The following is a 144,179-nucleotide window of genomic DNA, read 5'->3' on the forward strand; positions in this document are numbered from 1 at the left end:
GACCCATGGGTATGGCCATGTATGCATGGCATGCATGCCATTATTAGCATAGGCCCGCTTGGCTGGTGTACATGTATTTTCTGCAGTGTGGCCAGGCCCACGATACGTAATGAAAATCATTAAAACAGTGGAAATTGTGTATGTTTATAATGTATGCCTATTACCATAACAGGGGCGGACCCAGGAATTACATAAAGGGGAGGCGCCTTTGCAAAATTAAAGGGGTGCACGCAACCCACGTTTTTCTTTTTTTTTCTTTTGTTTTAACCAAAAATAAAGAGGGGGCGTGCACCCAGTGCACCCCCCTCTGTCGTCTGGATCCGCCACTGCATAAAGCCTATTCAAATCAAAGGTAATTTATGGCGGGCGCCTTATTGTGATTGTATTAGATCTAGTATACTTTGATTAAAAAGGGCTGTAAATTTATTTTAAGTAGACAGTGCAGTCTAACGTTAGTAGTAGTAAGGGAATTATGGCTGATCTTGATTTTAGCTAAACTGATAAACCTGTTACAATACACATTATGCTTTTGTGTGCGATCAAATTTTAGCTCAGGACTCAGGAGGTTTATCCTTGGTGAAGGTTTTTTACCATGTGATTTTTCTTTCTCTGTTTCAATGAAAATTGGACAAAACAACATTCCAGCTTCATGAAAAGGCAGTGCTTGTGATGAAGAAAGCCGATTCATGTGGAGGATGTAAGTGAGGTGCAACTGTCACCGAGGAGAGCCCTGAGGCCCATACACATGCCAGTGGACAGGGACAGGTACGCTATCCTTTACAGCTGTGTCGGTTTGGGGAACCAGCAGGAAACGTGGCGCATCGATTTCTCGGTAGGCGAGCCGTTGATACGGAGTCGCGGCAGTTTATTCGGGAGCGCTACCAGGACACCTCGGTGGTGATCTTCAAAGATCAGCAGAGGAGGTTCAAGGAGGAGTACTCGCGCAGGACGGCGCCTCCATCTCGTGGCAAGGATGAAACCGACAAACCGGGCACGTCTTGCGTCAAATACAGTCGCTATGGCAACGATGCAGTCTTGGTCAACGAGGCAGTCTTGGTCAGTGAGGTTGGGAAAGAGGTCATCAAGAAGGATGACCATGTTGTGCAATCGGCCGTCTGCGCTGTCATGTGAATCTGTGTAGTAGTTGTGTTCACTGTTGTACCACTAGGAACCTCTTGTCAATAGCAATAACAAGATCTGGTTTTTGTAGATGTATGTCATACCTCACAGGAAATATTCCTCCCTTCGAATCTTTCTGATAGTATACAGCTGAAACCTGGCAAATTTTCTCTCATAGTCATAAGACAGCTATTCTGAGTGATAATGCTGCAATTTTCTGGCACTGTATGATACCTTCCTGTCATGATATTTTACTGCAGTTTTCCAAAACGTATCCTGCAACAACTTTAATAATTGTCATGCAGTATCCCACATTTAATTGATCCAAACTTCTGGAAAATTGAATTTGGTCTGCATTGCTTAATACAGAATAAATCTGCCAATGTTTAAATCTGGCGTATCAGCAGAAGCAAACCATACTTGTGATGCATACAATGATCTTTTCATTTCATCATCTCAACAAGAATGTCCAATTATGTTGCTCTGGACTGTCATATGATATGCCAAATTCGTTTTACATTTTTGTCATTAAAGCAATTCTTTATCTATCAGCCGTTGTTTTTGAAGTGTATTTGCATGCAGTATTCTCTCACTAATACAGTTTAATGTCATTTCTTGCCAAAGCACTCGTTTGAAATACACTGTCCTTGTAATCATTGGTACAAATGTAAAGTACTTTTATAGGTAGGTTGACCAATTTATACATTCATACTGCTAAATGTAATGGTTCTTACTAGTTTATATTGAATGACTATTATCACTATAACATTTACAGACCTGTTGTATCTCTCTGACTATGTAAAGACATAACTCCTCTTTCTCTCGAGAAGTTTTGAAATACTGTATAGTGTATCTGTGATGTTTAATTGAATTTTAGAAGTAAGCCTATTTCTTAACACTCTGAAAACAAGACTGGATGCGATAATGGATAATGTTTGGAAGTCATATTCATATAGTATTATTCGGGGATAATAGAATTGGTATGTTCAGAAAGCCTCTCTGTGTTACTTTAAAGTGTATACCTCCAATTACAGTGTATGGACCAATGTTTATAGAATTGTTACTGTGTATTTATTCTAAAGCTTCTTTCCAACACCAATAACAAACAACCGTGTTTTCCGCATTAAATCTCTCTATAAAAGTACCTTGAGATACGGTTGCATTATGCAGTTCAGTGCAATGAGTAATCTAAACCTAGGGGTTTTGCTGTTACATTATGACATGTTTGACACAGATTCAGCCACCCAATAGCAAGCGTGCACATGGTGATAGGCTACATTAAGTAAATCTGTGTGTATTCATTCTGCAGTGGTGGAGTTCCATGGCATACAGCTGGAAATATAACACTACCACTGATTTCACAATATCTTTCTTGATGATTTACATTTTTTCCCCAAGGAAACATTCAAAAGATGTCCAGAAATGAAGTGTTTCTTGTACAATTGTAAGTCATATCTTGTTCGTGTTCTGAATATTGAAGGCATGAATTTGTGCATGCATTCTTGCAATTTTGCCTGTCATTTTTTTTTTTTTGTGTATAAGTACTCTGCAATGTAGATTTCTGCATCCTATTGGAGAACTGTCATTAATATCACATCACTGCTGATATTAAGAAAAGAGAACAATTTACCAATTGAGAATCCTTGATTTAAATAGTTAGTAATTTTACAATAACCAAATGCATATTGATTGCATTTACAGAGGACAAGTAGTTTAAATCCCAATCAATTACAGCTGTATATCAAAAGCAACCTTGCAAAGTGGATTGTAAAGTTTAGCTGCACAATTTACAAATTGGTGTCAAGAACATCAAGGTTTTGCAACAAACACTGAAAATGAGCTTCACATAATCTTAAACACACACACACACACACACTGAAATTTATATGAATGTTTTTTGTTCCCGAAAATATGGAGATAATGTTCTTGTCACTGTGCAATGGAGGAAAGAATGAATGATGTGCAAAAGTGCAGCTTTGTCTATGTTGTGGTTGATTTACATTGTATGATATTGCAAAGTGAACAAATCAGGGAATATGTCAAGTATAGTACAGGGTGTACACACATGCCAGCTTTGAATGACTTTGAGACATTCTGCCAACTTTTCCACCTTGGTACAGGTGTGGGAAATCCAGTCCAAATATAAGTTAGTCTGATAAGAAAGAGTAAAATATTACGAGTTCAGCAGTATAAATTTGATCAAAATTGGATGAAAAATAAGGAAGTTATGACATTTTGATGTTTTGCTATTTTCAGGGGAAACAGTTCTTGAACAGTCAAAATGATATACATGTAATATGCAAATGTCAAGTGTCATTCCCTCACAACTTACATGTACAATATACTGTATACGCTATAATTTTCGCGTACATAAATTTTCGCGAATTGCCGCTGTCACACATTTTCGCGAGTGATTAAATTCGCGATTGGGGGACCAGAGAAAATATGAAGTGGCAAAGAAAGTGTGAATTTTCAACTTACTAGCATGTGTTTACAGTATTCGTAAGTAGACGTGGACGTGCGTAAACAAGCTTAGCCAGTATGGTCTGTTCGGTAAGCCGAGACATGGTATACTACAGTACTGAAATGGTCGTATCATCAAGGCAAGGGATTCATTTTGGAAGGTAATATTTTCGCGTGTTGTTAATTTCGCGAATAGCTCCCGACTCGCGAAATTCGCGAAAATAAAACCCCCGCGAAATATATAGCGTATACAGTACTTTGTACACAAAATTTTGAAATTTCCAGTTTTTCATTAAATTTTTATGCAATTATGCCCGAGGCTCAAATCCTTGTAATATCTAACTGATCACTATTCTGAAGTTATTCAACCATGAATAACATCATGTTTCATACTTCAATGTTGAGGGTATGACCTGGTTAACTCACTCATTTGCATCTATTCATATCCACTGTACAAGAAACTGTTTTGCAGAAATTAGCAAAACGTCAAAATGTCATAACTTCCTTATTTTTCATCCGATTTTAGTCAAATTTTTACTGTTGATCAAGATTGTAAGATTTTACTCTTTTTTATCAGACTAACTTGTATTGGACTGGATTTCCTCTTTAGAGCTAAACATGGAGATCAGTCTTAAAATCTTAATGTTAGATGACCATGTTGATAATTGTGAAGACATGTAATGTGTTTGCAATTTGTGCAGAACTTAATTTTTTTGTTGTTGTTTTGCTATTGAATGAGGCTCTATTGATATTCCTATAATCAATATTTGGATGGACATGCTTTGAAATGTGGTACCGGGTACTGTAGTAGAGCTGTTGATGAGATATTATATTTCTTTCACTCATCTGTTCATGAGCATTTCGTTCACATTTTTGAAAAACAAAATCACGTGATATAGAAAGGAAAGTTGTCTTGCAAGGAGCTATTGTCACAAAAGCATCAGATGAAAAAAAAACAACAACAAAAAACATGCTAGTAGCATAGTCACCTGTGTACAGGCATGTTGTACAGTGTACCATCAGTGTGGTACAGGTAGTTTGTTCTGGCATATAATAGGAAAAAGATCAATTGATGACAAACCAAGTGTTTAATTTTTAGGAAAATGTAACACTTGAAACAAACAAAAAACCCTTTTAATACATGAGAGTGATTTCTCAGATTTTCCCATTTACTGATCTTTTGCAGTGGTTTTAAAGCTTTCCTTCGAGGTACAATGATTTAAGTGCTCAGTGCATTACTTCCCTTTGAATCATACATTTGTAAGATACCATTCCCTGTTGGGTATGCTCTGCATTGATTTTGCAGTCATACATGTACATTGTAGCACTGATACAGGGTCTGTGATTTCTAATTGTACATTGAATTCTTCTGCTCCAGAAGTTAGATTCAAGTTAAGTTTCAGTTATCGATTATTCTTTTTTTTTTTAGGTTATTGGGAGAACATTCTTTCCCCAGAGTTGTCAAATTGTATCTTTTAGATTCACTCATTCAGTACAGAACTGTACTTTACTGTACTACAAAGTTGGCATTATATACAAAAAATTGCAACTTTTGGCTTGCTTATTTGCTTTCAAAACTGTTGTGAAATGTCAATTGTGTAAGATTTGCAAATTATGGTAGGATACAAAGGAATTATGATATATACATTGATGTACGCTGTATAGTCTTGGGTAGGAAAGGGGAAAATAGGTGTATTCTAGAATTAAAGTGTAATCTAGGATTGATTTGATAGCCAGATCGTAGTTTTATTGTTACTTAAAGGCAGTGACACTCTAGAAGATCCTACAGGAGAAGCTCAAATAAATTATGTTCCAACTTTGTACCTTGCCTTGCCAAATAACCCATTAGGATAATGATACTTTAGGTGGACAAATACAGTTTGAAAAACAATGCTGTGATTTTTTTCATATCTGTGAGCATGATATATATTTTGATAATGCGCAAATGCAGAGCTAATCTTTCATACTTAGGTTTAAAGATAATATAAAGATTTGGTACCACAAAAGTTTCCCTGAGTTTCCTTGTCTTAGATTGTGTTTCGGGTTAAAGTACCTTTCATATAACTAACACTGTGAGACTTACTCGCCCCAAAGTGCTCTCATGTCTTAGTAATCATGCAATAATGGTTTGGTACAATACGTAGTCGTGGTACCGCGTCGAGTCAAACTGACGGCTCGTTCAAATTTTTCAGAGCCCGCTCTGCTCTGGTACGAAACCATTATTGCATGATTACTAAGACATGAGAGCACTTTGGGGCGAGTAAGTCTCACAGTGTTAGTTATATGAAAGGTACTTTAACCTGAAACACAAACTAAGACAAGGAAACTCAGGGAAACTTTTTAGGTACCAAAACTTTATATTACTTTAATCAAAGAGCAAGGAGAGAAAGCAGATTTGGAAAGAGGACCAAAATCAGAAACACGGACAAAAGAATTGTTAAGTCATGAAATGAAAGTAACATGTGATATGTGAAAGGCCTGCATTTCAAAAATATTCCATCACAGAGGAATTATGATTACATTTTTTTTATTATAGCAGCGATGTTTGGTATTTAAAGGAAACATTCCAGTATTTACTTCAGGAAATTTGTGTTCCTTTCATTTTTTTTTCACTTTCATTCATTCATTCATTCATTTTTCATTTTCACTCTTCTGATCAAGTCAATTCATTAATTGTGGGCTTTCAAAGAAAGTGCACTCAATGCCTGCTATGAAGATTTTTTAGTTGATTGCCATTTTAAGGAAAAATATCCCATGACCCATTTGCATGTAACACCTTAAAAAGATCTCTGTAGATTCTCTTAAAAACCCCACTTGGTTCATGTAGCCTATAGCAGATGTGTATGAATTTGAAAATATGAAAAAAAAAGGATGACATCTTAAAGCCTGACAGTAACACTGCATGCTCAATATGTATTGCTTTCGTGCTTGTATTCTGTATGTTACACTGGATGAGTTAACAATTCCATGAAACAGACACACCTAACTACATTAGATGCAGACTTGTATATGAAAGAGTCCACACTGCCGACTTTGATATGAATCCTCTAACAAAATTGTGCCATTTATTGCCAAATTAGCAGTTCCTGCCAAAATTGTACAGGTTTTGTCACCATATTATAAGAACATCCACCAAAAATGGTTCTTTTGTCATATTTCCTGATGTTGTTACCTGAATGGAAATGGCTTGCGGTTCATATGATACAAACCAAACAGGTTAAGTTTATTCACATGGGGTAAAACAATAATGCTCTTCAGCACGTGACGTTGCACAGTCAATATGTTGATTACACATGTTTCTACTTCATCGTGCTGTTCTATTCATTTGTACTGACTGTTCTATGTTACATGTAGGTATTTAGTGACCAGTAGGGCAAGTTCATTAATTGTACTAGCCTATAGGCATGTCTTATAGTTTGTCTTTGGCCAGCAGGTAACGTACAATCATAGCTCATTGCTCGTGAGAAACAAAGTGTTCTTCAAAGTCCCCACCAAACAATCAGTATGCTGACAGTAAAGGAGTTGGTAGGAATCGGTGGATATATTTATTCAAAGTATACACTGTAGAGCAGAAAATGATAGCTGCCTTGTGATAGCACAAAGTTGAAGATGGAATCGTTGACTTAGATGCAGGTATCAATTTTCTGCAGGAAATGTGATTTCAGTGTTTACCTTTTAATCCACGTGTCTGCATGCCATCAAAGACCAAGGTGTTATAAGTTTGTTTTAAATAGATGCTAGCTGAGGAAGTTACACTGTAATAATTTATCATTTAATTTAAATTGCATATTGTTATTGTCTGTAGTCTTGTAGTCTTATACTGTATTTCACCCTAACAGATCACTTTTAGTGATTGCTGTGTCTAGCTTTGTGTAAATAGACACATTGCAGATTTGTTTGATCAGTTTGAATATCAATCCAATTGTGACTATAAAGAGTTAGCGATATTCTAGATGGTTGCACGCCAGACATCTAAATGTTCAGTCTATTAGATACATTATAAATTACTCCAGTTTGTGAAGTTTTAGATGGTTGTGATTGTGTTTTAGCTTTAAGTACATGTACATGTACATACAGGTGCAATATGCATACAGTTTGCAAAGACATTTTACATAAATTTAAGCTTGTAAGTGTGATAATGAATGAAATCCTCACAAACTTTCAAAATGGCAACAACACAGAAAGTAAAGTATTTCTCCTGTATTTGCTTGCAGTTTATGTGAAGGAGAAAGATTGTACCAACATATTATGTGATTACAGCTATTGCTGGTTAAAGGTATTGTTTACCATTGGAAGTAGTGAATTCAGAAATGTTCGAGATATCACATTTGATGCATACATTGTATGTATAGGTCAGTTGTATCACAAAACATCCTACCATGTAAAAATTCTGCAATAAAGCCCAAACTATTAGGAGATAACACTATTTTTCTCACTAAACTGTAACTGCCATGGTTTAGTCTGGAAACATTTTTATTAAAACTATTGTTCACAGTATATTCAACAATCCTTAACATTAATCATACTGAAATTATTACATTGGTTGTTTCTATCCCTAAGTCACATTTTAGAATTATTTTGAAGCACAAAAGCTGGGTTTTTGTTTCATCTGCAAATGGTATTAAAATTATGCCTTTAATTCTGGAAGGATGGCTTGATCAGATGAAAAAGGCACATGGTGATATTGCACGATAAAGAGAAAATCTTGTGACTGATTAGATACAGTATTCCCAATCCCATCAAACTTTACTGTGCAGTATGTCTAGGATTTGTAGTGCTCTCTGAGTTTTGTCTTCCACGTTTTGTTTTCCATTATGTCACAACCACAAAGTATTAAATGTACGTTTTGTCTGTGTTAAAAGCATATCATCCGTATGCAGAGTGTATTTCACCTTCATGGCAATGGTTTTGTTTGCAGTGTTTTGTATGGCTTTATAGTCAGTCATGCGACTCTTGAAATGGTGTAATGCCGGGATAAAGGAGATCATATAAAAAAGTAATTATGGACTTGCTTACATCTTCTTCTTTTTTTTTTTCTGTTTATTTCCAGCATGTCATATTAGGAAAGAAAAAGACAAACAAAAAATTACTTTATTCTAGATAGGTGTTTGTATGTTCTCTGTATACTATGAGTTTCTTCATATCTTTCTTTCTGACACATTATGATGTAAAATCTGTGAATATTTTGTGGGTTATATAGGAGAGATGATAGAATTGGCAGACAGCTCACATTATGCTTGTGGCCCCAGCATACTGTGCAAGTCTACTTTGACAGATACCCAAAGGTTAAGACTCATGTAACCCTGGCTTTCAACAATGATGATTTTTAAAATCAAAGAAGGATCCCCTTAGTCTCATATGTCATACTGTGTATGCCTGACAGCTTATGAATTATGCACATTATATTTTGCAGATCAGGACTTATTAGACACATATTTTTTTTGTCAGTTAGCTAATAAATTTGCAATAAAGTACAGCAACACTGTTAAAGAAAATATCATTATCCCTTTCCAAGAAGCAATGTTAATTATTTCCCCCCTTACAGGTGATATGCATTGCATTTGCATAGGGACTGTATTTTGGTGCATTGTGAAGTTTGCAGTTATCAGTCAACTCATGAAATGCACAAAACTGCAAACACAGCAAGATATAAGCGGCTCATAAGGTACCATGTTACCATGATCCACTCTCCCTCCTTTCCCTTCCCCCCACCTCCACCTCCAAGCTTGAGTTGTTGTTGTTGTTGTTTTTGCCGAGTCCTCACAGTCAGGTTGCTCTTTAATATGTACTTAATCCTGAACTGTCGTTTGTTGAGAGATGACACGATTACAATGTGAGTTGCCATGAAGGTTAACAGTAAATGAGCATGCAGGATGAGGCTGTCTGTTTCAGATATTCAAAGCGTGTTTGAGTGTCAAATGTCATCGACAAACAACTGAAGGATTTATAGAGGCACTTTCTCCATTGACCTCTTTGTAAAAAAAAAATGATATGGTGCATCAACAAGAGAGTGTTATGCAAACCTTCCTTGCGTTGCAGCTGCCCATTATTAGACTCAAGGAATGCATTATAAGGTGTTTTGTATTTAAGTTTAGAGTGAATGTATATGAGAATGATGACAAAAATGACTCCTTATGTACAGGGCCTGATGCAATTATTCATGGTACAGAGTGTTATTTGTACATTTGAACATTTTTGATGGAATACAGTTGTTCAAGTGAAGCTTGCTTGCACACTCAATGGAGTGCAAACCGTGCATCACAAACAAACAAAAAGTCGCACCCCCTGATTTTACGTGAGGACTCGAAAAGGTGAAACGGGTCAACTAGGTCAATCTTGAGTTTTCCATATTTTCTGAAAGAGCTATCTTTCTTCTACATTATTCTTTAGTTTGGGATCATAATACGAATGGGAAAGTGTGTTTTCAGCAGTTTTTGTACAACCCCTTTTTGGGGGAGTGTAAAATGATCAGGTTTGTATTAGAGACACCCTGTAATTTCTTGAAATCCTTTGTATACTCTTCACTTTCAAGTCTAATAACTTTAGATAGGATAATGCTACTGCTTTGAAAGTTGGCAATAATCATGGACAGAATGTGTTAATAGAATAATCTAGTGCTTGATTTCAGCTTAATCTGATAATCCCTTCATTGTTGTTGCTCCAGTGGTCGACATCCTGTGTTTTGTCCCTTTCATCGCACAGCTAGTGCAGCTTGGCAAAAGATTAAGCGCTTGAATAGACCCTGTACTTCAGAGCCTCTTTTCTCAGTTCACACTTTTCCAGAGTGTGTGCTTTCTTTCCAGTATTCAGGTAGGTTAGGGGAGTCCAGAGTCTGTTTTTTCAGAATCTGCCCTTAACTAAAAATAAAATCCAAGTCTGGTGACTTTTTGTTGGTTTTGTGATGCAGGGTCACATATAGTCTTCAACTGCCAGTTATTTGTTGTCGTTAACCTACTAGCATGTGTCTACAAAGTATGAATAATGGTATATGTTAGGTTTCTGGTAATGATCATAAAGCAAAGGAGCAGTGAGAAGGCAGATAAGTATTGTGTCTTCCCGAATAGCAAATTTAGCAGATATCCACAAGCATTGAACCTATGATGATGAGAAGAAAGACATTGAAACAAACATTGTATCTCATCTTCAGGGACTGTATTAAGACATTGATTGTACTTCTCACATTAATGTTCCCTGGCTGTGAGAACAAAAGAAAAACAGATGAAAAAAAGTGTGTGAGACAGAGAAGCAGTATTTTGTTTTGCCATTCTGAAGGGAACATAAAATGCACTGACATTTTCTAGCTTTGATGTGGACGTATAGCGGTTGTTGTGTCATATCCCACCTGATGTGTTGATTTAAATGTTCTGAGGTTTCAATTTGGCCAAATGAGGCAAGCTCAAAGATGCTAATTGGTTCAAGGTCTGTGTTATTTATGAGGCTGAGAATGTAACTTTGTCTGCATTTGATATCAGATTAACCATGTTTGGGTGAATAGAGGTGAGTCATAAAAACCCATTTTGGAGAATTGGTTGTTCACGGGGGGGGGGGGGGGGGGGGGGGGGGGTAATGGATTGATAAGAGTCATATTAATACAGTATGCCCTGAAAGCTTTGGTATGCAAGCTGTTGTGTGAATATAATGTATGTAGACTCCCCTTGAAGTATTTATTAATTGTTTGATAGTGTACAGAGACAGATTGACAACATTAAAGGAATGAAAAAAAAAAGAATTCAACTGTGTTTGTCTTGATTTTTATTTGAGAAGTGGAGTCCCGGCCTGCATGAGTAGTTTAAGAATATTTTGTGTGTGACCTGCTGATCCGAGATTGAAATAGAATTATTTGATTGCATTATTATATTCAAATGAAAGACCAAGCACTCTGCATATCACAATATGATTATAATGTCAACTCCTACAGGCAGTTTTCTTAAAGAGGGTAAAAAAGGCAGTCGACATTCAGTGATGGTTGAACAGATGTTATGAAAAAAAAAAAAAAGAAATTGGAGGAGGAGGAGGCCCTACAATGGACTTTTGTTTGCACAACAAACTCCTTTGGACATGCAGGTGAAATAGCCATTGTGATATGGAAATGCTGTGAGAGAAGGTTCTGATAACAATAATTTACAGAAATACTTTTTTTGGGGGGGGGGGAGGGTTGGGGGAAAAATTACTTTGAACAAGAGTGGGTTACAAGTTCTGTTCTAATTTGAACTAGAGCCATATGTAAAATGAATGTTAACTTGTTACAACAGGAATTGTAAGGCAGACTCGCTTTATTATTTCCTCGATTATAAGATATGAAGCATAACATGTATAACCCTAATGTGGACTATTGACAGTTTATATCCCATTTATATATCTTGTTATAAATTTTTGTTCTGCTTTTGTTTAGTAAAGCAATTTTAAGTCACTGAGATCATGACATAAATTACTTTAATAATCAGTATATATATATAATTATATATTCGTCTCCTCCTATCTGGACTACTGCAACTCCCTCCTTGCCGGCCTCCCTCTTTCTCACATATCCCCTCTCCATTGTATCCAAAATTCAGCCGCTAGATTAGTCTCCCTTAGTAGGAGACATGACCATATATCTCCAGTTCTCCGCTCACTCCATTGGCTTCCAGTCCATTCCCGTATTACTTTCAAGATCCTACTTCTGACGTACAAAATCACACGTAATCTTGCACCCATATATCTTCAAAACCTAGTCTCTCTCCGCTCCTCCTCTTCTGCCAGACCCCTCCGTTCATCTTCCTCTCTCCAATTACTTCATGGCCCACGTACAAAAACCCGTTATGGTGACCGAGCCTTCTCTTCCATTGCTCCCACTCTTTGGAATAAACTCCCTCTTCATATTCAGAATGCCTCATCTGTTGAATCATTTAAAATTCTTCTTAAAACTCACCTGTTTAATCAGTTGTTTTTTTTTTTTTTTTTTCTGGAGGCGCACACAGTTATCAATTATTGTACCATTGTATCACATGTATTTTTCTTTTCTTTTCTTTTCTTTTCTTTCTTCTTCTTTTGTTACTGTTAACGCTGATTTTGTTAATGTTATTGTGTTTTCTAGTTTATTTGTATGAGTAGCAAAGTGCGCTTAGAAACGTCAGTATGAAGCGCCATATAAATGCAATTATTATTATTACATATATATATATATATATATATATATATATATATATATATATGAAGAGTTTGTTCGCAAAAACCGATAAGTCCGAATTTGCCAAATGGAGATATTTGCGATTAAAGGTCAAGAAAAATAAAGAGAATAATAAGAAAATTTTCGCTTCTTTTGACCATAACTTCAAAAATGTACCCTTATATGTAGTGACCAATATATCATTTAAAAGGTATTATTTTGTACTTTATGACAGAGACCGTACTTCAAAATCTTCAAAAATGGACTTATCGGTTTTTGTGAACAAACTCTTCATATATATATATATATATGTGGGTGTGTGTGTGTGTGTGTGTGTAAAATATGGTTCATGCAATATCCATCTCACATCGTCAGTATGATGCAATACAACTGGATGGGCGAGGGGTTATAGCCTTATAGGTTGATATCCAAGCTGCAGATCCAGTTCAAGGCAGCGTCACTTGCTTGAGCAAGTTCTTCAAGCCTGCCTGGAACTTCTGTGGGTGGCAGTTTTCCATCTCACTGAAAGAATCAGAGAATTTATGGTTTAAGAAACCTACCTTCATGCACATTCACACACACACACACACACACACACACACACACACACACACACACACACACACACACAAATTATGATCCCAATCCTGATCCTGTATCAAGGAGAGGATAAAAAGGCTTTTACATTGTACTTTGAAAAAAAAAGGAAATCTAGATAACATCTAGATTGGTTTATTATTTATTCATTTATTATTCTCATCATTATTACATACAAACCACTTTATTTTGGCCACTTGCACTATTGTAATTGTATACAATTATACAATTGTTACACCATTGTAATTGAAGAGTTTGTTTGCAAAAACCGATAAGTCCATATTTGTCAAATGGAGATATTTGCGATTAAAGGTCAGGAAAAATAAAGAGAATAATAAGAAAATTTTGGCTTCTTTTGACCATAACTTCAAAAATATACCTTTATATGTAGTGACCTATATATCATTTAAAAGATATTATTTTGTACTTTATGACAGAGACCGTACTTTTGCAAACAAACTCTTCAATTGTATTCAAACCACTTTATTTTTGGCCACTTACATATTGACATAATTTTCTGCATTATTAGTCTCATATATAGGGTACTGTACTTAAAGCAAGAACCAGCACAGGTACACAGAGGTATAATTAATACCATTTCTTTTTAATGTATATGCCCTATACTGTGCATTTAACTTGGGTATCATCCTCATTATTAGTTGCCCATCTATGATCTCATCTAGTACTCAGTGGGCCTATGGCTTTCTCTTCCATCACTCTTGCGGCCATACAATAATCATTCTCTCTCCAGTCTCTTTCTTGTCGCCATATGTGCTACATCTTCTTCTTTCAAACGAAAGAAGAAGAAATGCTACATGTTTGGGACTAGATTGCAAAATTAGCTGGAAATTATCTATTGGGAACTCTCTCTTTCTGTAGTTGTTCTCTCGTATAAATTTATATATCCACATCCGCTTTGTGAGAGGGCGGAGTTTCAACAGACTGTTTCACACCAAGGAGTTTGAAACCATCAGAACACCCTGTTCACACCACCTGTGTGGTTCACACCTTGACACCCTGCTACTCAGTCTCAGAGAGAGAGGTAGAGAGAGAGAGAGAAAAAGAGAGGGGGGGGGGGGGATACAGTCCGTCACTAGCTGGCGCGATGTCTGTACTAGCTAGCTCGAGAAGAGAGTGTCTAGTACTACTCTAGTATGTTGTTGGTATACCGATACACGTGTTGTGAAACTTGATTGCGGATGGATAGATACAGTAGCTTGCCACCAGCTGCATGTATGCTATGCGTGCGCTTCTATGGTACACAATACCCATGGCCCATGCATACGCATATCGCATGCAATATGCATCGACTTCTTCAAAACAAAGGCGGACCATAGCGCATGTGTTTCCTTCCGTCTCGGCGCCGATGTTGTGAGCAAATCTGCGTAGAATGCAGCTGTGATTCACATTGACAGTAAGTGCAAGTGGAGGTGGTCGAATCCTACAAAATGTCAGACAAGGCAAAAATAAAGAAGGAAGTGAAAATCGTCTTGAGAGCGCTCCTACTGTCCGCCCCGCTGGGTTTGACAGCAGTCGAGATCGAGCGCGACTTCACCGAGGCCCAGGGTTACGGCGTACCATACCGCGAGCTTGGGTACAACAGCACGTCTGATTTGGTCGAAGATCTTGATGTAGCTTCGCTGAAGTGGGAACGTGGACAGGCGGTGTTTCGAGGAGTCGCAGACAAGACGACAAAGCACATTCAGAGTCTAGTTTCAAGACAGAACGTTGATGTGCGTAAATGCCTAAAGAGAAGGAGTGCTTTGCAAAGGCAAGTCGCGAGATCAGGCGACGGTACACAGAGATCTTACAGTACGCCATCCGGCGGTCGAACATTTTCCAAACCGTCAGGGGCAAGTGGTGGTTTTCGACGACCAAATTCATATTCTAACTCTAGTAGCAACAACACAAACAACAGACAATATTCTAAACCCGTGACTATTACAAGCACTAGCCCGGCATACCTTCGATCGCAGCTGAAATCATTGTTAAACAGTCATCCAAATGGGATCCTCAATTCGCAGTTTGACACGCTTTTCTATCGAAAGTTTGGTTTTTCGCTGGATTATGGCAAGCTGGGCTTCGCTAATTTGGCCGAAGTTGTCAAGTCTTTGGCTTCAATCATTAGCATTGAACACTTGGGGGCGGAGAAATTTAGAGTGTACAGCATCGAGAACTTTCCCAAGGGAGCAAAATCAATCCCCATACCTGATGGTAAGGAAGAGTTAAAGGGTTTACCTGATGGTAAGGAAGAGTTAAAGGGGCATTCCTCATGATTTTCATAATTTCACATCATGGAATACATAAATCAACAGCTCCATACATGTATAGATTTGTAGAATTTTTTGTGGTCCTGAAGTGGAGAAATTAATACTAATAGCTTAATTCTAGGAGCTTCAAACAAATTAGTTAATTACACTGAACAGGGATAATGACATAATTATGATCCTTGATATTTCAGAAATGTAGCAATGTACTACCATCACAATACCATGGGCTTAACAAGCAAGTTCATCTGTGTAGAATTTATGCATACTTTCCTCTTTTGTTCTGCTTCCTTGAGCCTCTTACTCGTGAATGCATTCTTGTGGTGAGGTTGCCATGTCATCATCCTTGTTCACTGTGATTTGTTATATTAAAGTTTGAAAACATTCTTATTCATCATCCCAATCACTATAAATTCTAAAAAATTAAAATTCTACAATTATTCTGGTTTGGCATTCAGCAAGAAAATCAGTACCATTCAGGTCGACAGCTAGGGACAGCACCACCACAGTTGGCCGGGGCAGGGCCAAGCGGGCAGCTGCAAATAGATCCAGTGCATCGAGCTCGCAGAGCGCTTCGACAGAGTCTACCACGAGCCCAAGGGATGTTGTGTTGCCTGGCAACGATCTTATTGATGGAGAGCTCTGTGAGGAAATTCAGAAGGTGAGATATGAGCCACAAGATCAAAGACTGAATACTCTGAGAGTAGTGTACACAGCAATAAAGGGAGTCTAGGTGAAAAATTTGTGCTTCTATGTGTGACAAGAAGGGGATAAGACACTTTTTTTTTGGGGGGGGGGGGGCCATCAATGAAACCTTCTTGTCACAGCACCCATGTTCACCAAATTTTGTGATTATCTGATGGTCTTAATGCCCTGAACTAGAAAAGAATGTAAAGACAAAATATAGCACATTCTGCTATCATGAATACTCACTTTGAATGAAATAATCACATACAGGTTGCTACAAATTGTAGCTGCCTAGTTGTTAAATTGCACAAGGAAGCAAGTCCTGCTGTGTGATAACTGAGATGATTAAATGATTCTGGATTTTTTTTCTCTGTTTTTCTTTATGATTTACCATGTGACATTACTAACCTACTGACAGGTCCTGTCCAAGCATCCAGATGGAATCTTTGCTGCCAGCCTGCCGGCAGAGTATAAGGTGAGTTTTTCTGTTCTGAGAATGGAATATTTACATGGTGGGATTACCACAAAAAAAAACCCTGTTCTGTGCTGATTTAGTTATTTGCATGGATTTCTTACATGTAATGAAAGTTTGTCATATTGAAAGTACATGTACATAGTGCAGGTGCAATAGAAATGAGCATTTAACCCTTAACCCATTGAGGACGAGTCGTGAGTATACCCGGGCAGGTGTCTATGGGAAATGTGTGTTTTAGCAAAATCAGTCCATCCTCAACGGGTTAAATTGTCAGTTTTGTGTGATGGCAAGTATTACAGAAGTTGTAGCAGTGTAGAAGTCATAAAAATTTCACATTAGGAACCGTTTTCCAAATCTTGCCCTAGGAATTAGTAGATGGGCTTGTTTCTTCATCTTGTGGTCTCTTTAAGAAATTATGAATTGTCTTTTATTTGTTCATGTCTTTTTAATCTGATTGAATTACAATATTTTAGACTCTTGTTTGACTTTCTGGTTTTGTAGGAAGTTATGCACCTTTCTGCATCTTATTACATAGAAATTGACGGGGAAGGAGCTACCACTTATCTCGATTGGGTTCTACAGTGTGGTAGAACTTGTCTGTGCCATTCCAGAGATTGTGGCCATCGAAAGGCAGCAGAAAAATAGTGACTGGAAACTCTTTGATGCCCGGACTTTTGTGCCCTCGAAGCCTCCTGGTGAGATGGTTACTCCTTGATAACACCTAAGCATGCTCATGTGACTTTGTACCATTGATAATGATAATGATGATGGTGTTAATGATTAGATATTGTATGTATTATGATTATCATCAATGTTATTATCAGTATCATCATCATCATCATCATCATCATCATCATCATCATCATCACAACACTCTAACATATCTAAGAGTGGAGTAGAGTAGGACACATGTATTTAATGTTTAAATACCAGTATGCCAGTGATGACCCTATTTCAAGAATGGACTTTGCCAAGTAGAATTTAGACATTTGAGAGCAAAATTTAGTGACTCATTAGATAGCAATGACCATACAGATCCTTTAGACACTGGAGTAGAAGGACTAGTAGAGTTTATTGCCTTTAATGCTTCAGATGTTTCTGTTTTATTCTGCTTAAATTTGTCAAATGAATTCAAGCAAAACTTCATTGATCTCATTTGGTTAAACCCATTTGCCAAGAAGAGTTAAGAATGCCTACAGTTTTTTCAAAGTATGATTTTGTTTCCCAGACGGCCTGTGCTGGCTGGACTTTATTAGAAATTTGTAAGTGACTACAGTAAAAGTGGAAATTTTCCCGCATTTCGTGCAACCAGAAGCTTGCGCGAAAATAAAAGAAGTGAATATTTTTGCCTGCCATATGTTCCAATACTCTAGTAGTTGATGTCTTGATTCCATGGAATTAAAAACATGTGAAACTCTTCTTACCCGGCCAAGCGCGAAAAATTAGTCCCACGGAAATATCCACTTTTACAATATCATGAGCATATGTGGTGTGCTTTGGTCCATTTTCTAGAGCCAGAACGAAAGAAGAAGCAGCCCGCACCCAGTCAGGCAACAGAGAAGCATCTGGAGGAGGCTAAGTCTAAGATCCGTAATGTCCTCCTGGCACACCCCATGGGGATCCTTCTCCAAGAATTTGAGGCTGCCTACAAGGTACTTTATGCTTCATTGAGTATACTCTGAATTTGATCAGACATGGATCCACCATCGTTGTATAAACTGTAATGAAAAGTTTCTGAGGGTTTGCTTTGTTTGCCTGCAAAAAATGCCCTGCTTCGTGTTGTTTTTCCTTAGTCATTATAAATCTTCTGAATGGAATTTTCTTTGACTTTGGATTACAGAATCCTCTGGATCTGTTTGGTATTACATTGGCTTCTGTGTAGGACAGTTGCTTTTGTACACCTAAGTAAGTTCTGCATTTCCGCTTCATCATTTGTAATCAGGGGTCAGGATGGGCGAGAGAGTACAGGTACATGAATTGGCAGGTACTGCAGCTTGACAAGTTACGGCTGAATGCATAGGGACAACATACAGTTCAAAGGACCTGATGGGATTGCAGAACACAATTACAACTTGATGGATAAGAGTGGTTTAAAAAAAAAACCTGTCATGCTTGGTAGCATTGCCTGCATCAAGGTGGGGACTTGAACCTGTATCCATTAGATTGAGAGTCTGATGTCTGTACCAGCAGACCACCATGCATTTGCAGTATTAAATAGAAATATGGTGAAGCTGAGGAAGTTTCATTGAAGGATGAGAAATCGCTGCACCCACATCATGCTGAAACTGTCATACCTACTGAATTTGATTTTCTCCTTTGCAGAGCTTTCACAAGACTGATCTGCAGTGCCAAGACTTTGGGGAGAAAGATGTCAACTCGCTCGTCCTTGCCATCCCCGACACTATCAAAGTGGTCTATAAAGGACAGAGTAAGAATCTCACCCATGTACTATGCTAAATGAATTATGCCATTTTTTTTTAATGGGGATTTGTGCAGGACACACTCATTTACTGCAATGCTAGTCTCTTTCTCACAAGTAAAGATTATTTATTTTCAGAGTGTAGTATTTAGATGAGATGTGTTCATTATTGTCATGTAAAATGACACACAAATTGCAGCTGGTATCGAAAGGTATCTTTAGCAAAACTACTCTGCTATTATTTACATGTGCATGAAGAAAATTTTATTGTTTTGCTGTTCGTAAGTATCTCAGTCCATTATTACTGTATCATTTCTTTATCTCTTAGTTCAAGAAAATACTGCTCCATAAGGTAACTGGGAATGAATTAAGAATATAGAAATATGATATTCGTCTTTATTTGTCCACAAAACTCTGCGCTGAATTCATACATCGATATTTGTATTTGTTTATCCGCCAGTGGTGTTGGTCTAAATTTACTTTTATATTTCCTCTGTGAAAAATAGATCAAGTCTACCTCCACGCTCAGAGCCAACGATTGCCGCTGGCTGGACCACTGTACAGTGTGAGTTTGAAATCTAACACAATTCCATTGTGCAGCTGTCAGAGAGGTTACCTCATTTTAATCTACCCCCCCCCCCCCCCCCCCCCCCCGGAGTATTGTAGTCCCTTCAGTTGTAACTGCAAATTTCATCATGATTACCACGAAACTTGCCCCTAAGACTATGTCACATGAAAGAACTGTGCATGCAGTAACTAACTTGAAAAACCCTGAAGCAACTCTTCACTTAAATCTAATAGAAACCCAATTACATTTTTGGACACAAGCAAGAAATATTTTAGAATCTATTTGTTATCTTTCATGATTATGTGACAGAACATAATATGTGTTATGTGTGTTCAAATATTGTTAAGACCAGAATTTAATTAGCGTAGAATATTGTCTGTAGAGGTTGTGATTAAACTTCTTCAATATCAAAGGACGGCTAAGTCTCACATTTCCTGTTACATCTCTTTGTTGTTGTGCTAAAATGGTAATTGTGATCATCTTTGTTTATGCATGTAATTTCTCTGATGTATAGATTTATCACATCCATTTACCACTATATTATGCCTCGGAGTTTCAATCAATTCTTTTTTTGTGTGTGTGTAAAATCATTACCATCGTCATCATTTCTGTCATTGAAATGGCTCATCTTTGTTACTGATGTTGCCATTGTCCTTGTCATTGTCAATTTTATTTTCATATTTTTTCCTTCTGTACTGACATGCCTGCTCTCCCTCTCATTATCAAAGTCTATTGCCAAGTCCATTCCACAAGATGCGATCGGTTACGGCTTTTCGTACCCAGCCGCCAGGAGGCCAAAGCTCAATGAGTATTTCCCAATCTTTGTGTCCACCGTGTACACACCCCACCGCATCAGCATCCAGTACAAGGATTTGGAGAACAACATGGCCCTCGAGAGGCTCATGGATGAACTCGAGTGAGTCTCCAGAAATTTAGTGGGGAATGGGACAATACTGAAATTTACTGAGGCCTGTGAATGCAGTTTTAAAAACATTACTGATAATTCTGGTACTGGAAATGACTCTCAGGTGATGCTGTCTGTAAAGTCTTGTAAAAAGCTGATCATGTAAACACCCAGAAGCTCTGTGCATCATATTCATATTCAAAAGAAAAAGCGTAGTGAGATTTTAATCACTTCCAGAAGATTATATTTGCTACTAACTTTGGACACAGATATGGTAGTTGGCTAGAAATTTTGTCATTTAAGTATAATACTTGAAATTGGAGTCATGTTGTAACATGCATAAGTTTTTGGTAATGGAAAGTGGCGAAGTGTATGAAACACGTAGACACAACCGAAATGGGTTGCTTAGACAGAGGTCAATATCAGTTAATATCAAGATTCAACGCTATTCATGTCAAGATATTGTGGACTTGATTGGTCTATTTCATGTCCACTGTGCCATGACAGGGCTGTGTACTCATACCCGGAGGGCGAGAAGTACCTGATGCCGGATTCCATGATTGCCGTCAATCAGATTTGCTGTGCCCTGTACCATGAGGACAATAACTGGCATAGAGGGCTCATCACGGGAGTTCCCAACATTGATCTAGTGGAGGTAACTTCCAGCACCCCTTTTGTGAACACTCCCTGGAGAGCTTAAAGGACTAATTCACCTTCATGTACACGTGGATTGAGAGAATGCAGCAATATATAAAGTAGAATGCGTCCATGAAAGTTTGAGGAAAATCAGACAATCCATTCAAAAGTTGTGAATTTTTGAAGTTTCAGTGCTGCCATTGCTGGATGAGAAGACTACTGCAGCTTGTGATATTACGTAGAATGGTATTTACAGAAGATATAAAGAAAAGTGAACATATTTTCACTTTATCGCATAATTAACTCGTTGAGGACTAGTCCCGAGTATACTCAGGCAGGGGTCTATGGGAAATTCGTATTGTAGCAAAATTAGCCCATCCTCGATGGGTTAAAGAGCACTTGACTTGCCTCTTTCAGACGGCAGGTTGAATAATATTACCCTTAATATACATCTGTGAGAAGTCGAGGGAACGTATACTCATTTTTTTCAATGAAATTTTTTTGAATTTCTCTATACATTTTCCTTGTATTGTTATATGCATGTTACACAAACTGTATTAGTCATCTTATCCAGCATGAGTGTGCAGCAACTTTACAAATTCATGGATTTTGAATGGATTACCCGATTTTCCTCAAACTTTTACGGATGTGTTGTACTGACAATTCTGCATTCACTCAATCCATATGTTTTAGAGAAACTTGTCCTTTGTCAAATATTGGCTATGTTCATATATTTTTTAATACAGATCAGACCAAGTGTTTAGTAATTCAATTGGTTTGTTAGTAATGAGTTTCCTTGCTGTTGATGAATATCTGTTTCTTGGGTCTGTGTTGGTCAGTGGTTTGTTTACAGGATTACTCTTTATTAATGTTTGATTCCCAACTGGCACATATGTTCCTTTAAACTGGTTACACATTGTAAGTTCATCTAGCAGATTTAAACTTGTGGATTTGACCTAATTCACTGTGGATTTGACCTAATTCACTGCCAATAGATGTGCCATATACGTACTGAATGATAATTTCAGATTTTTATACTCAAAACCAGCTATTTTGATCAAACTTGAGAAAAACTTCAAAATCGCACAAAAAGAGGAATTGTTCCTAAGAAATCACTTACAGCACAGACATAAATACCATTCCAGATTCAAAGTTGATTACTGTAGTGTGACAAATACATGCATTATGCATTTTGTTTGTTATTTCTGTGTGGATGTAGGTGCTGTATGTTGACTACGGAACATCTCTGCAAATACCCAAGAGCTCAATCCGTCTCCTGAAGTAAGTTAGTAACAAATAAAGACAGAATAAACTGACCAGAAAGAATATAAATTATTAGTGGAAAAGTGAGCAAAGAAAATGGGATTCCATCGGGATTCGAACCCGAGACCTCCGGATTGCCAGACCGGTGCTCTACCGACTGAGCTATAGAAAGCCCTAGTGCAGTGTTCGTCCCAGAAACCCTTAATTCTCAATGCTCGGGTGGTCAGAAGCTATGGCAGTGTGTTTGTGTGTGACACACACGCACACACTTGAACCTGGCATAAACCCGAAGGATAATTCAACTTGGGGATAAATGCGAGGGATCACCGAAGTGATGCAGCTTTTTTGAGTTTGTAACAAATAAAGACAGAATAAACTGACCAGAAAGAATATAAATTATTAGTGGAAAAGTGAGCAAAGAAAATGGGATTCCATCGGGATTCGAACCCGAGACCTCCGGATTGCCAGACCGGTGCTCTACCGACTGAGCTATAGAAAGCCCTAGTGCAGTGTTCGTCCCAGAAACCCTTAATTCTCAATGCTCGGGTGGTCAGAAGCTATGGCAGTGTGTTTGTGTGTGACACACACGCACACACTTGAACCTGGCATAAACCCGAAGGATAATTCAACTTGGGGATAAATGCGAGGGATCACCGAAGTGATGCAGCTTTTTTGAGTTTGTAACAAATAAAGACAGAATAAACTGACCAGAAAGAATATAAATTATTAGTGGAAAAGTGAGCAAAGAAAATGGGATTCCATCGGGATTCGAACCCGAGACCTCCGGATTGCCAGACCGGTGCTCTACCGACTGAGCTATAGAAAGCCCTAGTGCAGTGTTCGTCCCAGAAACCCTTAATTCTCAATGCTCGGGTGGTCAGAAGCTATGGCAGTGTGTTTGTGTGTGACACACACGCACACACTTGAACCTGGCATAAACCCGAAGGATAATTCAACTTGGGGATAAATGCGAGGGATCACCGAAGTGATGCAGCTTTTTTGAGTTTGTAACAAATAAAGACAGAATAAACTGACCAGAAAGAATATAAATTATTAGTGGAAAAGTGAGCAAAGAAAATGGGATTCCATCGGGATTCGAACCCGAGACCTCCGGATTGCCAGACCGGTGCTCTACCGACTGAGCTATAGAAAGCCCTAGTGCAGTGTTCGTCCCAGAAACCCTTAATTCTCAATGCTCGGGTGGTCAGAAGCTATGGCAGTGTGTTTGTGCGTGACACACACGCACACACTTGAACCTGGCATAAACCCGAAGGATAATTCAACTTGGGGATAAATGCGAGGGATCACCGAAGTGATGCAGCTTTTTTGAGTTTGTAACAAATAAAGACAGAATAAACTGACCAGAAAGAATATAAATTATTAGTGGAAAAGTGAGCAAAGAAAATGGGATTCCATCGGGATTCGAACCCGAGACCTCCGGATTGCCAGACCGGTGCTCTACCGACTGAGCTATAGAAAGCCCTAGTGCAGTGTTCGTCCCAGAAACCCTTAATTCTCAATGCTCGGGTGGTCAGAAGCTATGGCAGTGTGTTTGTGCGTGACACACACGCACACACTTGAACCTGGCATAAACCCGAAGGATAATTCAACTTGGGGATAAATGCGAGGGATCACCGAAGTGATGCAGCTTTTTTGAGTTTGTAACAAATAAAGACAGAATAAACTGACCAGAAAGAATATAAATTATTAGTGGAAAAGTGAGCAAAGAAAATGGGATTCCATCGGGATTCGAACCCGAGACCTCCGGATTGCCAGACCAGTGCTCTACCGACTGAGCTATAGAAAGCCCTAGTGCAGTGTTCGTCCCAGAAACCCTTAATTCTCAATGCTCGGGTGGTCAGAAGCTATGGCAGTGTGTTTGTGTGTGACACACACGCACACACTTGAACCTGGCATAAACCCGAAGGATAATTCAACTTGGGGATAAATGCGAGGGATCACCGAAGTGATGCAGCTTTTTTGAGTTTGTAACAAATAAAGACAGAATAAACTGACCAGAAAGAATATAAATTATTAGTGGAAAAGTGAGCAAAGAAAATGGGATTCCATCGGGATTCGAACCCGAGACCTCCGGATTGCCAGACCGGTGCTCTACCGACTGAGCTATAGAAAGCCCTAGTGCAGTGTTCGTCCCAGAAACCCTTAATTCTCAATGCTCGGGTGGTCAGAAGCTATGGCAGTGTGTTTGTGTGTGACACACACGCACACACTTGAACCTGGCATAAACCCGAAGGATAATTCAACTTGGGGATAAATGCGAGGGATCACCGAAGTGATGCAGCTTTTTTGAGTTTGTTTCCTGAAGTAAGTTCACGTTTTGTTGTTTAATTAAGCCCATTGAAGACTAGTCCTTAGTCTACTTGGTCAGGTGTCAGTGGGAAACGTGTTATAGCAAAAGCAGCTCATCCTCATTGGATTAAAAGGAGGAGAATCTGATATCAGTGATGGTAGTTCAGGTTTTTTGGTATTCATCATTTTTCATGCAGAAATACAGTACAGAACCTCTAGGCTATACATCTCTTCTGTCATATGAATTGTAGAATGGATCTGAAAGCAGATTAAGATGTATGTCTTCCTTGTCATTAGAATGCTTATTGACTGAATTTCATGAATCTTGATATTGGTGTGTAAGAACGTTTACAAAAGCACTCTGTAAAGGTTTGTGTAAAAATCTTTAAAGTTATGTGTCTTTGTAAAAATATGTCCACATTTCATGTAGTCAGATATGTCTGTTTTTATTTGCTTAGTATTGTTCTACTGTATATCTCTGACTTGCTGCTTCATAATGCAACTGTTTCTCATTGATGTATATTTTTATCTTTCCGCTCCCCATTGTAATTACCTCCGCTGTGTTTTATTGCAGAGCATGCTTTATGAAGCTACCCATCCAAGCACTGGATGCCAGGCTTGCAGGCATTGAGCCAGTAGGGGTAAGTTTGGTGAAAAGTTATTTTAGCAGATTGGTTTTGCTCTTTTACTTTTGATTATTTCACTGTCCTCACTCAGCCAATGAGTTTAATTGTGCGAGTATTATGGTAAATGCAAATGACATTGAATGATTATAATCAGACATTTATGCAGTAAATTAAGTTTATATCTCACCAGTTATCAAGCATGGTGGCAAAGAAGCACTTTCAAACAAAAATGATCAGAGTTTAAAGAAATATCTCAAAATGTGTGCTTCTACATTGCAAATTGGTTTCTATGAGACAGGATTCATATTTGAATGCGATGATGATGAACTTTTAACCATAATTACTTTCCTCACAAAAATCTGTGAAGGGATGATTAGTGGTAATGACACTTACCATAAACCACTCCCTCAACTGAGCCTCAGCAACAATGAACCTGAGATGGTTTCAAGAAGCATTAATACATATATGTATTTCTCTGAGCTGGTTCGCTGTATGCCAATACAGACAGTTGATGATTTCTAGAATGAAAGAAGCTGAAGTAAACTTAAGTGTTTCATTTTTTTTCTGTGCTCACAAGAAGAGACATATCCTTCTTCCAGAAGTATATAAGTAGTCCATATTGAAGGTATGATAATAATAACCTAAACAAAAAGATAGCCAACTCTAACAAGGACATTTATTTCTGCTCAAAATTTGCTTGTTGTACAGTCTCACTCGAGACTGTTTTTAATCAAGTAGTGTATCAGTGGTTCTTAATATTTGCCCCAACGCACCTTCACAGTAAAGCTCCTTTTTAATATAAAGGTGTTATATTTATCATTTGTTGGTTTCCTGTTTGTTTTCCAGGATAAGTGGACTAACGAGAGCCGGGACAGACTACTGATGCTAACGCATGACAAGCCCCTGCTTGCACATGCTGTGACAGACAAGGTATCCCCTTGTAGGGAGAATAAAGTGGAAGAAGTGACTAAATCCGTCATTCCGCAGAAACCACATTTTCTGTTTTTATATTGGATTTTGATATTCATTGTCAGCGTATCATAGGGTAGAGAATGAAACTTTCTTTTGAAAGAGCCCTTCATTCCTGTATTATTCATTTTAATATTTTAAAAATTATTATTTAAATTAAAGTTTAAACTTTTCAAAAGTGTTTTGATTGCTTATTATATGACAGATTCTTCAGTCGGCAACATGTGTTTCAAGGTCCTGGTTTAATCTTAAAAGTGCTAAATTTGTACAATTTTCTTTCTGATTGCACATTTTATTGATTTCATCAGGTCCGTCTATTCTCATTCCAATTATAAAATATTCAAAACCAGGTAGAATTAGGAAGTTTTTTTTTTATGCCTCCGCCAACGAAGTGGCCAGAGGCATTATGTTTTCGTGTCGTCTGTCCGTCCGTCCCTCAGTACGTCCGTACGTCTGTACGTCCGTACGTCCGTCCCGTTTTGTTTTTGTCGATATCTCTAGAACCATGAGGTGGTTTTGCATCAAACTTGGTATGAGGGTATATCCTGGGGGGATGATACTTTGTTAGGATTTTAGGGTCACGGGGTCAAAGGTCAAAGGTCACAGCTTATTTTGTGAAAAAAAGGTTGAAATTTCATGTTTTTCTCCATATCTCGCAAATGGTTCAAGATATCTTCATGGAACTTAGTATATATGCATGTACCGATGGGCAGTGATTATCTAGGGAAGTTGGGGGTCATGGGTCAAAGGTTAGGGGGTCAAAGGTCAAGGTCAACTCCTCAAAATATTACTTCTTTCCTTATGTTTATGCAATGCCTGAAGGATTTTTTTTTTAACTTGATGTATGCATGTATAACCCAATAGAGATTCTGTGGGAAGTTTCTTGCCAAAAGGTCAAAGGACAAAAGGTCAAAGGTCAAGTGAAAGTGCTAAATTGCACTTCTTCCTCCATATCTCAAAAGTAACTCAAGGTATTATCATGAAACTTACATATTTATGCATGTTCTACCTAACAGTGATTCTCTTTGGAACTGTGAGGTCAAAGGTCAAAGGCCAGGTTTAGATAATACTATTTTACCATTTGATACTGAAATTTTTCTCAATACCTTGAAAATTACTCAATGCATAAACTTATAAAAGGGTCAAAAGTCAAGTAAAAATCATCAGTTCCCCCAATACCTGCACTCTGACGTTTTAATCATTCATCCAATTGAACCTAGTTCAAGGAAAGTGAACATTCAGCACATTTGTGGCAAACCTGTCATTTTAATATTTTGCCAATTGTGTGAAACTGTCATCACACATTGTCAAGACATTGTACTATAGACCTATTAGGAGAACCATGCATTTTGGCGGAGACATACACCAGTCGCCGTAGCGATATATCTAGTTTTTTGTTAAAACAAAAGAAATGAAAAGAAAAAATGGAGGGGCGTGCGCCCTCCTTTAATTTTGTAAAGGTGCCCCCTCCCCCCATTACGGAATTCCTTGATCCGCCCCTGGAGTTGTTCATATTTGATGGAAGCATTCTTATTTTCTTAGGAGAGAAGAAGCTTTCTTCAACCTCATGTTCATATATTTTGTCAACAGCTGCTAGAAGTGAATATGAATATATGTAGATTTTTCTGATTGAAACTTGTCACCATGAAAGAATGCATTTAGATTTATCACACGACAACTTTATTGCGCTGTTTTCCAGACCCCTTTTTGGACGCATGACATGAATCCATTGCTAGAGGTTTGTGTTTGATTGATCTGATTGTACATATCCACCATCTCTCCGCACCGTTATTTGTCTTGTTTGTAATGCACTTTTGGATAAAATGTGTGCCTACTTTGTTCACTGATTGTCTAAAATGTAGTTTTAATAGTGACAATGATACTCTTGTCTCAAGAAAATTGAAGGTATAGAATGGGTAGCAAAAAATTGCTATCTCATTGGTCGAGAGTTGTGACTTGATTTTTACTGGCTGAACGCTATTGGCTCATAGCGGACAGCCACTTAAACAAGGCTAATGCGCACTTGAAGCAAGAGGTTGCGCACTTGTAGCAGAGGTTCACTTGCTGAGGAAGTGCTCGCGTACTCAGTAAGAGATGCCCATTGACCAGAATATCATGCATCCAGTAATTACTGGATGCACTGGATGCAAGGCTTTCATCTATGGCAAGCCAAAAGAATTGTATCCAGTAAATTTGACCTCGGGTTATAATATCAAAAAATGGATTTCTGGCAAGAAAATTGTTCCCTGTTCTATAAAACAGATGATGCACATTTGTGTGTGTGTGTGTGTGTGTGTGTGCATCAGGAATAGTGTGCTTGTGGTAATTGTTCCAAAGTTACCTTCTAAATGCACACAATTCCGACTGACGCACTCTGACCTTTGTGTCATTTGTATACTGTCATACATTTAGCTGCACCATAGGATTGAATTTTTTCATGTAACAATTATTGTGAGAAAGTTTAGGAGATATGATGAGTGTTTGGTCCATTACATCCAGGACAGCAATTCATGAAAGTTGTCAGCCCTGACAAGTTTTCAGTCTCTGACAATTTCAGTGAAATCCTTGGTTTTGATTGGATGAACAGCTCTGGTCACTGACTATTACTATGGTAATTGGCAGAGGATGAGAACTTGTCAGGGCTGACAACTTCCATGAAACGGTGCCCTGACAAACTAAAATACTGATTGTTGTGAGGGGATAATATGGATTTTGGTGAACTTATCAGTGTTCATATGTTTGTGTTGTTTTTGTGAAGCTAAAGGATTACAGGTCAATGTTTGGTAGGAAACACAATCAATGCCAACTGGATTTTTTTTAAATTTATTGACATTTTGCCCCTCGAATGACTCATGCGATTAGCAGAAACATATCACATGTTGAGAGCATGCACTATGCAGTTGCAAACACTAAAATATCAACATAAATTCCTGAAATGTCAAACTGATTTGATTAACACCTGTAAGTACCATCATGTTTACATGCTGTATTCTTGTATGGTAAGTGACTCTCTGTCCTTGCAATTTTTTGTTGTAATTTTTCTTGTTTTTTATTGCACCTGTCCTATAATTTGAGATTCTTTCCTTCTTGAAACGTTCTATGACTTATTTGTTAGATTAACCAGCCTCTCACTAATTTTTCACGTAAAACCATGTGGAAAGATGAGGAAATGTTAATCTCATGTAATCACATCAAGTGTGTCTCTGAGTACAGTCCAGAGTTCAAGGATACAAGGAGGCCAGATTACTGATGTGAACTGAATAATATTCAGAGTGGCAAATGACGTAAATATTATGATTTGGCCTCACCCATTGTCATGCTTTCAGAAATCTGTGGTTTCGCTGCTCCTGTGCGACACCACGACGTCCGAGGACATCCACATCAATGACCTCCTCGTCAGCGAAGGACTTGCCAAGTTCACCAAACAGATCAGCCCTGAGGTTGCCCCAGCCGTTGAAGCACCCGTGAGATTTTGTCTTTTCCTTCCTGCCAATCCTGTTGTCATTTCCCACCAATCCTGTTGTCATTTCCCACAAAATATTGTTGCATTCTAGTCCACAAGTTTGTATTTCTCTCTTGAGTACCACTCAAAACAATGCTTTGTTTTGGGTAGTTAGAACAAGCAGGGTGACCAAGTCTCCCTGATTGTGTAGGAGACTCCCTGAAAATCAACTGCGGTTAATTTCTTCACATTCTGTCAGAAGAATATGGAAGCCTCTCTGATCTGGGAATAATTTCTGACAGTTGAGATCCCTGTAACACTCAAAGTTTCAAACAAACCGCATACATGTATCAGGCAAGACTGAATGCACGATGTGTTGTTTTCTCAATGTTGCTTCAAATTATAGACTCACATTTTCAATGTCATTAACACACAGGCAACAGGGTTGAATTAGATATTAACAGCCAGTGTGATACATGTTAGTGAAAGGTTAATAAACACTCGTATAGGACAAATTTTGACGAAAGATTTGTTTTCCTTTCTATTTTAATGTGAAGTATTTTAAAAGTGTGTTCCAATTTTATGATACTAGTGATATAAAGAAAAAGGAAGAAGGATATTTCAGAAACAGAATGTTATGGAAAAAGTGCTTCACTCAGTAATCTTGCATCATCCAGTCTTCAACACAGGCTTCCAGTATCTTGCCCTGTATGGAATTTCCTTTTCCTATTGTGGCATATTTCAGACTGCAGAGCTGAGCCTTCAGATGCTGACGGGGATCGGACTGCCCACTCCAGAGGATGTCTCCTTTGAGTGGCCGGACGAATCGTCCGAGGTCCAGGAGATACTGGAGTCCGGTCCGAAGGGGGACGGCAACAGCGCGAATACTGCAGTTGTCAATCAACCTGTTGGCAAGGCCCTGGCCACACCCATCTCTGCTGGGGGTGATGATGCTGGGAACAAGGGCAAGGTGGCAGAGAGCAGAAATGGTGAGGATGAAGTCTGCTGACTGAAAAATACTTAAAAATCACTTGACCAGAGGGGATATGTTCTTTGATATGCATATTTTTAGATTGTTATCCTTTTTGTAATTGTCAGGCTAATAAAATCTTGGTATACTGGTGATTATCCCATGGAAACCAAGACATTTATCTCCACCAGCCCATCCTCTGACACATCTCCTCCTTTTTGCATAGTGTCCAATTGTGGACCAATTTTAGTTTCTGCTTTTTCCCCAAAAGTGGATGATGACTGGCATAAAGATCTCTTAACCATTCCATTGTTAATTTGTTTCGTACATTTTCTTTGATTTTTTGGTTGCTTTGCATGTTTTGCTCAGCAATGCACATCAATTGATAAAATGAGAGTTAATGATACAGTGTTGTAATACAGCTGACAGCAAACAGAATTTTGTCGCTGCCCTTTATTGTGATCCCATGTAAAGCAGAGTATGCATTACCTAATTAATTGCAATCAACTGCAGCTGCATGTCTTCATGAATGTAGGCAATGATAGCTATCTTGTCTATGGTATCTCTCAGAGGATTAATAATTGAATAGTATCAAACTTGAAGGAGGCCCAATGCTGTCCTGTTGATCCATGTCATACTCATTTATTCCTTTTTACACACAGAGTCAGTGTTTTTCATTGCAATTTTCATACTTCTTCCCATGTACATGTAGCTGGTGGTGGCCCTCCTCCGCTGTCGGATGAGGAGAAGGGTGATGCGGTTGCCGAGGGCAACACTGAGTTGACTGACATTGCTGAAGAGACAGAGGGAACTCAGCAGCCTTCCTGGACTGTCACACGGTAAGTGTTGCCCCCTTTTTATGTGGGATGAGGTTACATCTCAAATGATAATTCAAGTACAGTCAAATCTGTCTGTATGGCCACCCAGGGGAGCCAAAAAAGTAACAATTATAGGCAGGGAACTGCTATAGACAGGGTCTTTAACATGGCTTTTTTCTTGGTTTTTTTTAGTGGTTGTATGTGACAGGTGGCCATTAAGACAAGTTTGACAGTATTAGATGAAAATTAATCAGATTGGTTGACTTAAAATATAGTGATATGAGCACTGTATTTTATTTGAATGATTTCATTTTATGACGCTTGCTTCATGCGGTACCTGCACCATCTGCTTGCAGGTTGATGATTGTGCTCAAAGTTAAAAAAAAAAAAAAACATTCACCATGACTTTGTTCAAGATTGGACAAGATCCTTAATGTTGTTAATCATTTGCTACCTCATGTATACTTTGGTTTGAGACCTTGATATGCAGAACATAAATGGCTGGTATTGTATTTTTTTTTTTGGAATGGGATATTGAAAACAGTGTAATAAAGCCTCTCTCTTGTGTTCTGCAGCGTTGACTTGGTAGGAGGGTGCAGCCTCCATCTCATCTCTTTTGGTGGATACGGCCAGTACGTCACCAGCACTGACATCGCTCAACTGATCTGGCCTAAGAAGGCGGCAGATGAAAGCAGCCTCTTTAAGCTGGTGGGTGTCATGTTGCTCAAGTTTCTGGATGTTTCTCTTTTGATACAAGTAGTAGATATAGTTTAGGTATCCAAGCTGAATAGTAGGATGTTATCATTATTTCAGTCGGTCATTTGTTTAGAATAAAATACGGGAGGATTAAGAAATGTGCTGTATTTACCCTGATGAGTAAATCATTTGTAGTTTCACCTGTGGTCTATATGCTGGACTGTGTATACCATGTTTATTTTGGTGAAGTTTCAATCATTGTGAGTGGATTTTGAAATCAAAAGTTACATCAAACTCTCTAGCCTTCACTCTTACATCTTCATTCAGCTCATGACAACACTTTTCGTCCTCGTGTCACGATAGATTGAAAAGAAAGCTGCTCAGCTTGGAGAAGTCATCGTCGAGGAACTCCAAAATGAGAACTTGTCAGAGAACCTTCGCAAGTATGCATTGTATTGATTATGAATAAGATATAGCAATGTAATGACTTACTAATCAAAAGATTTGTACCCTAGCCAATATATATTTTCCATTATCTTGATTTGGTCGTAGTTCCAATACATTTTAGTGTCTAAAACCAAAAAGTAGAGCTTTGTAGGACTTCTGTCGGGTTGAAAGGTGACTGTGTTCCTATTCACAAACATCTCATTTTGTTTGTTTGTTTGTTTGTGTTTCACAGCAAATACAACATCTTGCAAAATAGAACCATTTTGAATTTGCATACACCTTTGTTGAATATTATTATCTGTTGGTAACAGTAAAAATACCCACCTAAACCAATAAACCAATTTATTAATCAGACTTATTATATCTTATCATTGATAAGCAGAGTTGCAAAGTCATATACCTGATGTAAAGAATGCAGAAGAAACTGAATTGATGGTGTTTACATGTTCTTTGTTCTTCACATTCATAATGAATGTTTGTTTGTTTGTTTGATTGTTTTTAATTACCAGTCAAGGGGTTCCACTCTCGTCTCTGAAACCATCGAGACTTCAGCTCTTTCTCATCACCAGGTAAGTGCTCATCTTCATGCCAAACAAGACTCTTTTATAAATGATGCCCTGTGAATGATGTCCTGTGTCTCCACCCTGTACCTTTTTATCTCATGTCTGAGAGTATGCCACTAAATTTCAACTTTTTCTGTGAGATAATGCATGGATTATTGACAAAGTAACAGAAATATTAAAAAAAACAAAAAAAAAAACCAAAAAAAAAAACATAAACAGGACCCTCAGAAACCATAATTCAGCATTTCCCAGTACACATTTGTTCAATTTGATCAAAACATTGTTCACCATAGAAAGTGTCTCTTTCTCTCATGTTTTTCTTTGCCAGTGTGCCATCTCTTCTGCTGGTGTCAGGTCACTGTGACTCAGAATTGTTCCAACAACTTCAGACGTTGGCAGAAGAGATGCCTCCACTTGAGGTGAGACTAAGTCTGCAGTTTGCCTATTAGTTAAATTATGACAACTTTTGAATATACCTTATCGACTAGACCGCAGTTTAGCAGAAGAATACAGGTTCTGTTTCCACTGGTAACTCCTGCAGAGGCACGATGTGAAAGGCTCTGCTAGTATATTGTATCTATTTTGTTTTTACAGTGCACTCTCGTTGTAACACAGTTATAACGAAATTCTGGTTACAATGAAATAAAAATCCAGGTTGCAAAATTATCGGCTCTATTTTTTTTAATTGTTTATTTGTTCAGTTTAAAATTTCGATATAATGAAAGAAATCTGCCAGCCCTGAGGACTTCGTTATAACAAAAGTCCACTGTACTTTGTATCACCATGAGAGTGTATATATATATATATATATATATCTATATTTTGAAACAAGGAAGGAAAAACTGACCAGAAACATAATAAATAATAAATAGCGAAAACTTTGAGCAAAGATGAAAACCCATTTTCTTTGCTCAAAGTTTTCGCTATATATATATATATATATATATATATATATATATATATATATATATATACATGTATATATATATATATATTTTAATTCTTTTGGTTTAAAATATGAAATTTCAATTTTACCAGCTTATGTGAGCCTTTGTGTTAGATTTTGCTGTGTTTTCAGTCATTTATCCTTTGTTTTTGTGTTGTTTGTCCGTGTTTGGTTCTGCCATTCTTCAACCAGGATGATGAAGCCAGCCGTGAGAGCATCAGTTCTGAGACCTCCAGCAGTAACGATGCTGAGACGGATCCCCAAGAACTCCGCACCATCCATGATGTGCTGAGAAACAAGAGGTGACCTTTGACCTCATCATGTATTGCTGAAGTATTTTGGTTTGACTTTATATTTGTGTCAGTCCCTGTTCACCAGTTTGCTGAAAACCAAATTTGCCATGATAAGGGATCAAGATAAACACTTTGTCTTTTACAAAGCCATTGTGGCACATATACACTCTGAATTTGTTTGTGATATTTAAGTTAGCTGGCAAGTTGTGGTGTGTTGTAAAGGGCCATGTACAGTCCAACCTCAGATATCCAATCATGTCGGGAGCGGCCATCCAGATATGTGAGATATGAACATGCACAACACTTTCTAGCAAGTCGTGTGACGGGTATGCACAGGGCAATGGGTATGCACAGGGCATTGCCAATTCACTGTATTTTCGAAGATTCACATGATTGTTGCATGTTTGATAACTAGAATGATGTGGAAATGAAATGAAATATGAATAGAAATATGTATGTGCCATATATGTAAGTGAGTCTATTTTTATTTATTTTTTTTATTGCAAATCTGGACTTTTTTTGTGAGTGGTTTAATTTGCGATCATGGAATACTGCACTGGACAGAGAAATGTACATGTGCACGTCAAATTCATGTCGGGATCAGAGTTGATATTTTTGTATGTCTTAAAAGTCGCAAATAGCACCCTATTCGCCAAATTTGCAAAAATCAGAATGTCCTGATAAATATGGAGTATACAGTAACTTGGAAAAAGGTGTAACTCCCTAGTTGTCCCCATTTAAGAGTCGGCGACCGCACCATCAGTGCCTGTGCCCATGACGGAGCTAAAATGAAAGCAGACCTGCCAGTGGCATCCTTCTCTATTGATATGTGTCTCTGTGTGTATGTATATATATATTTATATCTATATAATATTGCTGTTGTTATTATGCTTTGTCTGAACAGGGATTGGATACTGAAAGAGTTGATGAGTAACTCTGGAGTCAGCAGCGTGGATGAGTTGATGCACATCGAGAGACTGATGAAGGAAATTGTGACGAAGCTGGAGAGATGTAAGACTGGGATCTCCAGGGAGTGCGTAGAACGAGCAATGCCAGGATCCGTAGGTCAGTAGCCTTTAGAGGGCTTTGTTGCCCATTCGGTGGGATTCCAAATGGTACAGTGCACTCCCATTATAACGAACATGGTTATAATGAAACTGATTGCAATAAAAATTCAGGCCGCAACATTATCCTCAGTATGTTCTTTTATTGTTTATTTGTTTGCTTATAACAAGATTTTGATATAATGAAAGAAAATTGCCAGTCCCGAGGACTTCGTTAGAATGGGAGCCCACTGTAATGGGAAAGATGTGAATATCATTTGATTGTTAACTGATCGGAAATTATTTCGATATCTTTGTGAAACATAAATTTGCCGAATTAATGTTTCGTGGCAAGATATTTAGATGGAAGTGTTCAAAATAAATTTTTATCAAACCTTGGACTTGCCAAGGTTGTTTTATTGCAGTAATCCTGTTCTTTTTTATTTGGGTATAGAACTATTGAATCTTGAGTGTGGTTTGAGATGTTAAGTATCACATTTGTATGTAGATTGCAGTAGTTACAGCTATATGTACTTGTCAAAATATTCAAATCAGTTGTGTTTTTTTTTGCGATAGATCTTGGATTTTTCTTGTTGTTTTCTTTATTCAGAAGTGTAACAAAAAGGAGCGGTTTTAATTACACCTGTTAAAATATAGCCATATAATTTCACTGTCAGTGATGTGCAGTTGCTGTAAATGCCCCTGTTGGTCAGTTACAGTAATACAGTACTTACTTTTGTCTGCATTCCAGATGACATCTCCATGCAGCTTGGACAGACAAGCCTGAGTCCAGTGACGCCCATCACTCCAGACGATGTCTTCAGCCCCCCACCTGTGTCTTTCCAAGTGGGGTCATTACCCCCTGATCTACCCACCAAAGACAGGCAGTCACAGACTGGGGTGTACATGCATGCCCCTGAGAGAGCTAGCCTGACCCAGAAGCAGACGGCTACAATACCACCCTTACAGAGACAGCTGCCGGCTGGCCAGAGAGGGATTGGGCGGGGAGCCCAACGGGCCCAGACCATCCCTTCTGTGGGACGAGGACAGTTCCGCTTTCCAAAGGATGTCGATGCACCAATGCTGAATCCCAACTCGCCGGAGTTTGTACCGAGCCCAAAACGGGACAGCAAGGCGTACCAACCGCCTCTGGCTCATCAAGTGGATCCGTTCCTGAACATGCCCCCGATGCCACTGACTGTGCCAATGCCTTCCTTTGGAAGGACTGGGGGCAACATGATGCCCCCGTTCTCCGATATCTCTGGAGCCTTCAAAGGCAGTGTCCCACTCCTACCACCGGCGCCACGTAGAAACGTAGCACCCCCAGTCGGGATGCCACCCCGTCCTCCACCGTCATTCCCCAACATGATGGCTCCCAGTGCCTCGACGCTCGTCCCGCCCCTCAACCTTGCTCCACCATTTCCCCCCCAGGGACACCCCAATCCTCCTCCAAGTCTTCCCCTTCCCGCTGGTTTTGATTTGATGCCTCCAGGACCGGTCTTTGATCCTTCATTTCCTCCCCATCCCCCTTTCGGTATAGGCAGAGGACACCAGCCATGGTCTATCAATGACTGAGTTCAAATAAACTTTGGACCAAGCCTTCCACCTTCCCTCCCTTCCTCTCATATTTTGAACATTGAAATAGTGAGAACCCTTCACTTCAGTCTTTTTCTTTTTCTTTTTTCTTTGAGCGTCCATGTAAAGGTCATCTTTGTTTGCTAAGTGAAAAAAAGGAAAGCTTCAAGGAAGAATTGAATGCGATCGCTGTTCCTCAGTTCAAAAGAAAGTTTATCCGTATGTGTTGTGTTTACATGTGATACAATATCTGCGTTTATGATTGATTTTCTTGTGTGTTGACTTTTTTGTGTGTGTGGTGAAAAAGTGTGTATAGTATTCTGATGGTGTCACATCCTCAGTCTCTCTGCTGGGTGCCCAGTCATGACGGACAAAGGTGGTGATGGGAAATTTGAAAAAGTGCTGCAGGTTGATACCCAGCTTTCCTGCAGCGCTTCTGTCGTTGATGGGATGGAAGAATTTACTGCTGTGCCACCGGTGTTGTGCGGAATGTACTCCGAAATTAGGGATCATTACAAACAAGGCCAACCTTTCACCTTGCAGCTCAATGGACCGTGAAGTGCCAAAATAATCGAGTTACCAGTACATGGATAACTCTAACTCTGCACATGTTCACTGCTTGCCAGTATCTCCTGGTGTCAAATTTAATTGTTTGAAGGAGAACTAGTCCTGTTAGGATTTTTTTCCTTTTTTTTTGTTTGTATTTTTTTTAAAAGCTGATATAATACAGATGTTAAAGATGTCACATCATAACTTGGAACATAGAATCAGGTTGCAACTTCAAGTGCAATGTTATACTGTCTGAAGCAGTCTGTCATACAAATTTTGATAGACATAGATAGAAATGTGGATTGAAGTATACATGTACATGGTATACAAGACTGTCAACAGAGCTGTATGGCTGTTTTAATCATCATGTAGTGATGTTTTACTGTGTGATAAAGTTGTCCCATATGTCATCATCTGTAACTTGTGGATTCATTACTCAGATGTTTGAATTTACTATGAGAAGATTGTCCTCCCTATGTTTTAGTGTGATGGTCACTTTGGTCAAATCACATTACATCGTAACTTACACAGGGTTGTCATTTCTTTGTGAATACATGTCTCTTGTTTTCCTTTTTTGTGTGGTATCTTGTATTTTTTTTGTATCGTTATTAATTCAGATGAGTGTTTCACTTCTTCTGTTGTTCTTTAAAGATTATATAAGAATAAGAATAAGAATAGAAATGGACAAACATGTCTTGATATTTGCTGAAGCATATGACATAGCTCTGATTATGTTGATCTGAGTTGATGGTAAAAAGGATCAATTATTTTTTGAGTCGTTTTCTTTTTTACTGTATTTGCGACATCGATAGCATTCCCACCGAGTCATATTCATCTCTAGTTTATTATGTATTGTCAGTTAAATATCATTTATGTGAACCGAAGGGCAGAAAGGAGTTAATTCCTCGGACTGAATCAGTGCCCTTCTGATTCCAAACTAATGGCATGAGATTTGTCAGCATTTTGTTTTCATTGTCATCATGCTTAGTATTGCATCTAGCTTGTGATTATTTTCTTTGATATAGTAACACTCAGTTGAGTCAGGATTAGCAAAAGAATGAAAGTGTCTGGGTTTAAAATGATATTATTTTGTATTGTCAAATGTTTCTGAAGTTGATAGTTGTGTGTTATTTTGAAACAAAGGAGAGATATTTGAAATGTTCCCATGTATGGACCATCGAGAGATAATGCTGTGTGTGATGCTTCTGTTGATTTTCTGTCGGTGGACATTAAAAAGGTGCCTAGTTTATTTTAAAAATTGTGTTTGTGTTGTTGAATCTATGTGCCTTGTTGTATTGGGACTTGCAGGGAGGTAGAGGTATAATCTGTCCAGGATATATTTTGAATGATTGTTTACAAATCAAACATGCAATGTAGGTGGATGCATACTTTTAGCAGACTTGTCCAACATAAGAAAGGAATTTGATGTATACTGTACAAGGATACTTTGCTAGAAATGATTTGAGTTAGGTTTTGCTTAAAATCTTGGTGTAATTGTTGACATGACAAAAAGACAAAAATGCATTCTATAATATGTACATTTTACATGTACAGTCAACCTTGCCTAAGTCGACCTCGCATAAGCCGAATAGTGGCCTAAGTTGAAGGTCTTTTTAAGTCCTCTTCTGTTTATATTCTATTGATTTTAATCCCTCATAAGGCGACTTTTCTCTAAGTCGAAGCTATTTCTTTAGTCCAAATAGATTCGACTTGGGCAAGGTTGACTGTATATATGTGACCATGCATCACAAAACCAACAAAAAGTCACACACACTGATTTTGTGTGAGGACAGAAAATACCTGAAATGAGTCAACCCAGGTAATCTCGAGATTTTCATATTTTTGAAAGAGCAAGTCTTCTACGTTATGCTAAAGTTTGGGATCATAAAACAAACAGGAAATTGTCTTTTTAACAGTTTTTCTTGAACACTTAACTTTAAAAAAAAAAGAATAGTGTTACCCCTAGGTGTGTCTTAGAGTCCCCTTTTTATTGAAAACCCTGTACACACTCTTCACTTTGAACTCTAGTAATTTTGGAAAGGATGATGCTACTGCATTGAAAGTTGGTATTAATCATCGACAGAATGTGTTACGAAAGCACCCTCAATTTCAGCTTAATCTGATAATCCCTTCATTGTCATTGCTTGGGTGGGTTACATCCTGTTTTTTTGTCCCATTTATCGCACAGCTAGCACGCCTTGGTAAAGATTAAGCGCCTGAATAGACCTCTTTGCTCAGTTCAAATTTTTCTGGAGTGTGTGCTTTCTTTCCAATATTTAGATAGGTTAAGAGAGTCCATTTGAAATAGGGTATACATCATTTTAAAGCTTAAAGTCTGCTCTTTCAGAATCTGCCCTCAACTAAAATTCCATGGCTTGCAACGTCTTGTTGGTTTTGTGATGAAGGATCACATATGTATACAAAACAATCACACCCCTCCCTAAGATGACTTGCATGAACATTACATAACTCCCATTCATCAAGTAAGATTTTATAAAAGTGTGATTAAATCTTATGAATAGAAGTTCATTATTTTTTCTTTTATTTCTAAGGTTTTGCCATTTTGTTATGCAGTGATATCAGTCATTTGACATAAACCTGGTCAGGTGGTGTCATTGTCAGGTGTAATTTTTCCTTTGGTTTGCATTTGATTCAGTTCAGTTTTATTTTATTCATTTATTATTATGACTTTTTAAAATTCTTGATATTTGTGCATAACATAAATACATAGGAAATATATATATATATATATATATATATATATATATATATATATATATATGTATATATATTTATATATAGACACATGGTGTATTTTGGCTGATGATAAATACTACACTCCCATCAGCACCCCTGAAGATGATGATGACGCTTACATGAAAAGCATATAGGCCTAATTATGCAGTTTACAATGATGTAAATATATGCATATGTACAAGACACAGGTATAACATAGATACATGAAAATGCAAGGGATATATCCCTATAATATTTTTATAATATTATTATAGCATAGTATTAATGTCAGAAATACTATGATACCCAACAGTGGAAATATCAAACTACAGACCTAATTACATGTAAACTATACAAATGAGTGGGGCCTAGGCCTATACTGGTGTATTTTGGTTGATGAAAACAACTGTTCTTGCCCCCTGAGAGACTGCAAAGCTTTTATGCAGTTTATATAATAATTCTTGGCGACATCATTTCGAAATAAGTTACTAGTAATACATTGAAACAATGTATTAATAACGAGACAAATAAAAGAAAACCAACCCAATAACATCAAAAACACAGAAAGTAATATGAAAAATATGGGATATTTTAAAATCATAATTCATGAATATTCCGTGGTATGTGAAAATGAGCTGTCACTAGAAATGTACTATTAATTTGCTCTATCTGATGATAGGCTTTAGGCCTACTTTGAAGTATGAAATGACAAATGTAGAGAAATGGTGCTTTAAAAAACAAAATATATATATATATATAAATATCACACTCATGACCGATGACCGCAGCGATCAGCTGCCCAGAACAGCACATGGCAAGCATGCACCGTGCCGTACCGGTTACACATGGGGAATTCACCACCGTACTATACCATACCGCGGCCGAAAGGTAAAGACGGATCGTGATATGCAGTGCAGTGTGGTCATCACTTCAAAAAAAAAAGGTTGTCATTGAGAAACTGTACCTCAGAGAGAAGAAAGCACCTCGAAGTTTGGTCATCATGACTTCTCTTGTTCGTTGTATACTTGGCCCTAGGTTGTACCGAGTACACGCTCATGAAACGATCAGGGTAGGTGAACTTGGTTTTCTCCCCTCAATTCTAGGTTACATGTTTGATTTTGGACATTTCCGATGGCCCTGCGACTCGACTTGTCCGTGCGTTGGGATGAATGGGGATTAGTGCATTGTCCCAGATACTGGATTGCATGTTGGGAAACGCGTAAAACAGTTTTAAATTGAAAGACCTCCACTTACGATAAGGCTCAAGAGATATTGATTTGTTAAAATGATTAATAGTTGGTATGCATCTGTTCAATACCATGGCGTGCTTTTTTTTTTTTAACCTGGCATACTCGTGAAATAGGCCCCACCACTGCTGCGAGTCCTTACTAAAATAGTTATACTACCACGGTGGCTCGTCCCTCGCTAACCGCAGCAGCGACCCCATACGGACAAATATAGAGTAACTGCGTCAGTAAGCGGCCGTGCAGCCGTTCGCGGCAGGTACAACATACACGGTAATATACCGCTAAACACTGCAGTGATTGCACTGTTACATGCACACTACGCATATACTAACACACTAGCAATCAACAAAAACCAACCGATAAAATGGGCACGATCTCTGACAAAAGTGAAATTTTCTCACCTAAATGACAACATATCGCATCCAAAATGAAATTTTCGGTACTTCTTAACATAACAGTTAAGAAACAATTGTCCAAGAAACTTGATTTTTTGTCATTTTCTCGATGTTCATGGATTTTGAAAACATATCCTCACGAAAAATAGAACTTTCGCGAGCCGATGTGGGCTGCCATTTTTTTCGGAAATTGGATGTTACCATCGAAAAAAATGAGAAAAACACGAGAAAGACATCAACAACACCGCCAGAATTGCGATCTTGTTTGCGGCCAATGCATGTGGGCCCGCTATTTTCACGTGCTTTCGCAATGGGAATTGGCGCTTACGCAATGTTTGCGAGACATGTGAAGGCGTTCAGCTGAAGATCGCGGAGCACGCGCGCATTGCATAGGGATTGTACATCGTGCCGCAAGCAGAAATACTACGTCGCATATCGCCCTTATCGGCGAAAATTGTGCCGGGTTTTGCCCTGGTAAATCATGAAAACTGCGTTGGTCAATGGTAAATTTCTTTTATGAAAACAATTGCGTTAATGAATAATCTTGTCTATGATATATGAAATGGTTGAAAATAATTTGCCTGATTTGTTTACAAGTTGGAAAAACCCTTAACAATGCTTAAACTGCCGCAAACGGGATATTTTACTCTACGCCCCGCGACGGGGTTAGTCCCTCGCCTGTTCATACTCGTGAATTCAGCCCCACCATTTGGCGTTCATCGCATCGGTAGATAGGCACGGCGGTGGGGCTTTCTTCCACAGTATGATACTCGTGAATGCGGCCCCACCAAACGGCGTTTACGTGAGATTGATACAGCATAGCATCTTTCGTACTCCCTTTCTCCCGTTTTTTTATTTGGTCTTCAACATTTTATTCTCGGAAGGACTCCCTAATGGCCTTCAACTAATGACAATAATGATTAATGTAATGTTAATGGCCAATTTAACCATAATACAACCCTACCTAACCCTAAACCCAAAACCTACATTGTAACCTTGCTTGCTAATGCACGGGTGCACGCGCACTGTGATTGGGCCTATTTCACGATTTTGCCCTTATCCTCATGTCAATACAAGTGACAATTGTTCTTTGCCGGATCTGTGCAGTAAAACTGTGGCATTCAAGGTAAAAAAAGAAAGGTCGCTGCCAGTGGTATAAATAGATCACATAGAGATACTATGTTTTGTGTCAAACTTTATTGCATGATCAATACTGAGATCTCTTTCCTTCACAGGGTCATGACTATCAGCCAAATGCACTGGAAAAACACAGTGATAACATTATCAAACTGGTGAGTATTTCACTGATACATGCTTATGACAATGTTGTATGCATTACAGTGTATAATGCAATTGATAGTTTCATCATCTTACATAAAAAAGTTCTAGATATCCCACTAATATGCCAAATGCACATCATCTAGATCTACCAGATACTGTCAATACTGAATTAACAATCATGTCTTCTTTACCATTTTTCCATGACATAGAATTTTCATTTATTTACACTGAAGTAAAATGCCACTCGCTGAAATATTCTTTTTTTTTAACCTTCATTTAAAAAGAGTGAGATTAAATTTACTAAAGAAATGAAATCAGATGTAGAATGAGCAGGTACAAAATTGTATATTATTAATAGCAACCACTTGCAATTGGATGAGGTAATGTCATCACCTCACAGCTCTCCCTAAGGTTTGTACAGAAAAATGTAAAAATCTTTAGAGTCTATATTGGTCTGCAATTTAGTGCCTATGACCCCTCCCCCCCCCCCCCCCCTTGAATGTCATAATTGTAAACCTATCACCACTCTTTAATCACATTGAAGGTATAATGGAAAATAAATGGCTTTTTAAAATTTCCTATAGTGCAAATTTGTAAATCACAAAAATGTTTATGACATGATAGCCCTTTCATTTGCACACATGTAATTATGATGAATATCACTGTCTTGTGGGGGAAAAAAATGAAACTTGTGAAATATTCTTTCTAAAGTGAAATGTTTACATCCTTACATTTGTTATTGTTTACTGCGATTATTTTTTTTTTCTCAAGTCAACATGGGATGAGGTTTCCATTTCAGATGTTGACATTTCTCTGTGATATATTGGATGTCTTTCTTTTGGATGAAGGAATCACTAGCTATACTATATATACTTCATCACACTGATTGTGTCCAATATTCTGTGTCTTTTCTTCAGATCTCATTTTGCTGGTCATTCAGCTATTACACATCTCCTCTCATATTAACGTTCCTGTACAGAAGAGGTGAGTGTGACAAGCTTACAAATAACAGTAATCGAGGTATTTATATATATGCACTTTCAGCTTACGATGTATTCTAACCATCTAATATTTTCCTGTAAGGGTTAGCACTGTAAGCCTTCTGATTGCAATATCTTTGAGCTGATACCCAGTTTTATCTGTATGTGCCTATGCCAGTGAGCTTGGTAGAGAAAGATGTTTGGTACGAGCTCTTCTCAGTGTCTTCCATTTTGTTTCAATCCAGTTGTATTGTTTAATGAAGAAAAGAATACATCAATGTTTTGAATGGCAAAACTTAATGATGTTGACTGTGATTATGTCATCTCATTCTTACACATGTTTTATTTTATTTCATAAGTTCTGATACTTTTCATTTGTTATGTACATAATGAAAATGGTCTTATGTTACCCAAGGGTATTGCGACCCATACTAGAGGGAAAATAGTTTGTCAATCAAGTGTGCACCATAAGATAAAGTGACCCCCCCCCCCAAAAAAAAAAAAAAAGAAAGAAAGAAAGAAAGAAAGAATATCTCCTGTATTTCAAGTGCAGTAAGTATTGAGTTCTGCCTGTAATTTTACCTCTTCACTTGAACAGGATACTTCACACTAGAGGGCGCCCTAGGCCTCGGGAAGCTTGGTGGCATGGTGTTGCTCACTCTATGTGGGGCGTACTACATCAGGGGACTAGGCAGGATGAACAACCCAGAGTATATTGCCTTTATCAATCTTCTTGATGAGGTCACACAAAATAGCGAATCAGAGAAGAGGGTAAGTTATTGTCTCTTAAAGCATGATTCAAAGCTTTCTTAGCCTTAAAGGGACTGTACAGTACTTGTTGAAGTGGGGATTCATGTTTTGAACATTCCTTTAAAGTGAGATAATGAGAGACCTCTTATGAATTATGAAAGAGCATGCAATTTTAAGAAGGATTCAACGTTTATTTGATGAAAATTGGTTTTCAAATGGCTGAGATATCCAAAAAAGTGATAATAATGAAAGGCGTCAGGCCACGTCTTTTATTAGGATCTCTTTGTTTCACCTTGTCTTTGGATATCTCAGCCATTTCAAAACCGATTTTCGTCAAATAAACTTTTGATACCCCTTAGAATTGCATGCTCTTTGACATCTCTTAGAGTGGTATCTGAATATCTCGCAAAACATAAAAGCTAAATCCTCACCTCGACCAAAACTGTACACACCCTTTAAAGGTGTTTGTTGAACGTGACACAACTCATGTGCACCTGTGCATGCATCTTTATCAATTTGTGTTCCCTCTTTTCATTTCTCATGGTATCTGATTCTTAAAATGAACGCTACACGCTGGCACTGTCCAACAGTCCCTGACCAGTAAAAATCACTGTTAGACTAGTAACTTTTTCAGGAATGGATCAGTAGAAAATTGAAAAAACTGGGTACCTACTGGTTCGACAGACAGGTTATATTAGTAGAAAAAAATGGGTTGGTGTGCAGCCCTGCAAAATGCCGTCATGTTGAATAGGGAACATGTTTTGTTTTTGCCTGAACTTTCTTTGTCGAGGCCATGGTGATGGGTGCATGGGAGGGGTTTTCAGAGTTTCTTGGAGCCAGCATGTTGGTTTTGTTCGGGGTGATGTTCTTTTTTTCCACCTCTATTTTGGTACATAAATGATTTTTATGTTAAAGGTAATTAATTTTAGTGTGTTGAAGGAAAAAAAAATCAAAAGTTTTTCCGAAATTTAATTTTTCTGAAAGATACATAGGTACTTAGTCTTAGGTGACTAGTTATGTCATTTGTTAGTGGTGATATTCTTCTTACCTTCTGAAGGAGGTGAGCCAAGTGCAATTCCATAATGCTAGAAATATAGAAATATGTTAAATTATTCTTTACACCATCACTGTCACATTTTGTTGGACAGGTAACCTTATCCAACAGTGATGACAAAGTGATTTATCCATTATTTTAGGAATACACAACTTTTGAACAGATTGCTTGAATATCTGTTTCACTGATTTGTTCTAATATTTCTGCACTTGTTAAATCTATTATATATTTAAAAATGATTCCTCTATAAGAGGGAGAAAGGAATGAGGATATTCAGGGCATGGATTTTTTTTTTAATTCACCAAGACTTCTCTTATTCTTTTTGTGCCCCTCTTTTTGGGGTGGGGGTGGGGTGGTACGGGCAACTTCATTGATATCCCAATATCTCAGTTGAATAGTTGTTTGTTGTGTATTTATTTCTGTCACAATCAATCAAGCATATACAAATATGAAAAATAATAATACAATGTTAAGAGCAGCTGGATAAGCCTCACTCAGTAAATATTGCCATCATGGCTTACTGTTTTTCTGGGGGGTCCAGTTACACTTACAAATCATTTACTGCATAAACTACTAATTACAAATTACAAACGAACAAATAAAAAAACGTTCCCTCTATGTTCCTGTCCATTTTTCTCAATAAGATTGGCTACATTGGAAATTATTTTGATGGCCGTTTGGTAGCAAAAATGTCTAGTTTCAGCGGTCTCATACAGACCAACTATCTCCCAAATATGGTTGTATGTTTGACTTTAGAACATTTGCTCATCTCTTTGATGTATTATATGGACAATATGTTTTTGTTTCATTTTTATTTGCACAGAAAATGCTTCAGCTATATGACTTTGACTTCAGTGCATGGCCAGTAGATTATGAGTGGAGTACAAGGTAAGACACTAGCAATCCCTTTGATTCTTTCTTTGTTTTTAACTTAACTGATCTGAATGGCTCAAACATGATAGAAAAGTGTGTGCGTCCAATTACACAGTAGGTGCTCCAAGACTTAAAAACTGTATTACCATGCACCTTATTCATGTTATGTGTGCTGCAAGCCAAAATATGTACATGTGCATGTCACATTCATGCCAGGATCAGAGTTAATGTATTGATATTTGTGATTAGCACCTGACTGAAGAAATCCATCATGGAAATAAAAAATCTGTGAAAAATGTGGTGCATACAATTGAATCAACAGGGAAGCAGCAGTAAAGATGCTGGTTAGCATTTTTGTTTTCCAACTATTTTGTAAATCACCAGTCCATCCCACCAAGATAGTTTATAGTTCAATGATAAACCTCTAGACTATGTGTGTAATAATGCTTTGATAAAAAGAAGTTTTGTGGTAGAGAACTCCACAGTAAGTCTTCAAATGAGAGTATAATGCATTTATCATTGTCTCGTTCTCCAACCTCACCAGTTCCAGCCAACCCCTGTGGAAGAATCAATCCATGGCGGTCTCCCAAAGAGGAAGAGGGGTCACCAGCTGGCTTGGTGGGTTGCCATGCCAATTCCTCAGCTACCTTGCCATCCACACCTTTGGTTCCCGCATGGTGTACCCTGGGAGAACATCACTCCTCAACGCCGCAATATGTGAGTGTTTGGGTTTCCACGCTTGAGGGTTGTCGTGTTTAGAATAGAATAGTTATTCGTTATTCTTATCATTATTTATAGATAGGCAGTACCCACTGCTAGAAAGGAAGAGAACCAGCTTTGGTTGTCGAGTGAAGGCTTGGTAATGTAGTGAATACAGCACCCTATTAGCAATCAGGAGATTGTTAGTTCGAGTCTAACCCAAGTATGTATGCCTATTAATTTTTGATCATGTCTGCTACTAAAACGCTGAATAATCAATGCTTATTTATACATCAGTGAAAGGGAATTTGTTAATCAGTTTTGCTTTAGTTATGAAAGTCTGTGTGGCCCATGATTTAATAGATAATTATTTGAATTGATTATTGTTGTTTTGAAGGTGTTGTTAAAGAGATGTAAAATATTATGGATCTTGGCATTCAAAATAAAGGTATGTGTTCAACTGAAGTTGAAGGATAAAATGCTGAATTTTGTTTTTAAAAAAAAAGAAGAAATAAAAATGGTGTGCTATAGTGACATATACACCATCTATTTTAATCATCAATCACTTTATGCCTTAGCCAAATTAGAAAAAAGGATTTTCTTCCGTCAAAAAAAGCAACAACAAACAAACAATAACAAGGGCTAGGAGCTTATCTGCTGTAAAACAAACCTAATGTTTATCCATAGGCCTACCCTTTTGAAAAGCTTGCTACATGTATGGAATGCTCAAAAACAAAAACCATTAGATGAATGTGCACACGAGAGAGAAATATAGATAATTTAGGGAATTTTAAATGACTATGAAGGGGCTGTCAGAGCCGTGTGCTGGTTAATGTGAATCCATGTTTAAGTATGAAAAGCTTACTGAGGAATCCTGAACACAGTGGACTCCATGTTTCCTGATAGGGGCCCAACTCCTTCTTGGGAGGACCAAACTGATCGAGAAGGACCACGGCATCAGGGCCAAGCTGCAGACCAGGGACGGTAACAGCATCGACACCATGTTTGTGGACCGCCGGCTGAGGTCTGACTACCCCAACGGGCAGAAACTGGTAAGTTCCCTCATTGGAAAAGTGCTGCATTCATGTGTCCTCAACATTGGCATGCACTCATTCTCTGTGCCAGTTGATCTTTGACAGTTGTTTTTGTGCAGCGTATTTATTTGACTGATTCAATTGTTTAAGGTAACCTTGAGGTGTCCCAGTTTCACTGGTCTTAGCGTGAAGAAGTCTTACGCTAAAGTCTTTTTAACTCTCAGTTATCCTAGGTCTCCTAACGTAGTTGGTGAAAGAGGATGATCAATGTGGCCTGGGTACAAACTCAGTGAACACAGGAAGTTTACATGTGAACTGGGGATTGTGTGTAACCATGTGAATTTGGGCTTGTGTTGAACCGTTTCTGTGCCAGAACAGTTTGACTTTAAAACCCATTGAGGATGTGTCCCGAGTATACTTGGGCAAGTGTATATGGGAAATGCATGTTGTAGCAAAATCAGCCCGTCCTCAACAGGTTAATAGTTTGCCAAGTTCTTTCATTAGCATTCAGTAATCTATCCAAACTTGACCTAGAGCAAACCCACTGAGGTGTAACAATGTGCCTCAGTCTAACAGAAAGCCCAAGGTGACACAATAGGGATTAGGGGGATTAAGTAATCTCTATTCACTTCACTGACAATTAGTTTCCAGACATCTATGCCAGTCCATATCAGGGCGATCATCCCCCCCCCCCCCCCCTCGGCTGAATACTGGGTAGTGATAAGGTTAGAGTAAAGATTAGGCAGGGCTCCACACTAACTTTTTTTTTTGTGGCCCGATGGGGCCACCAAAATCATCAATTTCAAATTTTGGGTGGCCCGAGAGAAAAATTTGGTGGCCTGAAAAAAACCCAATAAAAAACATGAACTCACTGCATGCACTTAGGCATTTCTGGTGCAAAAAGTTATGAATTTATAGAAATACATTTAAAAAGGTGGTGGCCCGAGGCGGGCCACCAAATTTGCCCTTTTTTGAAATTTTTGGCGTGACTTTCATTTTTGGTGGCCCCGGGCCACCGGGCCACGGTTAATGTCGAGCCCTGGATTAGGGTTACAGCTTGGGTTAGGGTTAGAATTAGGTTTAGGATCAGGGTTTGGGGAAGGGGAGAGTCTGGGGTAATTGTCCAGGGGGTGATTGTCCTAGAGCCATGCCAGTCAGTAAGCAAAGCACAGGGAGGGTTATGCCCTGGATGAGGCCTCAGAAAGGGGCATTGCAAAACGTTTGTCAGTTTGGTAGCTTTCTTGTATGTTTGTGTAGCTGCTGCTGTTGTTTTTGGTTTTTTTTCTTCACAGCTTCCATCTTATTGTTACTTTTGCCTCTTTAGGTAATCACAAGTGAGGGAAATGCTGGTTTCTATGAGATTGGATGCATGGAAACTCCACTCAAAGGTGAGATGCGATGAGCCTTCTTGAGCGTGTTCATGTGAGCTGTGACGCCAGAAAAGGGCCCTTAGCGCTGTCGAGCACAAACACCATGAAATGGCGCGGAAGTTTGACAAACCAATACACGCAAAATAAGGTCAGCTAGCTAGCTACGCGCACATGCATAGATGCATCAAAAAGTGGCAGGATTTGGACAAAACCTGCTTTGTTGAATGTCATAATTGGGGCATTTATATATAGTAGGAGTAGAATTTTAGAAAATGGTTTGCATATCTAGTTATATCAGAGTTCATTGTACAATGTGGCAGTGAAAACTCATTTTCGGTATTTTATGCCCTAAGGGCCCTTTTCTCGCATCAGTGCCCATATATATTATGCATGTTACAACATTTTGTAGAAATTCCCCGACACTCTCACACTGGCAGGGTTATGCATGTTTCAAGGAGCGGTTTTGTTTGATGCATTTCTTTGTAGCATTTTATTTGAAATTTCAGTACAGTTTGCCGTCGAGGATCATGGAATTAAGGGGCATGGATATGACAGGTTTGTTTCATGCAATGCTAACTGAATTCAGATGGAGTCTTGGAGGGAAGCATATTTCAATAACCCAAATTTTAAACAATTTAGAATAAAAAAATCCTCTCAGTGAAGTCTTCTGTATGTTTGGCAATCCAAATTATACAATCAATTTTCCCCACCTTTTTTTTTTCTTAAATGCATCAATAGACTTTGTAGACTGCTATAATGAAATTAGTACTTTCTGCCAGCAGATACTGTATTTAAATGGGGTTATGTTCATGACAAAATACCGCACACCCATTCATTTATGACAATAGGCATGCAATGTGGTTAGGTGTTGCTGATGTGAGTGAGGAAGTAAGAACATCATTTTCTTCCCCTAATCTAACGTTAAACATTAAATAACTTCCTCATTATTGAGTGAAGAAAGGTGTTCAGAACTATTTGAACAGTAATGGTTTATCCATTTTGCATTAGATTTTTCTGATGTAATTTTGTAACTTTTTTTCCACCCTAGCTGGCTACTCTGTCCTTGGATGGAACCATCCTGGCTTTGGGGGAAGCACAGTAAGTTTTTTGGTTTATTTGATCTGAATTGATTTAATCTTGTTTGAATCAAATTGTTTTAGGAGAAAATGAGCACACCATGTAAGAATGGACAATTAACAGAGTTGCTTGTAAATGTCACCAAAATTTAGCATGTTATCATCAGAAAACTGGATTTTGTTAGTCTCTGATAATGGAAATGCATTTGTATTTGATTTCTCTGAATGGTAACATTCCCTGCAGTGAACCAGAAACAAAGAGAAAAAAAAAATGAGAGAGAGAAGGATTTATTTCATGAAGTTAGTCAATGTTTTCACCCAAATCAAATATTGTGTAAATTTTCACTTCAAGTACAATTGTAGCTCTTGAATATAGTTGCCAGGTATTGTATTCGAAAACTTCTCATGACACCTTTAGTACTTCGTCGGTTGAGAATGAGAAGGGAGTTAAGTTGCCTCGAACACTATGGGTTTACTTTGTGGCAATTTAACGGCCTTATCATTCTCACCTGACAACTTTGAGTAAGTACAATCCGTGTACATGTGCACTAAGATTCATGATGTACAGTAACTCAGACAGTCATCCTTTTATTTTTGAAGGGAGCCCCCTATCCAGACAGTGAGGGCAATGCTATCGCCGTGGTGATGCAGTATGCGGTGGAGGAGCTGGGATTCTCCTACGATGACATCAGCCTCTTTGCCTGGTCCATAGGGGGCTTTGCCACATCGTGGGCGGCGATGAACTATCCAGACTTGTCGTCTGTGGTGAGAACATTCAGATCGTTGGAAGCAGGATAGATCTGAGCCAGTGACATGCAAATTTTGACTGAAGGCATTGTCAGAAGCCCAGCTATTCCTTGTTTACATTCCTCTGTCACAGCGAACTAAAAACTGAAGAGTCATTTTGTTATCTCATTTGATTAATGTCTTTTCCTTACTTGTAGCAGGAAAAATATCTAAGATAATTTCAACAAAGGTGTTGGTAAGGGGTGCAAGGCTCGACACTAAGATCTCTGGATTTGACATTTTGGTGGCCCGAAAAAGAAATGCTGTAGTCAGAACTAAAAGCAAACGTAGGGATTCTATTTGACTTTTAGTAGCCCAATCAAGCCACCAACAGATAATCTTTTTGAAATTTGGTGGCCCCATATCAGATTTTAGTGGCCTCTGGCTACCGGGCAACTGCTAAGGTACGTAAAACCTTGTGTGAGTATGCTGAATGTGTTGCAACAGATGCTGTTTTCTCTCTTTTCCCTTCCCTATTCCTGCTCCCCCCTAAAAAAACCCCACCAAAAACAAAAACAAAAACAACAAAATCTGTGCACTCCAAATTAAAAGATTCTTATGTGATCTATGAGGTCATAGAAAGAAGTAAAAGTAAAATCTGTACACTCCAAATTAAAAGATTCTTATGTGATCTATGAGGTCATAGAAAGAAGTAAAAGTAAAATCTTCACACTCCAAATTAAAAGATTCTTATTTGATCTATGAGGTCATAGAAAGAAGTAAAAGTGCAGTTCAAACATGACTGCAAGTTGAGACACGCTGGTTTTGCTCTGTGAGTTTAAAATCAGCAATGTTTTTGTTTCCTGAACATGAACAGTAATATTGTAATCGCCTCTTAAAGGTGCAAAGATGAATAGTAGTACCAAAGCTCTCCCCTCACCTAACAATCAGTCATGGATATAAAGGGGATGTCATGAGCTAGATGATGCCAAGTAGAGTTGGTGATGATGTCCTCCTCCATTGCACGTCTAGTTAAAGTCTGTTGTCTCTCATCTTTTTCCTTTGAACATGACAAACACTTGGGTTGGGCAGAAGTTTTCACTGTGGCTCTTTATCAACCATTGCATAGTATTGTGTATTTGTAGACATACTATATACAGTCCGACCTCTTCTATCCGGCCTCCCTTTATCCGGATGTCTCTATTATCCGGATGCGATCTCGGCGCGATGGTTTTATTTTTTTTCCATTCTGATAATCACGGGGAAACTTGGGGATTTCAAACTCAAACAAAATTCCTATACACGAACTCACATGAAATACATATTATTCCCAACATAATTAACATACATTCACATCTAAGTTTCGTCTAAATAACATGCATTCAGACGTATACACTACCCCTAATGAGCACCGCAAGAACATGGACAGAAACATTTTCATGAAATCAGGACACGGTACAGGCGATCGTTCATTGAGCACATTATCAGAAATTCTGAAAGCAGACCAGCTGACGAGAACGTGACATGTTCATGTAAAACTAATGCAATACCTGTGCATGTAGCTACCATTGGGTATGTATGTAGCTGCGTGTATTAAACATTAAGTCTCTCGTATCCGGCCAAATCCCTTATCCGGATGAGCGCCGGTCCCGACATGTCCGGATAGGAGAGGTCGGACTGTATGACTTGTGGTGTATTGCCATACCAGTCTTTTAGGTTTTCTTTAAAACCAGACTTAATTTGGCCTGCCTGATTTTATATCTCATTGATTCGTAGAGTTATTATTTTGATAGTGTGAACTATATTGATGGAATTTTTGTCTTTTTTCTCTTGTGCAGACTGTAGATGCTACTTTTGATGACCTCGTTCCACTAGCCATAGCCAAGATGCCAGACAGCATGGGTAAGTGAGATTAAAACAGAAAGAATTATCTCAAAACAAAATAAAGCAAAACTTGCTTTTTTGACTATCTTATATGAACTTTCACACAGAGCTGCAGACTAATGGGATTTTGTGATATGAAGTTTTTTTTTTCCTGTAATAATAAAAAAATAGAAAATATGTTTTGTAAATGAAAATATATTTTTTATGATATTTCAATGGATATTCAAATTCTTTAGATTTTCTTGTTTCTTTACTTTTTATTCTTTATTTTTGCCAATGTGTGAGATTTGCCTTTTGTACTGCCCATCAAAATGTTTCATAGATCTGTAGTGATTGGCAGCCTTACTGTCATGAATATTGTATCACATGGTACTTAAAGGAATGGCAGATTCGTCATAAGCTTGAAAATCTTGAGCCATATTTTCCAAGCTAAGCTGGTTCCATTAGATCATCAAACTTTTGCTTTTTTAGGAGGACATTTAATATTGTGAAATATGACAGGAATACATGTCATTTATATTTTTGATCAAAGTGCTTGGCCTGTTAGGCCATCAATAATCAGAACATCCCTTTAACTTCTCTTTGCCTCCAATGAACTTGTTTTCCTGTTTCCTTCAAGACAAAGGAGACCAATTTTTCAAGGGAATGTGACTTTGAAATTGAATGTTGCATTGTATCTTTGATGGTGGTTGTCATCTGTAAGAATGGGTTGCAGTGTAGATTACTATAATTGTAAAGCCATATCAGTTCAGTGTGACTGTTGAAATGTGCCATTATAATTTTGTTGGTGTTTTTTTTTTTCGTTGGTCATATTCTTACAGCAAATTTTGTCAGCTCAACATTGAGGACATACATGAACATGAAGATAGCTGAAAATTTATGCAAGTAAGTTGACTCTGCATGACTCATGTGTTTTAGATGCATTCGCTAGCTTATATGAAAGTATATGAATCAGTGTGAGTATAGATGTGAGGTATGACTAGATTGAATTAACAAATTAAATCAGGCAGACTGGAAATTTTGGAGGCATGCCAAAATTGTTGAGAAGTTAGTGTAGACATTCCGTTATGGAAAAAGAGAAATAGAGAGAAAGAACTATACCTTCACGTCTTTAACAAGCTACAAGACATGTAAAGGCCTTTACCTTGACAATAGTCACACCACTTATGTACTGGATTCTTAAGGTTTGATGTTACACCCTCCGCTTCTTACAAGAGAATTACTTCTTAAAAAATCATCAGAATTACTCCTGTTTCTTTTACTAGACTATTTAAGCCTTTGTACGTGAAACATATTCAATTTGCCTCATATTTATTCCTTCTTTTTTAAAAAGATTATATTGTTTGTTTTGGGGTTTTGTCTTTGTTTTTACATAAGCTGTACACAGTTACAAAAATAACAACCCCTAATTAGTTAATGGGGTTGGGAAGTGTACTACTTCAGCGTAGGCTATCTTAGGCAGACTTGGGTTTGTTGTTTGCTTCAGTTACACAGGTCCACTCAGGATTATACGGCGAACCAAGGATGAGATCATCACGACATCGTAAGTCACCCAGTGATTGTCCTTAGGTTTTCCCACAGTTTGGCATTGTCTGTTTGATGGCCATGAGATGGATCTTCCCCAACACTGCATGAGACTTTAGTCTTGATTTCATTGCAGCAGATGAAAAAAAAAAAATGTGTAGCTGAATAAGTAGCAAAATAATACATAGATGACACTTTTTATAAAGGTCTGTTTGCCTTATCATTGTCATGTAGAACTGAACTGCTACACAAATATGTGAATATTGTATTAAATGTGTGGGATGCAATATTTCCCCCAAATACATGTAGCTTATTCTTATCAAGCTCTGTTTGTTTAATATTTTTTTTTTATGAGGCTCTTTTATAGTTTTGTTTATCTCAATAGTCCTTCCTTTGTAGCAACATCATGAAATGGACTATCTCAAAATTGTGTGTACTTTTTGTTGTTGTTGTGAACACTAGCATGATACTATGACCAGTTGTGTTTATGTTATGCACAGTATCACTGTATTGCATGCTATTGTGGAACAGGGTAGATAAACAAGTAAGAAAAATTAATGGATGAAAGAAAATAATTCATAGGAAGGTAGATATACAGATGAACAGGTGGATTGACAACTGGATACATGTATGTAGAAAGATATAGGGAGATAATTTGGCTACTAATGTGGGCTGCTACTATTTGCACCTCATTTTGTGTATATTTTTGAGATGAAGTTAAAACTCAGACTAGCTCGCAGACTAGATGTTGATGAACCTTCCAAGCATTAAAAATTGTCAGTACATGAAATAATGCATTCAGCTGAGCTCAAAAATCATGTGACTCCTCTTCATGACCTCTCAATGCTCTCTACCTGCAGGGAAATCCCCGAAGTTGCTTGTAACCGAGGCAATGACCTGCTCATCAAAATCCTTCAGTCAAGGTTAGTCTCTATTTTGTTTGCTGATTTTGCAACTACCACTGCTGCTGCTGCTACTACTACTACTACTACTGCTACTACTACAGTGAAACCCCGTTATAGCGAGGTCCGTGGGACCGGCGATATTACCTCGTTATAACCGGTACCTCGTTATAACCGTACGCATCAAAAACAAAGAAAAACATAAGCACGACATCATATACCCATCAATGAAACTTAAGATCATAAGAACATCCTTTGCAATGTTATTACACGATTATGGATCATTAGTACTGAGATAATAAAGGGAAATTATTTGTGAATTAGACGAAAAAGTAGGGGTTGAAATAAGTTAATTCTTCATTGTAATTCTTGTTTGTTAATTTTTTCTAAAACTAGCGCAAATAGAGTAAAATACTGGCGCTGTTTACGTAACTTGCGAGGTATTTCTACGCTCTTGGTGCCCAGCGGGAATGCGATGATTTCATGAATTATTTCGGCTGTAATCTTGTACAATATACAATGTATATGATTGTTGCGCTCGAAGGGATTAAAAATGCGTTCTTTATTTTCTTCCGAAAATCTCTTCGCGATTTGTACATCCGTTCTTGAAAAATATGCGACAGGATTGAATGTGGAAGGTTACGTTGTGATCCTTTTCAGTACGCAAATCTATACCTCATAGATCATTCTGAAAGAAAGAAAAATCTTCATTGTGAAATGTGCTCGAAGGGATTAAAAATGTGTTCTTTATTTTCTTCCGAAAATCTCTTCGCGTTTTGTACATCCGTTCTTGAAAAATATGCGACAGGATTGAATGTGGAAAGTTACGTTGTGATCCTTTTTAAGCAAATTTATACCTCATAGACCATTCTGAAAGAAAGAAAAATCTTCATTGTGAAATGCAGCGTTAAAATCGTGATAATGAACAAACCCAGATCTATTCAAACTAATAAATGCGTTTGTTTCTTTTTCTGATTTAGGTTAACATGCGTTATTCAACTATTTTTTACGCTACTGTTACCCGGCGAGTTCGCGATAATTTCAGAGTAGCATACATGCGTTGTTTACCGTTAACTTGCGAGGTATTTTACGCTGTTGGTGCCAGGCGGGAATTCGATAATTTCATGAATCATTTCGGCCGTAATTTTGTACAATGTATGATAGTGGCGTCTGAAGAGATTAAAACTGCATTCTTTATTTTCTTTCGAAAATCTCTTTGCGTTTTGTATATTCTTGAACTGTTAAATGCGCTCTTGTTTCTTTTTCCGAACACCGATTAAGTATAGTGACATGCGTTATTCAACTATTTTTACGCTACTGTCCCCCGGCGAGATCGCTATGATTTCATCAATCATTTCGGCTTTAATCACACACACTCATATTTAAATTATCATTTGTTAAATGATAATGAACAAATCCCAATCTATTCAAATTAATAAATGCGTTTGTTTCTTTTTCTGAACACCGATTAAGTAGGTGAACATGCGTTATTCACCTATTTTTACGCTAATGTCACCCGGCGGGATCGCGATGATTTCATTAATTATTTAGGCTTTAATCATCCACAATCATATTTGCTAACCAGCAAAAGAACTGGAAGTTGGAACTAACAATGGAAAGGATATAATGATGAGTTGTACACGCATTCCAATTGTCCATTTTTGGCCAAAAGTGTCACTACATGTACATGAAAAGTTTTTGAATGCGTTATCTTTTTCTTTTTTTTTCTCATTGCGCTGTGGTCTTCCCTAATATCACGCACGCGTATCTCGCGAAAAAGAAAATTGAATGATTATGTTTAATGATTTAGTAGGAACACAGGAAGGCATTCCTGTGTCTTATCGCGTGATTTAGAAGAAAACATGGAAGGAACGGTTCTCTGCAAAACGGAAAAAAGACGTGAATAGCGTGAATTCGGTTTTCAGTGTTTCGTTTGTCGCGTGTTTGAAAGCGGCAATTTAGTCAAGAAATGGAACCTCGTTATATCCGATCAAATTGCTTATGTTTTTCTTTATCATGATGCACCGAAATTGTCCTCGTTATAACCGGAATCTCGTTATAACCGAACTCGTTATAACCGATTCGTTCTGCCATAGGTTTACACGCAAAGGAAAACGGGACCAACGCGATCACCTCGTTATAAGCGGTTCCTCGTTATAACCGAACTCGTTATAACGGGGTTTCACTGTACTACTTGTACTACTACTTGTACTACTACTACTACTGCTACTATTACTACTACTTGTACTACTACTGCTACTGCTACTACTACTACTACTACTTCTACTACTACTACTACTGCTACGACTACTACTTGTACTACTACTTGTACTACTACTACTACTGCTACTATTACTACTACTTGTACTACTACTGCTACTGCTACTACTACTGCTGCTACTACTACTATTACTACTACTGCTACTACTACTGCTGCTGCTGCTGCTATTGCTGCTACTACTCCTACCACTACTACTGCTACTACTCCTACCACTACTGCTACACTGTTGCTACTACCACTTGTACTACTTCTACTGCTACTGCTACTTTCACTAAACATGATGATGATAATAATGGTAGTAATACTGACGATGATAATAGTAATGATACAGTTCTTCTTGTGCAATGCCTTTATATATCATGTATTATTATAAATGATTTACAACATAATGCTTTTACTCATTGAAAAAAAATTCTCCATTACCTGCCCTCTCATATGCTTCACCAATGTTTTTCAGTTGCTGATTAAACCACTTAAGGTTTAATTTAAAATCAAAATCACATACCTTGTATTTTTCAGAGGAGCCGTACAATACAAGCTCTGCTTCAGCCAAGACTACCTCGTCTTTCTTTCCTCTCAAACTCTACTTTGCCACATTCTTGTTTACTTTTGTCTAATTTCTGTACTGTATTGATTTCTTTTGCAAGAATATGTGTATTCTTTGTTGAAAAATCTTGAAGAGAGACGAATAAATGAACATGAACTTGAACTTGAACTGTTTCTACTTGCTTTGCCCAACATTCCTGCAGGTATCCGAAGCTCTTGACAGAAGAGGTGACTCAGATCCTCAGGCAATTTCTTGGAATCTCAGACCACCTCAACATGTGTGAGTAGATTCATTTGTGAGCTGAGAAACGTAACGATGAAGTGTCCATATATTTCATCTCATTTGTTAAAGTGCGAGCATACACAATTTATTGACAGAGCAAATACCAGTCACTGATATCGGTACTTACCTGGTATAAATCTATTTCTTACTGTGATGCATTTTCCACTCATATGTAGCATAGAGACTGGTAGTATGGCCAATATATGGCTGTCCCTTGGCTTGTGAATGTAATGCTCCCATTAAACATGATGAATCCCATGTGCAAACAAGTTCTTTATTAATGCACATTTCATGCTCTCATGTTTTGTTATGTTTTGTTTTGTTTTTGTTATTGCTTTCTGATTGTTAATGCCATGTAGTTCAACTTGATATACGCTTGTATTGTGAGAATTGGAGATGATGAATTTGAACCAGGCAGACATCTCTGTAAAGTTTTACCTACTTCTTGGACAAGTCTCTGAAATTTTACACCTTAAATACTTTTGTGTGGATTGTTTCCAAAGCTGTTAACTGCATATTATTTTGGAATATCTGTTTTGGTTAGTGTCCATGTACTCTGCCTTTGAGGTTGAGGATTCTGCCTGTCTACGAATGCTGAAGGAGTATGCCGACAAGCACTCCACCAAATTCCCCATGCTTATTGGTGAGTGAAAGTTCTTCACTGTTGCTGTCATTTAGATCAGTGCTTCTCAACCAGTGGGCCGCAAAGCTCTTGCAGTTGGGCTACGATGTCAGCCAAAAATGAAATAGAACTGATTGGCCAAGATTGTGTCGACTTAAAAAAAAAAAGGTTGAGAAGCACAGATTTAGCCGCGTTGAGGAGAATGTCTCCCCGTGTTCTGAAAAGTGAACTTTTCACAGTATGGTAGATGATGCATATGGGATGAATCCATTGTATTTTGTTATTCAGAATGTTCATGTTATTCTCAGTTTTCTGGGAAATGTTTGCAACAGATTGAGTTACTACACAGTTTCAGAGAACAATATTCAGGGACTTTTTTTCAGAATATTAGGAATTCCTTTTTATCATAACAAGGAAGAATATTACAAAGATTGGTTATATTTTTATTTATGTCTGCTACATAATCTAAAGACTATGGTCCTCGAAATGATTTTAAGGTCAGTTTTGCATTCTGGTAAGCCGGTACCTTTGGGAAGGAGGATGTAGGTTGCATCTACAATGTATACATTATTCAAAAAGTGATATTGATATCACAGTTAGCAAAATAATCGAACAGCCCCACGATTTTGTGGTTGTGTGTGATAACTTTTTCTCAGTGAGAATGATTACTACTCTCTTTATGATTATGCTTTCACCACCAAGAGATCTGTGAACAAATATCCCTGTGTCAGTAAGTTGTTTTCAAAATAGTTGATTCTTTGACTACCGGTACTGTCTACAGAAAAAAATCAAATGGTAGGACTCAGGAGCTGAGATGTTATAAATTGGGAACATTATCTAAACAGTGCCTTAAAGAGTCGTTGCAAGTGGGAGAGACAAAATTATTTTGCCTTCCTTCCACAGGTGAAGATCTACCTCATGCCAAGAAGGTGCAGTTGACGCTCTACTTGGTGAGTCTTATTCCTCATCCTGCATTATTCCTGTGAAATGAGGCCATCCAGTGCGATGATTGCTATTATGAAGTATTTACCCTTCTGCTAGATAGAATTTTGTCCAATGCACTGTTAGGCTTTTGAAAACATTCTCTGTATGATGTTTACGCATGTATCAAAGTGTGTGCTGTATTTGTCTCTGGTTGTATGTCATGTGTATTGGCCGGCACCACTCAAGTCCTGTAGTGAGTCTGCACCTTGTTACACTCGACTCTATGGGATTACAGATGTTAGCGCAAGAGTATGCAACAACAGCTCTTAAAAGTGGTCGTCTCTTGATGAAAAGGAAAGAGGGAGATGCATATACACATTATGTATGTACACGTGTGTGTGTACATATAGATGTGCTTGTGTATGCATGTAATGTATATTTTGTATGAATTAGTTATCAACATTTTTTGTTTTGTTGTGGAGCAAATCACCCACTAGGCAGAACTCCATCACAACAACAACTACAACAACAGCAGCACCAGCAACAAGAACAAGAACAAGAACAAGAACAACAGCAGCAACAACAACAACAACAACAACAACAACAACAACAACAAGGGAGAGAGCGAGAGAGAGAAAGAGTAGGAGTCCAAAAGTGAAATGGGAGAGGGAGTTTTAGTTACAAAAAGGAACAGATTGATTAAAGTTGGTTAAGTTGAGATTTTCATTTTTCAACCGCTTCATTCTGTGATTTCTGTCTAATGCGTTTTTTTTTCTTCTGTCACCAGACGACAAAGTACATGACTGACTTTGACTCCACCCACTGCACACCGCTTCCTCCGTCGTACTTCCTACCTCCCTGGTCTCTGGACGATGAGATGAAATGAGGCGATGATGGCTTCAACGCTGTTGATGTCTCTTAGTCATTCCAACACTTGCCCCATGGTATCAGCATGAATGCACCATGAAAGTCTGGTTTAAGTAGACTAGTCTGAGACGGTTCCATGACATTTTGCTCCTACGACAATTGCTCCCGTGACATATTTGCAAGATAAGCCAAAAACACAAATACTACCCTCAAACGTAACCCTAACCCTAATCATATTCCTCACATCAAACTGAACCTAGAACCTTATTGTAACCCTAACCCTAACCCTAAGTCCTTGGAGAAAATGAGACTAGAGCATTTGTCGCAGGAGCAAGTGTTGTGTCACCATTTGAGACACACTGGAAGCAAGAAAAAAAAAAAAAGAAAATGAAAAGAGAGTGTATGCCGGATGAAAAAATATAATTCAAATTCATGTAACTTCTCTTTTGCATGTTACATACTTGTGTGAGCAATTAGACATCTTTTTTTATGCCTCCGCCCGAAGGGTGCCGGAGGCATTATGTTTTCGGGTTGTCCGTCCGTCCATACGTCCGTCCGCATTGTTTACGCGATAACTTGAGTGATATTGAATGGAATTTTACCAAACTTGGTCCAGGTGTAAAGTATGATGGGGCAATTACTTGATTAGATTTTGGGTGAAATCGGCCGAGATCAAAGGTCAAAGGTCAAGGTCAAATCATGAAATTGTGTCCGTTTACGTGATAACTCAAGATTGGATTCAGCAAATTTCACCAAACTTTGTCAAAAGATGACATATGATGGGGCAATTACTTGATAAGTTTTTTAGTGAAATTGGCCAGAGGTCAAAGGTCAAAAGTCAAGGTCAAATGCTCAACATTTCACTATTTTCCCCATATCAATGCAATTCCTGAAGGTATTTTCTTGAAACTTAGTGTATACATGAATTACCAAATGAAGATTCTCCAGAGAGAGTTTCAGGTCATGAGGTCAAAGGTCAAAAGGTCAGAGGTCAGGTGAAATCGTTAAAATTTAACTTTTTTCTTCATATCTTGCAAATGGTTCAAGGTATCTTTATGGAACTTGGTACATATTGTACATGTACTGACTGGCAGGGATTATCGAGGGAATTTAGGGGTCATGGGTCAAAGTTCAAGGTCAACTCCTCAAAATTTCACTATTTCCCTAGGAGAACCATGCATTATGGCGGAGGCATACCAGTCGCCATAGCGACATTTCTAGTTGTTTTTTTTTAACAATTATGTTTCTGTAAAATAAAGTAATTCTGTGACCAATGTGGTGTCTGTGGACAGACTGCCATCACACAGCTATGGGAATGCTACTCTGTGAGCAATAGGAACAACATTTGGCGTTGCCATAGTACAGAAGACATGTCACTACACAGCTAGCTCAGTTTGGGGAATGGGTGTATTCATGATGCCTGCTTATTCATTGCCAAAGAAAAAAAAAAATGAAACAACTCTCATCCTATCCAGCATAGAAAATAATAACATCTTGAACATATAATTACACGGAAATTCTGCAGCGGATGACAAGAACTACAAAAAGAATAGGCATTTTCCATTTCACCTGAAGAAAATCAGTGACGCAATACTTGTAAAACATAACTAAGTAATCAAATTTCAGATATGGGCTGACTTAATGATAATGATCTTCCTTAAATGTATGAGGGGCTGTGTAATTTTTGTACAGTGTCTGTATAGGCATAGAGTGCCCATTGTCAAAATATTGAGTGTCATGTTTTGTCTGAACTGTCCCTTAAATGAGCGTAATTTCAAGAGGGGCCATTAAGGAAGTGAAAGTTTAACCCTGAAATCTCAAACATTTTGTGCGCTAAGATGTCTGCCAAGGCAGAGTGGAAATGTGTGCCAAGTGGTCATACATTGTATTTATTGCGTGCATTTCGTGGAGGAATAAAATGTAAGTTATAGACTTACGGTATAATTCAGTGCTCTATGATGTACATACAGATGAGTGATGTACATACAGATGAGTCTCGAAATCACACAAACGGTTGACGACTGCTGGTTGATATCGAAGGGTCATTCGTGATACAGTTGTACTGTAAAAGCTGGTTTTTTTTTGTGTGTGTGTTGGTACAGATATTTTGTCAATGAGGTCTTGTACATTGTCACGCGATGTTGTTTTCGCGATTGACACTGAGACTATCGTAAGTGCAGTAATGCCTGTGTCCATTTACTCTGCCACTTTATGCGATTAAGATCGGGTGGTGATATTTTCACGTGTTATTAAATTCGTGGCCCAACAGTGATTGGCAAAATTGGTGAAAATTAAACCATCAGGAAAATAATAGCTTTTACAGTGACTTAACTGGGAGCACCTAGAAGGTTTGTAGCAATATCAGCCTCTTTTCATTGAAGGGATCAATAACTTCACTCTGATTGCATAAGTTAATGAGACAATTGATCATGCATTTCTTAAAATTGAATTTGTGAGTTGGCTGATTTACAGACATGAATAATATGAATCAGGCAAATAAATACATGGTATTTCCCCCCCCCCCCCACACACACATTGTACACACACACACACACACACACACACACACACATGCACTGATGCAAGCACATGCACATACAATGTACACAAGGACAGCAGCAGGCCAGTCGATGATGTTAAGAGGGGCATGGTCGGAGTGGTTAAAGTGATACCATTTCAGGGATTGATGATTGTAGCAGAGGTTTGTTGCTGTGTATGAAACTTCCCTGTTATGAATTTATGTCCTCCGTGTTTAACATGTCCATAAAATCAAAATAAGCCCAAAAACTTCTGTTTACTTTTGTAAGCAATTTATGCTTAAAACATCATTAAGGCAAAAACAAACAAATATGACTTTACAAAGTTCCACTTTCAGTCACTCTATTGTAATTATAGATGGATATCATCAATCTGCTGATGAAAGTGGCTGGAATTGAATGATAAAGTGATGTTGTGATCAGATGGTCCATATTGTTCTGTGACATGAATGAACACATGTGTGATTGCCATAGCCAGTGGAATTATTAGTCTGTATTTACTGGTGATGCCTGCTCACAGTGCTGGTGAGCCTCGCATGATATGGTGCAATCTAATTGGGAAATTAAATGCTGTAAGATAGATTGTAAATATGGATTAGTCTATTTAATTTGTAGATTCGTGTTACTGTCGGGGCTTGCAACATTTATTCCATTCATGGAGTCTGTAAATGTGCTTGTGAAATGTACGAGAGTGGTGAAGGCTCTTTGCTCCTGTGCCTACGAGCTGAAGTTATTATCTGCTGTATACGCCATGTATTTAGCGAGCCTAACTTTTCACACATGGGAACAATTCTCTGAGTGTTTGAATTCGCCATCGTGGAGAACAGCAATGGATGGAGAAATGTGTAAGTGCACATTGCATTCATGTCAAGATCAGAATTAGTATTTCATCTGTTTTAAAATTCGCAAATAGCATTTGACTTGCGAAAGTAGAAACCCTGCTAAATACATGATGTATACGGTGTTTGTCTTTGTATGATTTTTGATGAAGCTGAATTCACACGACATATTGTTGGACTTATCCCAAAGTGCAAAGTTAACAGCATTAATCTTGCAATATTTCCTACAATGCTATCTGTATTGTCCAAGTCACATGCTATTTCCAAACTAAAGTGTTGCTTGAAGGGACTGTCTTTTTGCAGAGCTGAAGTATCAGAAGTTAACATTGAGTAAAATGTATGCACTCTATTTACTAGGAACTAGGGAACTAACACCTGAAATATAAAAACACTGTCCGAGAATCAAACGAATAGCTTTGATGTGAATTGTGAGGTTGTCATATTTGTTGTAGTGAGACCTGTAGAATTTTTTGCAGAAGAGTGGATGGTAAGAAGGTTGAAGTACTTATGAGAAAGTGGTCAGATAATCAAATCAAAATCCTGTTCACAATACACCCCCCCCCCCCCCCCCCCCCCCGCGATAATACAATAATAACCCTGCAGTATATCGAAATACATATTAAATCAATACTGTTGAGTGTCATGTGAATGTATTGTTTCCAAGAAAGCAAACTTTGGTGGGAAAGCATTCTTTTTACGGCAGTTCTTATGTTCTGTTTTCAAGGAATTCTTGGAACATGCCAAGTACATGTCCAGGAGATTAGTGTGTTACTTTCTGGATGACATACATTTTGTCTTCTTCTTAAATTCATACCGCCTCTTTTTCAGAGAGCTGGGAAATTTTGTTGTACATGTATAATTTAATACCTTATTATGTGAGATATTAAATGTGTGTTGATATGCAAAAATAGTGTTGTGTTGTTCATGTGTTTTGTCATTTTTCCTTGTTTGTTTGTTTGCTTTTTTTTTCCTGGGGAGGCTATTCAGACTGAATAGTTGATCCCATGTGGAGTTTTTACAAGTGTGTCATTTTTGCAATTACAACTCTCTTTATTTTATTTGACATGGTCTTGAAAACAGGAACATGTAACTTGTAGCTTTTCAACTCATTCCAACATCCATGTAAATGGCATGGTAAATATTATGTACACATGTATGTGTCTTTTAATTCCCTATATGAATGGATAACTAAACCTTGCATTACACACTGCATGTATGCATCAAAATTCATAATGACACGAATACATATGCATTTGACTGCTGAAATAAAATGAGAGCAACATGTAATTCAAAGATGCTATTCCTCATAAGCTTTATTTATTTCCAAGCAGTAGACAAGTGACTGTCGAATCACCAGTTTTAAGAATTATCTCATTAACCTACCATAGTGAGAGATAGAGATAGAGATAGAGATAGAAATATATATAGAGAGAATATGCACTGGATTTTAAAGATAATGTTTAAATGAGCCACGTATGCGTGCAAATATCGTTAGTGAAGATATGCACTGATGCGAACTGTCAATATGTGATTGTGTGAATTAAACATTCCAGTCGGGCATTCTACACACAGATTTTATGAGAGAACATGGTCCTTACATTCCTTTTCCATGTGTGTTTAAAAGAATAGAAGGGTTACAGAAGAAAGACAACAAGAAATGATGCATACGCAGAATCTCCAGATATACAACATAAAAGCAACAGAGCAAATTATACATAAATTGGATATGCACCATAAACAGATTCTACTATTGCAGCGTCTCTCATAGATTTGCCTCAAGTTCTGGTCATCAAAATGTTTGCAATCTGTCATATTGCAAACTCGCAAATACACTCAGTTCTCCAAATTCTCTGTGCAAAGAAGTCATAGTATTGCAGTTTGAAGTTACTTATCAAAACATTTCTTCAGTGAATGACATAGTGAGGCAGTTTAGGGTAGAGTTATCTTTGGTCGAGATGACAATACTGCTTTTCAGCCAACTGCAAATCTTTCTGACATTGCAATGGATATTTAAAATTGATCAGCTGTATTCAGCTGGGTAGGCGCAAGTCGCAGTATATTTACCACTGATAATAGTCCTGGTATATCTTATCAGACTTGCGTGCCAGTCGAGTACTAGCCGCATTCAAATGTACAAAATAGCGGGATGAAGACTGCACTAATAATCTCCGATTTATAAATCTATTGTTCTTGTGCCCGACAGTGGTGTGATGGGCACGCTGTTGTGATATGCACTTTGAATGATGGGATATCTTGTTAGTGAGAGGGCATAAAAGCTTTCTGCTACGAAACTGGCAACAAGCCACTTCATATGGAGTACAGTGGATCCAGACTGCCTAACATTCAAACTACATATTTAAACGTACAGAAACTAGATACTACGTAACACATACTGTGGTAAGTTCCTGGAATTTTTTTTTTTTAATTTGCCTATCTTCTTGCTTGTTGTTTTTTTTTCTGTATGCTAGATCCTACCAGAGAACAAACAAGGATTTTATATTCCTTTAAACTTGTTCTGTATAAAACTATTCCATTAACAAGATGATACAACTACTGTATAAGTGCCGAAAAATTAGAACAACAATCTTTTCAAATCCATGATAAGGACTCCAAAAATACTATTACCATACAAATATGAAATTGACCAAGGTATTACAGTCACTTCTTCAGAGGCTCAGCTTCATTGGCTCAGCGCTTCCTTGGGCAATATAACTGTCCAGGAAGGATATACCTGGTGTATGTCCAAAATTGACTATCACTATTCATTACATGAAATGCATGTGTACGCAAAGAATTGAATTAAGCAGACATGAGCACACTGGCACAAACAATTGTGTAATCGATAGTGACTTTCATTTACAATCTACTGGAATGTTCTCATTATTTTTGTGCAATGCATCTCCCAATCAACCAAGAATTTACGTCCACACTTACACTCATCTTGAGCTCTTCTTACAAATATATAGATCAGATTTAGAGTATTAGATTCTTTTCTCAAAATATAATTATATGTTCTCTCTGGGCTCCACATTGCCAGGGAGGAAAGGATAGATGTCATAAGGCCACTCATGCTGGAGGGAAAGACATCTTAATCCTCGCTGGACTTCATGATGGCTTCAAAAGAGAAGGGGGTGAAGGCGTACCCCTCGCCGTGGAAGAACTTGCTCTGGAACTCCACCCTGAGTTTTTGAGAGAAGGAACAAAAGAAACAGAGATACATTCAGACACACAAAAACATCGCAGGAGAGATGGAAAATCACATTGAACAGATTGATATAGAGACCTTCAGAGGGGGGCTCACTGGTTAAAGCAGGTTCAGTCATTCTCTTGAAAAATTGAACAGTCTTAATGATGTGTTTGGGGTGTTAACGAGGGTGCACATCACAAGTTCGACACCCACGAATCATACAGCCCACGAGTTACACAGCCCACAAGTCATACAACCAATGAGTTCAACACTAAGCAAACAAGGCCCACAAGACCGACACACTAAGCCCTGTGTTGTAATGTTACACTCGTGGGCTATTTTACCTAGTGTTGAACTCATGGGCCTTATTTGCCTAATGTCCAACGCATGGGCTGTATGACTCGTGGACCTTCTTTCAATGTCAAACTTGTGGGCCGTATGACTTGTGGGTGTCAGTCTTGTGGGATTACCCCATATGCGACAGGGAGTTTGCGATGGGCCCTACGGTACCCCCACAGAGTCTAGACAGTCTAAAAAGTATAATATTTCAGTTATTGAAAGCTCTCCATATCTCACATACATGGAAATTCCATAAATATCATATCAGCCAACGATTTAGCAAATTCAACCCTTCCCCCTCCCCCCAACATTCTACAAAACAACTGTTTGATAAAATGAATGTGACTCTTTACATTTAATTTCATGTCAGGAAAATGGGAATGTGTATGTAAAGGTGATAACATCATCACCAACTGTAATTGCTCGCTACTTGAACAATGTGATCAATATCAATAATTTGTGAAAACTTAGAAATCGAAAGTTCTCTCGAGCCCAATTCTAAAATGGAATTTTGACTATTCTGTGCATTTCATTGAACTCTACCCCTTGAAGTCAACTTCAATATGGAGTTACACTGCACTCTATGCCTTGACAATGGAAGATTTGTGCACAAATTGGCAAAGCCACATCTTTAAACATTATAAACTGAGTCGATGATCAGATGGAGCAAAATAAAATCTTTCTAGTGACACGTCTCTTGTAATATAACAAGGCATATTCTTGAAGTTATGATAAAAAATATCCCATGTTTTCTGATTATTTCCTTCTTTTTTATCTAAAGAAGCTTTACCCGTAAATACCTCAACAAACAAGGACAGAATTTACTCATTTAGCGAGCAAGATTTTCAATTACAGAGAGTTTTAGTTGTGTGAGCGAACCAAATACAAATAATTGTAGCACACGTTGGCAAGACGGCCAAGCGTTGGGGGTAACTGGAAAGCGCCCTCACCAGTGCAGTCGCAGCGTGTGGAGGAAGGCTGAGAGGCCCTCCATAAAGAGCAGGATGCTGACGGTCAGTATGGCCCAGACCGCAAAGATGGCCCAGGTGGCGAACGCGCCCAAGTAGCCACTCATTCTCAGTCCAATGGCAAGCATCATGTTCCACAGCACTTCTGACAGCTCTGTGTAGCGGTAGGCAACCAACAAGTCCCAACATTAGAGCTTTAGCAGTTTATCATATACTCAGCCACATTTTGAGAACACACATGCAGAAATCTCCTTCTGAAATAGGCTCTTGCAAGCTACAAAAGTACAACCTGAAACACTCAGAGTGCAATCAACTGCCAGCTAAAATTCCGATATAAGCTTAGCTGTCAAATTCCATTGCAGAGTTAGTCTGTTTGACACTTATATGCCCTCAAATAGACCTAGTTTATCACGTTTTCAAATGTGTTGAATACCCAGGATGAATCACATCTACCTTGAACAAAGCCCATACATTTCTTTGTCACCATCCACAAACAAAAACTTTCTGTTTTTGCAACTTTTTCAATTGTTTTTCCCCCTAACACTTACTAATTTCGGGCATAAAGAACCCACAAAAAAAGCATGACAACAATGAAAAAATGCCAAAAAAGAAATAATGGTCATTTGGACCTCGCCGAGATAGAAAATACCAGAAATTTATGTTTAGCCTTTTCCCAGTCTTATCATTTAAGTTCAAACCTTAGTGTTTACCTGTCTTGAAAAAAGCTAAGGAGAAAGAGTCATAGGTTCTGCTGCATCCACAAAAACACTCAGACTTTCTCCAATATATCAATACATGATCTAAAAATCTTACCAGCATGGGCCAAGCTGAGAGCCCAGAGTCGTAGGTATGAGGCAGTGTGGGAGATGCATCCTAGACAGTACTCTATGGTGTGGATAGCCTGGTAGACAAAGATTTCTCCAAACTCAAACTGGATGAAGAGAAAGGAGAGAATGATTAACAGACAGATGGAGGGACATGGACAAAATAGAGAATGGGGAAAAAAATAGATGAATAGATAGGTACATAGATATCATACACACATAGATGGATAGATAGATATTATAGATAGATAGATAGATAGATAGATAGATAGATAGATAGATAGATAGATAGATAGATAGGTAGGTAGATAGATAGATATTATAGATAGATAGACAGATAGACACATAGATAAAGAAATGTAACCAGGTTATCAAAGAATAAGGATATTGTTTTTGTTTCTAAGGAAGATATTTCCTCAAATAAAATCAGATGAACTCGTCCACTACCGACTGTGTTGGGATGGTATACACACTGTTGCTTTACATTTACAACTTATCTAATAGGTACAGGAACCCCAACAAATTTAATCACTACTTGCATCCTTACTCCACTTTCACCCATGTCATGTTGCAATATGGTTGAGGATTAACATTAACATCTAGGTAAGACAAGAAAATACATCTTTGCATTACCCTCTGAAGTCTGAGTGATGAGAGAATGAGAAATCTAATCTACTTCTCCCTCACTTAAAGGAAACCTCTGGATGATTTTCAGATTTTTACATGTGAACAACTATAAATTAGTAATACTGAGGACAGAGTTTCAGAATTTGTCATAATTGGGATGAAGAATAAGAATTTTTTCAAAATTTAGAACAAATTGCAATGAACAAGGATGATGACATGGCAGAGTCACCATAAGAATGCATGAGTTGGGGCTCAAGGAAGCAGAACAAAAGAAGAAGGCATGCATAGATTAATACACAGGTGAACTCGCAAGCAAGCAGTATTGTAATGGAATTACACTGCTGCATTTCTGAAATATGTGAACCTCCTATGTCATCATCCTTGTTCAGTGTAATTTGTTTAAGGTTTTTCAAATGATTGTTTCTCTGCTCAAGAACCACAATAAATTCCACAAATCTGTACATGGAGTTGTCGATTTATGTACTACATGATGTGAAATTATGAAAATTGTCTGGAATGTCCCTTTAAATCAGCTCTCAGTGTGAAGTCAGATTGCAATGCATACCTCTTCTTCCTCCTGTGCCGGCTTCAGGCCGCTGGTCTCTGATTCCAGCTCGTCGTGGTGGAGCACCTCCGCCGTTTCTTCTGTCTGACCCGACAGCACGCGGACATCACGATACATGACAGCCTGCCAGGTTGGCGTGGCAAAGAGGAGAAAGAGAATGAACAATTACATCACCAGATACAGTCGGGGCAGGTAATGTAAATACTTGTGATATGTAAGCATTGCCATTATTATTTGGCTTCTCTTGACCTCATCATGCTAACTTTCCAATGAAAAAGCACGGGCCATTTAACTCAGATTATCATGCACTGCAATTCTAAGCAAGAGTGTGGAATAGAATGATAAGTTAAAATCCAAAATGCAGCGACATCATATCTTGAAAGGCAATCTCGTTTCACAATTTCCTTTGATCAGATCAATATAAAGAAAGCACTGACAGTTACAACACATAAATGTATTCTATTTGAACGCTAGCAACTTTCCTTTGATCAAGATCACCACCACTGACATTCATGCAGTGTATATGCATTTTTGTGATCATAATTTGCATTTGCGTGCTTACAATACACTCTGTAGAATTGCCCTGTGAGTGCACGGAGCCAGGTGCTGGGCTTGCCAATCATGGGGTTCAGCGCTCCTTGCTAACATACACTATCAGCCAAAGAGCAGCCAAGGAGTACAGACTTGCAGTATACCCTTGACTATTGACCTTTGAGCGCACAGAGCACACATTTGTTGGGCAAAGTCTGCTTCTTGTGATCGCACAAATTCTTACATAATCCGCCCTCTGTAGATGGTAAGTATACCGTATACGTTGTTATTTTCGTGTACAGATATTTTCATGCATGAGGTCATACAGACATTTTCACGAGATGTTGTTTTCGCAAACTGACGCCGACGATAACATAAATGCGCTTTTACCCTAGCAAATGAAGACATTTTCTTGTGTTGTTAAATTCGTGATCCAACTGAGATTCACAAAATTTGTGAAAAATTAGACCCTCACAAAAATAACAGCCAGATACAGTATAACCTCTTCTTTGAAGAGTCCTCCCTCACCTTCTGCACCTTCTTATTGTGTTGAAACCGGAGGATGAAAGGTTTGATCATCAGCATCCAAGGTATACAGGCGAAGGCCAGCAGGATCAGGAACTGTTGGAGTTGGACCTGATCAGAGACAAGCAAGACAGAGGTGAAGGACTTGTTCAAGCTTCATCAATAAGTCTTTTCAGATTGACAAAAGAACCTGTTACCTCCGCCAAGGAGATTGTTTTTGCTGCCGACTGTTTGTTTGTCTTTTGCAAAAGTTGCCTCATGTATTTGGATGAAACTTACCGGAAACATTGATAATGACATACGGAACAGGTGATCAAATTTTGGTAGTGATCTGCATAACTGTATGGATTCAGAATACTTAACTATTAATCAATACTAACTTAATTTTGGTTTCTTTTTGTACTGCTTTCATGCAAGCAAATATTCTCTTCCCAGAGTGACTCTAAAAAGGTTGCCAACTCTGAACATGTAAATCAATGTCCTGAACAGATTATTTTACTTGATGAGGAAAAAAACAACAACAAACAAACTGCAAAAAAACAGTATTAAAACATGTTAATAGTAGGTAGCTCCGCTTCACTCTCACAGCGAAAAAGAAAAGGAAAGATGTGAGGACATAACTCTCCTCACCTGGCCATGGAACATGACAGGGTCCGGCTTCCCCAGCAGGCCCATGTTGATGAGGGTGAGGATGAGACTGGGGGCGTCGTGCATGTTCCACACGTCAAACATGAGCCACTTGACAAAGATGAGCACCACCAGGTAGCCAAAAATGCTCAACATGAAGATCATCTGGGGCAGGAATTCACACCAGATGTTGACACTCTTCTTGAAGTACCTGAAAGGTCAGGGGATAAATAAGACAAAAAAAATATTACTTCCAGGAGAACTGAAATATGTGACCACCACAGTTCAAGACCACCAAAAAGTAGACCAACATAAATTTCCACTTTTCACATAATTTAAAAGAGTAAGCTCTAAGTACTGAAATGATACAAAACTTGTTAAAACTGGACAATCCCAACCCACCGAAAAAGTGACTGAAATAAGAGTCATGAGGTGCAGTTTCATAGAAAAGGGAGAAATGAGGATTTAAAGACTAGAGCCAGTCAGGCATACTGTGCAGAAGTATCAATGAAAATATATCCTATATCCCTGTGAAAGCAAAGTCTGTCTGAAGAAATATGGTCCAGAAAAACTACAAATAACTTGATTTCAGTTTTGTTTTGAGCTATCAAGCTTCAGCAGTAGGTAGACTTTCCCAGGTAAAGACAAACTTTAAAAATCTGAGTTGGTCTATCCACATGACAAAAATGGTCCAATACAAAGAATCCTAATCTGTGACTTTTGTGGGTTTTGAGCTGGGGACCGGCGGTCACATACACAAATTCTAAGTCTCTTTTAAGTTCTTTGTCTCTCTTTTTTTGGGGTTGTTGTTGTTGTTGAAAGAGTGACTCTGTGTGTGTGTGTGAGTGTGTGTGTGTGTGTGTGTGTGTGTGTGTGTGTGTGTTTGTGTGTGTGTGCATGCGTGGGGGGGGGGGGAGATGGAGGAAGGGAGGAATGACCGTAGGGGAAGGGACAAGAGCCCTTTGAATGTGGATGTCAAAAGCAGGCTGCATGGGGTAGCTGGGATAGCAGGGTCACACTACTTGATAGAATAGCACTGAGACGATTCTTCTTGTTTCGTAATTGAAGTTGTTGCTTTGTGGATACAGAGGAACTTGTAGGACTTTGCCACAATAAATCCACAATAAGTCCAAACAAGCATCACAAACCAAATTGATGTGTCCATTCCTTCCATTCACATCACTTTGGTGTTAGTGATGAGCTCACCTGTGATTGAAGAGGCTGAGGGTGACACCAAAGGTCATCTGACTGATGCCCAAGATGACAGAGAGCTTCATCTTGAAGGAGTTGAGGAAGTTGATCTTGTTGGATGCCAGCTGCCAGATCTGGGAGGTTGTGGGTAGAAAAGAGAATGACATTCACTTACAAGAAATACGAGTTCAGGCATATTGAGGTACAAAAATCCATTATTCAAACTCGGGAGTGAACATGGGGCTTTGTCAAAATTGAACACGATAAAACAAAAAAAGCAGATTATACATAATCCATACATATACATTTTGGCCTGATGCAGCTCACACTACCGATGTTCGAAGTTGTAAATCCACCAAACTAGTAACCTGTTTTGATGAAAGTATGAAACTACCAAGACAACAAACCTTAATTATAATCTGTAGTATAAATACACCAAGGATATTCCATGATTCATAACTTATTCCATGCTCACAGCACACATAAATGTGAGAGTATTTGCAAAACTGTTGCCATATTTGAAGGCAAATATTTGGCTCTCACTATGAAGGATCTGCTTGGTAACATATATTCAATGTGTGACTGAAATTTGACTGCATATACAATGAAGCACTTACTGGATCAACTCCAAAGGGGTATGGGTCTGTGTTATTACCCCAAGCATACTTTGGGTCCAAAACCAGGGAGGTCTCTTGGTCCAACAAGCTATCCCTGGAGGAAAGACATGAGAAATATACAAATACACATGTCGAGAGTTACAAAAGCAGAGGTAGAAAGATGAAATTTTTGTCTACAGGGAAAAACTGCTGGATCCAAAAGAGTTAAGAAATATCAGTCATCAAAGCACATCAAAAATCTTACATGTTCGATTTTCTCGCAACGTCCCACAGACTCGGCTACATGTACATTCCAGAGATGTCACACAGATGTCTCCATGACGAGGGAGACTAAAATCGCCTCCATGTTGCCAATATATTGCCATCTAGCCAATTGAGGTGCCCACTTTCGACACAAACATGAGTCCGGGTATCATAACCTTCCTCCACCTACCTCGCCCATCTTCTTTATTTTTCAATCCAATTACTATGGAAAGTACTACGCAGTTATAATGAGGGGGGGGGGGGGGGGGGGGGACTCATCTTGGGAAAAAGCTCATATTGGTTCTGCATGTGAGTGACAAGACTTACGGGTAATTCATTCCAGAGACATTCCAGGAGGTGCCAAAAATGTTGAAGGACTTGGAGAAACAGTCGTTGTAGATGACACCCGTGTAGAGGGAGAACAGCCCCATCAGCATGATCAGGTAGCGACCGCTGTACACCATTCCAAACATCTGGGGGGAGGGGTGGAATCATAGTGTTATATTAAAGTAGGAACAATAATCAAGACTGCCTTTCTGATGAGGCAATGGTAGGAAATGAATGCATAGATGCATCTACCCACTTAATGAGGTAACATGTTGTGGGTAAGAAAAAAAAAAGACATAACGCTGTACATCCCAACAGTTCATGCCCCTTAGTTTGGTTCTAAAATTACAATATGACACTGAAAGATATTCTCAATTACTGACCTATATTTCTTGCGAGCAAACGTGGTGATGAAATAGTGAGTAGCTGTATGACATTTCACTTAAATCAATTTGGTTTCTTTCTCAGACACTGAAAATTACACATAATCCAGACTCTCTTTTAAAAATATTCTTGCAGGGCTCCAAGAAAAAAAAGAAAAAAGGATGTGAATCTCTGCCAACTCAAGTTGTCTACAGTGTACATAGCAAAATATCTCCTGCAATCTCACTTGAATAATCCAACACCCAGTCACTTTTGAAAGACTATCCAAGGGATCTTTACGGTTTACACAAAGTGACATTGTCAGCACTTCCCTTTAACAATGGATGATTGACTACATCCTAGGTTGAAGTAAGATCTAGATGTAGTCTTATTCACAGACCTCGTGATTAGCCAGAGTGGCGTGCAGTTGCTTCTCCCGGACCACCAGCCAGAAGCCGAAGAGAAACATGATGAAACCGTGGCCGAAGTCACCAAACATGATCGAGAACAGGAACGGGTAGGTGATGATGGTGAAGGGGGCTGTGTGAGTAAGGTATATAAGAATATTTAGTCCGACAGATATTAAATGCGACATACTTTTTGTCAGTTTTCACCCCCCATAGTTGGAATCTTATACATTTGAATAGTGCTTTCCATTGTAAACACACACACACACACACACACATATATATATATTTTTTTTTCTCTTCTTCTTCTTCTTCTTCTTCTTCTTCTTCTTCTTCTTCTTCTTCTTTTCACAGCACAAAGAGACAAGCACCATTGGAAATGCATTACCTATACTCAAACCATATGGCAATCAGGACGCCTGGATGCAAACACATTATGTTGTCAGACTGAGAGACACGTTTAACATACTTTTCAATAAGTTTGCTACTAGTACTGCACTACACACACACTACCATCATCAGCAAGACAATACATGCATAAGACCTCTACGTTCAATGAAAATAATATCATTTTTGACCAACATATGTTGAATTGTGACAGTAACTCGAGAAATAAATACAAAGACAGTAACAGAAATAATATAAAAACAGTAAAAAAATTTTGGTACATATTGGCTCTATCACTTTGGAAAAATGGAATTATATAAATATCTTCTTCAAGCTGAGAAAAGAAGACAAGAAATTCTTTGTCAGCACTAGGGACTGATATGCACAACCTTTGTAATGCCATAATCCAAACCGTTTTCTTTCTAAAACTTCTCTTCATCACTAAATTTCTAGAAGTCATTGCTCAAGCATTAGTAAAATAAATGACAGAGAAAAGGATTTTCAGAATGAACTCTGGAAGTTTAATCTGGTCCTGCTTGATAAGAGAAAAGAAAAGGAAAAACACAAAACTTCATTCAATATTCTCCACTACAACATCTGTTGATGCAGTACTCTTTCTACCAAAGCCATTTTTCTGGGCGGCACAACACAAACACACATGAATTTAGGCCATGAATACTGGCACTCTTGTCTACATTTTGGGGAACCTGGTATACCAGGTTCCCGTAAGAACGGGTTAAGAAGAGCGAATTGAGGCACACAAGTACTTACATGGGTTGACCTCCCTGTACTGAGTGACACCATAGGCATCCACCAGATTCTGGTAGCCGACGGTAAATTTGTTGGTCTTGTGGTAGGTGGGCGGTGTCTCTTGGGTGTCCATACGATTCAGGATGGATGGGACAGTGGACCCACTACGCTCCTGGATAAAAATGGAAAAAGAAGGATAAAAATTACACTTCAACACAATGACAAAGTTTATATTGTGTCGCCTGGAACTGGTACACAGCAGAAGAGAGGATACACAGTAGGTTTTTTTTTCTCCCTGTATCTTCCACTTATTTATTATTTAATACAAAAATATTTGTAAGATGTATTTTGTTAGGTGCCTATAAAAGTTACTACTGATGTAGAGTATTTTGAAGTTCTCTGAACTCAAACAGCTTTCATCTGTAGTGTTGTATACATGACTTGTACTCTTTCCTTTTCCAAGGTAATACCCAGTAGTGGGTTTTGAACTGCAAAATGTTTAAAGATGAATGCAATGAGATTTTGACTTATGCTGAATTTACTTCAATTGACTGTTTTTTGCAAAGATGTTTCACAAGGTAGTGATGGTATACTATCAATATTTTTTTTTTACAGGCATAACTGGGTAAACTGAACTTTGAAATGCAGAGCTGGGTCAGGGATACTGGGAAATACATTCCGTCTATAAAGAACAGTTCTTTTGTGAAATTTATCCAACTGGTGAACTGCAAAGAGGGACAGTCTGCATGGTATATTTTTCAGTGTTTTTGTGTTTGTGAAGCCATGCGAGTTGACTGATATTTGCAAAGTTGGCAACTTGCAAATACAGTTCGACCTCGATTATCCGGCCTCCTTTTATCCGGAAATCTCTATTATCCAGACATGTTCACGCAGTTAAGGACTTTAAAAAAAAATCTTTTTTAATGAGGTAAAACATGTATGATTTTCACATTAAGATATACTTTATTTTTGTGAAGAAGGGACTACAATTTTGCACAGGCTAGCATAGATTACACCACCGTTGCGGGGTACGCTACCTGCCTAGCTGCCAGTGCACTGTGACGACAGTTTGGACGGCAGCTATACACATTAACATTGTGTCTCCCATCTTATCCAGATGAGTGCCGGTCCCGACATGGCCGGATTATCGAGGTCGAACTGTATATTGTCTCCCATAAAATGGATGCACTGTACCTCGAAATTCAAGGTAGAAAATCACTCATCTTTTTCGTGAATTAGGATAACACTTATTTCTGATTTTATCACTGTGTTTCTTGACTGTGAATTAAATCACATGTGAAGTTGTCTTCTACGTCCCGATTTGTGAAATACTATAATTGTAAAATATATGACAAATACAGTAGTTACACTATACATTATAAGATGCTATTTTGACATGTCATATAGGGTGAAAATGAAATGGGCATTTGGTGAGCCTTAAAAAATGGGGGCAAAACCCCCCAAATGGGAGACACTTACGGTGCCTCTGCGCAGCGCCATCTGGATCTTGTCAAGGTCGGAGGTTGGGCACCAGCACTCGGCGATGAGACACCTCTGGGTGACGTCCAGGTTGAAGAGGTTCAGGGTGTGGTAGATGGCCTTCAGCTTGCGCACCTTGATGAACCACACCCTTACGTTCCTGGCTGCTGACACCAGCACTCGCTGGCGGTGCTCCTCCGTTTGGCCCAGTACCTAGCAATGTCACCAGATGGATTAAAAATGTTTGGAGATGCCCTTACGACAGGAAAATAAGAGAGGAATGGTGGGTCTTTACATTCTCTGATTAGTTTCTTGGAGTTGGCTTCCTGGAATATCAGATAGGTTTACACTAGAGATGGGTATTTTCAGCAAAATGTCAGGCTAATCAGATCTGCTCTTCCAATGAATGACATAAGTCTTTGATATATCATACTCACAAACTGTCAGACAAATGAACATGAAAGTAGATTCCTTCTAGTTCGGGGAGCTGGTTTTAATCTAACTAAATTAAAGGTGCACGGTCCCGGTGTTTTAGTCAAATGCGTACGTGGGCGCACGGCGCAAGTTTCCTATAGAGACCTATGCTATCGACTCCTCTTTAGCGCTTACGCTTTGGCCCACTTCCCCCGAGTCCGAAGAAGTCCGATTCACTGTAGTCAGTAGTCCGATCACAGTTTGGCTCATGATTCGGCTGAGGGGGATGACAGCTTTAGCAAACTTCTTTTGTGATGTCATAATAACAAGCAGATATGCACGCACCCTGGCATTACTACAGAATGCGCGATGCGCAGAGAAGACAACGAAGGCAATGTTACTTAGCAACAGCTACGCACTTTACTCTTGATGACAGCTCAACTTCGGTAATCTTCGTATCAATGCTAAGGGTGATCGGCAGTATCATCAACAGCGCCCTCTACACTACCGGGACTATGCCCCTTTAAAGTTTAAACATTTCCTCGCCAAATATCATCTTTCAAAGATGTGTTCAAACATGACAACAGGTCCACATGTAAACTGAACCTTGAAAAGAATTAAGATTTCAAAAACACATCAACTTTCATCTTGCATAAGCACACTAAAACCAATAGTCTTCTTATCCAGTCATCTCTTTACATGATTGTATGTCCTCACGTTCACAAAAGGGACACAAATGATGAGGTTACCATAGCAACCACAGAGGACTTATTGCTGGGCTCACCACTTGTAGATCCTCAATCCTGGTCATGACTCCGATGGCTGTCTCCCGCCTTTCAGCCTGAGTCTCGTGGCAGGGGTAGAGAGTGGCTCGGAACCTGTCCCAGTGAACACACAAACAGGTGGTATTAAAGTGCAATAGAACACAGCCAAGGACAGAAGAGCGATGATCATGACAGTATCTCCAAACTGGTCCTATGGCCGTGCATTAAGAAGTAATTTTTATTGCCTGAATTGCTGTGGAATCTTAAATCTTGTGTACAAGAGTTGCCATCGTGACATTAGCATCATTACTATATTACCAGCATGAATTAATCTGTATTCTCTGTTATGAAAACTTTTCATTACACTTTCAATAGATGATTACGAATATCTTATGATACATATCATTCCCTGAAAGAGATCTAAGCTCACCCTTCACAGATCTTCTTGACTCGGTTTTTCAACTGGTCTCCCTGGAAGAAGATGATGAAGACGGACTTCTGCATCTCGTCACCCTGGAAACAAGGGGGAAGATCAAGAAAGGAGGATATTTAGCAAAGTTTTAAAGCAGAACCATATCACACTAACAACCCTACTCATGCACTCACAAAATCAGCCAATAATAACTTCAATTTTCAAGTGAGTGCATGGTGCTATAATAGTTGTGGAACAGGTTTGGTGTCACTGTCTGGGCAAGAAGGTAATAAGATACCTCAGGATGCCCAAACTAGCATTAAATAGCATGTAATTACAAAGAAACAGTAGGCAGGTTACCTGAAATTGAGCAGATATACTTGAATATCAATGACATTCTGCTTTGCTATACATAATTTTTTTCCCAGCACATTGCAAAATAAACATTAGCATTTTTCATCAAACAAAATGGAGGTAGTGGTAGGGCTTTAATGGCAACACTGCTCCTCTCCCTCTGCAACAAAACACAGTATGGTTTGCAAAGAGACAACAATTAACTAAATGCTTCTATGAAGTGCAAGAGTTAAGTCAAATGTATGTCATGCATTCTTTGATGTCAAACAAAAGTGCAGAGACCCTGCTACCTAAGCTTTAAACCTACCGTGCTGGGGTCCTCCAGTGGAGTGTCAATCTCCGCTTGACGCAGGAACACGTTGCCACGGCACACCCGCCACAGCATCTGCTCAAAGGCAGCGATGCGCTCCCGCTGGATCACACCTGCCACGAATCTGACGGGAGCGACAGACAAAAAAACTGGTACTTACAGGTGTACACGTATGCCAACATAGCTGTTCCAAGACATCTGCTCCTGCGACAATTGCTCCCAAGAAATATCTGCACGCTTAGCCAAACAAAAATTCTACCCACAAACATAACCCTTACCCTATTCCTCACATCAAAACTAAACCCAGGACCTTACCACAACCCTAACCATATGGCCTTGGAGAAAATAAGACCGGAGCTCTTGTCGCAGGAGCAACTACAATTGTACATCCCCCTTTTCTCTTGGATGTGGAATCTCCAATCTAAACTGTAATTAAGAGTATCAAATCTATACATCATATATTTGGGGAAGTATGATAAAGAGTTATAAAATTAAAATAGCCTGGCTGGGGTTGACAGGATTAACAAAATGGAAGTCCTCATCTTTTGACAAGCTGTCGACAGGGTATCCAAACTCACCCAAGGCGCATTGGCATCCCGATCCGAGGGCCTTCGTCTCCCAGCAGCTTGTGGACCTCCTCAGAGCCATCTGCATCGTGCATCTGCTGGTGATGGAATTCAGCCTGTTTACAAGTGTCCCCACATTCACAGGAGAGGGATACCCGCCAATGGGGGGCAGCGGCATGGCGAAGGGGACGGGAGAAGGGGAAGGGGGACGGGGGATGGGGGATGGGGGCGTGAGTGTGAATAGGGAGAAAGGGGGACGGCCTCCCACATGGAAGAGAGGTTTGCAAGTGCAGAGGAAAGCCAATGGCAGGAAGAAATTGCCCATATATTTCACAGCAAACCACAGGCGGACAGAGTGAGAGCATCACGTTTTTACAAGGGATTTACACGAAGCACAATTTGCACACACACAGGACAGACAAATCAAGGATAAGTGCAGAAGAAGAGGGCAGAACTTAGGACAGAAAAACACCATAGGAGACAGGTGGTAGAAGAGCCCTTGTCAACAACACAGGGCAGTGGGGCACAATAGACAGTTGTGTGCACACACATAGACAGCATCCATAGCAAGGAGCCAATGTGCAAGCAGAGGCGGTGCATTTGAAGCCGAAAAAGAATTCATTTGAAAGATGCATTAAAGTGTGCAGAGTGTTGCAATTTGTTTGTTTTGTTTTTGACAAGGAAATATTCCGGGACAAAGTGAGTTGACAAACAGCAGAACAAACATTAGGTCACAATGCAAATCAACAACCATGAAATTTGATCATGTGAGAGAGAAACAACAGGAAATGCAACAGTACAATGCAGAAATGAGACAAAAGTCCATGAATTTCATGAGCCAAAAAAAAAAAAAAAAAAAAAAAATGCCCAAACAACAAACAAAAAGATTCATAGAAATCACAACATCAATGCACAAATACAGGGAGGACAACCAGCATCCACAATGCCGGACACATTTTTGCATGTGAAATTTTTTTAAAATCATTTTCATTTGAAGGTAGCATAAGTTTAAACATTAATTGCCAAATTTACACACAATCCCAAATAATTGCAATGTAAGTGGTACAATGTCCAAAGAGTCAAAATATAAAAAAGAAATAATAAGGTATGATTCGAAGGATAAATTCCATTTAAACCATGAATGCAATGTTCCAATTAGTTTTTTTTTTTTCAAATGTTGAATACGTTATGAAAAGCATTTAAATAAACATTTCGGAGTTTTAATCAGATTAACCCAAGATAATTATGAACATGAATGTAATTTCACATGGTAGGTCACGCAAGCAAAACATTAGTGGTAATTTGCAGTTATTAAGGAGTATTATTCATGATTGGATGTTGTCAGAACCATGGAATGGTTTAGGTTTGGCAAACATTACAGTTGGTGCAGTGGAAGTAAAGTTGTTAGCCATTTGTTAGCCATTTCCCACGCATCATTTTCATTCAAATAAAGAATGTGGATGCATGTAGGGAATCAAAAACAAGCATGCACGGGAGATAGAAAATGCACAATGAAAGCATGCACAGTAATGTTAGAGGAGAGAAAGAAAGAATTTTGGTTAACATGCAAATTTATGCAAAAACAAATATGAACATAAATGTAACAATCAAGAAAATAAAAGCATGGGAGATGCAGCCATTCATGGAGGAATTTGGGAGGAATTTAAAGATGGGAATGATATGAGGAGTGGGGCATGAGGAAATAAAAAAGAACACAAGACATGGAGTAAGTTACATGTACTGTACAATAGTATAAAGGTTTGATTGCAAAGGAGCCCTGACTTTTTTCAAGACTTCCTGACCTGATCGACAACTCTACAGGCTGGACTTTGTGTACAAATGTGTCTATGGCTACAGACAAATATAGCAGTTTGTGAAGCCCCTTGATTGTGAAAACGAGACAAAAGAGTGCATACAGTGCAGCATGGAGATTCCACATATACACTGGTACTGATTGGAAAGTCTGCATATCAATCAACGCGCAAATTGAATCGTACAATATAATGTATGTCCTGTAAGGATGTATAAACTTTGAAATTGCAACTGAGCTATCAAATGCTGAGGGTTATTCTTGTCATATTTTGTGACGTACCCTTAGAAGTTAATCACAGAGCAACAGACTAAAAAAAATGTTGTGACTGTTCAACAGTTTTGAACTCCCCCCCCCCAAAAAAAAAAATAAATAAATAAAACCAAACAAACAAATGAAACAAAACAAAAAAAAAAACAAATAAAAAAATTATCTGAATCATTGGTTTGGAACATATTTCACTTTATAAGATAATGTCATAACATTTTTCTCATTCTAGGAATTTGTCTTTCTAATTCTAAAAACAAAGCTCTCCATTTTTCCAAGTTCTGTGAAGTGTCATGATTTCTACTCTGCAGGAAACCACCATAAAACGAACAAACAAACAAACATGAAATTCTTCCACAACACTTGGTTGTAGACCTCATGAATAGCGAAAAGAAGAAGCTGTGTGACAAGCAGCAGAAGGACCAAGAAAAGTTTGCAATTATTAGGAATCATAGGAACTACAGTTCACACACTGAAGAGCTGCTGAAACACTTTTCACAATCCATTGAAAAATGCACGATGTGACTCAGACAGGTTATACAAGTACATATTGTAAAGAGATCCCATAGACATTGAATTTCCAGGCAGTCCAAAAGCACCGAGAACAGAGTGTAAAGGAAAGACATGAACAATGTCCGTGTTGAGACCAGCACACGATACACGGAGACCATCACCATAGTTTTATCATTGAGGGAAGTTGAAGAGTGGGAAAGGAGGGGGAGCGGAGGGAGAACATTCCTGATGCTGTCAGTTACAAAATGTTCTGATGTCATCGATGTACAACCTGTAGAAGAATTTCACTAGAGATAGCTGAGAAAACATAAGCGACTTGTCACCATAAATTATCATGACGATAAATTCAGACATTGCGTATTTGGGAGATTTGATTTCAGATTGAGAATTTGATATGGACCACTAACAAATTTGAATTGTTTGATATCGTATCTACCTCCTGTTAACATTTCAAAGTTGTTAGTATGCATTGTAACAGCCACTTGACTTGAAAGTAGATATCTTTTTCATAATTAGTATTTTTAGCTGCTACCATTCTTGTAATTATCATGGCAGATTGTTTTGAATGAAATAGGGCAAACTATATTTCCTTTGAAGCTTAGAATATGTGGAATTGAATATTATCAATGTCAGTAAATTGATGTCTGGTGATTTTATCAAGCTTGCATGATGACATGTCACATGTGATCCCATCTTATTTCTCACACTCTACAAAGTTAATGAGTCACACCTACACCTTGGGGAAAAATGATCTCTTCCTAGTAAATGAACCACACAACAGCCAAGGCAAAATGTCTCCTTGAGGACCACAACCAAGATTACCAAAAGTCAGCCATACGCACCAACCGTACATGGGCTTCTCACAGGCTGTCCACTGCTTCAATGATCTGCATTGATTCCAGTGAGTTACCAGTGACCACTAGGACACCCTAACATGCAATACTGATGTTACTGGATTAATGATGGAATGGGATGATCTTGCTGATGGTCCAGCTGTCCCAAGACAGCAGCTTGTCCCCTCATGCAATCTTTAAAATGAATCGTGTGGATGTGGGTAGCTAATCTAATAATGCCTGGGTCAATATAATGGCAGGTCTACTAAGATCCTTCTGTGGTAATACACTGCAATGCCTACAACCGTGTATGTCATAGAGATCAAGGTCATATGATAGAGATGATCTCAGGGTCTTCTGATTGAGAAATCCATGCCAGGAGACGGATTAAATGGGAACCATGACCGTCAAATCCCCTCTGATGTCCATGCCCTATGAGCCGTCTGCTCTACTGACCTAGAGCTGGGGCACTGGTATCAATTCTTCTGAAGTGTCAGAAATGCACGGTAAGACTCGCAGCTCACAAGTCGTATAGCTCATGCAATGAGGCACAGAATTACACCAACACCTCAAGTAAAATGGCTACTAGATGTTAAAGAGCCATGAAGCATTCCGATACATCTAATGCAGTTCTGCCAAAATTCACAGCTCTCCAAATCAGGGAGGATCTGGGAAGTTTTAATAAATTCATCGTAAAAACATGATGAGATATTTAATTTTTCATGGGGCCTGTGGCAAAATTGGAGAGACTTGGCAGCTCTACTATTTAAAGGTATCTTGAACTGATCATTACCAGCAAAACAACGGCACCCTGACACCGCTGCTGAACAATCTCAACGAAAATGGCATAAACTTATCCCTGACAAAATGTAATCTGATCTAGGTGAGTATCAACACACCCTGTGTCATGAATGCCGAGATTTAATTAAGAAAAACAGGGATTACAGAAGCTAGTAATCAAAACCACCAAGCATGTATATGTGACAGGTAGTTTATTCTAGCAAGCATCATATGTCACCATTCTGTCAATATGGCCCAATGGGTATGTTGCGGTAATGGTACTGAGAGTCTATGAAAATGACATTGAAGCCAAGGGAATTCAGGTATAAACATTTTGTTTGTGTCATTCTTCAAGCACCATTCCATGGTACAGCATGACATCTCTGTGTTTTATAGGGATATGCATTAAACACATTTTGATGCCACTGTGGAGGTCATTTTCATAGACTTCGCAAAAACCCACATGACCAATTACCAAAGAGAGAATCAACATTGGAATAGGCATACCAACGTAGCATTGACGGATATCTGTGCAAGTGAAAAACGGGAGGAACAGTCCCTGATCACTTAACGTAATCTTACAGAAACTCTCACATGAAACACGTGTGGCTTTGCAAACCTCGTACTCTTTTTCATTTCAGATAGAAAGTGGCTAGATACACGCACATCTGAGCATATTGAATATCAGATGCGAACATTAGGATGATCATCTTTGAGTTAAACGGATGCATGCTCACATTACTTCCAAAAATACTAGTAATTTCTCCGCACAAGGAAATGATGACATAATAATCATATCTGTAAAGGAAGCCTCTCCCACCCAACCAACAGTTCAAATCAAATTGGAGAAGTTTTGAAATACTGCAAAAGTGGATATTTTTGTGTGAGTAATTTTTTTGTTTTGCGCACAGCTGTGTAAAATGAATTTTGCATGTTTTAAATTCCACAGAATCAGAACATTAATTACTGGAACACGGCATTCAAAAATATTTGCTTGCTTTTATTTTTGTGCTAGCTTCTGGTAGTGCGAAATGCACGAAAATTGCCACACTGCGTCGGCGAAAATGTCCACTTTTACAGTAGACATGTCACAAACAACGCCCACACACATAAATTCTATTCAGACATTCATTTTCATTACAGCGCTTATTACCAGCATTAATCATACATTCTTTGCTCCTGTGGCTCAAAGCATATTTCCCATCCCTACATAAAGGCCTATGATATAAACTGAAATTCCTGAACAAGCGAGTGAAATGTTAAATTGCAATATGGATCACGGGCAAATCACTTTCCAGCCTCCAGTCATGCTTACATGTATGTCAAAATGTTTTGAAAGGGGCCAAAGAGGTAAAGGGGGTGAGGGGATGTCACCTGGTGGCTGGCCAAAACAAGAGCCCTACCTCGTCAAAGAAGTGCTGGGTTTTACGCAGGATGTGTTTGAGCTCCGTCAGCTCCAGGAAGTTCCTCTTCAGGGCTTCCTGGTTGGTGTTCACCTCCTTCAGCTCATTCTCCAGCTTCTCAAAACATGCCTGGAGCATGGCACAAGAATTTAATGTGTAAAGGCACATTGAGAATACAGGTGGTAGAACAATTACCTAATCATCTCATGATATGCATGCATAACACTGTAAAGCAAATTTAGTGCAGAATGATCAGAAAATAAGAGCTGTAAAACTTCCTACATTATGTTTTAACTCCTTTCCACTTCTTATCATTTAAAAGAAATGTGGTTTCCATCCCGCATTCATGTCACATTATAGCTACTGCTTTACAAGTCCAGTGTGCTGGTTATGTCTATTACTCAAATGAAAACTTTTACTGCTTACATGACAGTTTTCCCCGTTATTTTTCTCCCCCATCTAACTGAAGATTTTATTAATTACCGTAGGAGATCTGGGTTTATTTATCTGCAAAGTTTGCAAAATAAAGCTTCCAAATATTAATTCTAAAACAAACATTCAAAGACAGACAGAGAAAAATTTCCATGAGCACATAGGTTTTCACTTTGCTTGCTCTTCTAATGACTATTTACAATGAGGTATGAATATCAAAATTGTCACTACAAGTTCTGTTGAAATGCCTCACCCTCATCAACAGTAGCCACTCTGAATAGGTAACAAGACAGTCACAGCTAACTTTACTTCATTGATATTTTAGCAAGTTTATCACGGGCGACAACTATTCATAAAAACTTCTCAAGTAGCCATTTGCATAAGCAAAACGGTAATCAGGCACAGTTCACAAATAATCTGCTAAATCAGAGTATAGCCAGTGTTTCAGTGTGGGAGAGGTGTGACAAAGGAACTCCCATCTTGTTCCGTGATTTTACTCACTTCTAGATCGATCATTTCTTTAGGAGCCGGGGCATCGGGATTCTCGCCAGTATCCAGGATTGGAATGCCTCCCCTCACAATTTCCTTCTCAAGATAACCTGAAGGAAAAATAACAAAGTGATTAAGGTACAAAATGTGTATAACTGTGCACACATTCACTAAATAAATAAGTCAACTACTATACTATAAAACAACCATGCTCTAGAGTAAATGCATAAATGGAATAAGAAAACTTGATTCTTGATTTTTGGCAAATCCTATCTACTGTCAAGACATCATCTGCTTGAGCATTTAAACTTAAGCTCTAAACTGTTTGGTTGTTAAAGTGTCCAACTGTATTTCTGTGAATTACCCATGTTGTCACTACAGTGGCCTTTAGATTAAAAGAGACACACAATGCACTTGGCACAATGCAGTAAGAAAACAAGAACACAAAACACTCACGTAGCTTGCGTTCCATCTCATCGCAGCGTCTGACTTCGTTGACAAATTTTCGTTGGAATGCATTGACATCAGGGTTCAGCTAAAAAGTATGAAAACAAGATAATGATTTGAATCTAAAAATTCATGAGAAACATCCATTGTATTAGCAACACGATACTATTTAAGTGTCATTACACAAGATTGCACGGACATGGGAACGAAGTGGGCCAAATGTCCATGCTTTGTCTCTATAAACATGAAACTTGACATTCCTGGTACCCAGTGCAAACATATCAATTCCTTGTTTTGTACCAGATTATCACAGTTCATTCCTATCAAATCATTCAATATATGTGAGTTCAAATAGTTTTGTGTGACTGAAAGATATTCACTTGAATCTCACATGCTGTATGTATTTATCAAATGCAAAATTGCACATTGTCTTGTGTTTAACAGAGAAGGGTAGAATGGCCTGTTGAGGGCAGTATTTCAACTTACATCTCTGAACTGAACCAGACCCAGCTCTCCCAGCTCTGCCACGCATGCATAGGCCGCCTCAGACTGCAAGAACAGCTGGGCCAGGCACATCTCCTCGCTGCGATACAACGACCCCATGGTGGTGGCTTTTGCTGACAGGGCCTCAGCACAGATCTCTTCTCTTGTTTGGCTTCAATCACTGGAGAAACTCTTCCCAATTATACTAATGGAGAGATGTATGCAAAGACAAAATAGAGTGGTGAATATTACAAGCACTCAGAGAAAGAAAGAGAGAGATGGCATACCTCAAGGGCAGAAATACATATATAGGCAAATGAATACATAGATAGACAGACAGACAGATAGATAAACAGATGAACAGACAGTATGAGAGAAAGAGAGAGAAAGAGAGAGAGAGAGAGAGAGAGAGAACTACATTAGAATAACAGTTGCATGTCACGAGTATCAATACTGCAGTATTTTTAGAATTGGTCCGGCCAAATTGCCAGCCAAAAGCCACACATTGTACACTTCTGGGTCAATTACACATTGTACGTTGTACAGACTGGCTGCAAACAAAGAACAAAGATTAAAAACATGTGTGATAACCATAGCCTACGGCTCTTCTTCCCACAAACAGCTGGGTCAAGCTTGCACTATTTCCTTTTTTGCTTTTGGTATGATCTGTATAGTACAAAACTTAATGTTCATGTACGATAATCCTCCTCCAGGTGATTACCGGTAAAATGCATTACAGCCACCTGTGGGAGCATTTAAGTTTTTGATACCTCCAGAGCAATTCAGGTATGATACCATGAATCAAAGCATAGAGAGGAAATTCCCACTGCCTATACACATCATCTGATCACTAAAACATGTTCATGCTGTACATGTATGGATTTAACAAAACAAATGTATGCTGAGAGTTTAGGTAGATGCCACATGTTTCTTCCATAGTTTCTTGTGCCTTCTCTCTAAATGGGAACTGTACTTAACATGTGCTGTCATGATAGCAGAGCTGCGTATAGAAAATATTAGAAAAATGTCTCATTCTTTATCATTTTAAAGTGCCCATTCCCATGACCATATTACTGAGATGTGTTCAGGCAAATATTAGTTTCCTTGCTTGCTTTTAATTGAACTTTGTCAAGTGTTATTCTAATATCTTGAAAGAAAAAAAGTGAATTTTAAGATTTCCTTCCATATATTTTCTCGATATCATTGTACTATGCATTGTGACATTATGAATTGTTGTAGAGTTCCTTCCTCGAGATGCCAGCCCTGATTATCCTCAAAATTTCATAATATTTATCAAAAATATGAATATTTCTTTGAAATAATTTTTGACCCTCTTCCAACTAAATGTTGCACTTACATGTTTTTCTACAGTCACTAAAAAAAAGAAGAAAAAAAAGAGAAGAACACAAACTTAAAGTTTTGGAAAACTTCCCCTTCAAACTTATGACTACACAGATGTGGAAAGACTATCATTACACTAAACTCAGACCAAATTTAACAAGGGAAATTTAAAAAAAAAAATCTTCTTTAAAAGGGCTAAAGTTCTACAAGTGTATGTAGATAAACAATTTTAAGTTCTAATGCCTTAAGAAGACAATTTAAAGTTATAATTTTTGTTTTCTTTTATAGTCAACACTCCAAACACTGCAAAATTAATCATTACACTTTCCAGTCTGAAGACAATTCAACAGTGCACAAAAAAACTTAGCTTGATTCATAATGGTACTGGCATATCTTATGGATTCATTTTATATAAACAATGCAATTAACAAGTTGAACAACATCGTTCCATGAAACTTAATTCTATCGATATGCACCTGACCTACATGTGAACTTCCTGGCTTGAAATGTGTTTTGACATGACTGTGCAAAAAATGATGATTCACTAAAGCCAGACAAAAAAAAAAAAGAAAATTACATAAACCTTGAAATATTATGCACATCATAATCTGCAGGTATGAAGGTAGTTCAAATTTGACATACACCAAAGGTAAATCATGACATGTGCCACATATTGTCCAACTGTAGCTACTAACTTTATAATAACAACATTGAATAATTAGCCTTCAAGCAAGAACATAGAATATTGAATATCAGGCACTCTCAAAGTTATGGCAACATACATGTACGTATGGTACACTGTACAGTACACCTATCTCAACTTTGCCTTAATGCTATTGAAATCTATCATATTGTCCTGCATCTTTACACAAACTTTAATGGATTATGGGAAGACTTGCATAAGGCAGCATCAACTCTGAGGCAAATCTAAATAATAAATGTTAGCACAGTTTACACAAGCCGAGAGCGAAAAATATATTGACCTTGTCTGTGATCGTAAAGAATACTTAAAATTACTGATACCCTTATCAGCCACTGCTAAGCAAACACCCTCATGACATATTACGAGACTTTAGGGCAAGGTGCAGTAAATGTGGATGAACTGAATCAACTCTTGAAACTCGCGCCATATGCCATACAACTTGCTTGTTCCAGATAAAGATTTTTGTTTTTAAATTTTACGTATGCTGTATCAACAATGGAAGATATGCCACGGTGGGTGTTCGCGAGCGGCAAGATTCGCGAAATTTAAATGCACGCGAAAGTTCGGGTCTACACTATGTGCATTGAATGACAGTGGCAGTTTGCAAAAATTTCATGCCGCAAAAGAGGCCGTCGGCTCCAATTCGCGAAAAATTCATGCCGCGAATATATCATGTTTTACAGTATTACAAAGGCAGGTTTAGATATTGCTTTTTAAAGTTAGATGTGGTTTCTGTTTCTTTACAAATTCCACACTTTTGAACTAGCTAGTTAATAACAACAAAGGCACTAATAATTTGTCCTTTTATAGACCTTTCCGCATCAGTCCAGAGCACACATCCGGCATGATTTGAATGCACTCCTGATCACAAAATAATATTGCTGTCATACACTCTAGGTATTCAATTTGCATTTTCTTCAGGATTTCGAGAAATGTGGCATTTTAGTGGTGTCCACATGCTGCTTTACAGTATTGTAGCCTTCCTGTTCAGCTATTGAAAGATTGCGAGATCAAAAAGAAACTATGCAACACAATGATCTCACACACTTGTAAACTGAAACAAACAGAAATTTCAAACATGTACAGTACTTGACAGTCTATCTGAGAAGCTTTCAAAGCAACTTCATCCCCTAATTCCAACATGTAACAGTAAAATGATACCGGACATTGTTAAAATAATCATGTGATAATGATAAGTCTTGTATGGCACCTTTCACAGCATAGTGTCTGTGGTAAATATTAGTGGGCACAACTGCTGGTACCTGGTATGCATTCAAATATCTGTCGAAGAATACTACTCACTTCCCTAGACATCAAAGCTCTCATCCTAGTGTTTAAATTCATGATCTTCAGCACGCAACACAAAGTTTACATCAGTTGTGCTTACAATGTACACTTGTAAGAGCTCAAAGGTTGAACCCATAGTGCTTCAAGAGTAAACATATTTTATCAAAGATGATCACCAGAAACAACACACAGAGAAGTCTACTAGCTCAGTATGGGAGGCAAATATCTGCAAACAGTCAACAGTATAAGAACAAATGTCTAACAAGCGCAGCGTGGTGGTAGCAAAATTTGCTTGTAATGGTTCGTAAAATACATTGGCTTTGCTTTCATGGTCCTCCATTTCACATTTTTTGCATACTACAGTACCATTGTCACTGTAAATAGAACTAAATAAGGCAACAACATGGTTAACACAGAAGATCATAGTATGCTTACAATAAAGTGAGAGAAGAGAATTCATGTGAACAATTTTACTGTAATCAGAATCTCTTGAAGCCCACTCAAAAGTGTCGCCTGTGTGTACTGTTCAGTGGTAAAGATATAGTATCAATTAAGCACAAATTTGTACTGTTGAACTATCAGAGACTGTTGATGATCTACAATGTACAACTGTAATTCATTTCCCTCAAATGACACATGCATCACATAGAGATACTGTCATCATTGTTGTATTGTATATTAAATTCCTTGAGACACTTTTCTCTAGTCAAAGCAATCTTTTATACATAGATACTTATATCACACACTATGAACAATGTAAGTTGTGGTAAGCCTTTCTTTGATTTGCACAATTTCCTTAGACTACAGGTAACCGTAAAGTAAAACTAGAAGTAAAAAGAAGCTCAAAAGTGTGAAGCCGTGCCAGTATTACAATAGGCCCTATAAAATGCTGACGGCACCTTTACACACAATAGTAGTACACCTCCATCGTATCCAAGAAATATACTGTACCTGCCAATGGGCATTTAAACACACATGATGCAAGATGAATCTACTCACCTCTGGTCGCTGTCGGCAGATAAATTGTTATGAGCCTGTATACACAGACCGATGCAAAGGTGTACTTCACATTCACAGGAAGTGAAACCAATTAATCATTTATGTCTTTGCCCAGGATGGCACTCATATGTGTATCCGTAAAAACCTGTAAAATTTGTGGGTGGCTTCTAAACGTGACTCATAACTAAATACCTGCAATCTGCCATAGCCTTCCTGGTGGGGGATGTTGATGGTTTAGATATTGGTCACTGCTTGTGGCTCTGTACCACATACATACAATAGCTGGCTAGCCGTGTGTTGTTGTTGTGGAATTGAACTATACATGTAGGTGAATGCCATTTTCTTTTTATGATGATATCAGATAGATCTATCAATCCTCTATTTTTTGTTTTTCCTTTTTTTAGAGTTTGATGCAACACACTTTCCTGTGGCAGCAAAAAGAGAAGCAACACCTACTTTATTTTGTAAAAATACAGTTGCTGTGACTGTCATTCTGAATGAATGGTCTTTGTCAAAGACAATTTGTGATCGTGTATCACAAAACCAACAAAAAGTCGCACACCCTGATTTTGCATGAGGACTCAGAATAGGTGAAATGGGTCAACCTAATCAGTCTTGATTTATTCCTACACAATGTACATTCTGAAAGAGCAATTCTTCTACATTATTCTTAAGTTTGGGATCATCAAACAAATGGGAAATTGTGCTTTTAGCAGCTTTTCTAGAAGACCTTTTTTTTTTGTAGAATAGTGTGGTTAGGTACATTTTAAAGGCCCATTTACACTTCTTAATCTTAGAAATCCTTTACACACTCTTCACTTTCAACCCTAATAAAATTAACAGGATAATGCCATGTTGCTTTGAAAGTAAGTATTAGTCATGGATAGAATGTTTTGACAGAGCATGCTCAATTTCAGCTTCATCTGATAATCCAGGGCTTTATTGTTGTTACCATGGAGTTTTAGTCTTTACATCCTATTTTTCGCCCCATTCATTGCACAGAGCCAACTTCGTATAAAGTGCTTGAAATACACCCCATTACTTCAGAGCCTCTTTTCTCAGTACATACTTTTCCCCGAGTGTGTACTACCTTTCTAATACTTAGATAGGTTTGTAGGAAAGTCCATTTGAATTGAGTTATGCATCACTTTAAAGCTTATAGTCTGCTCTTTCATAATCCACCCTTCACTAAAAAGCCATAGTCTGGTGACTTTTTGTTGGTTTTGTGATGCAGGGACACATATAATTTGTTCAGAGAGACCACCATCACCACAAAGAAAAAGAAAAAAAAAAGCAAACAAAAAAATCCAAGAGCAGCAGCATTACACGTTGTAGGAAAGTACAAATTAACTTCACCATTAGCTGTACATGTGAATACAAGTGTACATAATGTAGCTCACTATTTTTACTTTTTACAGCATATCAACACAGACAGGTTCTTTGGTTGTATCTTTACTGCGACCAGCCCCAATGCGTAAAAGCATATAACTGTGTACAAGGAGCACCCCGTGGTTAGTCGTATCTATACTGTAGACAGAAGAATCTGCGTACGTGTACAATTGTACCTGTAGGAGTTTTATAACATTCTTTAACTTTTGAATTCAAACAAAGGATTCCATGAAGCCAGACATAGATCTAGTCTCTGCGCTGCGGAACATATATCCCTGACGACAAGATATTACAGACCGATCTTTCGGTCAAGGTTGTATCATGATTTGTCGGCAGGAAATGGCACAAAACAAATGGGCAGGTGTTTCTGTTTATCAATTTGTTACTCTTTGGTGAGACTTGTCCTTACACACGTATATATATACACTCAGCAAAAAAAGAAAGTAAACGCTTTTTCAAGTTTAGATTTCTCATAGAATATTTGACTGAAAGCTAATGTATTATATACCATATTGAAGGTAATTTAATTCGCTATCAACCTGGCAGGTCAACAAAAAGGGAAACTTTACGCATGAGTGAACACCATCATATTTCTCTTACAGGGCACAAAAGTAAAAATTGCAAAACTGAACAAGTTGTCATTCATGCGTATGTGCTCTTCCATAGAACAATAAGAACAAACAACAAATTTCACCCAAAAAGAAATACGAATTAAGTTGCAAAAATAAACCTTTGATCTCTATGATATCTTTAAAGCCCAAAAGATTACTGAAGGCTAAAAATAATGGAGGAAAATAATGCATCTTCTGTCAAATCTAAATTCAAATGAAATAAGAGAAGTAATATTTAACAAAAATGGTAGAAATTTGAGCTTTTTTCAAATAAGGAAATTGTAAATAACGTTTGGTTCTTGAAATTGTCACATGGATTCATAAGTTAGCACTAGATTAAAAGATATAAAATAATGAAATTCTATTCAATCGTCTTTATGCTTATTATTCTCTGTCATTTGAAGTTTGACTTGACAGAAAATCCTTATTTTTCCCCTTTAGTTTCTCATTTTGTTTTTCTTAGAGGTTATAAAGAGATAAAGAGAACAAAAACTTATTTTTCCTATTTCGTTCATGTCTCTCATTGTGTTAAACTGGTCTTTTGTTGTCAATGTTATTGTGAAGGGCATTTGCAAATTAAAGAGAACATGTCAATTTTGCAATTTTTAATTTTGTGCATTGGAGAACAAAAACGAAAGTGCTCACTCATGCGTAAAGTTTTCTTTTTAATTGACCTACTAGCTTGATAGCCAATTAAATTACCTTTAATATGATATATAATACATTGATTTTCATAAAAATCTTCTATGAAAAATATGACCTCGAAAAAGTGTTTACTTTCTTTTTTTGCTGAGTGTATATTAGGTGTAATACCGTATGCTAAATGTATGATGACTAAAACTGGAAGTAGATGGTTGATGTTGTAAAATGAAACTCAGCAATTTTGAGGAGTCCTAAAGAGCAGAGAAAAGAGTGAGATTGCTTTGAGCGACTCAAAAGTCTACACCGATTCTGATGTTTCTCAATGACCGATTCGATTCAAATTTGCACGAGCATAGTACTTGTAAGTAGACTTATTTGATTGTCTAGCTCTAATTAGAAATAAGCTGGAGTCTATTTCAGTGTATCCAATGATTTGATGCAATTTGCTTCAGTGCAGTGGAATTTGAGGTTTACGGGCCACACACAGTTTTGAACTTAAAATTACTCTAGCGTCTATATTCCATTGCTGTCTTCGTTTTATCTACAAATCAATGTATAGATCTATCTAGGTCTATTCAAAAGTGTAAAGATTGTACATTGTATGTAACATTAAAATTTGGCATGTTATGACCCATGGCACGAAAGCATTGGTACATTGTAAACTAAAATAAGTAAAAATACACTGGCATCTACATATGGTCACTGGAATGGATTCAGCTCACAGTTCCAGCGGATTTTGTTGTTAATACTGGATTACTGGTACCCAAAGCTAATTGCCAAGGCAGATGGCATACTCTGCCAGGCAGTTTGATTGTAAAATATCTGTCAGGAATCAGGTGGAGACACCCAAGGCCAAACAATGTTTAAACATCGCTGCACTGCGCTGCCTGAATACGTTACGTGACAATCTCTTAGTCTTACCGCATACCATCCCAGTTTAGCTTCGACGAGCTGCTACAGGGATTATCATTTCAAGATTCAAGACCGGTGGGGGCGGTAGTCGGTACTCTTTACTAGACTTGGCATATTTGGCCCCCTTATTCCTTAATATCATATGTCAATATGAGGCTTTGCAATGGTGACAAGCAATATGCATGACTGAATATCAGGAAAAATAACTCCACTCACAGGGTAGTATCTCGCTGGAATATGCTACCAAAGACAAGTCAGCTGTGACCTGTGTGGAAGCAAATAATTCTACAGTAAGACCACTGCCCAACAGTATAAACACTTGGCAACAGATTCAAGTCAGACAGAAGTTGATGCATTTCTGTCAAAAGGAAGTAGATGTCTACAGCAAATTAATTACTTTGCAGAGTATTAATTTTCTCAAGGCATACTTTCGTAGCAGTCAATACAGGAAAATTTACTGTGTTGCAATAAAGGAGTCAAGGTATTCAAGTTTGACATACAGTGGATGCTTGCTGTTGAAAGTGGGAGGGCTTTCCAGAAGCCCAACAAGACCAGTGAATACAGGTGAATCTTCGTAGACTCTAGCTGCGGGAATTGACAACGTGTTGCGCCGGTTGTATTGCCGCAGTTCACTGTGTATGTATGACATGACAAGTGTGCGTGCTGGAGCTGGAGAACTTACGTGTTGAGAAGGGAAGGCTGTTGAGCTGAGGCAGCCTGACTGCACGTATTCTTGTTCAACACATATAGAGGGTCTATTTATATTAACAGCATTTTACTTAAACCAGTAACAACTACCAAAACGGGGTGAAATACTTACGCCAGACACTCTGCACGCAACGAAATTTCACAACATACAATATGGTCGGACTATGACTGGTCACGAGAAAAAGATTGCTCACCGTATGTACACGTACCGAACGACCACTGTTGGCTGGCTGTATGCGAGCTGGAGTTGATCGATGTGTACGTACGTGTACGTGTGTGTGTGCCGTATGTACGCGGCATAGAGATATAATACTAAGAACATATGGTACGCGGCCGCACGTACGGCTGTGCGTCTCTCGTTCAGTCTTTAAGTTTTGATGCATACATAACATGTGTGTGTGATAGGATACAGCAGTAGGAGGTTCGACAGCGAAATCGATAGAGAAATATGATATTTGATCGATATATCAGTACTTTTTTTTTTTTAAAACAATAAACTTCAATCATTGGATATTGATATTTTAGGTTGGATTGAATGAAAGCTGAAAAGAAACTATTTTTTGGGTAAGTGATTTAGTTTAATAATAGAATTTATAATGTAATGAAAGAATAAAATTGCTAAGAGAATGAGGGATTAGTAGTGTAAAACTAGAAAAGAAGAGACGTCTATATATGGATTGTGAAAAAAAATGTATGAAGTGTATCAAAACATATTAAACTGATGTAAAGTTTTGGTATAAATTTTGTATTCATTGATGTAAAGGATTATGAAATTGGTCCAGAGAATTTTGTATAAATCATATAATAAGTTTGTATATCATGTTTCCCATTGATGAAGAATACAATATTTAAAAAAAAAAATATTACGCAAACTTTATCTTTACCTGCTCAATTTAACACTGCTCAATAAATGATACGATGTAGTACATGTACTTGCAATTTGAACCACTTTTCACCGATCATCCAGATGTAACTTATATGCATTAAATGGACATGAGAGAAAAAAAAATCAAATGCAGCTACAAACAGGGAGGTTTCGCTATTACGCAGTCAAGGGACATGTTCCTTTGACACATTAATTCTTTATACCATAAAAAAGTGATAATTTAAAGGCACTGATAGACAATATTCCTGGACCTCACCTATTAGGGAAATACTAGTACAGCTGTTATGGTTTTCAATAATATGTTATTTAAATTATCACGTCCAGCATTTGTATTTTTGTTTTGTTTGTCACTAATTGATAATGTCGCGCTATAGCCAGTGAGAATTGTCTGTTACAACAATTATTTTCCTTTTTGAACTCAATATAAAAATTAATAAGTATTTGAAACATATAAAACATAACTGACTATCTAATACAAGTGTACCTTCCACGTTTTGGGCCTTCAAGTTGGTTTTCCTAGTATGTATAATTTTCTCTATCTAATTGCTTTCAAGTCATTTATTAGAAATATCATTGACTAGGGCCTACGCACTATTATGTTTGTTTCATTTTGTTTTATCTAATTGTATGGTTTTTTTTTGTTTTTTTTGCATACTATACTTGTAGCAGTAGTTGATTTTACGTTATATATTAGTCCAGGAATCGATGAGAGGCTTTGATCGTATTGGGTTTCATAAATCATGATTAATCCCACTGTTGAAAATGGGTTCTCAAAAATGCTATTCAGAAACGTCTCAATAAATAAAAAAAAACAACAACGAAGGAGAATGCAATGTATTTACACTTTGTTTTTATCTATATGGGATGTAAAATGAAAAAGTTATACATTCTATGTTCTCATGAAAGTGATTTTCTTGGAAGTATCTGGGAGAGAAGAGTTGAGACTCTTTGTAGAATCAGATATTAGGAGATTTGTTTGGGGGGTGGAATCGAACATTGGTTTTATTAACAATATTTTCTTCTAAAGTATTTCAAAAGCTTTGCATGGTGAAACAATCTAGAATTCAACGTTATCAAGGAGATTAAAGTTCTGACTGATGAGACATCATACCGTAACTAGTAATCAATCATTATATTGCATCTGTCGTACTTACTATAGCAATGAACATATTACTTTGTGGATTGGTGGTTGGCGTAATGAAGAAGGGGCGACATATACAACGCTATTTGTATAGTAATCATTATACAACACCTCAGAATGATGTCGAATTGTGATTGGCCAAGAACATGTCACATGACATTCAATAGAAAATACCTACCAAACTCATTGAGAGTGACAGCCATACAATAGGCCCCTGGCATGGGCCTATTGCACGGCTCGAAGGTACTATAGCACGGCTTCGTGGGGGGCTACTAATGCATGGCCGCTCACAGAGTTCTGTGGCTCACACCCACCCATAGCAAAGCGCCAGCAAACTACATTGTACGTGCTGGCCGGCTGCGCTGCGCTGCCGGTGTCTCTCTCACATACTCTGTACCATGCGCGGCGGAGTACTGCAGCAACGTTTGTGTACGCGCAGCTACTTTACCGAGCTACATGTAGTTGCATGTATCGCGGCCTTTACACCTACTGCTGTGTTTTTACTTTTGACTCTGATCTGCTACGTGGACCACAGTGATCCCAAAATCAAGACTTCATTTCAAGTTGAGAAACCGTAATTTGATTATTTTTCTGTGTTTTTATACAAAATCATTTTCGGAAATAGACAATGTCTAGACCTACTACTAGATCTACCGACATCTCAGATCGGCCTAAGTCGATCTAACGTAAGCGTATAATGGGTATAGACCCTGCGGAGTTTGTGATTCCTGTGACTGTGTGGTCGAATCATGACGAGTGTTTGAAAGCAGTACACAGGGTGGTTTACAATTCTCTGCCTGATTGTTACATTTATTTTTTGGCCTTCCTGAGTTGGCGGTCACTAATTTAGTACTGTGATTGTGGACAAGGTGTTGTATAAAACGAATAATTTATGATTTTGTTCATGCATTGGGGCACGTAATACCGCACTCGGCGCGAGATTCGCCACTGGTCTATTCAACGCGGCGCTACGCGCCTTGTTGAATAGACCAGTGGCTTATCTCGCGCCTCGTGCGATATTCGTGCCCTATGCACTCACAACTCATAAATTATTCGTATACTAATATTGCATCTGTCCTAATGGAACTTACTAAGTGGATTGGCGTGCACTGATGCAATGGGGGAGGGGGAGTAAGTATGATATCGACTGCGCGTAAACGCAGACCATAAATGACTTCATATAAACACGTATTATTAAATTAGAGACATGCAATTAGAAGAAATACGTTCTACCAGGGAGGAAGAACCCCTGTACCAGAGATATGTGGAAGATCTCTTTCACATCATGTGATGTCGAAGACGGTGGAAGAAGTTGATGTGGAAGAAGTGGATGTGGAAGAAGTTTGGGGGCGCTGTGGCATAGTGATGAATATTAATAAGACTCCCGACTCCCAATCAGAAGACACGAGTTCGAATCCCGCCCATGCAGTGCTTAATATGTCCTTGGACAAGATGTTTTTACCCACTATATGTATTGTCCCTCACGACCCAGGTGTACAAGGGTATACCTGGCAACGCTCGGGTAATAATAATAGCAGGGCCCTCTGGTAGAGCAGTGGCAACACGGAAGAGGCTACCCTGAGTAAATAAGACATTATTATTACGTGTATTATTATAACTATTTCTTCCCCCAGGCACTGGTACACAAAACAGGACTGGTGTGGAGGGCATGGAAAAATCAACCATTGTGAGACGAAGAGGGCAGCCTCATGCACATGACTGCTGACTGCAAGTTTGACTGTTAGAGCGTCCCGTGAGCGTTTTTTTTTAAGACGGCACAGATTGGGGCATGGCGCGTATTAAACCTATGGGAAACACGTTGGGTTAGGGTTAGGGTTAGGGTTAGGTTTCGGGTTAAGGTTAGGATTAGGGTTAGGGTTTGATGGTTAGGGTTAGGGCTAGGGTTAGGGTTAGGGTTAGGGTTTGGGTTAGGGTTTGGGTCCCCAATCTATGCCGTCTAAAAAAACACGCGTCCCGTGAAGGGACTCTGGCTATCTGTAACCAAAGTTTACGTGAGTAAAACAGGCCGTAATTATTCAATTCAATTCAAATTATCATTCCATGCAGATCAGACCAATCAGAAAGATACATTTACATGGAACACACAGTGATCTGATGAGGACATGTCCCGAGAAGTTATACTCAGACAGTAACTTGTGTTGCATGGATGCCGTGATACAATAACCATCATAGCAGAGTGAATAAAATTGATACAAAAATTACGTACATACACATACAAATACCACAGGAGGAAGAATTGAAAAGAAGACAAAACACACACACACACACACACACACACACACACACACAACAAAAATAAGCAAGGTACAAGTTCACAGACTCCAAACCCCTCTCCTCTCCCCCACAAAAACCACACAAACACACTAAAACAACAACCAACTACAACAGCCTAGGCTACAATTACATGTGTGCTTGTTTTATATCTACCCTGGATCAACAATTTATACTGGCAAATCTTATACGTACTTTTTACAGATAATAATATCGATAACAGGTATTTCTGAAATCTGCTTTGAACATTTCAGATTAGACACTGGTTACATGCATGCATAGTGAGTTCCACAGTTTTGATGCAGTAAAACCAGGGGCGGATCCAGGAATTCTGTAAAGGGGGGGGGGGTGCAACTAATATTTCTGGTGCCACTTCCGAGTTTCATTTCATTTTTTTCTTTTCATTTCTTTTGTTTTTGACGAAAATAATGGGGGGGGGGGGGCGTGCGCCGGTCCACCCCCCTCTGGATCCGCCATCCACTGAGTAAAACGAATATCAGGCTGTTATGACATTGTTCTACGACTTCCAAGATGTAGACAAGTCGATGATTGTGTGCTGAAATTATATGAAAACTCTTGTTCAGGGAAAAAAAAAGGTCCCTAAAACAGGATGGTATTGGTTTTGTTCATAGTGTTGTACACGAAACACCTTGTTGAAAAGCAGTATATCATGAATAATATTGTCATCAGTCTCGTTTATGATGGTACTATTCAGGATTACTTTTGTAGGGGATGCATCAATCATCATTCGAATGATATTATTTTGAAGACTTGTTTGTTCGTTTGTTTCCTTTTTGATTGCGACTGGCATGTGTTTGCCCATACCAAACTGCAGTGAGAGAAACAGGGGAGGACGAGTGTATATATGTACAACATTCGCAAGATATTTTTATACAAAATATACTGGAATCTGCATCAAAATAATACCAAAATGTTTTTGATACCTTTCTCTCACAACTTCTCTTATCCTGACAGAGTTCTCTCTTTAGGTGGAGCGTAAAAATGGCAGGCAATGATTTAAGGGGGGAGGGGGAGGGGGTAACAATTTATTCACACCTATAGATATAAAGAACAATAAAAAGATCAGAATTTCGTTCATAATGTCAACATATTATCATAGAATTAAGAGTTTCTTATTCAGAACGATTTTAAAAGAGAAATCCCATGCAATTGTGTAATTTTGACATTGTCTTCCACAGCAGAGACTTGAGGGAGAGACGGGGGGGGGGGGGGAAACAAGCAATGCAATGTGAAAATTTCATTTCGTAAATGTGTTATAATCATGACATCACAGAAAATCGGACAAAATGACTGCAGACTCTTTCTTCAAAACCGAATCGAAACAACAGCAAACCTGCATAGTATAATATATACATGCAAGCAAGCAAACATAGGCTAAATGATAACAAGGTATATAGGGGATCCGGTTATAACCATTTTGTCTGTTTGTTTGTTTTTGTTTGTTTGCAGCCCCTATCGGAGGTCCATCACACCAATGGGAGGCTGGTGAGGCAGCTATGGTATCATGAGATGCTGATCAAACCACCATCAGAACTGTTTATAAACAAGCAAACCAACAAGCAAACAATCCTAATGAACAAAACAAAAACAAAAATAAAAACCACCCCCCAAAAAAGAAATGTTTGTGTAACAAAATTACAACATGTTGTCATTGATCAAGCTTTGATATTAATTTTCATTAGTACACTACACCTGTAGAAGTAATCAGATTCAATCGTCTATAGCTTTCCAGTGCAGCTGATGTAGTGGATGTTTCACAAAATTTATTGCAATTTATTGTGAGACTACTACAGAAATTTGGATTATCAGTTATTAATGATGTTTTTGTTTCTGTTGCACACACAAGTGCAAACATCTATACACACACTATGAATAATTACAATACCCTCGTGCACTAAGTGTATGCAAACTCTCATTAATCCCTGAACATGATGAATGAGAGGCTGAATAATACATGGTGTACAAAAGAAAGACACAGTTACAGAGAGATACAAAGATATAACTATATACAGAGGATATCAGGTATGTGAAGTGCAGAATTTGTTGAAGTGACAAAAAATAATATGATACGTAATACTTTATCAATAGAAAGATGGAGAGAGAGAGAGACGGAGAGATGGAGAAAAAAGGGAGGGAGAACGTGGGGGTGGGGAGAGGGGGAGGGGAAGGGGAAAGGGAGAAGAGGGAGGGGTACATCGGAATTTGTGTCAGGTTGAGTGAGCGCATTCCAAGTAGGGCCTACCGACTACAGTATAATATATGATCATTACGACATCATCCTTCATTGTGCAAGCCATGCTCGCAGTTACATCGATTCCACTAGTCAAGAAATAACACAAACGTCCATCCCATGCATCTTGTGTCCCCGAGGTCAAGATTGATCTCACAGATATACATAAGAGATAATTATACATTGTAAAGACGAAGACGGGGGGGGGGGGGGGGGGGGGGGCGAAGAGGGACAGTACAAAGAAAATGAAAAACAAACCAGATGATCACTCTGTACGATTACGGAGTCTACTGCATTCAGGTAATTGGCGCGCGTTGTGCGCCTGATTTTCCACCGCGCGTCGCCACCACTCCAGTGGCGCCATCACTAGCAAACGGCGACCGCGGAGCAGTGTACGGTTTATGGTGTTGAGTGCTGGCAGCAGGTTCTCATCTCTCAGTATTCAGCTGTTTCATCAGCTGAAAAGAAATCTCCTCTGTTCTGGGCAAATCAGCTTCTCATACAACAGGACGGGCATCATCTCCAATGTCACCCAGTTTTCGATCTTAGATAAGGTTGGTGATCTCTGATGTGTGTATTTTTTCTGTAGTTACATAAAGGAAACAAAAAGTTTTTCGTGTACTTTGTTGATTGTTTTGTTTGACTTGGTTCGGTATTTATTTGTGTCTTTACCCTAAATTCTCTCAGTTTGGTTAATTGTTAGTTTATATTTAATCTTTAAAGGGAATTTGACAATGTAATTTTTAAAATCCCTTGAGTAATTTGCTTTTATTTGAGGCTCGTTATATCTCTGTTCATCACGTCATAGGCCTGAGAAATTTTACAAGCTGTATAAGAAATCAAACGATAAGCAAATTATAATCAGTGGCAACTGCCCAGTTCTACATGCTTTTGAGAAACATTCCACCTGTTGCTGTTGTTTTATTTATACGACCAAAAGGTTTGTAACCAATCAATCCTGTGATACATTAATTGTAAAGGATCTGTATTGATTCGTTCATGAAAAATGAAATGTTTACATGGAGACATGCAAAGCAGGTGGGACATATTGTATCGGTCATCTTGGAAACTTTAATGAATGCGTTCGCTATAATTTAATCTGGGATTTCAACAGATCTCAATGATTCCCGTTTATTCAATACTGTATAATATCCATCAAAGAAATTGAGAAGCGACGGTATATCGAGTTGAGTTTAACTTCACATTTTATCACACACCTATTCAAATATTGTAACATTAAACGCCATAAGAACACTCTCCATATTTGTTTGTTTTTTCTTTAAAAAAGACTGTCAGCACTTTCAATTAGTGCTGGATGATAATATGTAGTTAACTTTCATTTAATCTAACTGCAAGAGGGCCATCACTCACTGACTGTTAATGCGGATGTCATCCACGTGTGCGATTTAAGTGGCAGTCATAATTACGTCCATTTATTGATGTAAATTACCCTAAGATGTAATGCGGAATAAAGCTATACTATTCTTTATACACAACACATTATTAATGAAAAAGGACTTCGGCGAACCCGGGAAAATTTGACCCTGATTTAAATAGTGGTATAGTACTCGTGATCAGGTGAATCACGCAATGTGCTCTCAATGAGGAGGTCCAGGATTCGAGCCTGTTATCAAAAACACTCTCCTCTCCAATATATAGGTGCATGTGAAATGGGTACTGGTGCCCTGTGCACGAAGCTAACATTATTGTGACTGGATTTTACCCGTTTAGTGGAAAGTGGCAGCCAGAAAATTCGGCGGGCCAGAAAATAAAAGTGAATGCGGCGTGGTATAATCTAGATGGGGGTTTGATCCCGTGATCGGGTGACTAGCTATAATGTGCGCTATAGGTCAAATGAGACCAGTTTTATACTATACCAAGTTTTAGTTTACCCCTTACAACAAAAACTTTTCCTGATAATTTGACTACGAGGCTTTCCTCGGTGCTTTCCAGGTATTGAAATACAGTGATATACAGATACGTACAGTACAGTTGGCTAAAATAGTTGTTATTCCTGATTAGACTTATTGTAGCTCCTTAGAGTACGGAGTTGAAAACACTTGATTCACACAAACCATTTTCTTCTTTTTTTTTTGTTGTTTAATAATCCTGCGGACAAAGCAGTTTATACTTTTCATTAATGAACCTTAATAACGGACCTGTATGCCAATAACATGAGATCAAAAATGTATGCGTACACCTAAGCATATCAAAGGTCGCTACTGTAGGGCCTATACAACCAGAAAATTTGCCAGAGGTTTGTCCGAAATACGGCAACCAACTTAACGCTATAACTTAATAAACTCCAAGCTGTAAATACCTTGAAGGATAGAATATAACTTATAACTCTGTTTTCAGGGTAAAATATCCATAAATATGGATAAGTGAGCAGGCGTTATCCTGATACGAGACGTGTCAGATCGTTCTTGTGACGATGTGCCTTGGTCACGGCTATGATTGATTGCATAGGACTGATAATGCCTATCATTATCAGGTGATGGTATATTGTTGGTGACATCAAGACAGACACAAATGTCTTTAAAGGGTGGAACTTACTGGGTGTAGAACTGGAAGGAAAATGAAATGACCAGAAACTCCGAGATGATAATACTTTCTTTGACCAGTTCCTGAATTTGTGATATGTAGACCTAACTATGATTATAATGTATCGAGAAGTCAGTATTGATGTGGATGTAAGGGGAAGGTCGCAATTGAAGAAATGTCATTAATGTGAAAAGACAAAACAATCCCCTTTCTGTCGTGCCCATGATAGTCATAATTACTGTACAATATAGCATCACACGGTGATGGCGAACAGTGTATGATAGGAGAAGGGGAGTAGGTAAACAGCCTACAGTTTGACAGTGCTAAACGGTTCTGTATGCAGTCCAAACAGTCTTGACGTCACCAATCCTCAATTTCCAGCGGTTTCTCGGGCAGACGATTTGTGAAGAAAACAAAGTGTGCCGCAATTTCGATTAACTTCGATAGCCAAGTGATCGTATGGGGGAAAGGGGCAAGACATAATTGTCCTTTATTGTCTGTGCATGCCCTGAATGTAGCAAGTGTAATCATTCTAGCATATTGCCTCCAGTGATTGCCTGTCTATTCTGTTGTCGTCTGGTTAACCTTTTTTTTTTGTGCTTTAAATTCCGATTAGAACAGAAACCCCATAAAGCACTGTCAAATGTCCCTGGCACATGTCAAGGGTTACGTTTCCGTGATTCAGCAGGTATTATAAAGTATAGGACCTACACATAAAATATAACATAATTCGCGAAGTGTAGGACAGCTCTTCCCCGTCCCTGACATTATGTAGAAAATCCTCCATCCCTTAATATTGTGTGACAATTTTACAAGCACTGTTTAGTATATCATATAGCCCTCATTTATAATAACTGTTCGTTTACCCAATATACGTAAGTGAATTATTGTTCATTGCTTTTTTTTTCTGCACTTGTTTTAAGCGTTGATGTCAATGTATTTCGTAAAATTCATAATACATGCGGACATTCGCAATGACTAACGTGTAAAAGTTCTTTTAGTGTCGACGATTGTCTGAACTTCCAAGGAGAACGTAATAGTATAATCATGTACATCTACGGAGTTCAAAAATGACAACTATATAAAAGATTCTTTCTTAAAGGCATAATAATTTACCATTTGCAGATGAAACAAAAACTCACCGTTAGTGCTTTAAAGTAGTTCCAAAATGTGGGTTAGGAATAGAAACAACCACTGTAAAAACTTGAATCTGTAAAATCAATGTTAAGTACAAATGTGAACAATAGTTATATGTTTCCGGACTAAACTGTCTACAGTTACAGTTTATTGAGAAAAATACAGATATCTCCTTATATTTGAGGTTTTATAGCAAATATTTTACATGATAGGATGTTTTGTGGTACTTACAGTCCTACACATATGCATTAAATGTCATATCTTGAACATTTTTTATATAACTGTTCCCAAGGTAAACAGGACCTTTAATTTTCTATACGGCAGTAAAAACTGCTTTCTGGTCGTCAAACTGATATCAGTTTTGTGTAAATATGAATAAATAGTATGAAACTTCCTATAAAGACATGACTGCTCAAACTGTTAGACATAAATAGAGATACTTTGAAATTAAGGGAGTAATTGTTTGACTAATTGTACCTACAGTACATTCGAAACGATTACACTAAACAAAATGAAAGCAAGACATTGTTAACTAAGGGGTGAAGATTGCAAACTTCATTTGTACAGAGGGACACAAACGGAAGAAAATTCTTACCTTACTCTTCACCCCTCTGCTGAATAATCTCTTCCTTCCATTTAACATTGTCTAATGCCACGTCCTGAACTGCTTAAAGGACAAGTTCACCTTCATAGACATGTGGATTGAGTGAATGCAGCAATAAGTAGAACACATCAGTGAGAGTTTGAGCAAAATCGGACAATCCGTTAAAAAGTTATGAATTTTTGAAGTTTCTGATCAGTCACGGCTGGATGAAAAGACTACTATAGCTTGTGATGTCACATGAGCACAACGATATAAAGAAAGAATAAAGAAAATTCAACATATTTCCATTTTTCTCCCATAACAAAAAAACACACGACTTTTCAGAAGGCAGGGGGAATAATATCACCCTTAACATACGTCAGTAGCAGGTCGAAGAACTGTGCACTTTATTCAAAAAGTAAAGTTTTGTGAAATTCTCTTTTATTTTCCTTATATAGTTGTACACTCTAAAAAAATCCGTTGGGGTCACACACATTTCCGAGTCAGAAAATGACAAGGAATGGGGTCAGATATGACCCCATCCAGAGTCATGAATTGGGTTAGGGTGACCCCATTCCGGGTCTCCATGACCAAATTCCAAGTCATTTTTAACCCGGAACGGTGTGTGACCCCAACGGACCCAGTTCCGGGTCAGTTCTGACCCGGAATATTTTAGAGTGTACACATGTGACATCATACACTGTAGTAGTCTTCTCTTCCAGCAGTGAATGCGACGATACTTAAAATATTCGTAACTTTTGAACAGATTATCCAATTTTCCTCAAACTGTCACTGATTTGTTATACTAATATTGCTGCATTATCTCAATCCTTATGTATATGAAGGTGGACTTGTCCTTTAACATACACTATACAACAGTGCCAGAATTTTGGAGCTTGGGTATTTGTTCCAAGATCATTGTGTCTTCACTGCCGGCAACCAGGGATAGTCGGGGTGGTAGTGTCGCTGCCTGGAAAGCAGTTGATGACGGGTTCGATTCCCGCTGGTTCCTCTTTTCCGACATGTTGTTGAAAATGTATATGAGCATGGCTGCGATCTTATACAAACTTCATTTGTACAGAGGGAGACAAATAATTGAAGAAAACTCATACTGCCAATCAATTAAGAAAAAGATTATTTGGATTAAAAACATTACAACTGATATAGATGCATTATAAAGGCTTTTAGAATAAGAACAAGCGCCCCTTATACCCCCCGAAAGGTTTTTGACAGTCACTGGTTTCAAGGTATATGTATGCAGGTTATTATATCTTATGAGTGACAGTCTAAACTGACTGATTCGCTTTCATGAACATGGACGTTCTTGCTTGTTTTTTCTTTTTGGTTTTTTGACAGTAGAATCCCATGACATGAATGTCTTTATATGTTTCTCCCTTGGTATAAATGACTAGTGATACTAAAGCATACATGTAACTTTCTCTACTCGTCAAAATGCAGTCATTTGCCCAGGACGGACATTACCTGCTTAAGGTTCCCATTATTATGCCGTCTTAAATTAAGATGTATTTGTGTATGTGTGTGTGTAGGTGTGTGTGTGTGCTTGTGTGTGTGTTTGTGTGTGCGTGTATGTGTGTTTGTGTGTGTTCGAGTGTGTTAGCACCTTTTAGTTTTTGTTTTAGTTTATGATTACTTGATGTTCAGTGGCCATGTCAACGTTCTCATGACTGTATCTTCCACGATGTATTGTATGATGTACAAAGTTTGACGAAATGTTTGTTTCTAAATCCTTTGGTGTGAGGCATTATGTTGTCATTGATAATACTAATCATTATGGCTAATCTTAGAACGAGCATGCATCCACCCTTCATAGGGGCACATATAGGATGGAGGACCACAGCGAGTTAAATATCACCGTATTCAAAATCTGTGATATTTAGCTCAGATGTCCCGTTTAGGTGATTGGTGACCGCAAGATCTAGGCAAAAACGTATCTCATTATGCCCAAGCTTCCTATGCATGGCTACGGTGTCGTGGAAATTGAGACTGGAATGTACATTAATAATGTGTATATATGCAATGATACACAATATACAAACAAAGATATTACGATATATATACGTGCCACGTGTATAACGCGTATATTTTTAATAAAGTTAAAATAATAACAATTCGAACATTGTAGTTAGGCCGAACAGTGAAACTGGCCACTTCGATTTTTTTTTTTAATTGGCATGTTCATAAATCTTACAGATTATCAATTGATAACAGTTCTACTCTCGGTAGTAAATTAGTTTACTTCGCTGATAGACAAAACAAAACCCTAGTCTGAGCGATTTGACAATGCTTGTATATTGATAGCCATGCAAGTAGTAAAATAGAAATTGAATCGGAACGAGTACATTTCACGAGAAAACGTTTGATGGCATAAAGATATTGCAGTGTTCATATCACGTATGTCGTTATCCGTGACAGTGCGTTTGTGTGAACATAATTCTGCCAGAGAAGAAACTAAAATGCAACGCAGTGATTTTGAACTGAATAACTGATGAATGCAAGGGGAAATTGCATCTTCTTTCCAGAGTATAGCGATATGGTGGCTTCAAAACATAGCTTAGAATATAGCTTCAAGCTTTATCAAGTCATATTATATAGGTCATCCTGTAAGTGATATCCATATATCAGTATTATAGAAAAAGTTGAAGTTAACGACGAAAAATATGTAAAAGATGTACGATTAGAAGCACAAGAAAAAAAAAACACGAAAATAGAATAAGATGATGGTGTTGACGACGACGATGGCTTTGGTGGTGGTGGTGGTGATGATAATGATGCTGAGGAGGAGGAGGAGGAGGAGGAGCAGGATAACGATGTTGGTGGAACATTTGCGGAGAGTCGCTATCAGTACTGATGCTTTTTTTTATCACTCATACGCAGTCTTTCATGCTTTTCCTTTATAAAATCATGGTATACATCACGTTGTGAAAGAGACAAAAGACGAATTAACAAACGAACAAATGGAAACATTCCTCACGCTCACCCAAGACGCAAGAGATTCCTGGAAATACAAAATCCGGCGAGAAATCATACGGGAAAAGTATAGAGCAACGACTACACTTCAAGAGATGGGGCAGGTTTGATACTGTGAGACTACACTTCTTGTAGAGGGGTAAAAGTTTAATATAGTTAAACAGAGTGAATAGCCACTGTGTTGTACATGTAATTCGTTCTTATTAGATTAGTGTATTCGGCTTTGGCCTTGGAATAAGCACGACTATATTGGATCATAAGCATCTTACGCGGTACGTTGCCATGGCTATGATATGATATAATAAGATTAATCAGATAGGGATGCGCAAGAAATCTAAGATGCCTTTTGCTATTGATTAAATGGGGGTGCATTATGATTAAACATATTTGATAAGCAGTGGACCGCACAATCTCATAATGCATTCACAAACTAAAGCAGTTATCTGGGTCAATTACGTAACTGTGTCGAAGCCTTTACGACAGCTTCTCTCAGTAGGTAGCGGAATCGTATCAATAGGGAGAAAAAAAGGATTTGTAGATTTCGCGTGTTCTAATAACCTTCACTCTTTTTCTTGACGTAGATTTTTAGTAAAATGCGTACCTCAGAAAGTGGCTTGCAGAGATAACCGTGATTGAATGCTGGTATAACGGAATAATTGTAAATAATAATAATAAAAACGGAAATGAAAGTGGAGAAAATAGTTGAACAACGCTCCTCCAATATGTTAGAATACACTAAGATGGAAATCCACTCTATTTCTTTTGCTTTTTAGGGTGGTGTTCATAAATAAAGTAATGGAATCATAAAAAACAAAAAAGTGAAGTTTTTAAAACCCAGAACATAGATATCATAAAGAGAAATATGGTATGCAAAAAAGTTGATATGCCCTGTCCACGCAAGTCTTCCTTAAATGTTATTGCGTTGCATACATTTCTAAAGAAGAAAACAAATCAATGTATAGCTTTTATTGATTTGTAAAGGAATATAGGCTCATATAAAATACGAAAAATTTACAAAAGGATCAAAAGTATACGATATCATGATATCGTAGGAGAATGAAACAATGAAAATCACTATTGGAACTAGATTTTATTCTATGTGATGGATTTTACCTTATATATATATATATATATATATATATATGTATATATATATATATATATATATATATGCATATAAGTATATAAACATATATATACATATATATATATATATATATATATATATATATCGACTTCATTCACTGACGGAAAGATAATATCAACGCGATGTGGATAACTGCCCTATATACTGACCAATACTTTAACGATTGAGTTCCGAATTATGATGCTAATGTATATATCACATTATGCTTTCTACGGAGTTCAATGTATTCATTACACATGATTGTAGTGGATACAGCATTTGTTTAACCAACATTGTCTATGCTGGATCGTTGCAGTTTATTCAATGTGAAAAGTAAGGCTTTCTGAATTCATTTAATGAAACGCAACAATGGTGATCGTCGGAAAAAAAAACGAGAAGGAGAAGAATGAAAACAGGAGATAAGAATGAAAGAAACGGGAAACAATAAAAATTAATATTTGCAATATTCTGTTACAGATAGTAACTATTTTGACTGTAGGTCTCTTAATATTTCAAATATATTCCATTTTATATACAGAAGCAATAGGCTTCTGCCAACTAATTATACAGTTTATACTTAATAATCATTCCTAGATCGTTGCATGGCTTTGTGATGTTAACACAATTCCCAGTATAAAAAATGCACCGCTTCTATTCAAGTTGATTTCGTTACCTTTACACTTGCCGATTGTGGAGCGACTGTAGATTTTTTATTTCACCGCATGCAGTAAATGGATTCAGCGTCGCCATCGGAGCTAATTTCATTGATTGCTTCCTTGATAAACTAACACTGACTTGCTTTTTCCAATATCCTTTATTAATGTCAAGTCCGCCACCTCTCTCGCACGTGAAATCAATTTTCAACGCCCCGCTTCTTAGAGCATATCGCGTAAAGCTTCTCTTCTGATGTTGTGCAGACGACGGTTAGAAATTTAATACCATTCGTTGCCATGGATTTGCTGTTTCTATTTGATCTTCTCTTTGCAATAATTGAATGGAATGAATGGAAATTTTTCATTGAAGAGAAAAAGAACTCTACGGCGCAATATATATTCAGTAATACCTCTGCAATATTCACGAAAGCTACTTCTTATTATATCTTTATATGAAAGAAAGCTTTCGAGGAATATGTGTCTATAACTCTTGATATGACCTTCGAATTGACTTTGCCTGAAAGCGTTGTTAAAATTTTATTTGCTCACATTTGCTCTATTATCACGTTTCAAGAGTCTATCACTTGATCTTAATTTTGTGTTAGTGGTCAGCGTGGCAGGCAAAGAAAACGAGTGCTGTATTGGTTTACATCAGACGTCAGAAATGCATTATGTTTGTTCTTTTCTTGGAATAACATCTTCTGACTAAAACAATTCTTCTAAAGTATGAATCACTCAAACTGCTCATACAAAGCATTTTGATTATTTCAGGCTATAAGGGAGATGTAATTGATATTTTCAACCTTTCCTCAAAATACAATTCGGTTTACTACGACAAAATATGTTGACGTTTGAGAATAATATATATTTCAAGCGTCATTATAGGGGAGGATAATATTGAGGACCTATCAACCTAATTCTAAAAGGCATTCTGTGTAGTTGCGACCATTGTTTAAACCATTTGCTTGTATCTTGATAGTCTGTATCTGACTCGTGCACTTAGAATTTGATTCATTTGCAGCATTTCTGTACATGGAGGAGAACAGAAGAACACAGGCAACAAAAGAAACTAGAAATAAAAGCCTCGAGTGAGAAAGATGTATGATAGTTGGAACTTCTATTCCGCGCTAAGTCGAATCAATTCATTAATAACTATTTTCATTCTATACGTCCTACATCTTGGATGGAATGTCAAAAACCCTTAAAACCATCGAGTGCATTTAGATAAATGAAGTGAATATTGCATACAGATCATCATCAAAATATTACAATAAAACATGATTTTGTTACACAAACAGCAGTATAATTTGCGCAAAAATTATGACTTCTTCAATTTGACTGAAAAGTAGCCATTAGTTGATAAAATTATTATGTTAATTCTGTTTTCGTGGCTCACTTTCTATCAGGAACATGTCGCGGTATCGAACCATTTGCTTCACTATCGTCCTTCCAGTCATCATTCAACTCTTGTCGTCGTCGACCACGGCTTCGACAACCCTGGAGCGATGGAGAAACTGCACACTGACTAAGGACATCTGGCCGAACGAGGCACGCTGGTCCGGCGATGTTGACGGCCAAGGAGCCGATGGTCGTCATCGAAACACGATTCCGCTCTACATCGCCGGATTCCTCCCTTTCAGCGACGAGTTCAACGACCAGCTCGTGTGCACGGTTCTTATGGCCGTCGATCACGTGAACGCTCAGCCGAATCTTCTGGAGGACTATGAGCTGCGAATTCTCTGGAATTGGACGCAGGCAAGTAGCGATTACCAGAACTTTATTCACAATGACGACACTGCTGTGACTGCATGGGCATGATAATCGCTTCATTGTGGCATTATTCCTCGTGCTCAAGTGAAATTTACATTGACATAGTACAATATTATTTGTTTAGAGATTAAGATTGCTATAGAATAGATAAACAGTGCATGCGCAAAACTTCATTCCCCTAAAACGAAACTCGGATTGAGCTTTAACATAAAATGGTCTTAAGTTGCTTAGAATTCTAATTCGAAAGCAATGATTTTAGTGACATAACATTATGAGCTCGATGTAATGGCCCATGGAACGTTTTTCATGGGAATGACTCTCTTCACTCTACCCCGACCCCGACCCCGGGACCCCGACCCATTTATGATGGGACTTCTGTGTTTCCATCTACGTCCAAGTCTAGCGTTCTTAGTTGATTAAATAATGATCTTGGAAGTCTTAGTTTAGCATTTCCTTTCACAATTTATGTTACCTGCCTAATTACACGTGAGGATTTCGATATATCGTTTGTACGTCAGGCTCATCCAGCACCGGCGCTTCAATACCTGTATGACGTCATCTACGAATCGCCTCAAGTTGTCATGGCGTGGGGGCCTACCTATTCAAGGGTAGGGGAGGTCATCAATCGAGTGGCAGCGGAATATCACCTCGTGCAGGTCGGTGACATTGACATGAAAATGAAGACATGATTCACAGAACAATAAGAAATGAAAAATATGTAAAATGAATTATCATTAATTTTTGAAATAACTTGATAAAAATGGCAATGAAAATACTGGTAGGCCTATGTATCATTCACACACAATTCAGTTTTCAAGTTATCTCCACCGATTTATTAAGATAGGCCTACACACACACATGCATACACACGCATACATTATAACATAGTACATATATATATATATATATATATATATATATATATATATGAGAGACATGAAAAAGGAAGGAGTATATAGCTTTGACATCACTATTCCTCTCACTGTTCCTCCTTATCGGAGGATATATATATATATATATATATATGTATATAATATATTCATATATACGTAACGTATAACAAACAGGTTGGAATAGCGCAATTTCAAGCCAACGACCAGCTGGTGGAGAACTATCCCTACACGGTTCAGATCTACCCGGCGAACTCGGTCTTCAACCCAGCAAGAATCGCTCTTCTGAAGACCATGGACTGGAGGCGAGCGGCCATCGTTTACCAGAACGTCAACCTCTTTCGAGATGTAAGCCATATCTTTCCTAACGAAAGGCGAAATATCTCTGGAAAAAAAATCTGGGTCCCATTTCATGAAAGATGATTAGATAGCAACTCTTGCTGGAATAGCAATGTCTCGTAGCAACAGCCAACCAGGAAGCGAGATTTTGTCATTACCATGACAATTGAGATTACAGCGACAGTAACTGTTGCTATCATAGCAACTTTTTTCTCTTTAATGAAATGGTACTCGGAAGGCGAGGGTACATGGTCTGCTGTAATCGTGCTTATTTGAAGACGAAAGTTATGGAAAGTCGAGTCACCCAAAAAGAAAGAAAGAAAGAAAGAAAGAAAGAAAGAAAGAAAGAAGATATTATTTTCGCTACATATAATAGATAGCCCAATAGCGTTCACTCTGCCACCATATTGTGGCAGTTGCCATTTGCTCAATTAGGCCTGTACCTTTTCACACACAGAACATCTTGTTTATATTCTACGCATTAAATACAACAGTATGAAACGTTAAATTCTTCTTTCGAAGTACATTTCACACATAGCGTTTATCCAGCTAACGAAATCAAGAAGAAACCAACGTTTGCTACCGTCTTACGTTTTCCGAACGATCATTAATTTTGAGAATGACGGATGTCAGAGAAAACGTGACTCTAGTATTGTTGTTATTATTTTACATCTCCTTTCCTCTCCGAACCATAATTGATGATTCTAAGTGTAAATTGACATCTTAAATAGCTACTCCAAGTCATATCTTTAAAAAAAAATACTTGTAGGCTATTTCAAGGTGATTCTAATCTCCACTTCATTTTCTGTATAGAACAAACAAGCGCCTGTCACCTCAGAAGTACATACCTTCTGAGTATTATCATAAAGCCTCAACACTTTTTACTTGGGGACCTCGAAGATATCCAACTTTGTTTGTTTAGGGTTTTTTTGAACATCATTCTACCTTTTTTTTTCCCGATTTAAGGATGACGACCCGTCGGATTTATGTATGGCGGAACGATATGCTTGCAATATTATATATGACTTGAAGGTATTCTTTCTCCATCAAATGCCATTACATGCATCTCAATTTCTCTGGCCCACGTACATGAATATAATTCCAATTTCAATATAATTAAGTCACCTTTTGAAAAATAATTTGATACCAGGTATATGTTTATTGCATGATCAGTCTTGGCATTTTTCTCTCTCTCCATCCTAGGAAATGGAGGAATTGGCTATGATGATGCAAGCCGAGGGAATGAACACCATTGCCATAGAAACCATCAACGATGATCCGCGTACAAACATCGAGAGCTTGAAGGTATGAGAAGGAGAACGATTCTCTGGGAAACACGCATATAGGAGCATACACAAAGACGGATCATAGAAACACAGCCAAATATATATGGCAATCTATATAACTACATCTTCAGGTGAATAACAAATGCAGACAATCAGCTGTGCACCAATGTATGCATGATGACAATGGGATATGTCAACGAGAAATTGTAATCTGTTGTAGGAAATATGTTTGTTTGCTGTGATGGCATGTACCCATAAACGTGGACATTACGTTATTCAATACATGTATCATCAAATTGTTACTACTGGTATCCAATACATATTCGTAATACGTTGCCCAAGGATATTCATCGTTACGTAACAGTTTTACCAGGTTAATTTTTGTCACGCTTTAAAATCATTTTAAGAGATTTATTTCATTTCATTTTATTAAGTCTTCTTTAAAAGCAGGGTAGTCCCATTCAGTGCCACAAAGGCCTGCTTTACAAGGGAGCCCTGCGTTGATATACATTACATTGCATGTGCACACAATAAAAAACAAGAACAAGCCGAACATAGATATGATACAGCTAAAGAACAATCGGTTCGAAAGAACATAAAACACATAAGAAAGAACATAAAACGAGCAGAGAAAATAGATATCTGAATAATTCATAGCTAGTGTAAAGGGTTTTTATCAAATGAGAGATTGATGTTGGCGTACACGATTCTTAAATATTTGCAATGAGGAGGCTGTTTGAATAAAAATGGGTAACCCATTAAACGATTTGCTTGCAGCATATGTGAAGGAGCATTTCTTATTCTAGGTTTGGGTATATGTAATTGGCAAAAAAGGGCATATCGAGTGGTATAAGTAGTATGGCGTTTGGTCACAAGTTTAACTATGTACGTTGGGGCTAATCTGTGTAATAATTTGTACACCAGGACACAGTAATGATATTGAATTCTTCGTTCAACTGACTGCCATCTCGTTTTTCATGTGTGAACTGTACTGAATGTATTTATCATCTGACATGATATATAGTATTTGATATCTGGTTTTTTTTTTTCGTGATAATGAGTGTCTCTGTTGATATTGCTTCTATGTTTGCTTTCATTTTGTCTGTGCATTTCTTCTATAATTCAGAAAACATTTTTTTTTTTTTTTTTGGGGGGGGGGGGAGGGTTACATTGTTTTGTGATGACATCAAAAGATAATGAATCCTCTATCGTTTGTGGCATAATGAAGTTTCCCCACTTGAATAAAGGGAACCTTAAAGAAATTGAATATTTCATTTATAATAAAAATGATTTCTCCCAGTACAATCTTATATGAATGAAAAATTGAAGTTTCCCTATTTGGAATAAATGCAACATTAAGGAATTGAATATTTCATTGCTCATAACCATGATTTCTCCTGGGGGTATCTTATATGAATGAAAAATTGCAACAGCAGAAATACTGTTTTCCATGTGACCAGCACGTTGAAGATTTCTGACTCTCTTCCCCAAACATTTCACCTAAAAGTGCAACTATCATAATCACGAAACCAAGGCTTCCTTCATGTCTAGCATTGTCTAGGGAGGATGCTTGTGCACTGTCCCCCTTAATATATTATTCCTTGTGAATATAACATAATATGATAAGTTTCTGATGTGAAAGCTTCTTGTGTCTGATATCATACATTTTCCCATCAATATTTCCTTGATGTCAAATTTAGAAGCAATCGATTATTCACCGATTTATTTTCTTTCTTCGCTCCCATTGTTGATAGATGAAATCCTGTGTCTTCCAAATTAAGTATAGTTTTCTTGTTTGTAATGCAGAAACAAAAAATGCACTAGCAATATATACATCGTTTCAAAGTTAGCATGTTTGACAGAAGCGAATAGCTGATCAAGTATACATGGTATTGAGTCAATTTGAGATAGAAAACCCGACTTGAGCATTCTGCATAACGTCAGATTTTTCTGTAAGCAAATACATTTGTATTTGAGAATCCCTTAAAGTATATCAGCTCGAAATCAAATTGAATCACACCAAGTCACAGAAGAAAAAAAATCAGAACTGATATAATTTTGTTCTCGTCACGGAAACCAGATGGAAAAAAAAAAATGGAAAAATGAAGGAAGAAAACCGGTAATTCTGTCAGTGTGTCTTCAGCGGTGCGATAGCGTGAATCCTGTACAGGATTATCTTGATTACTTGAATCTCTGACAGATGAATTGAAAACTGTCAAAAGGTCTCGTCTGTGCGGTAGCAAGGTTTCTCGTATAGATGGGATGAGTTTCTCGTCAATGGCTGAATGGATAAGAATACTGCCGTACGGTTGTGTTTTGTTTGGCTTTCAGGATATATCAGGCTTTTGTATTTCTCACTTTTTGTTCGCTTACGTTCTCTTAAACAAAACAAGAAGCAGCATTCATCACGAATGTGCGGAATAAAGGTGGATTTTGTAATGCGTAAAGAGAACAAAAGTGGAGGGACGGCTGGCCTGTATTTGAGCTTTCTGCTACTTGCGCAGTCATTCTCATTTTCTGGTCTTATCTTTTTGTCTATCTTTTTTAGACGACCCGTCGTGAATCAGTGTTGGTGCCTTTGAGTTTTGGAGAAACGGGAGTAATGAAATACCGCCGAATTCTTTTTTTGTTTTGTTTCCGGAGCGGCCTTCCTTATGGCTCTGCAAATTAGTTTTTCAGGATAAAAAAAAAAGAGAAACGTATTGTAGCCACCTACAATACGGCACAAGCCCGCTCATAGCAGATCAGAAGACCGATGAAAATAGTGAATATGTTCGGCAGTGTAGATTTTGTTTTGTTGATTTTTTTGGGGATAAAATATTATGTTGAATTTTGTTTAGATCAGGCAAGAATGCATTATTCAGTGCATTATTTATGATATATACATGTCTTGTGTGCAAAGGATTTCACTGTATTTGTTTGAAAGGGGAAACAAGAGGATAACCCATGGTTAAAAAAAAAAAAGAAAATCCGGATCCCTATGTATCACCCAGGAAAAATAACAATAATATTATGAACAACCTTTCCTAAACATAACAGTACAATATAACAACATGTAATGATATACAAAAGATTATGCAATGTATATATATATATATATATATATATATATATATATATGTTTGTGTGTATATCTAATATATATATGTATAAATACATACACACACATTTATATATTTATATATGTATATATATATATATATATATATATATATATATATATTAAAGAGAGAGAGAAAGGGAGGGTTAGAAAGATAACGAGGACTTGCAGGTAAGCCTATATTTGGTAGTATATATTCACAGAAACTGAAACTGATTGCCACAATGAATGCCTTCTGGACCATTTTGGAGTTTAACTTATATATTTGTCCTCATTCTGTTCGAATCTATCACTGCTTTTTGTCTTTCTTCCCTATCTTCTGTCCGAACCTTTGAATCATGAGCATTTGAATGCAGTTAATATGTCTTGCATGTTCTAAACAAAGCCAATATCTGAAAATACTATACAGTTCTTGATGAAGTGCAGACAAGTGGCAAAATTACCGGTTTCTTTGCAGATGAATGAAGGAATGAACGTATTTTTTTTGAAGTCTCTCATGTATACAATTTTCTCGTATTGATAGATTATTGACTACTTTAAGATCCTATAGTGAAGCAAAAAGGTTTTGAAGTCTATCATAGATGTATACATTTTCTCGTATTGATAGATTATTGACTACTTTAAGATCTTATAGTAACGTAAAAAGGTTTTGAAGTCTCTCGTCATAGATGTACATTATGTTCTCGTATTGATTATTGACTACTTTAAGATGCTATAGTGACATAAAAAGATTTTCCTGCAAGCTGCATGTTTGATTATTTATTTATAACTGCCAAAGAAACATTATTTGTGTGTGTGTGTGTGTGTGTGTGTGAACAAGGAGCCAATTGCCCTTGTGCTCTTAATACGATGAGAACATGTTTCCATCTACGCTGTCTCCTTCGTTATCGTAACAAGATCTTGTCAATATTTCGATGATTGTAGCGAGCAGCTATGGTGCTGCACGTCACACACATAGTATACTATACCTTCATTCGTTGGTTGCAGCAATAATTGCTGTGCACTATATACACCTCCAGCTCTCCTGAATAAGATATACAAAATCTATTAATAAACAAATGAAATTGCAGCGAGTGTCAACTCCAAAAGAACAAGGAGTGGTGGCTTTGGGATTGCCTTTTAATCTCTCTCCCTCTTAATTAATTATTCATTTAATTGATTATTTAATTGATTAATCAATTCATTCATTCACTCATTCACTTTGCCATTCCGCACTATAGGCGAAAGGTAATTCACTTAGTCCAACGCTTGCATTTGGTTATTGAAGAAGGGTTTCCATTCGAAATTACAATGTATATTTAATCACTAAATAACAACTAAGCAAGAAAACAAAAAGTTACGGCAGATTTGTTCAATCTTTTAAGTTGAGTGCTTTTTATCGGGGGAGGGGGGGGGGTTCATTATGCGCGTTAATGTCTGATGCGGACATGCGATCAATCAACCTGAATAATCAAAGAACCCCCCCAAAAAAAAAAAAAAACAAAACAAAACAAAACAAACAAAAAAAAACAACAACAACAACCAACAACAACAACAACGACAAAACCTACTGGAGGTTTACTGGAAAACTACTGGGGGGTTTACGGACTTGTAGCAGCATAACGAAAAGCGCGGTTGGTCTGTAAGGACATTGCGGTATCTGAACAAATGAGTAATTGGTTTCATGGTAAAAAATAATCTCTGTAATAATTGTTTCGCCTTTATGATGTCACACCAATTATCTTAATATCACTCGTCATACATTGATAATTATTTTCTTTCAAATTTGTGAACCATCATTTGTCACTGATAAACAGAAATCAGTATGCAATAGTATAAATTTGATTTCAAATCCGCTGCTTTCTATATTCATGATAATATGGAGCGTTTTTGAGGAATGGACAGGCCAGCTACTGTGGAAGCTGTAAGATTCTTTATCCCTAATAACAACATAGCTTTATTGTAAGTGATAATGACGTAGGGATTTCCTTTTCTGATTTCTGATCCCTGTTTTGAATTTCCTTTCAGCGCCATGATGCCAGAGTAATTTTCCTCAGCGTATACCAGGACACGGCGACCAGGGTATTTTGTGAGGTACAGCAAACTTTAAGGAATCTCCACAGAATTCGGCAACTAAACCTTATATAGCGAAAGAAATAAGTCAACAAAATTATGTAAGACCCTCTTTATTTGTTACGACTGTTTTTTGTTTTAACATTTAAAGCCCTCTGTACAAATGTACAAATTTGTGCAGAGTATTGATTTTGTACAAATGTATTTGTCGCTGCATGGCATGCAGGATCACTGCCAGCAGGCTATTTCTCGTGGCAATGACACAGTGAACTTATTGGAAGAAAATATCTAGACTCTGAAATTCCAACGTTGCTGCGTTAAAATGTCACCCTCTTGTACAGAGGATGCTGACATTGATAAAAATTATGAAGTTATTATTGAAGCTATGAAAGTGAGCATCATTCTGCAATGCACAATGCCAAACTTTTTGCAAAAGTCACATGATGATACCAAAGCTGGGCGAAATAGGAAACAAATAAGAAGAAGAAGAGGAAGAAGAAAAAACGTGAAGAAGAAAGAGAAGAAGAAGAAGAAGAAGAAGAAGAAAATAGGCTTTATGCTTGATGGCAACACAAACTCTTATATAGGTTTCACATCTGGGTGCCATAGGCCTATATGCCAAATTTGTTTACACGTCACGTGCCACGCCTGCTCTTCCCTTGCAGTGTAACAAAAGGAAGCTTGTGTTTGAAAGTGTTACTATATATCAAAGTATTCCTTATAGATATAAGCATAAGTGTATATCTATCATGTATTGGTGCATTGACATCAGTGCAATTATGGTAATATCCTGCGACTTACCACGGTAATTAGAAATCTCTCAGTAGTGCGGGCTTCTCAACGTTGGCTCAAGTAGAACAAGCAAACTCCATTCGGAAAGTTTGACACATATATCTGTACTCTTTCTCTCTGCTCTGGCCATGGAAGTATACTCTTCATGTTTTATCACGTGACGCATTTTGTGACTTATCCAAATTACCCTCGAACATAGGCGTATCGGCAGGGTCTCTATGGACCAAAATACGTCTGGATCTTGATGGGGTGGTACCACGCCAACTGGTGGGGCGTCGAGACAGAGCAATTCCTGGAGAACGGGGAGAACTTCTGCACTGTGGCGCAGGTGGACGAAGCGGTGGAGGGGTACCTCAGTATGAGAGGATTCGAGATCCAGGAAGACTTGTCCAAGATCAACTTTAACGGAATCGTGAGTCCGACACACCAGTATTTATAAAGGAAGAGCGTTGAGGAATTTGTTTGTTAAAAAAACTGGGAGTCTATGATTCCAATAAACGTTCTCTATAAGCCTTCATTACAGACGTCCGGCATGAAATTATTTAGTAACAACTATATATCTTACTACTCTACTTTTTGTCGGCCTTATAACACTTCTATTTTTTTTTGGGGGGGGGGATGAAAAAACTATTAGACTGTATTTAAACATCTCGTTTAATCTTATTAATCATCCGCAATTTCATCGGAAATAACTTTTCATAAAAACCAGCGACAACAATATCACTATAAGATTGTGTAGTGACACTTGCGCTAAGTTTTCCATATTTTGTTTCACTGTCAACCTGAAATGGTCTCAAGTTCTGATTCAGAGCAAGGGACTAGCCTTGAAGTGACGTTTGAAGTGACATTATTACGCGATCCATCTACCTTATCGGCAGCGCAGTTTTCCGCGGTCGTGACGACGATAAAAGCTGCACTGGTCACGGGTTTCCTCATTATATAAAAACTGGATAGCCTTCTTCTTGTTCACTCTTCAATTGTCTGATATGAGATGACACTCTATGGCGGGAGAATGGAACACAAAGAACAAGCAGCCAACTTACGTCATATCATCTCATATGAGAATAGATCGGGTGAAATGCTACAGTACGGAGCTGGGTGGATTAGGTTAAGACTGTGCAAGTCAACTCAAAGTCCACAGAAATTGAATGAGTGAACAATGTTGTTGACTGTGTAAACTAAATGTTATTTCAAAAGTGCGCTGCACATTGTATTTTGCTTTCTTTATTTTCTTCTATGGCAAATCGCGACTTCCGTAAATCATTCACTCACGTTTCTCTTGTAGTACCCCGATTCTGATCGTCTGGAGTTTTTCAGCCATCTTCAGCGTGAGCTCCTTATCACCGGTGCGTGTGATTCCTATGGATACGACCAGGTCAGCAGATCGATGTATTAGCTGAGCATAATTAGCTGAACGTGTACTAACTGAACATGATCCCATGCTTTGTATCTATAACAATTTTGCTACGAATGGGGCGACAGGATTTAAAACCATTTTAAGAGTCTCCATTCTTCTTGGGGTTCTTGATATGTGTGTATACAGGTTTCCGTTTTTAGATATTATGCCACCAAGAACTATTCTAAATTTCCTTTACTTAGTATATATTTGACTTTAACTCACACCTCACTTGTTCAGTCTCATCATGTGTTTGAAAGATGAAGAAGTTTCATTCTCAACCTACCCAGAGACAGATAATTGGCAGGACCGTTTGTGCCATTAAAAGAAACAGACAATTCATCGTGACATGGGGAGTCGTTATGGACCTGCTGCACCAATAGCACCACCGAACAGATAAAATAGGTTACAAATCTCTGAATATACCACATCATGACCTGTAACGGATTTGAGATTGTCTTGTCTAATCCCCATATTTCCTCCCGAGTCGTTTGAAAGGGTGAAATTTGCGATGTAATCATCACTTCCCTATTGAAACGATCACATGATGACTTGTAACAACAAATCTTCCTTCCATGAACCCGCTTTCCTGAAGGCAGCAATCATTTTAAAGGCTTCAAAGACTATAAAAATGGTCGATAAACATGTACTGCCACAATATTATGCGAATACCCTCTAATGATCGTATCACGAAACTGTCAAAATAACGTCGTTCTTACCCCATTGCCATCCTACTCTCGCAAAGCTGCATGTTATTGTCGTCTTCTCTTTCGTTCCTGATCATGTTCCAGATCATGACTATAGCTCTGGCGTTGAATGCGTCGGCCAGCGTGATCGAGGCTCGCTACCCCGGCCTCTCTCTCGGCAGCTTCACGTACGACAGCATCCAGCTAGCCGACATATTCCTGGAGGAGGCCAAGAAGATACAGTTTGTAGGTTTGACGGTGAGTCCGATTCCCGGGGGCGATCTTTAGCAGAAGGGGACAATATGGCCGTGGAGGCGACATTCTAACACTTCTTTAAAGTATGGTGTTCCCTGTTGTTTTTCCGTAAATCAGCGAATCAACCAATCAGCGTCAACTTTGATATCACTTCAACTTGTATATACCACGATATCTTTGAAACAATCAACACTTTACCTCCAGACGGTTCATATTATCCTTACTTATTTTCCAATGTTTATTTGTGTGTGTGCGTGTGTGTGTGTGTGTGTGTGTGTGTGAATGTATGTGGTTTAGAAGTCAGAAAGAAACGTAGGCCTACGTATCTTGGCGTCACCTATATATTTTGACTATACTTTGATAGCTGTTGATCTTTCTACTTTTTTAAGGGACCTGTTGCGTTTGACAGCATTGGAAGTCGGGAGAGCAACGCCGTGATTCAACAATTACAAGGTAAAGAATTCAAAGTGAAGTACCTAGAATATGTCCTGAAAAAGGAAGAGAGTAATCAATTAATTTTAAAAACGTCTTAAACACACTCAATGCGATGCTAGGTTGATCCTTATTTCGGTTTTGATAGAACTGAGTAGATTACATTATTATTTTGTCTGGAGTACTGTCGTAGGTTCTGGGCTCCTGAAATTTGAAAGTAGTGAAAGAAATTTGACAAACTACCAAAAAGAGCATAGTGTATAAGGCAAAAAGTGAAATGATATGTGAAACAAGCATTTTCATAAGTTTGAGGCAGTGATGACCCTAAGAGTATTAAAAAAACCCCGTTTAATATCAGAAGGATTCGTTACGAGGACTAACAAATAAAAAATAACTGAAGAATTTTCTTTAGAAAATGCCTTTGTAGTCATTGATAATACATCGTCTATCATAGTTTCAGCAAACGTCAATGGCAATTAATGTGATCAGTCTCATCGTGTCCGGATATTTCTAAGAAAGTCGTCAGGTAAAACGTCACAAAGGAATTGCGACTCGGGCCAAATTTCACTTTGAAGAGGGCCTTTAATATGATGAGAATTGACGTAATTTTATTTTCTTTGTATTCCTACAGGCGGTAACGTGGAACAGGTAATGGTGTTCGACAGGACTACAGACACATTTCGAATGAAACTCGAATTCCAGTGGGGAGGTACGGAAATATTATGTGCTCATCCTTTCACGACCTTTTCTGTTGTTCGTTTCATAGCGATATCGCATGTCCAGGGCTTTAATGTACTCTGAGTGCATCAATGCTTTCAATAAATGATGGCTTATTCTTTAATTTCCATTATGTGAGATAACAATATATACGTGGCGCTTTAAACTTTAACATCAGTATTTCTCAGAATCTTTAGGTAAGAATTCAGGGATTTCAGTTGCATGTACTTTTCGTTGTGGGTTTTTGTTTGTCATCCACGCATCTGATGCACTTTTAGGCATGTGATAGGCCTGTTGTGTTTGGCTCACCTCGTTTCTTCTGACGTTGGTGTACCTTGAACTGAGCATATCTTGCATGCTTTCATATCAATATCATGGTTGATTAATGACGGGAAACAGGCAATTTATGCTTGGTCTGAGGGAGAGTGCATTTCAATCTTTTTTCATCTTTCCAATTATTTGTATACAGTAGCAACGATTCACAGACGATAAATGAATCATCCATGTAATCTAAGTTGTGTCAAATTTTCTGCTTCCTTTTCAGTAAGAAGTCGGTAATATTTTACGCGTAAGTTCTGGTTGTTTTGTGAATAGGTTAAGCAAAAACATGAAATCGAAATGAAAGGTATGTAAAAAAAAATCCTACCAAACAGGTACAATCACACCTGTGGACGGCCCTACTGAGAGGACGGTTGGCATTGTGATTGATGACGTCAATCGAGTTATCATCTTCACCGCTGCCTCGCTTGGTATCGTCCTTGCCTGCATATTCCTGGCCATCAACATCGTGAACAGAAAAAGAAGGTAAATAACCTTTCACATTTTTTGTCAAGGGGTTGATATATGACTAGTATGACATTGCCTTCTGATATCGTTTAGTCGTTGAAGATCTCTGATCCGATGTAAAGCATAAGGTGTAAGGTACAATAGGGCAAATGACTGTAAAGAAACTTGATACTAAACAGTTCATTTACCACTACAGCCATATGATTATGTGCCGAATAAAAAAGAAGAATAAATTCGCCCCCAAAACAACAACATAACGTCACAACCCACCCCCGAAAATATTGATAAGATAAATTCCGTATTTCAAAATAAAGTATTACATTTTGGCATTGTCACTACTTCAGGAAATAAAATTTATGGAGACACTTTGAAATGTTGTCACTTATTTTGGACTATATATCCCTATGAAGAACACATGATTATTCTGTAAGTACCATTACTATTCTAAAAACTATCCGCATCTTCATACAAAGATTATTTTTGATAATCACTGATCTGAATCAAATCTGAAGCAAATACAAACTTATCAAATCAGTTCAAATCGAATGGATTATAATAGATTGAAAGATCTAAAGGGAAGGAGTTGAACTCCATCTCGGCTGAAGAATTCGTCAGGGCATGAACAAAATTGACTTCTAGCACGTTTAATATTTGGAAGAAAGGAAACAAACTTTAACTTTACTTTTTCTTTCTCATCACTTCTCCAGAGCATTGAAGATATCGAGTCCTATGTTGAACAACGTGATTGCTGTCGGAGGCATCCTACTTTACTGCTGCACTTTCCTCCTGAGTATCCTATTTGAGATTCAGGATGACGGGAACTCAATTCTCACCAACTTAAAATGTCAGGTATACTTAAAACCAATGCAGCAAACTTGACTCTGAGTTTCACTCTTGATTGGCGGCCTGAAACTATTTCCTTGCGAATCAGTAAACATGGTGAAAAGGCGAAATACTTCATGGTATGAACAGATTAAGAAATGAAATATGAATCCATATAGATAGATGAAATGACAAATCCCAAGTATTTTTATTGGTGTTGAAAGTCATTCGTAGGACACAACATTTATCCGTAAGTCTATTTGTATCATTTTTGTTGTGTCGACATAATATCATTGAATTGTATATTTCGTTTCTTGATTTCATTGTACTTAAGACTAACACGGAATTTATATGCATGTATAAAAGAGGAATATGAAAACCAATCCATGTTATCGAAAATCATTTTAGTTTCTCGTCAATCTGTCCCCTGATATCATACTAATAGTTTCGTTTTTGAGCAAACAGAAAATAAAGCCAAATGAGGTAATGATATCAGTACCATTCTGAGGTCATAGCTAAATGTCATCTACATTACTTGGTATTTCCTAAATCAGAGCGCACTCGTTGTCGCCTGCGTTGGACTTTCCATGTCTTTTGGCGCCCTTTTTATGAAGACATACCGCATTCACCAGATCTACACGAGCGCCATGAAAGTCAGGAAAGTGCTGGTAAGACTTGGTGAAAGTGTTTCTCTAATTTGTAAATTACCAGAGCAATGTTTTTAAGTCTATGTGAAATTGTTTTTGTCTTTGTCGTATTGACATGCATAATGTGATCACTATCAGAACCGTATTCCAAATGACGTTCATTGTGCTTGTACGTATAGGTAAGTTATAGTAAACTACTTGACGGTTGCATACTATTCTTAGTCAGTGGTAAAGGCAGGATTAGAGTGTAAGGTTAGGGTTGGGTTAGATGCTAAGTCAGCTTCTAGAAAGCCAGTGAAGTTCTTCGCATCTTCTAGTCTACAACAACTTCAAATGAATTGACGCGAAGGTTAATTCGATATTTGCTGCGAATATTGTAAATTCATGTTACATTCTATAGTCTTGGCGGAATAAATGATTAGCAACCTTTTCCGACAACAGTCAATGGATAATGGACTCACTTGTATGTCTTGTGAAATTTCCTTTTTCAGAAAGGACTGACCGATAGCCGTCTCCTCTTCGCCATCTCATGCTTCGTGGTCATTGACCTCGCTTTCTTCGCATTCTGGATGAGTTACGATCCAATGAAGATACAGACGACCACGTATACACCCAAAGTAAGGAGAAGTCAATATTTGTATAAATTGTATAATTTATTCATTTCTTATTAATTACGCTTCCGTTTAAACTGTTTGATAATTTCTAAAGGTGACCTATAAAAGTGGGACCAAACACATCAAAACCGACATGGATGACGACCTGAAACAGTTTCCAAGTGAATTTTACGCGCATTACCTCAATTAACTAGTGATTTTTTCTCTTGGTTTTTTTTTTAAACCGTCTTGCGCAAAGTTTGACGAAACCCAGCCAGAAAAAGAAATCTCCCTGGTGCCCACCCTCAACACCTGTACATCGGTCTATATGCTTCCTTTCTTGGGCTCTCTCTGCGTCTACAAAGGCGGGCTGCTGCTTTTTGGAGTCTTTCTGGCGTGGTCGACCAGAAAAGTTCGCATCATGGAACTCAATGACAGTAAGTACTCATTTTGATCCCTCGGCGGTATAAAAGTAGGATGCCTACCCTGTCTTCCTCCTGTATGATTTTCCCCTTGGTTGTGTCTCGCTTCTCCAAGAGCTGTCGTGCAACACAAGAGCTATACAAAATCAAATTTTCGTATTGCACCGTATCTGGTTTTACGATTGAGAAGTTAAAACCAAACATGAAGTTCATAATTTCCTTGCATAAATGCTAGCGGCTTGTCATCTTTTACTACAATAACTTCATTGCAGTGTACTTGCTATTTATTGTAAGTCTTTTGTGGCTTATAAAAGCTAATGTAAAACTGAAATTTACATTTTATAAAAATGCTAAAAACAAAGTTATACAAGGGTCGAGACAGCATAATGAACTTTTCTCATAGGAAAAAGTATGAGACAGAAAAATAGTGGAAAGCCTTATAACGCATTTGTGTGTAGTAGCTTTAAACTGCTCAGGAATGTGTGACAGGAACAGCTGAAAGATCACGCCGTCCAGTCATCATTGATAGCCGCACAAATTAAGAGGCAATGTTCTCCTCGAGTTTTTTTGTTTTGTTTTGATTTTGATTTTGTTTCTTATTCCTGACCTAAAATTAACTACAATGTCACATTTCCCAACATTCCTCAGGCAAATACATCGCGTTGTCTGTGTACACCGTTTGTTTGACGTGCGTGATCGCCGTCCCGTTTGCATCCATCTACTACAGCCAGGGAGATATCAACTTCGCCTTCCTGTTCACAGGGGGTGCTGTTGTAGTCGCAGCGACCATCGTCTTGTGTCTGGTATTCGTCCCCAAGGTGAATGGTGTCAATTATCACCCTGAATTTCAGGACTACCGATGCCATTAATATCATTATGTTATTTTGGAGCCAATCATTTTACCAGTTTCCATGTGAACACCGTACTGAAACCATCGATGGCTTCCCTTTGAAGAAACTTTGAATCAACTTTAAATAAGTCAAAGCTGTTTGGTCATTCGAGTCTCGCTGTAGAAACTTTTTAAATAAAACTTTAAAGGGACTGTACAGTACTGGTTGAGGTAGGGATTCATGTTTTGAACATTCCTAAGTGAGATAATGAAAAGCCTCTTATGAAATATGAAAGAGCATGTAATTTTAAGAAGGATTCAACGTTCATTTGATGAAAATTGGGTTTCAAATGGCTGAGATATCCAAAAAAGTGCTAATAATAAAAGGCGACATGCCCCAACTTTATTAGTATCTCTTTGTTTCACTTTGTTTTTGGATATCTCAGCCATTTCAAAACCGATTTTCATCGAATAAACTTTTGATACCCCTTGGAACTGCATGCTCTTTGACATCTCATAGAGTGGTTTCTGAATATCTCACAAAACGTTAAAAGCTAAATCTTCACCTCTACCAGAACTGTACACACCCTTTAATCCACACGTATGCAGTTCTCTAAACCGTAATTGAACTTCATACCCCTTTCTCTTCTTTTGTATGCACCATTGTAAACTTTTGTTGACATGCCATTTTCCTTTTTTTTTTATTCTCTTGTCCCTTCTCATCCTCCTAAAACATCATTTTGGAGATTTGTTGTTCAAGCATTTCAGTGGGTCCGTTCATATCAGAACATAAGAATAGTAGTTGAAATGGACCGAAGATAATTATGAAATCTAATTTGTATTCTTTACACTATATATCTTTCAACCTTTTATATTTTCATTTCATGCTTTGTTTGAAGATGAAATTGAATCGGATATACCTGAACTGAATTCATTCAATTTAAATTCATTTGTTAAGATTGAATGGCGCTGAATTTAAATGAAGTGTACCACATTAGTTCAAACCAGCTGCTGATGAAGTTATTCACCCCTCCCCTGTCCACCATCTTGTAAATGAACGCAATGGTCATTACCGTCCATGATTAGGGCCAGACTGTGACAAGAGTGGGTGACGTTGCGTAGAAATCTTTTGAGGCAATGAAATAAATTGACATGATAAAGCCAGCCGTCTTACGTAGTGATAGCATCGTTATCTTAACCTTTTCGCTGCTCTGCACAGCTTCTTGCCCTCAACGAACCTGTAGGGGACAGCAAACAGCGTCCCCTCACTACGTCAACATCAACAGACATGGTTTTCGATGATAAGGATGCGGTGTTGCAGCGCCTTCAAAGAACATTACAGCAGGTATCCCGAACCAATAATAATTACATTCTATTTAGTATCCAAGTTTTATGTCTATCTTATACCAAAGAGTATACGATGTCCTTTGCTAATGATAAACATTTCTTATATTTCACATTTTTGTGAAATTTTGAAAGTCTTGTTGAAATTCTCTTTGTGTTTAAAAGCTTTTCGTGTAGGCGAGAAAGGACAAAATGAGGAATATAGCCTGGTATAAGATGTGCCAACGGTGAATTACATGAATACTAACAGATATACAAAACAATATATATATGTCGTAGTGAAAAAAAAAAAGTTTATAGACCCCACACGAAGTGCAAAAGAACCCGGGTCTAGGGCAATTACCCCAGACCCTTCCCCTGGCCCTAATCCTAATCCTAATCCTAATCCTGAACCTCATCCTAACCCTAACCCAAACTCCTAACCCTAAACCTAACCCTAACCCTAATCTTTTCTCTAACCTTACCACTAACCAGTATTTAGCCGGGGGGTAATTGCCCTCTGGGGGTAATTGCCCGGATACGCAAAAGAACCCTTGTTAGTGGAATACGAATGAAACGAAATTAGATGTCAAATATAGCTTTTTAAGTCAATTTGTTTATACTTCTTTTTTGTTACTAAATAGTAACAAAGTGTTTACTGTTCCGAAAATGTCAAGGTACATGTGTACCTGTCTTCTTTTCTCATCCACCGCAGAAACTTCAAACACGCAAAGATTTGCTAGAAGAGTTAGCACTGCTGGATCGACTTTACGCGCAGGTTGACTGAAGCAAATCTGATGTCATCACCAGTCATTATTGCGCTACAATGATTGATCAATAGCAATTCAGTTGTTTTGGCTCTGCAGTGACGTGTGTATATATAATGAGGACAAGCAGACCATTAACGTCATTTTGATTCTGAGATTCATAACAAATTCTTGTCTACGCATTAGACGTTTCTGTGCTAGTCAGTGGCTTCAGAGTGTACATCATGCAAAGGAATAAAAAAAAGAGCTGTAGATTTCACAACACTGAACATTCTTAAGATTTACGACTTCCGATGTTTCTTTTAGAAAGGACCAATTCATTCATCAGATTGTGTAAGTATTTCGTGTAATAACATTGACTGCAGACGAGAAAAATTATGTAGGGTGTGATTTACAATGCCGTTATGGCTGCCTGTAATTAAAAGGCAGAAAAGGTCAAATGCTCACAAGACGGTGTTTGATTGAAGTCAAACCAATTCCGTCACTCTTTTGTTCACTTAACAGCAGCGTACCGTTATGTTATATTGATTAAACAAGAAACATTTGACACACATGGATGACATTTAAAAACTCGTCAATAAAAGCAAAAGAGAAGGAAACTGGATGATTATTTATGATATAACGGATCTGATTATGAAAACATCACATAAAAGTTACAATAATTGCAGTGATTTTGACATCGTACAAAATATCTAATACCTTATTGGACAGTTTTCGCATGAAGGAAAACTCTGGGAGAGTTTATATGTAGTACGATGATATGGTCCGCAAGTATATAAGGCCCCTCCCTGATGTGAATTATACTGATACATCTAGTCGACCTTTCAAAAAAATAGCATTTTTTCTTACCAGTCTTCATCAATAGCTCCTTTTAAAATTCTTGTCCTATGCCGCTGTAATGATGTTTTCCTCAAAAGTATAAAGAAAACAATAAACAGTCTCAGGGAATATAATTATACGTGCATAGTTTATATCTAAATAACTATTCCAGAGAGGAATACATGTATTTCCTAGTTTGGTAAATTCCGCAGATATCGAGGAATGTTGTTTTTGTATCATAGACCAAAACTCAATGTAATGTTTCCCCCGTCTTATGATGCTTATGTTCCACAGACACAAAGGAATGAATGTGTCATGGAGATACATGCTTTAACTTTCTCAGTACACAATGGCTACGTTACATCAGTTCTTCAAAACAAAATGCCCGAAGACTAAGATGCGATTTCGACGTTGGAACATAGCCAAACTGAAAGACAAAAATGTCCATTCAATATACCAAGACCGCATTTTGAGAGAGTAATTCGATGACGGGGGGGGGGGGGGGGGGGGGAAGAAAAACCAGTGCTCGTCTCAAAAGTGATTCCACCCCACGGTCAGCTGGCTATATAATTGTGTGTTACATATCATAATTATAACCGCAGTTATAGATGGGCCAAAATGATATAAATATGTTGGGATTTGTGCGACAGTCCCGCGACGACTGTGCTTGACTTTTGGTAACTTTGTTTTTTTTTGTGTATATTTGTTTTCTTTTATCGAGTATTTTGATATTTGTCTATATTTTGTAATCTATTGTTGTACTTGATGTAACTTTGAATGATAATAACTATGTTGTAGCAAAACAAGTATTGATTGGTTCATACTTTGTATTGATATTTAAATCAATGAAGTATAAATCACGTAAAGTGTCGTGGTGGATTATGTAGGTAAAAGTACTGAAAAAAAAAACGATACGAAATTTTCATGGTGGAAGTTAACAGTAGAACTGCTAGTATAGAAGAACTATATCTCTCTAAAAAAAATCGAGTGAAAATATTCACTCTTAAAAGAGTGAATACAAAAAAAAGAGTGAATTTAGAGTGAAATTGGAGTGAATTTTGAGTGAAAATGTTCATTTTCACTCATTTTGGAGTGACCTCAGGGATCACTCGAAGATTTTGGAGTGATCCCTGAGGTCACTCTAAAACGAGTGAAAATGAACGTTTTCACTCTAAATTCACTCTTGTTTGTATTCACTCTTTTAGGAGTGAATATTTTCACTCAATTTTTTTAGAGAGTATAAAGTGTTAACAGAATGATGTCAATTTAGCTTCATTCTCGACGTGACTTCATTATTTGTCGTTCATATTTCTTAGTAATTGAGTTTGCTATAAGATATTTGGGAATATGCTGCATAATCATTTTGTTTAATTATAAGTTATGAAGCTCTCAGGTACCAGAGAACAGGACTTCCGCCTCCCAGCTCATCTTTGAGAGATATGGATGTCATCATGTCGGCCTATTGTAGGAGGAAAAACGCAACTTGAATACATTGTAGGACTAGAAATTAGACTACGTAATATTTATTTACAACGATGTTTCTATTATTGTTTGCGTAATATACAAGTTAAGCGATATTTGGACAAGGATGACTTTAGTCATGAAAGCAAATTGGTTGATGTATACAATCGTGTTTGGAGTTCCTGCCTGATGATGGGTATAAGTAGTAATCGATTAATGTTATCATTTTCTTATGTTTTGATTAATGAACCACTTGTTATTCGATATAAGTTTCTGTATCCATAAGTATTTGGATGTACTTTAATAAAGACAATGTTTCTTATTCTGCCTACGTATTCTTGAGTGTATATACACATGTGAATTCTTGCGTTTCACTCGACTGCATGAAATACGAGATCGCAAAAAATCTCCACACAATATTCAGGGTTAGCGACACGTGGGTTTTTCAATTACAATGTACAAGTATTTCCCTTTGCTATTGTATTGTTGCTTTTTTTTTGACAAATGCGTGTGTGTGTGTGTGGGTGGGGGGGGGGGGCAGTTCCGCAGCTTCTGCAAAGTTCATGACGTTTTATTGTTTCATGGCAAACTGAAACGGCAGGAACATTTAAATTCAACTCACCCTTTTTTTTTTTCATGCTTCATTCACTGGTCGCACTCCTGCTGGACCAGTCAAAGTCCCATCACTTTTTCGTACCAAAGATAGCAAAGAGGCTGAAGTTTAATTGCGGTAAATTGTAAGCCATAATACAAAGGACCTCTGGACGAGCGGATTATAAGCAGACCATCCTACCTCCCTTGCAAAAATTAAAAACCGGAGTGAAATTGGTTGGTGTACATAGATATGAAACATGAAAGGTACTGCAAATCTATTGTGTAGGCCTATTCTATATAATTTTTTATTTCTTTATTTTTCGCACGTGTGTGATCTATGGAGAATAACATAAACGTAAAGTGCATGATTCTAACTCTATTCTATACCATGGGCAAACTTGAGTTTGTGATATTCTAAAGTCCGGTCATATTAAAGATTTGCACATTTTGCAGCGACAATTTTCAACAGTTTTCTCACTGCATCACTTCAATATTTTTTTAGGACCTATATTGACCTCAAATTCTTTTTATAGGTTTTCCCGGTCAATTTCATACTTTTGTCATTCAAGTTCCTATTCCGAGCATTCGATTTCACGCATTCCACGCTCGCAGCACTGAATCAGCAATCAAATTCAAAATCCGGTCATTCGAATTCACTATCCGAGCATTCAAATTCACTCTCGGAGCGTTCAAATTCACTAACGGAGCATTCAAATTCACTATCGGAACATTCAAATTCACTATCGGAGCATTCAAATTTAAGAGAGGAGCACGCATTTCATCAAAGAGCATTCAAATTCATGTCAAGCTGGCGACGGAATCTCGTCGGTCATTCAAATTCGTGAATAGGCAACCATGTTCCAAATAACTGCATTCAATTTAAAAGAAGTCCTGAATTTAGTTACTTTGGGGCCGTGTATGCATGTGTTTCTCACTTGGCTTTGAATATATTGGGAGTTATGATGATTATTTATTTTGCAGTAGAGGTCCACCTGTTAATTGACAATTTTGAACTCGCGCTTAGCAAATAGGAATATACAGGCACATTTCCCTGGGATTGGACATAAAATGGAGGTCCCACGTGTTAAAGAGTCACAACTCATGCACGTAAAAGATCCCACTTCATTTATTCATCGCAAAGAGCAAAACATCTGACTGGACCCCATATGGAAGACCAGCTTTTGCAGCTGAATATGGGTTATCCAGCCATCTTCTTTGATAGAAAATTAAAAAACAAACAAAAATTAGGCACTGTATAGGCCTACAGACGAGCATAATACGGAGTGTTGAGTGACACTTTCGAGGAAAAAAAAACACAATTTCGACTATATTGAAACTGATACATGAGCATTTTATACGTGTTGTCTGTTGTGTATTGCTGTCTTATTGATTTAATTTTGCAGGACTATGTGAGATCATTGTGTGTCAGTTTGTCTTAAATTGAGGAATTGTCATAATTTGGTTGGTGTTGGGGCGTTGTCACCATGCAGTATCATCAAGAAATATGATTACTAGTCGTTGTGTTGTTTGGATGCACCGCTGATTGGACATTGCAATTTGAAATTTATTGAGATGAAAAACAAAGAATACATGAACAGAGAACAATGTAGAACATGTAAACAATCCTAATTACACTATATGCAAGCATTCATTGGTTGTGTTGGCCCTTTTTCCTTTCTTAAAAGTCTCCTCCATTTTCCTCGTTAAATTGATTGCACGAAGTAGGAACTTAATCGCCTAAAAATGAATTTGAACGCTCCAAACAAGCTCATTGGGACTATCACGTGACTATCGTATGAATTTGAATGCACGAGTAGGAAAGTCGGTGCTCGCATTTTGAAATTGAATGCCCAATCGTGAATTTGATTTCACGAAAACGAAATAGAACGCTCATAAATGAAATTGATCGCTCGGGTTCTGAATTTGAACGCCCCAATATTTTCGCGTGCGTGCGCTGCGTGAATTTGAATGCACATTAATGAATTTGAGTGACAAAAGTATGAAATTGGCCGGGAAAACCTATATTAAACTATAAAGTTTAAAACTTGTGAACGTCATCAGGTACTTTCGAAATATATATGGGCAAGTCCAAGCTATTTTGCACCATTAACGGGTGGGACATCACAAGAAGATTTAGCCCTATATTGTACTGTTAAGATTGAAACTTCATATATGTTGGGCTGCTTTTGATAGCTAGTAGGTATCTTCGTTCAAAACAATAGAAATAATGAGAATCTTGCGTTCAGTATTCAATTTATGCAAATTTATTCTCCAGTAACGCCTTGGACCAGAAAGATTGTCCTTTTTTTCTTCTTTTACTTTTTATTTCAATTATTGTGAAAATACTTGGTATACTATAAAATCATTACAAACATCTTTTTCTACAACAATAACTGTACCTGAAACAAAATATTTCAGAAAGAAATCATGAAACTGTTTTCTCTCAAGGTCAATTATAGAAAGATAGGTATAGTAATGCGTGGGACATTTTTGTCACTATGAATATTGTGATGTGAATTGCACATTTACTCAGAGAAACTTTAATATGTGGTACTAATTATCTAAATAGATGTATTTCTAATAAATTCTTGCAAATTTCAATGATTTAGACCCACCAGAACAATAGATATGATAAAAGATATGAAATGCCTGTGTTATCCCTTATTTTTTGACATTTGACTTTGAATGTGACCTTGAAAATAGCATGTCATGATCTTTTGTGAATTATTTATCCAAAGTGGAACTTTTCACCAAATTTCAAGTCAGAATTCAGGAAATTACAAAAAATCCCTCAATAATGTACACATTTCCCATAGAAGACTAAGATTTAGTACACTTCCACTGACTTGTACACAAATCGTCCCACGCGTTACTAAATCTAATTAAAAATTGCAAGTATGAGATTTATCAGACTAACTTTTTATCTCTTGGATATGATTAGGTCCATTGTGAATTTGGTCTTTTGAAAGTTTCAAGTCAATTAAATCATTAACTTTTATGCAAATGAGAAATAATGACCTAAAAAAGTAACGCGTGGGACATGCTAATTTTGGCCCATCCCTCATTTGCATATTTAATCAGTTGAGAAACTGAAAATCACAGTCATGATAACTTGTTTAAGGTCACCATACTTATTTTCATAAAACCTTGTAAAAATTGAAAAATATATTTTAGAATGCAGAATTTCTGAATGTCCCACGCGTTGCTCTAAATTCTAATTTATGCAGATTAATTAATCTATTGCTGGTTATGCAGAATGATTTTTTACTTTTTCTTTTTGAAATTCATGTATTTTAACTTCTTAGCTTTAAAATGATACCAAGTTTATGTAGATTGACTCATTTTAAATCTTCAGCCTTGTGTGATCAATGAACTTGCCCATACATATACCGGGTGTCCCAAAAAAAGCGGAACGGTGGATTTTCAGTACCTTGCGTTCTAAAAGTGATATATTTTTTGACATCATTAGAAAGAGCATCTTCTGCAGAAGACCATGATACCAAAATCATTAAATTTGGTTGCGCACTTTTTATTCTACGCCAATTTCTGTAAATGCAGTCATTTTCAATTTTTTGCGACTTATGAGATAATAATTTGGGCGCGACTCGCGTTCCATACGGTGAATTGTGTTAGCTCGTTGATCCATGTCAACAAAAGATAACGCTTTCATATTGGGAGCGCGCGCACACACACACACACACACACACACACACTATTTTTTTTCCCCCTGGCCCGTGTCCAATGTGAAAGCTGTATCTTTTGTTGACATGGATCACCGAGCTTACACAATATTCACTGTATGGATCGCGTGTCGCGCTCAAATTATTATCTCATAAGTCGCAAAAATCTGGCGAAATTTGACAATCACTGCATTTTCAGAAATTGGTGTAGAATAAAAAGCACTGAACCAAATTAAATGATTTTGGTATCATAGTATTCTGCGGAAGATGCTCTTTTTAGTGATGTCAAAAGATGTATAACTTTTAGACCGCAAGGTACTGAAAATCCACCGTTCCGCTTTTTTTGGGACACCCGGTATATATGTATATATATAGCAATAATAAAGTCACAACAGAGGAATGCAGGGAATGCATTAATAGCCAATCTTGATTTAATGAATAATCAGAAATTTTCGAGGAACCTTCCTCTTCTTCAGGGATGACAGTGCGAATATTCACAATGATTATTAATGATTCTTAATAATCATTGTGAATATTCGCACTGTACAGGCCCGTAGCCAGGGGGGGGGGGGGGGGGGGGGGGGTGCGTCGGGTGCGTACGCACCCCCCCCCCCAAATTCTGAAAGGTCCACTTTTTCATAATAACGGTTTTTAGCAATTCTCAAGATAACAATCCAAATAAATATAAAGACACATTATATGCTACGTAAATGTGGAAGAGTACGTTTAACAATGTTAAAAATAATTGTACGAAACCCTTTTGTTGTATGAACCACCGGATCGTCCCCATGCACACAAACACAAATGTTATGTATCAATTTGTGCGAGCTATTATATCGGCACTGCATGCCATGGCCCTTGGCGCGTGTGACCGGTGTTTTTTTTTTCCACTGGCCGCCCGAGTACGTGCGATTCGTGGATGACATTGAGGTTGACACTTGCATTTTTTCACAGGAACAGAGGTAAGTGGATGAAAATCTAATAGCCTCAAGTTTACATATATGATAAAAATTAAAGAAATTTCCTCGAAATTACTATAATCGAAAACCTGAGACATTTTATATCTACGTCTCTTAAAGATATAGTACATGTATATATAAGTACATGTTGGCATGATAATGCCTGGGGATAGATTATTATGTCAACTATTTTCCATTATGAATGCATGCTCCAATCAAATTGTGAAAAGGTGGTCATGAATTAACATTTCTTACGAACGATCAGGAGAGACAAAACAAAATGAAAGGCCTGTCTTACTCCAGTTCTCTATTAGTTATACATTTTCTCATGTTGTGACAGTTCGATTGGTTCTCATTTTGAAGTGAGCCAAAACCTAAGAACATTCTCACTTATAATTTCCAAAGAGTATTATGCAGGCACGCAAACTCAATTTAGTTGTATTTCATTTAAATGTAATGGGTAAGAGGGTATGAGAGAGAATGCTGAGCTATGAAGTAAAATGGTAAAGTAAAAAGTTTGTCAGATAGTATTACAAAAGCCTGAATATTGCAAGAGCTCCGGAGTAAAAACAGTCAGGGAAAAACCCTATGTATGATAACATTGTGAGAGCGTTAGACTGCATTGTGACGCGTCGTTATTTAATTTACATTCTTTATTCATATTTTTCATAAAAAACACAGGTAATGAGCCGGATTGGGTTAAAATTCTCACTATCAGCTTTGTAGAAGTCTGAGTCAACAGTATCACACAGTACTTCAAGACGTATTAGTACAAACGATTTCTTGAGCCTGCACCGTTTCAGGCTCTGTTCTGGATACGGCGGTAGAAACTCATTCTTTTTTGTTGTTTATTTTATCATTATTTACTAATCTCTTTTCTAACTTACAGGTAGCGGATTTCTTTGCAGGCCAAATTCGGAAATGTACTGTTGATTATTACTTATACATTTTCTCATGTTGTGACAGTTCTATTGGTTCTCATTTTAAAGTGAGCCAAAACCTAAGAACATTCTCACTTATAATTTCCAAAGAGTATGCAGGCACGCAAACTCATTTTAGTTGTATTTCATTTAAATGTAATGGGTAAGAGGGTATGAGAGAGAATGGAAAGTGCTGAGCTATGAAGTAAAATGGTAAAGTAAAAAGTTTGTCAGATAGTATTATAAAAGAAACTCATTCTTTTTTGTTTGTTTATTTTATCATTATTTACTTATCTCTCTTCTATGGTGAAATGGTGAAGTAAAAAGTTTGTCAGATAGTATTATAAAAGAAACTCATTCTTTTTTGTTTGTTTATTTTATCATTATTTACTTATCTCTCTTCTAACTTATAGTGGATCTCTTTGTAGCCCAAATTCGAAAATGCCTAGAGACAGCTAGTAACCAAATATGCTACTATGATTTAATAAATAAGAAATAACCATTCGAGTATGTATCTTAGTGTGCAAAGTAAGACAGATCAAATCAAATAGGAAAACATCTGAGCACTAAGCCTGAGGTCTGAATTTGCACTCAACTTCTTCCAATGGCTAACGGATGTTTAATTTTTGAATTTCACTGACCTCCAAATTTCACAAAGAAAACCTTCTTAGCATGATGGTTAATATGACATTTGACTGATATTGGAGATGTTTGCGAATCGGATCTACTACCTTTAATATTATTAAATCTAAAATGATTATTTGAAAGTTCGGACATGCTGGAAATATCCTACCACAAGGAGGCAAAATATAAATGGTTCACATTTACAATTCATTTTGTTTTAAAAATTTTCTTATTTATTTTCGTTTTTGACAAACTCGCATACCAACGGCTGATATACTGTATAGTAAAGTGAATGTTTCATCTTCCAAACAGCATCCAATGGGATGGAAAACTCCAACTGAAAGGTGGACACCGTGACCATACTCGCTAAAGAAAACGCGTAATAGGGGTCGTTTTTTCTCACGGATTAGATGGAAAGTGGTATGTACGAGCGTATATAATCAAAGGGTATCAAAAAGGCCGAAATTTGGGAAAATGGTATATTGTTCAATCATGATGAAGTACTTCTTTAGGGTGCAGGAAACATTTAAGGAATACTTGTTTTTAAGGCCCGAAAAAATCATATGATCATTACTCGTTTAGGGGCCATTTTGAAAGTCCATGTATGAGCATGGTGTCCACCTTTTAATTGTCGCTACCCCTCCCGGGACAGTATCAAAGGACCGTTTTGTTAATTGTCCCTCGGATAGGACATAAAATGGAGGTCCCGTGTATGAGAGAGTCACAGCTCATGCACGTAAAAGATCCCGCTTCATTCATTCATCGCAAAGAGCAGGGTGTCTAACCCGGTGAAGTGGTCCCACCCCACATCCAACTGGACCCCATGGAAGACCAGCTTAGTGTAGCTGAATATGGGCTATCCAGCCATCTTCACAGATGGAAAATGGACAACAACAACAACAGCAATCCCCCCTTCCTTTAAAAATCCTGGCTTCAGGCCTGCTAACGCGGGTATACAATAGAAAAAATAAAAGTTAAAACAACACCAGGAAAATCACTATTCTCAATTTTGCGGCGCACTACGCGCGCAGAGTCTCGAACACAATTAAACTTTGCAACTTCCTGGCAAAATGAGTTTTTACTATTTCCTAGATGAAATACCGTAACGCGATTGCATGCAACAGACAAAAATACAAATTTCCTCGAGACTTTAAAACGTCATTAAAACAGTCAAAATTCACAATTTGCGGCGCGCTTCGCGCGCAAATTCTTATACAACTTTTGTATAGTTCGGTCGTCCAAAGAATATATATATATATAATTGTGTGTGTGTGTGTGTGTGTGTGTGTCATCATTGGTATTGGTACCGAAGGTCCGTTTTTTTAGTGACCGCACCCCCCCTTGAAAAATCCTGGCTACGGGCCTGCTGTATATATATATATATATATATATATATATATATATATATATATATATATGTGTGTGTGTGTGTGTGTGTACATTATTATTATCATTATTTATTTATTTTTTCTTTTTGCTTTCTAATTTTCAATGCTGACTAAATATTCCTGCTGGGGTTTTTTTAAAGCAAATTCGCATATCAGGCTAAATCATTCACGCATAATTTC

General features: G+C 37.9%; 4 protein-coding genes and 6 non-coding genes across 14 annotated transcripts; 3 read left to right on the forward strand and 7 right to left on the reverse strand.

The window, feature by feature from the left end:
* Positions 1-14,741: 14,741 nt before the first annotated feature.
* LOC139722829 (uncharacterized) lies at positions 14,742-37,244 on the forward strand. Its single transcript, XM_071634123.1, has 22 exons — positions 14,742-15,571; positions 16,053-16,255; positions 16,700-16,756; positions 17,292-17,451; positions 18,269-18,408; positions 19,079-19,184; positions 19,682-19,740; positions 20,472-20,659; positions 21,155-21,302; positions 22,503-22,564; positions 25,431-25,497; positions 26,329-26,412; positions 29,778-29,915; positions 30,639-30,882; positions 31,576-31,702; positions 32,257-32,389; positions 32,741-32,820; positions 33,334-33,393; positions 33,716-33,806; positions 34,526-34,635; positions 35,531-35,691; positions 36,421-37,244. Exons 1-22 carry the CDS (start codon positions 14,776-14,778, stop codon positions 37,242-37,244), a joined length of 4,038 nt encoding a protein of 1,345 aa, XP_071490224.1. The 5' UTR covers positions 14,742-14,775.
* Trnaa-ggc (transfer RNA alanine (anticodon GGC)) lies at positions 22,646-22,720 on the reverse strand. The gene has a single exon. It is a non-coding gene; the product is annotated as a tRNA-Ala (tRNA).
* On the reverse strand, positions 22,973-23,047 carry Trnaa-ggc (transfer RNA alanine (anticodon GGC)). The gene has a single exon. It is a non-coding gene; the product is annotated as a tRNA-Ala (tRNA).
* Trnaa-ggc (transfer RNA alanine (anticodon GGC)) lies at positions 23,300-23,374 on the reverse strand. Its single transcript has one exon. It is a non-coding gene; the product is annotated as a tRNA-Ala (tRNA).
* On the reverse strand, positions 23,627-23,701 carry Trnaa-ggc (transfer RNA alanine (anticodon GGC)). Its single transcript has one exon. It is a non-coding gene; the product is annotated as a tRNA-Ala (tRNA).
* Positions 23,954-24,028, reverse strand: Trnaa-ggc (transfer RNA alanine (anticodon GGC)). Its single transcript has one exon. It is a non-coding gene; the product is annotated as a tRNA-Ala (tRNA).
* On the reverse strand, positions 24,608-24,682 carry Trnaa-ggc (transfer RNA alanine (anticodon GGC)). Its single transcript has one exon. It is a non-coding gene; the product is annotated as a tRNA-Ala (tRNA).
* Positions 37,245-41,468: 4,224 nt separating the features above from the next.
* Positions 41,469-61,866, forward strand: LOC139722794 (phosphatidylserine lipase ABHD16A-like). The gene is made up of 18 exons (XM_071634083.1): positions 41,469-41,598; positions 43,407-43,463; positions 44,370-44,436; positions 45,031-45,203; positions 47,060-47,124; positions 47,654-47,826; positions 48,715-48,860; positions 50,167-50,230; positions 51,261-51,310; positions 51,889-52,053; positions 53,853-53,916; positions 54,720-54,783; positions 55,385-55,441; positions 56,283-56,345; positions 59,355-59,431; positions 59,979-60,077; positions 60,960-61,006; positions 61,768-61,866. Exons 1-18 carry the CDS (start codon positions 41,530-41,532, stop codon positions 61,864-61,866), a joined length of 1,599 nt encoding a protein of 532 aa, XP_071490184.1. The 5' UTR covers positions 41,469-41,529.
* Positions 61,867-67,679: 5,813 nt separating this feature from the next.
* Positions 67,680-98,312, reverse strand: LOC139722812 (V-type proton ATPase 116 kDa subunit a 1-like). Of its 5 annotated transcripts, none has more exons than XM_071634104.1 (21): positions 98,244-98,312; positions 89,461-89,662; positions 88,984-89,062; positions 88,540-88,637; positions 87,607-87,735; positions 82,013-82,116; positions 81,432-81,558; positions 80,789-80,871; positions 80,379-80,472; positions 79,181-79,393; positions 77,723-77,873; positions 76,558-76,697; positions 75,795-75,940; positions 75,225-75,318; positions 74,623-74,741; positions 73,420-73,627; positions 72,793-72,900; positions 71,734-71,856; positions 70,531-70,648; positions 69,700-69,871; positions 67,680-68,402 (listed from the first exon to the last, which is right to left on the reverse strand). In XM_071634104.1, the coding sequence occupies exons 2-21, from the start codon at positions 89,575-89,577 to the stop codon at positions 68,312-68,314; spliced, it is 2,514 nt and encodes an 837-aa protein (XP_071490205.1). In that variant the 5' UTR covers positions 89,578-89,662; positions 98,244-98,312; the 3' UTR covers positions 67,680-68,311. The 5 variants fall into 5 exon arrangements, with proteins under 5 accessions (XP_071490205.1, XP_071490206.1, XP_071490208.1 ...); XM_071634105.1 differs by having other exon boundaries at positions 98,259-98,296; XM_071634107.1 differs by having other exon boundaries at positions 82,013-82,095; positions 98,162-98,260.
* Positions 98,313-115,060: 16,748 nt separating this feature from the next.
* LOC139722830 (gamma-aminobutyric acid type B receptor subunit 1-like) lies at positions 115,061-133,574 on the forward strand. Its single transcript, XM_071634125.1, has 18 exons — positions 115,061-115,405; positions 115,939-116,076; positions 116,488-116,658; positions 117,853-117,954; positions 123,043-123,108; positions 124,079-124,291; positions 125,165-125,254; positions 126,067-126,219; positions 126,606-126,669; positions 127,280-127,357; positions 128,019-128,169; positions 128,859-129,000; positions 129,528-129,641; positions 130,112-130,237; positions 130,473-130,650; positions 131,284-131,453; positions 132,684-132,809; positions 133,503-133,574. Exons 1-18 carry the CDS (start codon positions 115,061-115,063, stop codon positions 133,572-133,574), a joined length of 2,499 nt encoding a protein of 832 aa, XP_071490226.1.
* The last annotated feature ends 10,605 nt before the right edge of the window (positions 133,575-144,179 follow it).

This window comes from Diadema antillarum, unplaced genomic scaffold (genome assembly GCF_040938485.1).
Source record: "Diadema antillarum isolate AM-2024a unplaced genomic scaffold, OU_Dant_1.0 scf00000172, whole genome shotgun sequence".
In the NCBI taxonomy this organism is placed as follows: Eukaryota; Metazoa; Echinodermata; class Echinoidea; order Diadematoida; family Diadematidae; genus Diadema; species Diadema antillarum.

What these genes read in the sequence shown, in the direction of transcription:
- LOC139722794 (XM_071634083.1), top strand. Translation starts at nt 41,530, where the DNA reads ATGACTTCTCTTGTTCGTTGTATACTTGGCCCTAGGTTGTACCGAGTA. An exon ending in ACTCCTCAACGCCGCAATAT is followed by an intron (nt 47,827 to 48,714) that starts GTGAGTGTTTGG and finishes GTTTCCTGATAG; the next exon opens with GGGCCCAACTCCTTCTTGGG. An exon ending in CAAATTCCCCATGCTTATTG is followed by an intron (nt 60,078 to 60,959) that starts GTGAGTGAAAGT and finishes TTCCTTCCACAG; the next exon opens with GTGAAGATCTACCTCATGCC.
- LOC139722829 (XM_071634123.1), top strand. Translation starts at nt 14,776, where the DNA reads ATGTCAGACAAGGCAAAAATAAAGAAGGAAGTGAAAATCGTCTTGAGA. An exon ending in TGTGCCCTCGAAGCCTCCTG is followed by an intron (nt 17,452 to 18,268) that starts GTGAGATGGTTA and finishes TCCATTTTCTAG; the next exon opens with AGCCAGAACGAAAGAAGAAG. An exon ending in AGTGGTCTATAAAGGACAGA is followed by an intron (nt 19,185 to 19,681) that starts GTAAGAATCTCA and finishes TGTGAAAAATAG; the next exon opens with ATCAAGTCTACCTCCACGCT.
- LOC139722812 (XM_071634104.1), bottom strand. Translation starts at nt 89,577, where the DNA reads ATGGGGTCGTTGTATCGCAGCGAGGAGATGTGCCTGGCCCAGCTGTTC. An exon ending in TGAGATGGAACGCAAGCTAC is followed by an intron (nt 88,638 to 88,983) that starts GTGAGTGTTTTG and finishes TTTTTCCTTCAG; the next exon opens with GTTATCTTGAGAAGGAAATT. An exon ending in CACACGCTGCGACTGCACTG is followed by an intron (nt 68,403 to 69,699) that starts GTGAGGGCGCTT and finishes TCAAAAACTCAG; the next exon opens with GGTGGAGTTCCAGAGCAAGT.
- LOC139722830 (XM_071634125.1), top strand. Translation starts at nt 115,061, where the DNA reads ATGTCGCGGTATCGAACCATTTGCTTCACTATCGTCCTTCCAGTCATC. An exon ending in AGATCAACTTTAACGGAATC is followed by an intron (nt 124,292 to 125,164) that starts GTGAGTCCGACA and finishes TTTCTCTTGTAG; the next exon opens with TACCCCGATTCTGATCGTCT. An exon ending in ACTCGAATTCCAGTGGGGAG is followed by an intron (nt 127,358 to 128,018) that starts GTACGGAAATAT and finishes CCTACCAAACAG; the next exon opens with GTACAATCACACCTGTGGAC.